This window comes from Dromaius novaehollandiae, chromosome Z, assembly GCF_036370855.1.
Source record: "Dromaius novaehollandiae isolate bDroNov1 chromosome Z, bDroNov1.hap1, whole genome shotgun sequence".
Classification (NCBI taxonomy): domain Eukaryota; kingdom Metazoa; phylum Chordata; class Aves; order Casuariiformes; family Dromaiidae; genus Dromaius; species Dromaius novaehollandiae.
The window spans coordinates 16,115,065-16,259,243 of NC_088132.1; the positions used below are offsets into that span (position 1 = coordinate 16,115,065).

The 144,179-nt window shown below is 41.3% G+C and overlaps 1 protein-coding gene and 1 long non-coding RNA gene across 3 annotated transcripts; both read right to left on the reverse strand.

Annotated features, from left to right (window-relative positions):
- Nucleotides 1-460: 460 nt before the first annotated feature.
- Nucleotides 461-80,684, reverse strand: LPAR1 (lysophosphatidic acid receptor 1). 2 transcript variants are annotated; one of them, XM_064502235.1, is made up of 6 exons: nt 80,561-80,674; nt 80,004-80,159; nt 53,417-53,586; nt 40,281-41,028; nt 2,043-2,340; nt 461-1,875 (listed from the first exon to the last, which is right to left on the reverse strand). In XM_064502235.1, the coding sequence occupies exons 3-6, from the start codon at nt 53,474-53,476 to the stop codon at nt 1,821-1,823; spliced, it is 1,161 nt and encodes a 386-aa protein (XP_064358305.1). In that variant the 5' UTR covers nt 53,477-53,586; nt 80,004-80,159; nt 80,561-80,674; the 3' UTR covers nt 461-1,820. The 2 variants fall into 2 exon arrangements, with proteins under 2 accessions (XP_064358305.1, XP_064358306.1); XM_064502236.1 differs by lacking the exon at nt 80,004-80,159 and having other exon boundaries at nt 80,561-80,684.
- An 8,410-nt stretch (nt 80,685-89,094) lies between these two features.
- On the reverse strand, nt 89,095-132,764 carry LOC112993343 (uncharacterized). The gene is made up of 3 exons (XR_003261707.2): nt 132,647-132,764; nt 132,144-132,278; nt 89,095-91,406 (listed from the first exon to the last, which is right to left on the reverse strand). It is a non-coding gene; the product is annotated as an uncharacterized LOC112993343 (long non-coding RNA).
- Nucleotides 132,765-144,179: the final 11,415 nt, after the last annotated feature.

Here is a 144,179-nt window from a genome sequence, read left to right on the forward strand (position 1 = left end):
TTTTTCAAATGTAGTTATGTGAATGAAAAACAAATAACTCTGGATTCACTGGCTTTCAAACAGTCAGAACCCCCCTCCCCTTTTGTCCAAAGCAAGTGTAACACTCAATACCTTGGTCAACTGCCAGAAGATATTTGGATCATCTTTTACACTTTTGCTGACCTCCCTCTTATTAGAGTGGCCACACTAATTTGGCTGAACAGTGCAGGTGAATATCCCAGCTGTACTGATATCAGTGGCAAAACTCCCACTTTATTCATTCTGGAGAGGTTTTGTTCACCTGTTCTTCCCTCCCTCAGCAATGAGCTTCCTTTTTTGAGCATGTTTTCCCCACAGTTTTAAAACGCATTCTACAAACTCTGCCTTTTGCTGACCTGACCCTTTCCCCCTCCATTTCTTCCCTGCCCAAATGGGAGAGTGTCGTCCCTTATGTTACATTCCAATACAACACACAGACTGATACACCTCAAAAATTTTTTATTAAAGAAGCATAAAACAATATTGAAAATGGTCTTAGGATTTTACTGTTGATACATTTTACATTGTTAGGAAAACACTTTACATGCATGCAGTTTCCCAGAGAAAGGTCCCAAGTTCTTTATTTGCAAGATCCCATCTTTGCTCACATTTATTCCTATCAAGGAATTGTAATTAACTTCACTGATTCTTGGGAGTTGAGATTCATATGAGTGGCATTTCTCTTCAAAGTAGCCACATATGAAAAAATCCATATGTTAGCGTAGCTTGCCATAATAATGTGTATGTGTGTGCATTACATCTAGAATTGTTCAGTCATTGGCAATGGACTATTACATATTTGGTCTTGACTTTACAAAATAAAATTGTACCTTGGTTCCAAACAGTCCACTGCTTTTGACGTGAAGGGTAAATAATTTAAAAGATACCCTACAAATATCTCTCAGTGCAAAAATCCATAGAAGTTGGGTTTTTTTAATTACAAAAAAGTTCCATAAAAAAGTAAACATTTTTCACCTAAAAAATCCCCTTGCACTCCATCATGAATAAAAATCCCCTTGCACTCCATTATGAAAAAGAATAGCATTCCAACACCATAAATACATTTTTTTTAACTTACCAACATGACTGTAGCCCTTTAAGAGCCTTAGAGATGTATCTTACTTTAAGAACTTGTCCAAGAAAAACCTGGGACCCCTTACACATTACATATTTCATACCACACTTCAAAGAAGAACGTTAAATATCTTGTGACTAGAGTATTGTTTATTTCATAATCTAAACAAACACTGGAATACAGTCTATGTTTTTCTACTTTCCTGCAGACTCTACAATGAGCTTTTTTTTATATATATATATAATTAAAACATTCTGCATACACACAGAACATGCATGCTCTCTAACACCAGTAATGAAGGTAAGAAGTGTGTCAGAATTTCCATCATTTTCCTGTTGCTTGTATTAGAAAAAATATATTTTTTTTTACCGTAGTTATGGCAGTGTGGCTAAGAGTATGAAGACTAGAGCACAGTTTTACTCCCTGCACAGAAAATGTTCACCATGAGCATGCTGATGGTGATAAATATTACACATCTATTAAATGAAAAGCTTACTTTTATCCCCTTTTTCATTCTTCCCTTTTTTAAAAAGACTAAGTGGCTACATGTAAATGCAGTGAAGCAAGTATAAGCCTAATTAATCAGAGCTGATTCTGACTGGCACCAAGATGCAGCATAGTCTGACAGTCTAGTTAGCGTAGTCTAAACAAGGCTTTCCCAGGGCTACCTATGAATTCCACCGCAAGGCACCTGCTTTCTACTTTTTGAAAGTAGAAATCAAAGAGCTTATAGCATGGGCCGTTCGGCACACAAGGCGGATCTCGTAGGTGGGGAGGGCTTCCTGGAAAAAAAAAAAAAGGCGCTGTAGTCCGTTAGTGTTTAAGAAAACCTTGCGAGTTTGTTACTTCCCCCCGGCCCCTGCCCCCAGCCCTCTCCGCGGGCAGCGTCGCGGCCCGCTGCCGCCCGTCCGCGAGGTGGTCCGCGGCGACGGGCCCGCTGTGGCCTTACACCACGGAGTGGTCGTTGCTGTGCACGCCAGCCAGGATGGTGTGGTTGAGGGAGGAGGCGGAGCGGTCGGAGCCTTCCGTGGGGCCGTTGGCGCTCTCGCTGCGCTGGCAGCACAGGATTTGCTTGAAGGTAGCGCTCATCTCCTTGTCGCGGTAGGAGTAGATGATGGGATTCATGGCGGAGTTGAATTCGGCCAGGAGCAGGAAGAACTTTTCGTAGGCGAGGACGTTACACTGGGGACAGCAAACATCGAGGAGCAGCAAGACTAGTCCTGGGGTCCAGCAGATTATAAAAGCACCTAAGAAGAGAAAGAGCGAACAAAACAAGACAAAGCCCACAAGTACAGTAATACGCTCTCGCTCGTGAAAACACACTGAAAACCATCCAACTGGAAGCAGCAAAGTTTTATGTTCTTTTGGAGAGTATCTTTCCCACACTATTTCTTCACTGACCTGACGAGACAGCCGCCTTTTAAAAATCCATAAATGGTTACGGGCAGCACATCAAAAGAAAAAGACATTCCCCCCCCCCCCCCCACATTCACAATTTGCAATGTTCTCTGCTTGGCAAATGCATTTGCATTTAAAGTTGGTAATGAGGAACATTTTTCCCTTCAGCTAGAGACCTCTGACTAATCAATCTCTTGATCAGGAGAAACAATGCTGCAATTTACTTCTCAAACTAGTAACAACAAAAAAACCTTTTTGTTAGTGCTGTGACAGAAGCACCAGCTATAGAAAAAAAGTGATGCAGGCAGCAGTTCTCAAGAAAAAGAAAGCCTGGGTCCTATTAATCCATTTCAGTCCCATTATGTAATGGAAAGTCCTAAACACACATCCTTCTTGCACTGAAATGTCGTCCTTCAACAGATCTATTTCTTTTCTGAGGGGTCTATTCAACAGAAATTCAGAGGCTCCACAGACTTCAATAGTGTAAATGCCACGGAGCCTCAGCCTGATTAAAATGCTTTCCCCTCCTCCCTCCACTTTGCAGAACTCCGCAGGGAAAAAGCCCAAAAGAAAACTCTGTGTTTAACGTGGAGATGAAATCAAATGTGTCTCATTTCATTAGGACTACTGGGTTAAACAAAGATGCTCACTTGTTGCAGGGTTAAAGAGGTTTTAAATAAAAGCAACACAGAGAAAGCTCTTACACATGAATTATGGTAGAATGAAGATGGTGCTCCTGAGATTTTCCAGGCTGACATGCTTGGCTGATGTAGGAATCAAGGTCTTATCATCAGCTGTGGGGCTTACTGCAGGCAGCAGCACTAAGAGCTTCCCAGCACTATCCAGTTAAATCTCTTTCAAACAGGTTGTGGTGTCACCGTGGCATTTGTTAAAATATTGCCTCCATTTTTTTTCCTGCAGTGAAGTGCTCTGCAAGTTTAGTAGCTTATGATATTCAGTCAGTTCAATGTGCAGCCTCTTAGCTGTGCCTGCCAAGAGGCTGCCAACTACTTCCAGCTTGGGCAGTGGCAGCACTATGGACTCCCTTCCATTAGGATACCCAACTCACATTGCACAGGCCACCACCAAACACAGTCACATCTGAAGGGCTTTGCAAACACCACGGGTGTGCTGTGCTACAGACTGGTTTGCCTGTGGACACACCCTGCATACAAATGCTGCACAGAAAGCTGTGGTTCTTCCTCTCTTTTTTAATTGGGTGAGTAAACAAGAGGCTGGACACTGGCAAAGAATCCTTTGATCATTTGAACCATCACTCTCGCGGTCACACATCGTCTCTCTCATCTGGCCTTCGCCAGTCCAAAAAGATTGAGCACCCAAGTGTACGAAGGCAGAAGCTAACAAAACCGGAAGGGCTGCAGAACTGCAGAGCTCACAAACCACCCTCCCAGAAGCATGCTGCAGCACCAAACCACAGCATCCTTAGAGGGGAGAAGTGGCCTGCAAGGAAGCCAGAGCCCCTTTATCTCTGTGCTAGAGATGCCATGGCAGGTTTTTCCAATGCAAAGTCCAGCAGCTTGCTCTCTTTGGCAGTAGTGGAACAGACTCTGCACAGGACAGAGTTCAAAGTGATATCAACAGGTGCTTTAAAACCTGCAAGACATCAAAGGTAACTGAAAAAATTAAAAATCAGTACAGCCATCCACACTTCTCAGATCACCAACCAGGCAACCACACATAGACTTCTTGTACACCAAAACATATTCCTAAATTGAGCTCATTTGCCACTAACTGTGTCACAGTGCCATCTGATGTATATCACTTTGCTGATGAACAAAGTTTATAAAGGGAAAGAAGCTGAGAGGCAAATTGCCAGCTGCTAGTACAAAGCATCGATTTGGCCAAATGACTTGTTTTAGAGGCTGGCACCAAATTTACAGAATAGGGCTGAAACTCTCCCACGCTGAGGTGCCATCAAACACGTGAATCTGCTTCATAGTTTTTGTCTGCTGCTCTTTCATATTTCAATGGTCCTAGAAAAGAGTACTTGAAACCCAGGCAAAGAACTATAGTCTTTTGTCCCTTCCTTGTACCTGTTCCCACAGAAGTAGAAAACTGCATGTCTTATTTGCAGAATTGCCTAGATTGATTCAGAGGCTGCCCTCCACACTGAATAAATCTGCTGAACTGGTTTCTGCAGAAACCAAGAGAATCTTTTAAATTCGACCACTCGCCTGCAGAAACTGTGTGCATTGTGTTCAACCTCCTAACTACTGAGGCAAGGGGGCACTTTGTTCCAGCTTTACTGTATATTTTCTTCATTAAAGGCTGCCTCTGGAGAATAACATGAGAGATGGGAACACTACAAGTCATGGGATCTACAGTCAAGCACAAAAGATTACGTCAGTATCCTCTCCAGGCCTGTAGCAGAAGAGTCCAATGAGGGAACAATGGAACTAACAGGAAAGCTCTCCTAGGGTTGTTCAGAGCTGCAATTGAAAGCTTCCAAATTCCAAACATTTTCTTTGTTTCATTTCAAGTCTTTTGCTGAGAAACTAAATAAATCAAACAAAAAGTTCTGTTGCTTTCATTTTTGGGTATGTTAGCAGCAGCAACAACAAGAAGCAGTATGGTGAGGCAGGAAGGCATTTTCCACTGAAAAATCCCTTGAACCTCTGACAAGAAGCAACATGCAGCCCACTGCACTGAACAGCATTGTCATATGGAGTTTCTGAGCCTCCATAGGCACCTCAGTATCTCAAGTAGGTCCAATAAACTGTAAGATGAGCCTTGATGCACTTGCGATCAAGCAAAAGGACTACAGTCCTGCAACCAACTAAATGCTCTGTGCAGCTCATTCCACCCTGAAAAAAAAAAAAGAAGGGTTAGCTTCCCACCTGGCTCCAGGAGCAGATGGAAGTCATCACTCTGCCACTTGTCACCCTGCTGCTGTGCCAGCTTCGGGAGCAGGGTGAATGATGCACCAGCAGTAAAGGTAGTGGGAGAAGAAGAAACGCATGCTGCCCTGCTCCAGACTTGCAGAGATAACCCAGGCTTCCCACTGCCAGGCTCTGGGACCACGAGACCACGGTGACTTTCCCACCTGCCTGTTGATTCCACACAGCAGTGGTGGCAGCGTATGAACACACAATGTCCAGCGCTGACCCTTGTGCAAACAGGGCTAATTTCAAGCTTCTGAACAGACAGCTCATTATTACTGGGAAGCAAAGCCATTGAAGCCAGCTCCATTCAGTCTGGTGGTTTTTGTTTTTCTTTAGCCCCTGGGATTTTCCTAGCAAAACTTCCCACCACGCAAATGGCTTCTGTGGCTTATTAAGTTAAGAGCTTGCAAATGGTGACACAAACAATGCCTCAGGTTTTCTCATTTGTTATTTAACTTTCAGTACCCTGGAAAATACTGGAGAGCATCGCTCACGGTAAGGGCTTGTTTGAATTAGGTACAATGCGAGGAACTTAAAAATGTCAGACTGCTGTTACTTCAGATTTAGGAAACATCATTTGTATAAATGCAGAGTTCGTTGGAAGGAAAATAAGCCTGAAATTAGTTTTTCTACTTCTAACTTGGAATATTTGTCAAGGTAAAGTGATACTTAAGCTAAAAGCAAGGTTAAATTCTTCCTTTTTCTGGAATCTCTTGTGCATTGATTTTGCCAAGGATCAAGATCTAAAAATATCACATCTAATAAAACAATGAGATCCAAAAGTTTCTTGTTGCCATATACTGAAAAACCTTAAGAATACACCAAATTCTTCATGTCTTCTCTGCTTAGGAACTGCAGAGAGCAGCCCAAAGTACAGCATGAGCAGCTTCTAGACACATCTGTTAACATTTTACAAATTCACCGAAGCCCATGTTGCAATGAATATACAAAACAAATCTATTGAATTTAAGGAATCAGATTGCATTTTCTATATGGATATGTTACCATCATGCATTGGAACTAGGAAAGCCCAGTTGTGCATGAATAGAGTTACAGATAGTTTATCCTTGAAGGGTGATGAGCACTGTTGCCTGGACAGACAGCACCCGGGGGGTGACACCTCCAACCGCGGCAGTCCTTAGAGGTGTTGGCACCAGGAGAGATGCAAGGCTGTCATGGCCATTTATCTGCAGCATGAGGAACACCCCCATGGTGCATGGCCAAGGTTTGTCCCAAGGGCCTGGGAAGGGGAGGCCTGGCAAGGATGAAATGCCTGTCAGGCCAAGGGATGAACAGCTAGCTATGAAATGGGAAAGCTTTGGGGAACTGGAGATGTCACTGAATCTCTTAAAAGGATTTAAGCAGACAAGATGGGGAAGCATTCATATAGAACAAGAAGCTCATTTTACAGCAGGAAATCTGAGTAACAACGAAGTAATCATGACACTGATTTCTCATTTTCTGGAACCTGCCGTGTGATACCTCTCATCCAGGGCTGAAATTCCAACTCTTTGTGCATAATCTATCCTGTTATGTAGTGGCAAAAGCCCACTGAGGCCTTTCCAATGACCACAATATAATTACAGCTCGTCTGTCATGAACTCCCATCAGATTCATCAGTCTGGACTGTATTTCCGTGTTTGGAAAGTCCTGAGTGAGCGTGGCACAGCCTCACAGAAAGATCTGATTGCAAGAGAGTAAAAACTGTAATGGGCAATAGATGTATGAAACCAAGAATGATAAATCACAGAAAAATGAGTGACTTCAGAAACAAAAGAGAAAACAACTCCAAAAAACCAGCAGCAGAAAAGAAACAAGCTACATGAGAATAAACACTGACAAATTAGTCACTCATTACTAGCTCTTTGGTTCTCTCAGGAATGTTTGTAAAATCAACAAAACAAACTACAGACAGCACAGAAAGATAAAGTAGGAGAAAAGCATATGGGGAAAGAGTCTCCTAAAACACAGCAAGGTTAATTTAAGACTTTACTTGAATGTCAGATCACCTCTGTGCTACTGCAGCCAACCAAGCCTGCTGGTTTGGTTTATCATCAAGAACTAACTGTTCAGGATTTTTTTTTTTCCTGCCAGTGCGGATTGTCTTAAGTTGGCCTCTATTTACACAAACTTTGTAAGAGCCAAAGCAAGAAAGACTCCCTCTTCTAAAAAGCAGGCATAACTGGAGGATCTGACATGTTCAGTAGAAAAAAGGTTGAAGGGGGGGGAGAAACATTTTCAGTGTGTGTTACAGAGCTTTGTTTTACTTTCTGAAAAGCCAGAAGGCAGACACTGCACAGATCCAAAACCAAGCCGGATAAGTGAATTTCAAGTGACTGTCATTCTACATGCACAGCAAGAGCATTTGGTCCGGTTTTATTCTAAGGCTGCAGATTAGATCTTTTTATTGCTGTTACAGATGAAAATAGAGCTTTGTTTTAGCTGGAAACCAATCAACTGTGATATATTTTTGTATCAGTATTCATTCTGAGGAGGATGTTAGAAGTTCACAAACAGCATACTTCCTGAAGGGCTGCTGGCACCTAGCCCTTCCCAGGGATTGCTCCAGGCCAGCCCTTGCAGTGGCCCGGGCCCTCCCAGCCAGGGTGGCACACAGGAGCAGCACAAGGCGTGCTGGCCATACCCCCTCCTCAGCTCCAGCAGCGCTGCGTCCACCGCCGGCGCTCGGCATCCAGCAGCTCCCCATGGGCCGCCGTGTCTCTGGGCTGCCCCTGCTGTGGGCAAGGGGTCGGGGCGCAATTCAGCCTCCAGCGCTCGCCCTGTGTGATCTGCGACCAGACGCCAAGGACCCGCATGGGGTCATTTTTTACTTACCAGACTGAACGGCTACTCTTAAAAATTCACAGATTAGCAGACGAAGCATTTCCTAAGTAGCACTTTTTTTTTTTCTCCTTTTCGCCTTGGACAGCATAAGATTACATTTATTCCATGAACATCTATTTTCCTCTAACTCACAATGGCAAAATAAAAGAAGCACTACTGATCCTGCCAAGTCACACACCACTGTTATTCTGCTATTCCTAGCTCTCTGAGCTCCCGTGCTTCCCTGCCTACTCCTTAGAGCCTGCCGAACCCCTCAACAAACTGGGAGGGGGGTATCGAGTGCTTCTCACAAATGAAAAGAAAAAGTTCATGCAAATCCTGTCTGAGAAACTTTGCTGCAACTGCCCCTTTGTGTAAGTGAGAAACAAAGCAAAGTTGGTGAAAATCTACACCCATGTTCGTGAAACAGTGTCTTACACGTACTTATCATAAGATGATTTGAATAAGAGAACCAAAGTAAAGAAGGGAAAATACACAACCGGAGGGCATATAGAAGAAAGGACATTTAAGGTGCAGTACATCCAATACAAGGAGCCTGGTGGTACGAGCCTGTCATTCACAACAGTATCCTCGCCCCATCTATGGGGTACAGGTTCTAGTCTCCTGAACAACTCTGAATGTGTAGAATATAGAAAAAATCCCGAGCTCTCCATGGGCAGGGAGCAGATCACCAACATCATTTCTAAGCACCTGAATTTCACAAAGAGGTTGTTAGGTTTGCTGCATTCTTAAATCCGCTTTGCCAATGGCTTGCAAAGGGATTTTTCAATAAATTATTTCTGTGTCTATTCCCTTATTTTCTATCTCCTCCACAGTTAGATGCACCCCTGCACTACAACTTCTTCCTGAATTCTCCTTCAGGATTTTGAGTTGTTGAATTTGGTCAGACTTTACACAAAGAAATGGCTGGATCATATGTAAACAAAAAAATCATTTCTTGCTCCACAACCATTCTCAGGAGAAATACAGTGTGTGTCTGCTTCAAACATCTGTCTTCATCTTTGAACTCTTACACACAGAATTTATACAGAGTTTAAGGCATGGCTATCTGCATCAACAAATCATCCCATCTCTGAGGAACTTGGCTGTTTCCCTCCTGAAACATTTATGTAGTTTAAAACATGCTAACAACTTAACAAGAAAACTTCCTCGAGGTTCTGCCTTTGCTCTAGCTAGGCTAGGAGCAGCATCCCTTGCCTATAAGAAGTGAAGTTTAAGCGTGTATCAACTTCACTTCAGTCTGGATCTTAATATTTAGTATTTCTTCTGTGATTGTTCATCTCTTTTATCATCATCATCTTCATCTTCTTTAAAAACAAACAAAACAAAACCCAACCAACAAAACAAAATCTGTTCCTAAATCCACATACAGTGGATTTGACCACAGTTTTGACCACAGTGGATACAGACTGTTTTGATACATGTCGACCTTTGCTCTCCCTATTCTCTTCCAATGATCACATCATCACACTCTGGACAACTTATTATTTAAATACTTACGCTCAGGCATTTTTAAATTCTCCAATGAAATCTTCAGGTGGAACCCTTAATTTTTAAGCAGACACATGTTCTCATCTCAGAAGCAATGTTCCCCATGGGTAGGAACCCTACGTGTATAGGTATATGTGTATACCTATATGTATATATATGTACGTGTATAAGCTCTGAAAGGGCTTTCTGCAGGGCAGCCTCCACAGGGCTTGGCATCCACTTCCCATAGCCATCCTCACCCTCAATATGCACTGCAGACACAACCCTCAAGTTGGAGGGTGTAGGAAAAAGCTACCACAGTGCACTACTATGTTGCATAGGGACAGAAACACAGCTGAACCTGATCCACAGCAAAATTTCACAAGATGCCCACAATAACCATTAGCCAACATGTGTATTAGTGCCTCTATGTGCATGATGGTGGTCTCTGAGCATGCCATACGAAACGCTGATAGCTAGCAGGCCTGCGTCTACCACCATCACCACGCTTCACCTTTTTCCACAGCCGCTGACTTTTTAATCTTGTCTTCCTATTTTTGAAGCAAAGGTTCCATTTACCTCCCATAGGCTGCCAAGCCAGCTTGTATAGCACAGTGTTCATGGCAGGATCTCTTCAGTTTATAAGCCTAAACCAAAAGTAAAAGATAGGAGGTTTCTATCAATGGGACTAACAAATGGTAGGCTTGATAGTCAGGGGAGTCCTTAAGGAGGTCATTGCTGAGAGGGAATGAGAAAGGAACACTAGCTCTCTCTTTGCACAGTTTCTGGTACACCTTTACCACGGAATTGTTGTAAAGTAATGCTGGAGACAGGATATTTTGATACGTGGCCTCCTGGCTTTCCTACCGAAGGTCCAATCTGCTGTGAATCTTCCCACTGGGACCCCAGGGTAGCTTTTCCACAGGGCTCTTGCACTGACTGTGGATGTTTTAAATATCGTGCAAGTCTCCAAGACTTTATATTTTCCTTTAGGACTTGGAGCTTCCGAAGCTTTAAACTGCAGTAGTCACAAAAGCCTTGCAAATACTGAAAACATAGCAAAACAAAGTGAAAAGAAAATAAGATGTAGGTAGAAGCAAGTCATTAGAACTTCATGGGTATGGGTTAAAGTCTAGCCTAGGTTAATACTTGTTTGTTGCCATGCTCTGCCTGCTTTTAGTAGTCCTGTGAAATGAGTTTGTTGGTCTCCGGCCAGCTGATCCAGCCACCGTCAAATATTTCTTTGACTGACATCTGTACATGAGAAATCAAGCACTAATGCAAATGAAGGACTTCAGGATTGCTTTTCAATTGAAATGTGCAAATAAATGTTATTTGACTATCTCTCATTTCATATATATGTCTTTTTTTTATTTTAAAGAACAACCTGCAAGGATGGCATGTGAAATCTGCTGCTTTTACTAAAAGTAAAGTAAAAGCTTGAGCCTAAGGCAGTTTATCCATATCCATTTAAAAATCTTAAATCAAAAGGTTGTTAAGGAAAAATGGAATTCATCAGCAATCTAATGACTGGATGAGAGAGACAGTGCTTTTTTTCCCCTCCCCTCAGAAGAAGAAAGCAAGCCATTTATCTATAAAAAGCATTTTAGACAAAAACAGGAAGTCATTAAGTGTCAATGGTCAGGATTCCAACTGATTTCTAAATTCATAAAGATATGTGAAGCTAATCTCTGAATAAAGGTCTGGCGGTTGCCAAAACAATTTGAACATTTACTGCTGTGTAAAGACAACCAGCAGGCCCCATGGCATTTCACTTCTGCCAAAAACCTGACACAGAGAGGCTATTTTGGTGTCTTCAACTTTCAAGAGTTCTACGACCTTTATACTCCATTATGGACCCAAATGCTCACAAAGTCTCAAATTAGTAGTGATATCTTGGCTGGAACAGGAGCTGGGATGAGGCTCCTGCAGTGACTGAAGCTCCTGGCACTTGTCTCACTAGCTCACGGTGATCAAACACCTACTCACATGCGAGCAAGACAAAGAAAAGCAAGCAGAGATCAAGGGAAAATTAGAAGTGAAAAACTGTCTTTCAGTCCCTACCTGACACCCTGCCTGAGTCACCTAGTCCAAACTCAGCCTGCCCTTCATGGGCACTGATTGCTTGTGGTCATGAATTGGTGTGCTGGGTGGGAAATAGACCTGTCCCAGGAAGGTGAAAAGACCCTGACCCAGGTGCCTGCTGGTGACCCAGCTGCTGGCTGCCCAGCGTGTTTTCACATCACTGATGTGGGGTGGACGAGTACAGAAATGGCTGCTTCTCAGGAAGCAGCGTCCCTTGTGAAAATTTGGACTCTCAGGCTGGACAACCGCAAATGAAAGCAACGGAAGAGCAGCAGGCAGGACTGAAGCTCTCATGCATCAGAAGTAAGAAACCCTTCATAGGTCTTTTTACTGAGTTATCAAGGTCCACATGGGAGGCTTCAAAAGTCATACTGCTGTTGTGAACTTCTGCAGCATGGATGCCCGGTCCCATAGGAGTGAGGTATCCTGGACCTCTTGGGTAGCAATGCAAACATGTTTATGCAAACGTGAAGGCTCACCACAAGAGGTCATCTCAGGCACGAATGGGACAGCTGGCACACTGCAGGCAGAGGCTCACAAACCAGACTCTGTTTCTGTCTGTGTCTGCAAGGTATATTTAACATGCTTGGGACCTGGGTGTTTCAACCCTTCTGTAGTGCCTGCAGTTTTTCATCACAAAAAAATCTTTCATGTCGATATTGAAACAAAATCTGTGTTCTCTGCTTTTCCTTCGGAAATCCAAAAACCCCCTGCATATTCTGGTGCTTTCCCAGGGACAGTCACAATGCTATATTTAAACAATGCAGTTTGTTTAGCAGATTTCAAACATCTTTGTACAAGAGATTGTTTAATTGTATTTTCTTTTGTTGTTAAGGACATTAAGCATTACTGGTATTATGTCTGGATGAGCTCCAGTTGCAACACAAGTTTCCAAATGAAGCATGGAGGGATGCAATTTAATATGTAAGGGCCTGCCTTGATTCTTACATAAAATGAAACCAACAATATTAAAAGAAATAATTATTAGACACTATCTGCTTCCTTAATAGGAATAAAATTTGTTTCTCCCATGTTAGTACCAGGCTGTGAATAGGAGAAAATGTTAAGCTAGGCAAAGATACTTGAAATGACTGCATTACAGACCAGCTCTAGCTCAACTGCAAGAAGCTCAACTCCAGGAAACCTATGTTTGCTTTCTTTTATATAGCTATAGTGGAATTTTACATGATTATAGTTAGCTAGCTAAGGTGTGGCAGACATCCCTAGAGGCAATTGCATTAAGCCCAGTTACACTAAACACCATTTTTAGAAGCAGAATGCACTGTGACAGCTGTGCTCCTCTGGAAAAAAACAGAGCACAAGCTGCAAGGTGAAATGGATAATAGAAAAGCTTTGGTTTTCTTGGCTAAGGGGATATTGCTCTGGAATAAATCTTCCTGGAAGTCAGCTGGTCTTTTGGATATGTTAGTGTAGCTTCCTTCTCAAAAAGACCTCCTACTCTGGATCTGAATGTTACCAAACAAACAAGGGCCCTTAAAGCAAAAGCAAGCAGACCTGAATACAATGTGACTGAGCAATGCAGCATAATCAGTCACCTGTAAATCCACATCCCGAGCAGTTCTCATACTGGAGAATGGGGAGTGTCAAGGCTTAAGGACATCATTCCCGTTATCAGGTTATCACCAAAGGAGCCTACACATAGCAATGATGAAACAGAGGGAGGATAAAGCCTTATGATAGTAGATAGACATGACATTGCATTTCATGAGAGACCCAGTCAGAGAAGAACTTTGCAAATTTTACATATAACTTATCAGAAAGGTAAATTCCAGACTTTAGCACACTTAGTTCTAAATGCATTCACTTAAAATTGCCTAGACAAGGCTGATAACGAGGGCGGAAAATGCAGCTTTTGACCTATACTTCTACACTGAAGATAAAGCATGATTTACTGCGATGCAACTAGCTCTTAGTTCTCACAGATGCCTCAGACTTCCCTGAGAACACCTAATTTTCACTGTCTAGACAAGGTCACAATTTACTGTAACTAATGTCTTAGGTGGCAGGGAGAATTAAAGATTAAGCTTGTCCAAACTTCAATAAAGCCAATCTCTGGATTCATTAAAAATATTACCACGCACAAGAAGTGTTGCAATGGTGCAGTGGTGGACTTCTAGAAACAAAATGCAACATTCTTTTATTGTACAGTAGGTACTTTTCCCCTGTCAGAAGGGTGTTTACCGTCCAACAGCATATAATTTTACTGTGGTAGCGACAGTATTTCCCATACATAAAATGGGAAATGCAGTGAATAAGTTTGGAAACGTTTCATTGCTGGTGGTAAATATCTGAATTCCAGTGGCAGCTCCTCTGTAATTTCCTTTGCGTATGGCATCACAGAATCTATATCAGATTAAAGTCTTGAGGCAAACACAGAAGATGGCATTGATAACATTTAGCCTTTACTTCAAATCATAGCTTCAAGAATCACATTGCCAAACCATGCATTATACTGAAAACAAGCTGCAGCTGCTAGTCCTTTCTCCCACCGGTACTTAGCTGTTGACAATCCTGTGAAGACAGCTACTGAGGGAGTATGTCTTGCATGGCTTTGTTTTGTGTCATTGGATCAGCTCAGGCAGGCAAAAATCAAAGCAAGGAAAAAATTCAAAATGCATTAGATACCATCTATCACTATCAGCGAGGGAACCCAATTTCCTCTACTTAAAGGCTAGCTATTAAAACTGCTTCTGGGTTAGATGCGGGATGAACCCACTGATTATAACTGAGTTTCTCCACATTCATGCATATATCAGAGATGTTAGTCTGACTCAACATACTGAACTGACTCTTCTGTTCCAGTTACTTTTTGTGAACAGTGCCCTACCTTTGGCAGTATACTGTCCTACTCTAAATTTAACCCCAGTAAGCAAAGTACGGCACCTAGAAGTGCCCAGGAATAGCGCTTGTCTTTCAGCTCTATGTTAACACCACATTCTGCGTCACTGTGGCTTAAAGATTTCTATATAAATAGCCTTTGAAACCACAAAAAAGAGCACTATCATACTATTTTGAAGGTTGCTCAATCTTCATGTTTCTGAGGATGGTTCACTGTTTGCTCTAGTGTCCCCTCAAAAGACTGCAGATTTTAGATATGATAAAAAAGGATTTAAAAAGTGCTAAGTCTTCTTCTTCAGTACGTTCGCTCCTACCTAAACATGTAAGAGCAATAGTATTGCACCAGGATACTGACATACTATAAACAGCAAAACCAGGTTAATTTCCAGCCACCTTCATCTCTTTCAGGTGTGTTCATGAGAAGTGCCAGACAAAGGTCATTTAAATCTAGCCCCTATCTACCAGGAAAGGAAGGAAGAATCGTTAACATCGCTGCTTTCTCTGTGGCGTGCCTTGACTGTAACACAGCTTTGTTCTGGGTTTTCTTCTGCTGGGGATAAAAGAGCCATCTCTGTTCCCACTGAAGTCTTGGCCTCTCTAATGAGATTGCCAAAAGTGACAGTAGTTATTTTCCACTGTCACCTGTCTTCAGACTAAGGATGAAGCCAACTCATTTCTCACAGCGACTCAAGAGCTCTGAGATGGCAAGCTGCAATGACAGCCAAGTTCATGGCTGTGTTCACACGAACACCCCCTACACATACTAACAGATCCATTTGGGACAGCATTGCTTCTGCATTGCAAATCTTTAAAATTCTTCCTTTTTAACACTCTCTGCTTGCCACAGATTTTAGTCCTTGAGGAATAAAAAAATTAAATGAGTTTCAACATAAAATTTTTGACAGCTAAATACCAAACCATCTAGAAGTTTTCAAAATACAAAAGACATTTTAAACAATTCTTGGAGATGCGGACTGAGTTGATCTGGTAATAATTCACATCACTATTAAGTATGGTAGGTAGTGCTTTACTTTTTAAATAACCACTAATAATAGAATACAATCAGATGCTGCAGATCTGCTATGTACAGGCCTCCAAAGAGTGCCAAAGACACAAGACACCTGTGAAAGCATTTGTTACACACTTGGAAAGCCTGAGACCACATGTAGAGAATTACATTGTTATCCAAAAAACTAATTTGTTCTGCATGCTCTGGATGGCCCTTATATCCTTCTAATCCACTCTTAATGACTCTGCATCCTGTGCCCCCCAGCCATACCTACATGACATGCTCTTCTGACCATTCATTGAGACCAAATTCTAGATAAAGAATTCAGATATTGATTCAAAGAAAGGTGGGAGCACATAAATAGAGACACCCATTGAAGAAAGTGTATCTCCCCTGAGCTCCAGAAGCAGCTGCAGAAACGAACAGCCACCAAAGGTATGGCTGCATTGAAAACACCCTCCCATATGGAAAACAAAAGGCTCTTCCATACTCTCTCCAAAGCAAAACACAAGAAGTTTCTGCAAGGTTATCAGCCCTCAGAAGAAGGTCTCAGTATTTTTAGGCCATCTAACATATCACACCTTTCCACAGCACAGCTGTAATCATGAATATAGGTTGAAAAATGGAAAACCTAACTAACATAGAAGAGCAGTTAGTCCCTGAAGGACTAAGACTGCTACCAAGCCATAAATGCGGTTTCCATCCAGATTACATTCAGCAATTGCACACGTCTGCTGTTACAGAATCATCTTCTTGTAATTGGGTTGGGGAGACAGAAAATATAAGGGATAGAAAAGAGGATGAAACAGAGCCATGAGGGAAATAAAAGACACTTCCTTAAACTCCTGCAGCCAGATTCTGGGTTGCTTTTTGTTTAAAAAATCCAAGCAGAAAGGCTCTGCTTACCATCACTGCTAAACAGTAACAGCATCTGTCCAGAAGATGGAACTTGGGGACACAGGAATTATGCATTATTGCAGTAACAGCTAATTACAGCACCCACACAGTGTACGCCTCCTCTACTACACACCCAGAACAGTGCCTGCAGGTTCATTCAGATGTTTTCCTTAAGCTGTGCTCACAGGACAGCATTTTAAATCAGTTTATTCTGGGACAGACATACTGATGCACAAACTTGCAAAATCTCTGCAGTTGTTTTCTTAGATGGTATTTGTGTGTTTCCACCTAAAGCAAGAGGGAAGATACATAAAATAAATTGTCAGACATTCAAGGCAACAGGACCTCTCCTCAGGAATTTTTGAAAAGAGCAATTAGTACTTTATAAGCAAATTGCTTGCAAAATACTTCTACTCAGTAATGTAATTGCTTCCAAGAAGTACTGATGCTGCTCTAAATGAGACACGCGGCCTTTTTTCTACTTCAGGTAGGAATCAAAAACCCTAACCACTACACAAGGCATTAAAGGAAGCCATATACAACCAAACCTAATTTTCTTTTAAAATGTTTTGTAATGAAAGAGATCTTGAGGTCACGCAAGCCTTGTGTTATGTTGTCTCCCATCAGCAGTAATGTGTAGGAGAGGTGCATAAATATATGCAAATTCTGCTCAACCTTCACTGCACTTAATTTAAAGCTCCTAGTGACACTTGCTGCCTTCTCATTATTTTACTGCACAGCTTAGGGCAGCAGGCATAGCACAGCCATTTCAGAGCTGTAGGAAAAGTCCATGCCTCCAGCTGCCTGTCTTTAAAAGGCAGGCTTTGTAGCCTGGAGATTGATCACAGCTGTGTCTCAAATATTAAAGTCCCAAACCAAATAGTACAACAAGCTTCAGATCTGCTGGATTCTTACTTCTTGTTCTGCAAACTATGGGGTGAAGAGAATAACAAGATTTTCTGTGTCAGTTACCTTCTCAGAGATGCAAGCAAGGAGGGACACAGCTACTTGTCCCTCCTCCAATATTAATCAGCATTCAGTTTCTCCAGTAACTTAGCTACATCACAAATGTTTTTACTAGCATAGGAATTCTCACTCTGCTGTATAGATTTCTGAACCCCAATACTATATCTGTATTCAGTAGTGCTCAGTTTACTTGTATGTGACCTGGAGGCTGGAACAGGATAATAACCAGACAGGCTTTTAGGACTGACCTACTGCTCATTTGAAGATGAAAAATCTGTTTTCCACAATATTTGCAGCACATACTTTTCCAAAAACAGTCATTGCTTGTATTCTTTATCACTAGCTACACTCACTCCTCGAATGGCATTTATCATAGAGGGTGCATGCAAGTCTTACAAGCTCCAGCTCTAATGTTTCTAAAGACGCAACGCTGGCACATGAAATAAGGCTGAACTTACACTAAGGGTGCAGAGCAGATAACACAGTCTGGGCTTCTGCAGAGCTCTGCAAAGCCCTCTGTGTTGGGATCCTAGCTGAGGAAGGTGGGTTGATGATTCGGTGGTTCAGTGCATGAAATACCTTTTCTGGTTGTGATTTTCCTGCCCTATGTAAAGGGGGTAGCCAGCCATCCCTGTATCTTACTGACACAGCTTACATGCACAGCTTGCTCTTCTCCCTCTCAACACAAAGCTTGTCAAGCCCACATCAGTGCCTGTACCACAAGGGTACTGAAAAAAAGGCATGCCTAGGGAAGGGAAAGAGTGAGAAAGGGGAGGTGATGGGAGCACCACTGGATGTTGTTTTTCTCTTGGTTTCTTTTGAACCTCCCCAGAAACTCTGAGTTTGGCTGCAGCTGCTTCTACCCTCAGCAGCTCATAAATAATATCACAGTATCTTTTTTTTCTCCAAATTGGCCAAGGAAGTTCCCTGGAGATTAAAGCCTGCTACTGTTGCCCATGGACTGTCCACTGGTGGTCACTGCTCTGCACATTACCAAAGTTGCCTATATGTCAAACTCACTGCAAAAAAGAGAAAAAGAAGAAGAAGAAGAAGAAGAAGAAGAAAAGAAAGGGTGTATAACTGATCCACAGCCTGGATGTTCCTCAGCTTCTCCTTATTCTGCTTCACAGATATTACCCGTATCCATCAGGGTCACTTCGGGTAAGAGTTCAGAGTTAATGGAAGAGGATTTAGAGCAGAGATCTCCCAGGATTCGGCCACAGCTGTCAGACTGCTGCTAGTAGCACGCTGAATGTTGCTACGATCCAAGCATTTTGAGTGGAAAACTCAGTAGTTCACTGTAGATGGAGCAAGATTCAGGCAAGAACAAATGCATCACAAAACAAGAAAATGAGTTTGTCTGCAACATGCAGTATGCGCTAACAGTATGCTTTGAGATAAGCAGTGAGATGATCACATATAGTACAAGATCACACAGGTAAAGGCAGAGGTGGCTATACTAATATCTGAAGGACCTCTGTGCATCACCACAATGGATGCATGTTCAGTATTTACAGATGCAATTTAAATGTAAATCTTTTTCCCAGAAAAGTTGTCTAAATGTGAGAAATGTGTAAAACACATTTAAAAAAAAAGGTTATTTACAACAGAAAAGGCCCACTGGTGACCTCTTACCTCTCTAACCTTCTCCCTAGCTGTGCTTTCTGAATTTTGTGATAAGTACTACTACGAAAAGTCATCCCATGAAGCCAGAATCACATGAGTATGAGCTATTTCCTTCCTGTGCTAAATAATCAGAAGGACAAACTTGCTGACAAAACCATTCTTTGCTACAATTTTTAGATAATTCTAGGAACATTTAGATTTGAAGGATCAGCAACATGTGAACTGGGGAGAAGGAAAGGAGTTAAAATTGAGGAATTTTATATTGATACTAATGTCTCTCTGTGGCTTATTCAGCACAGTGCTGCTTCTCAAAAGCATGTTATTATCACAGAACTAGAAAATACTTAGTGACACTGTTGCATTGCATTCATGTTGCTTGGCTTAAAGGACATCCAACTGTTTTCTCTTTTCATTCTGAGGAGTGGTGAAAGCAAAAATATCCAAGTCCCTCCATCCTAAGAGAAGTGCTGGCATTCTTTGGGTACTATGGTGAAAGTGGAGTCTGTTGCTGAAAGAAAATATGCCCTGGAGGGAGTGGGAGTAGGAGGAGCCAGAGCAGCAGAGAAAAAGGACCACGCAGGGCACAGCAGTCCTGCGGGCCTTGGGGAGAGCTCACAGACACCCCTCTGTAACGCTTCCTCGCATCACAGAGCTCTTCTTGAGCCAAAAAACCTTGCCCATCCCAGGCAGAGCCAAGCCGCAGCCTAAACTCTCTAGCCCACAATTTGTTTTGGTTCACAGGTAACTATTATAACCAGAATTTGAAGACTCATTTTCCTAATAAAGATGCCAGTCTGCACAGAGAAAGCACTGCATATGACAAAATGAGAACTAGCATTAAAAGTGTTTTTTCAAACATTTGTAATAACTCTGGGACATGATAAAACTGGAGGTAGTTCCTACTAATACACTACATGCAGACCAAGGACACAGCTGTCATCAGCTCTTGAGAATTCATGAACTCTAAGCAAGTCCTGAAGCCAGAGCTGATATTGCCACAAATATGGTAACTGTGCAACACTGCTTAAAATAATTTGGGATTTCCCGGAATAACCTCACACAAAGAATGCAAACTTCTGTACACACTCACATACACTTTAATCTCAAATGATGAAAACAATCTACTAGAAACCTCCTATCCTAAATTTGAGAACACATCATACATGAGGCGAGTTACCAAGTAACTAAAGATTTTCAGATGTTTCTGTTACAGATATCTCATACTTTTTCAGGAAGTTGCTGAAACTATTGCTAGCCTAAAAATGCTTCTCTAACAGCTCTTCAAAATGTTGGCAACGTGCCTGTTTTTTCCAAGCATTTTGCATTTTTTTTTTCTGGAGCATTAAAGATAGAGGTGTTTAAGCGATGAAAAAATACTTCCAAGTATGCAGACTTTTTTTTTTTTTTTTTGGCAAAAGCAGTCAGCTCATGTCACAGAAGTGGAGGAGATGGCTTCAAGATGTGGCGATATACATCTCTTATTACCACAGATGTATAAAGCACATGCAGAACTCCACCGTATCAGTCTGTTGCAAAGAGCTGCTTGCACAGCTGCCCATGGTGAGCTTTACAGAGAAGTATTTTAGGATTCTAAAGCCTATGGTATATGCTGTACTAAGACTACTTTCTTAACAATAAAAAACTAACTCTTTAAAACAGTACCAGAAGCCTTCTGCTTGTGCCTACATGTTTGTTTGTTATGGTTTCTGCTTTCCTCCATAAATCTGAAGAGATACTCATTTAAACTGCCGCATCCAGCAGATGTTCATCTTTGCTGTTTGAAGCAACAGCAGCAAAAAGATGCAGTGAACTTAAACTTCAGATGAAAAGCCGGATGTCAAAGGTTTGCTAATAAAACTTCTGACTGTATTAGTTTTTGACAAATATAATATTTTCTGAAGTCCGTTTGGTTACATGTTTGGGGATCACCACTCACCAGTGCAGTATGCAATGAAGACATCCCATAGTGGACACCTTTCAAGATCATGTCTACTGGATGAATCAAAGGTACTTTTTGATAAACAGGACATAGCCTATGGATGCAGTAAACCATCCTTAAAACTTTTAGAAGAAAAGAATATTTTTCAAAGAGGAGAGAGCACGAAGTACAAAGTTGTGAATGTACCATGCCTTAAATTTCAACGCATTAATGTGTGTAATGTGTGATGTTTTATTTCATCACTGTTTTTTAAGGTAAAGGCCAGGTTTTAACACATGGGCCATGGGCCTGCTGAGATTTTACTCACATTCAGGGTGAAATCCTAGTCTTAACAAAGGAAAATCCAAGGCTGCTGTATCAACCAGGACTGGCTTCAGTTTCTTCCACAGTTTTAAAATGGAGAACAAGGTATGAGGAATTTGAGGCACTGTCATACACCCGCTGTCCTAGAAAACTGGCTAGACTCTGGCTGAACATCCCTCCCAAAGGGAAATACTTAAATAGGCAGCATTCCTTTCTGGAGCAAGCCTTGGCTGGCCCTTGTCTTTGTGTAATTTGCTTCTTCATTTTTCAGAGTCCAATGAGGTCCTTGGCTTGGGAACTGGGAGGACATGATAACTGGAGAGAGGTTAAAAAAAATTTCTGTTTGGTGTCAAGCTTTCTGGAGCACTGAAGAGGGTTTATGGTCCTCCTAGAACAAGCATAATTTGGGGGAGCTTGGAGAAAATGTATCCTCCACACTTACAAATGCTGCCTTGTGTGAGGACCTCCCCAGTCCTGCCTGGTGCCGGAGCAGTGAGTTCAACCCCGTGGCCACTGTCCGCTGGACCCAGAGAGGAGAAACATCTGGGCTATGAGTTTACCGAGTCAAGGAGCCCGAGCAAAGGACTAATGTCAGCAGTGACTTGCAAGGCAATCAGTGCTGACAAGAGGCAGGGCTCAGCAAGGCTAATTAGCTTTATCTAACCCCACTGGCAGGACATGCACAGATGCTCTGGGCCCTGCTCACGCAGTCCTGCTTGGCCAAAGAAGCTGCTCACACCTGCCATGCCAGCTCCATGTCAACTTGCAAGCTCACCAGTGACGTTTTTTAACACTATTCATGACTATCAGCACACTGGGAATGTATTTTTAATTAGGTAAGACTATTTTTTTTTTAATTGGAGCCCCAAAGAAGCAGTGATCCAAAACAGCTGGCACCCTGCACAGCTTATGAGAACTTGTTAAATACACTGTAATGCAACAAATCACACAAATCAACAGTGAAAAAACATATAATAGGCAAAAATAAGCCCCTTAGAGTTGGGAATATATTCACAAGTGAAAAAACTATGAGTGATGTGTAATAATTAGTTGTGATGGCCCACAAACACCAGTGGGCTGTTGGCAAAAATATCTGAATACACATGTTCAAAAGAAATGTTTACCTGCTCAGAATCGCAGGCAAGATATTCAATATTCCTCCCACACAGGTAGTTCTTTCCTACAGTTGGACAGAAAAATCATCAAGAGGGCTTGACAAGGAATATTTAAGGCTACTACTTCTAACCCTTCCAAGTGAAAAATTTTAAAGTCACATTTTCAAAAGTAATGGGGGAACTGAATGGTGTAACAGCTCTGAAGCAGTCTTGGGAGTTCAAAACTTTTTTTGAAAGTGAACAACTTGCAAATGGACAATAGGTTACAAAACTAGTCATTTCAGCAAAAATGAAAAAAACCCAAACAATCCAAAAGTTTCAAGCATTAAAACAATCCAGCAAAAACATACTCAATTATGAGTTCCCTCTTGATAAACATATTTGCTTGTGAAATCAAAATCCACATCCATAAAAGAAATGTAAGGGGCTAAATTCTGAATGTATATTGTCAATAATTAACAGTTCAATTAGACCTACTATTGTTTAAATAAATCTATTTCTAATGCATACTGAATAAAACATAGAACTGGATGCCACTGGCAACCAGTGCTTCCTTCCATTTCGCAAGCTGGTTCCAAAAACTGGGGGAAAAAAAATTCTGTTTTTCTTCCAAGATTAAAGCTCTATATGCTGCACGTTTTTTCCTACGACAAAGGTTTGCAGCGAGGCAGCTGCATTTCATTTCATGAAGGGAGAACTGGAATAATTTTTCATTGCCACACCACGCACTCAGGTCCAGCTCAAAGCCGCCCAAGGTTCGGCCCACCGGCACTGCAGAGCACCAGGCTTCATTGGAAGGTGCCAACTCCAATGCCCTTGCAACATCATCCGATAGCTAACTCTCCCACGGACCGTCTCAGCATCCAGGCTGGCTCTGAAAAGTGTAGCTCCTGCATGCTATCTGAACAGGAGCAAGATAAATTAAAAAAATAAAGAAAGTGGAGAGACAGGGACAGAAAAAGGGAGAGGGAGGGTGGCTGAACAATTAAAAATGAAAAGGAGAGAAAAGAACGGAAAAACTCATGGGGAACAGCATCAATCAGTGCTGTGTCCTCAGGGATGTGTTTAAAAGGTCACATTTCTTGAGTCCTTGCAGCTTTATGCACACCTCTCCTGATTACTTGGTAGCCATGTAGACTTGCAGGCACTGCCTACAAGTAAGGCAGTGCTGTACATATGCCAGCCTTCTGCTCTTTAAAAGCATAACACAATAGCACATGGTGAATTTAACACTCAGGTATTTGATGGATTAATATACCAAAGGCTGAAGTGCTCTATTTATCTGAAGAATGCTACATTAATTATTTGCAGTAAATTCATTTGCTTTATTTGTTTATTTAAAATTACCGCCCCTCACCTCAAACTGAATCAAGTCCTGGATAGTAAGAATTTTTCTACTCTTGAAGACAGAAACCAGAACAACTCATTCTATGCTGAACACTAGCTAAAACAGCCAAGGATTAAATGCTGGTTATCCTTCATGAAGGACCATTTTTTAATCCATGTGTACAGAAGCCATACAGTCTACCAAGCAGTGTGCATTCCCTTTCACTTTTTTCAACAAGTAACAGCAATACAAACAACACTGTTACAAGATATTCCCAGATTAATCTCTCTGCCTGTTACAGCACTGTAAATCCACAATGCAGTGGGGAGGCAGAGTCAGCCCATAAGGCTAAGCATTAGCCAGTGTGCGAGGATCGAGCAATCTCTCGGTGTCCTGCATTTTGCTGACCCAGAACATAGGTTGTGCTTGGGGCAATGGCCTTCTGGGAAAGGGGTTCACAAAAACAAACCTCCCGTGAGGCTGGGATCCAGGCCAGTCCCTTGCACAGCTACGGTATGTGCCATCCGCCAGATTAATGGCTCTTTCAGGCTGTATCTTCTCTCTTTAACTTGGGCTGACAAGTTCTCTCAACAAAGGTTTCATTAAGACCATAACATGCCTGAAAAAGAAAAATGAACCCTCCATCCGTGTACCTTCCCATCTTCAAAAAGGGTTACACCCTGCAGGATGCCTTATATACTGGCACTAGAACAAAAGCATAGCAAGTGAAAAGCCAATTTGCCTCATTTCCTATTTCTCTACATTACGTAACCAGCACACATATTAATATAAAGAAAAAGATCTCATTAAGGAACAAAGAATACATTCCACTGTTATATACTGCAAGAGATATTTCCAACAGGCTTTTTTTGTTGACATAAAGGCATAATTCTTTATGGATAATCACACAAGTTCCAGAAATGACAGCAAGCATGTTAAGAAATGCTGATCTTTCATGTATTTCACAATGCACACAATATACCAGTTTCTGTGACCAAGGAATTGCATTTCTTCCATTCTCACTTAACTAATTATTTTCTTGTCAGCTTCGGAGTAAGAATTTTAGTCAGCATATTTACTGGGAAATGGTTTTTATGTTTCCTAAATGCAGCTTGGTATATACTAGCATAGAGGAAAAAAGGTAAACACTTAGCTATATGCTTCAAATTGAATTTAATGGTAGTCAACCTCTTAAACACAACATTGCATGAATTAAAAATGTAATCTACCTCTTCATCTTGTATAAAGTCTTTTCTTCATGCTACGGTCAACCTTACAGACTTTCTAGTCTTTGAGCCTTGTGCACCAACTCCTGCATCCGACCTGCACATTGAGATGGGAAACCCTTTCAGTAGCCCGCTGGGACCTCTGTGACCTTTCATTGACTTCCAGCAGCGCAATTTACATTTTGGGTGATTTCTAGGAAATCAGTGTGAAGACCTTCTTTGAAGAGCATCTTCCACGAAAAGCATCATGTCATGAAATGTGCATCTCTCTCAGCGCAAAACCTTTTTCTTGATTTCAACATATTTCACAGCTGCAACTGAGCTAACTTAAAAGTTTGATGTGCTGTTAATGTAGTTACCAAATGGAGATTTTGGCTTATTTATGGTACGTGCTCCAGAGCCTACAGAAGAAAGGTAGTTGACCAAGCAAGCCTTTAGCTATTCTGAAATGAGGTATAAAACACAAAGTAAAACACAAAGACCTAGCCTACAAATCATACACTGAGGTACGAATTAGCTTGAAAGCTAAACTGTAGGTAAAAACTGGAGGCTTAATTCTGAACTAGCTAAAATGCAGATCATCACCTCTCTATCTCCTTCATAGGCAAAAAAAGAAGATAAAAATTTCTCATTCTCACATGGAGGATGAAACACTAAAACACCTTAGAACAGTGGCAGGACCACTTTATTACATTCACCCCTTGCCTCAAAGTAGAAACGCTTGTTGTCTCCTCAGATGTACTCCTCCACTCTTCCAAGGAGCAGGAATGGCAGATTTCTGAAGTTGCAAACAGTTAACAAGCGTTTGGAAAGCTCAAAAGGTAGTGCAAACAAGAACTCCAAGAAATACATAGCAGTTTCTTTTGTGTGCAGCAGTATGTAAACAAAAGAGCTGCTGGGGAGGGGAGACTGGGTTCAGGATTTCACTGTAACCATTATTAGGAAACCCATACCATGTAGAAGTGTTTGATTAGTAAGTTAAAGGGTCAAATATCTCTCTGCATTAGTATTACTTCAGAAATCAACCACTGGAAACTAGTAATATGCTAGGCTTTTTTATAGGATAAGAGAGCAAAAGTCCAAGACTTAATATTCTTTGGCTTTCTTCCATGCAATCCTTACATTTTTTTGCTTGGGCATATACCTTCTTCCATGTAAATCAGGACTTCTGATATCTTTCCTGTTTTCAGCCTGCATGACAAAGGCAGGGGAACTTCTCCTGGAACATGAACCACTTACTGCTGAACTTGTGTACCTGGGTCAGTCTTACTTCTGTAACTGACTAACACGCTCATGTTCACAACACAAAAGCTTGCAGTACCTAAATGAGCGAACCTGAAATGCAGGTAGGAGTGGGGCACACAGGGATTTACTTCCATACTCCAACTGTCACAAAACCACCTATAGAAAGAGGAACTAAGGCAAACCCTACAAACTAAACAGTACAGTAAACCCCATCAAAATTAACATCTGTAATCACATAAATACTTAAAAGGCAGTACGTCTTAGGATTGCAAGGCAAAAACCTTGCTTTGCAGGTCTGCCAGCTCAAGACAGTTTTTATATTAGAAATTTTAAATTTCCATTCTGACCTATACAAACAGGGTTTAGAAATACCAAAACAGTAATACCCACCCTGCCTCATACAGTGTGGTATCAGCAGAACTCAATTGCTACACCTTTCTGTCACCAGAAATAACATGAAATAACTCCTTCAGGCCATACCTGGCTTCCCTACCCATGAGACTTTCTCAAGTCTAGAGTTAAGCTACCTCTTTGTAGCCCTTTTCCAAATTAAATGAGAGCAAGGGGTTGAATTCCACATCACCTAAAGATAACAGTTTCTTACTGTGTATTGAAAGAAATATATTTCCCCACGAAACTGTCATATCTTGAAGGCAGACATCTCACTACCTGAAGTACTTCTCCAAATTCGTGGCTATGATAGTAAACTTTTAAATGTCACGTGTCTTTATCAAGAGTAGAACTTGCAGCATCAGTTGCTGATTAGGAGGAACAACATGACTGACTCTGCAATAGTTATCAGTCAGACGTCATTTTTTGCACTGCATGTCAGCTGAAGAGAGAAATTAGAAAACAGCCCGTTCCTCTTCAGTTCATTTTAAACTTTGAAATGAAACTCTTTTTGGAAAACATATATAAGCCTTTCCTCGAAATCCTTGGGGGCTAACTGAAACGCACGTGCAATGGTATCAGCGCTGAAACCGCGCAGGCTCTGCTGGGCAGCCTGTCACGCAGAAGACTGGCAGATGACACTGGGTTCCCAACTCTGTACCCCAGCATGTTTTGGAGCATTAGTACAACCGCTCGAGTGCAGATGAGTGAGGGCAGTTTGCACTGTGCCCTTTCCCTCTTGTCACATAAGTAGGTTATAATTATGGCAGATAATCTCTCATTAAACATCACTGAATATGTCATTTTCATAATTACCAAAGGTAAGTGACTTAAACAAAAAAAACACAACAGCCAACTAATCCAATTATGTATCTAGAGCCACATAATATTTCGTTAAAATTTCTTTCATTTTTCCTTTTACTAACTATGATTTTAAATTCTAGTTTGTTTAATGGAAGAAAACAGCATTTCTTTTATACTAATATGCAATAGATTTATATAGTTTCTCTCTCTAAATAAGAGTTCCTCCTGAGGAAACTCCTCTCTACATTATTCATTGCACTTCTAGGGAAACAGAAAGTCAGCTCTTAAGAGCAACTTCAAATGATGGGAGAAGAGAATAATCAATGCCATATGTAAGAACAAGTTCTTGCTAAGGTTACATCAATATCTGAAGATAAGAACCAGCTCCCAAAATTGCTTTTAGGAGAACAAGGAAGGTACTAAGTCCAGGAAAGGATTTTCATGAAGAGGAGGTAAAATGCAGAAGCTGGACAGCTTTTCCTGCCTGTAACAGCTAGATTCCCTCTCTCTTCTTTAGGAGATGACTTCCTCTTTGAAGAAGGAAGATATCTCGGAAATCCTAACAGTCCCTGCATATCTATGGTTTTATGGGAAATTCATACTAAGGTACCAAGTCCTTTATTAAAGGCAAAAAACCCCAGGTAGACAGTTCTTACTGAAACACAAGAAATCCAACAGAAGTTCTTTCTTTCACTTTCCTCATTTATTTGCAGCATTTTTTTTTTTGTTATAACCTCATAGGCTTTTAGCATTAATATCAAGAAATTATTATTTCAGCCTACTGCAGGACACAGACACTGTTCTAGCAACAGCCTGCGACAGCAGACAGCCCTTTGGCAGGTATGTCTAGGACAGCTTTATAGACTAAATTTTCAGTTCCCCAGTTGCAGAATTTAAGGTCACTGTGTTCACATACTTCAAAGCACTTACCCCTGGTTGTCTGACTATCTCCTGTTCACTGGTTGGTTTACATACTGGAACCTGAGATTTTCACTTATTATAGCTCACCTAGCGTAAGTGCTTCATTAACAAGCACAAATTCCCATGACTGAGAACGCTCAAGCAGCGAAAAAAAATGCTTCAAACTTAACAAATGATGTCATAGTTTTTGAAGTCTTGTGACCTTCCACACCAACTCAGATTCCTTTTATTTGCTTTCCAGGTTTTTCTCTGAGCTCTTTTGGATCATGTTTTTTGACCTTTCTCACCACACAGGATAATAAAACAAATAAAAGAACATATTTTAAGGAAGGCTGAGTTACTGATGAGTCCATGCCTTCAGAAACAGCAGCTGTGGGAAGCAGGAAGGAAGGGAGAAGACTTAAGTGCATACACACAAGGAATCACCACAAGCCTTGCCACAGGGCTGAGCTGTGATGCAGCAGTCCTCATCTCATGATGGCAGGAACAGGCAGGACTTGCTTTTCTGCAAAGATCTGATTTTTGCAGCAGCACATCCCTGCAGACCTGTAGTTATACAGCCTCTTCAAAAACACTATGATGCTTATTAGTTTCTTTAGTAGGAAATTTTAGGAGCTGGCAGTGTCCACTGTAGCTGAGATAAAAAGGGAGATCAGTTCTAGTCATGCATATTAACGTTACCTTCTTGAAAGCTATCCTGGAGGACTACACTGAGACCTTCAGAGGAAGAATGCCTTACTATATCCTTGTAAGTGTGTGCTGTTTGCTAACACCCAGGCAACCCTCACATTATGCAGTACAGAGCACTTCCTGTCACGGTGTTCTCACAAGGCGCTTGCGAAGCAGATGAAAAACAACGTAATGGCAAGGCTAATGTGAATAACAGGAGAAGGAAAAAGCATCTCTGTGGTAGCCACCTCATCACCATCAAAAGTCTGTTTGTTTTTGCTCTCAGCGTCCTGACAGAGTGAGTGTGAAGGAGGGAAATGAAGGAACGTGATGGAAGTGAAACTTGGAATGAATCTGTCATGTAAACAAGAAACAACACCTGAACACACGCTCAGTGTTCCCCTGTTTCGCTGCAAGGAAAATGAACTTTAGAGACTGGAAGCCTGACAAACATCTGAAGTAAAGCCAAACCTAAGCTAAGAGAGTCATGCATAGAGCCTGGTAGAAAGATTTCTATCAATGAAAGATACAGATCACTCCAGCAGAGTGGTCTGGGTACAACAATACTGTTCTTTTTTACTGTGTTTTTTGGACTTTCTCACCTGCATTGTAGTTTCCCATTTCTCGTAATGGAAAGCAGAGCCATCCTCTGACCAGGAACAACCCTCTTGCTTCCTTGCCTTGCTATATTGCGGTGAAAGAGAAGCTGTTAAAAATCCAACAGCTGCTCTCAAGCTTGAAGGACAAGCATTACGGAAGGATACTTTGCGCTCACGATGACCAGCAAATAAAATGAGAGGAAGTGTTTCTTTGACCACAGGGCAGCACAGAGCCAACACCTCCCCTGCCTGTTTTCTCCATCACTCATACACCGCTCTGGGAATCGCTCTTCTCAGCACTGCCTCCCAACGCAGGGCCCAGCCCCGCACGCCTGCGCCAGCAGTCCCGTGTTTCGGAGATCCCTTTCCTTTTCTAGGGCTGAGCAAAGAGGAACGGGTATGAGGCCTCAAACTGCAAAAAGAGCGGGGATTTTTGCTGTTGTTGCCGCTTTAAGCATCTAAGTAGTACATCAAATGTGTAAGTGTGTGACAGAAACTTACTCGTGATTGGGCTGGGAAAAAAAAAAAAAAGACATCTGGAAGAAGACAGTATCTGTGAGTTTGACAACAGCATGCCCAGCTGCATGAAACAGGTGAGCTCTTCTTCTAATAAAACCAGAACCAGAAATGCTCAGAATCACATTTTTCATTTATATTCAGGGTCGAAAGACACTGACTAAAAAACCTAAGCCATTTCCTTTAACATGTTTTTCATGCTAAGACTAAAATGATGGAGACACAACAGCTATTGTTTGAAGGCTAATAGTCATTGCTAGCTATTTCCTAGCACACTAACCAGGAGAAAGCCAGCTGCTATATTTCAGATATCTCAGTAAGCATTTCTAAGAATTTTGCATTTTGATATTAAGAGCCATAATTTCACTGAAACTATAATGAGAGAGAGAATTTTGGATCTAATGTTATATTTTCCTATATTCATGGAACACCCTAGACAAATAGACAACCTAGAATACTTACTCGTACTGTTCATGTGAAATGAAACAACACACGAGAAGTAACACCACTTCTCCTCTCCCACAAAGTAGTCTCTTGTTCTAGATGTTTTCCACTGTTGGAAACAAATGATTGTTCAATGCCTCACTGAATACAGTTGTGCAATGTGACAAGTTAACAGATGACATTTTTGTTCACACAGCTTCTCAAGCTGAGATTTAGCTGTAAATTTGGCCTTGCCGTCCTAGCTCACCATTTGCAAGGAGTTCCCTGATATACAGGAAGGACAAATGGTATCTTAAAGACCAGAATACAAGCCAGTGACTGGACGTGGACATTACCCCACATTGCAAACCTTTTGCTTTAAATTACCACAGCCTTAAAACTACATGTTTTCCAGAGAACAAAATGTTACCTTGCAAGAAGCCATTTTGTGCAAGCATTATTGGTACCTCTTCTAAAGTATGGATTCCCATCTTCTGTTCAAAAAAATTCCGCTCAAGAGTCTAAGATCACTGGGTTTTAGCCATGTGCGGAGACTTCACATGCAGACCTTCTTGCACACACTGAATTTCACATTTTTTTATTGGTAACAATTTCTATTCCAGGCCTTCAGCTTTTCTCAGTATTTATAGTGATTCTGGGCTATGGAAAATCTCCAACAAAGAGGTCTCTATCCCAACTAATTCAGTGAAGCCCAGGGACACAAATAAAATCCTGGCTGTAGCACTGTTAGACTGCAAAAAGTTGAGATATGGTACTAATTCATTTTGGTTTAATGCAGATTTTCACTAAGTGAATTTCACTCCTTAGCCAGCAGTTTGTTATTTCACCTGGATCCAAGAGAGAAGGTTGTCTTCTGTTGCTTGGGGGCAAGGATATGTTTTCCAAATCCTATTATTCATAAAGAAAGGTAAAAATTAATTCCCTTGGCTGAGAAGAAGCTTCAATTCTGCTATTTAAAGAAATACATTTTTTAGAAGTCTTTTGGAAACAAGAGACAATCTCTTGCAAGCAATTCCAAGAATCTTTATCAAAAGCTGGACACATAGTACAAACCAAGAATTACTCAAGGTTTATCCCTAACTTGCTATTCCTGGAAGAATCCAGAGAGCCTTCCTTTGCCCTTTGAATTTATTTCCTCCCTGAAAAGGTAATATATTATACTGAAGTTGGGAGAAAGAATTTTATTAAACAAGGCATCATTTCCATCATATGTGAAGGAATGGACTTACTAAAGGGATTTTCCACCTTCCAAAATAAAATAAAATAAAACCACATTTTTGCCTTAGGAAATGATGGAAGTTCCTCAAAGCACAGTTTCAAAGGATCCTAAATGAAAATAAATAACACTTATTCTCAACTGAAGGGGAAAAAGAGGGGCAAACTTCCAAATGGTTTCCCCAGGGAGAAGTAATGAATTACACAGGGATGCTTGGAATACTTTAGAGAGAAGATCTTTACCAAGGACATAGCAGTTTTATCTGAGGATGCTATCGATTTCATTGGAGAGGCTGTGAAGAAATTAAGCAAAACACAGAACCAAACTCTCATTTCACCCAACCAGCCGCAGGGTTCAGAGGAAGAACTGTCTGAATCCAAAACACCATGAGAGCTTGCATGAGGGCTTGTTTTGAAAAACAAAGCTGCTTATGAAGTTTATCACACAAACTGACCACAGTGTAATTTCTAGATGCCCTGCTTCCCGATTCTTTTCCCTTTCAGTAGTTTCAGCAAAGCAGTGCTGAGAGGAGTTTTGGTTTGGGGCCACTATTTAAAAATCCAAAAGATAAACTGGAATTTATTTAGAGGAGTATAAATGGCAGAAAAAAAATGACTAGTGAGTGAGATTTAGAGAGACCAGTTAAGTGGCACAGAGTACATATAGAATTGCTTTTACTAGCAGCAAAAAACAAGCAAACAAAAAACATCCTACCCAAGTCCAAAGTGCCTTAAATTTAGGATGCACTATCAATCATCCCATAATTACATACGGACTACAGCTTAGATCTTTAGCAAGTTTTCATACCTCCATTCTTTTAATTGAAAGTATAAACCCCATCTTGCTGTTGATAAGTGCCTGCTTCTTTTTAATATTTCCTCATGAAAATTACCATCTTCCTTTCGTAAAACAATGGTACATCTAATTAATATAGTAACCACAGTATATTTATCAAGAAAATAAAAAATAGGCATTTGTATGAATGAACATAAAATGTACTAGTCCATTTCTGTTATGGGTGATAGACATGAAAACTCACTTTTTGTTATTGAATCAAAAGGATTTCATATGAAAATCCTCTAGCAAATATAAACAATAATCTGAGACTTCCATTTCCTTTGACCTACTTGCAAGCTGAGTATGCACTGACTTTTTTTTTTTAAAGTCAATACCAAAATGTCATATGACACATGAGAAAAAAAGAAAAAGTATACTTTATAAGTTGCAACAGCGTAACCTGGAACCTCACCCCCACCCCAAACTGTATGTGTTTGCTGTTTTTCTCAATGGGAGCTTCAGACAATTGCTCTTAAAGACTTCCAAGAAGAATAGATAAAGAAACCCAAGTCATTGTTTTTCAAGCACAAAAGAAATCTTACAGGATTTTAAATGAAGACTTCACTCCTTCATTCAAATATCTGATGGCAGAGCTATAAGGTTTTGCAGTCATACTCCAGCTTTGAAAGCATTTATTATGAACCATTTCCTCCCCATACAGTGGTAATACGAATTAATCTTATAAGCTACATGACGTGCCTTCCATTTAGACTACGGTCATCGGCTGCAATTTCCCAGTTTACTTGACTGTGGGTTAAATTCACAGTTTATGTGCTTTTAAAATACACTTATCTAAAAACACCGGGACTGCACATACTGCACTCTGTGTTTTAGAACAGAAAGTCATTGATGGTCAGACTCGTATTGCCAGTGCCAGTTCCAGAGTTTATTGCCCTGTTTTTCCTTTAGGACTACATCAATACACAAGCGACATTACTGTGACGCAGGGGTCAGGCAGGGTTGGTGACTCTGAACGAGCCCCTCGCGCTGGCCACAAGGTATCTCTGTTTTTACGGCTTATCACTGCTAGAGAAGAAGCTGTAAAACATGCCACCCTCATCTAGCACCAGCCTGATCTCACTCCTCACCTAAATTCTCTACAGAGAATACAACAGTAGTAAGGAAAAAACAACTGATAGCTACTGCTTTCCCACCTGGGCTGCAGCTACTGCATGGAACGATGTCTTCAAGCTAAGATGACACGCTCATTTTCTGTGATCTCAGGAAAAATGCTGCTCAAGACCTCTGCGCTCGCCATGCCAGCAGGACTCATCAGGGACAGGAGGAATAGGTAAAGCTGTCACTTTCCAATCAGAGGGCACTGAGTTAAATCCTTGCCTTTCGGAAACATCCCGCTATTGATACACTGCACTACCAAAACCGATGTTTGCTTTGGACTATCAGAATAACTTTCTACGGAGAGGGAAGGTCTGCCAAAGTTTAAGTAAAGCCATAACCAAGCACTGTCTAGACAATATCATCTTCACCTCAGCTCAGGACCACTTATTTGGTAACTGGTGAAATACCGTTAATAAAGCTTAGGTATGTCAATGCCCTTAAGATCAGTGGCCCAATGAAAACAGGTAATGTTGGGTAACCATCTGACGCTGTTTGAGTGGTGTGGAAATAAAGACACGCCTCTGCTGAAGCAACACTGAAGTTGTAGCACTAATTCATGTTCTTTTCACTTCTTCACAATCTAATATTCTTAATACATGAGGGGAGGAAGACAGGAAAAGATGCAGACTGCATGTCATTTACAAAAGAGACTGTAAATATTGAAAACATCTTTTATAAAATGTGCCCCCAGAACGCTTCACGTTTTTCATCTGTGAAAGAAATGCTGCATATCAATCAATCACTCAGAAAGGTCACAAGCTATTGATAGTGCATTTTATTTGCTTTAACTATCTCGCTAAAGCATATATTGAAACTCAGTGCACTACCAGAGTTGTTTTTTGTCTCTTTCTATCCCTCCTTGCTACCTAGTTGTGAAAGAAAAGCTACAGAAGTACAAAAACAAGTCTCTCCTGCAATTCATAACTGTGTCAAAAAGAAAGGGGAAAAAAAGCTGTTATTGAGCAGTTCCACCCTTCCAGATGTTTATACTGAATTTCCAGATGTTTTCCTTGCATTTATTGCTTCATTATAATGAGCAAGGGACTGTCTTCAAACACAGTGAGACTCCTTTAAACTAAAACAGTTTATACAAAAAGAACCTTCACTTTTTTATCTGTGCTCTTATTTGTTTCCAAATCTTACAGATTAAACCACACTCCTACAAACAAAGTGGATGGTCTTACAGGCAGGAAAGGCCCAAGGATCTTACCCTTAGAATTCCTGGGAACTGGAAAAGTAGCCAGGAATTCTCTGTTTTCTCTCCCTGCATCCTGGGGGGTGCCAATGGTGCTCAACTCAATAGGCATGCCTCGTTTTGAGCAAGCACTATTGAAAATTCACCCCACACAGAGGGCAAATAGGAGGGATTAATAAAAAAAGAAAAGTTCAACTTGAATTAAACATTATCTTACTATCATCACTGTAGCATATGCAAGAAGAGTTGTTGCTATTATTATTTCAAAGTTAGGTGCAAAACCTCAATAACATAATCTCAGGGTAGTAGTTTTCTGCTCTGTTGACTAATTGACTAATTCCTATAAAAGAAGATATATAAGGATAAAAGCAATACCATTTCAAACTTCTATACATTCTGAAGGAGGACCATGCACCATATGAAGTTTTCTTCCTTTATTTCTTTTGTAGCATGTGAACAACAAGAGAAAGAATCTCATAAAGTCTAAATTCTAAATAGAGAAGACTGCCAAATGACACATATGGAGGTATGGGGAAGAGTTCTCCTCGTTCTAAAAACAAGAGCTGACAAATTAAGGACCAGTGCTTAATTGGCATTTAGGCAGGAGAATATACAGGCTGACTTTCCAAAATCTGTAATCCAATCAGGTACTTACCTACAAATGCATGCACAGAAGAACCCCTAAAAAGCTAGCCCTTCATGACTTACGCCAGGTCTTGGAAGCCTAGAGCACAGCTAGTATTTCAGCCCAGAGCTCTGAAAACCTTTTTCAGAGGTTTGACCATGACTTCCTCAAACAGCAGTTAGAATTGCTAGTCGTCGGTGTTTGGACCAAACTTACATTTGTCCCAGTCAAACGCATTCAGAGTTTAACTGTAGCCTCCACTAGGAAGAACAGCTTAGCTTTACCCTTAAACATAAGTAACATGGATTAAAAAAAAAAGGAGAGGATGGGAGGGAGGACACCAACTTTAAGCCTGTTGTATCTGCTAGGTTTCTGCATGTTTCCTTGACTGCTCATTTAAATGTAACAAATAGTAGTGGAGAAACGCAAAGTGTCACTGAGTTTCAAGCCAGCCTGGGCACAATTTTACGGCCACTTGTGGTATACAGATCAATTCTGCTTAAGTCCCAGTGCAAAAGAAAGGCATGTTCTAGAGAAAGAGCTTTATGTTCTTTGTTACATTCGAAAGATTTCAAAAGGAGCCTTGTTAAAAGAAAAAGAGCTCAACTATGAAATCACTTCCTTCTGTTTAAAATATTTTACTCAAGGAGAAAAAAACAAAAGGGCATGAAAAGAAAAGAAAAAAAAATCTGTTCTCTGCTTTTGACTGGGTCGTAGGATTCAATATCCTACTAGCTCTGTGGGATGACGCAGTGTGCCAGATCCCGACCGCTCCAGCCAGAGTGTCAAGCTGCCTTAGTCATTAGCCAAACAATGAGCCCTCTTATGAAACGCGATTGGCTTCCACCTCACACATGCTGACAGCATCGCCATCAGGGGAGGATTTTTCCTCCCCCTTTTGGGGTGGCTCTTGTCCTCTTGGAGCGAGGCAGCAAGACGCAGGGAAGGCAGGCAGTGTTAGGCAACTAACAAACAAGAAGCTCTTGTGTTAATTTCTTCCCCCTCCAGCCCCATGCAAAGTATAGCATGGATAAAGAAAGGGGGAAAGATGACCATCTACATTCATAAGTGAGGCTCTGCTTCTGAGTACAATCAGTAAGGTGACAGCTTCAGAAAGACAAATTTATGTATGTTTAAAAGTCAAACAAATAGTTGATGGTTGTCCAAACTACAATGGGAGTTACTTATGGGTGAGCAGCATTTTAAAACCGATACTAAAAAGACGACTACTTTGCATTTCTCTGTGAATGACAGAGGTTTACTTAGCCCCCATCTCCAGTTGTCTTTGGTTCCCAAGGTACTCTCTCTTTCCTTTAAAACAAAATGCCTTCTCCTGGCCAAGGGGGCTGACACACATCAGCCCCATTCCCAATTCAGTTGCTGGGCATGAGAGAGAGGAGAGGACGTCTTAAAAATAAACTGAAACATTTCCTTTCCCTTCTCCCTTCAGTTAAAAGTTGAGTTCTGCCTCAAACAGTTATGTATTATCCTGCTTTGGATCATTAAATAAGGCAGGGTTCCTTTACTTTGTATTACTGAAGTTTGCTGATGCAAAAAAGAAAATAAGCCAGACAGCATCTGATAAACACTCAGCAGGCTCCTCCATGCAGCCTAAGAGACCCACCTCTTTTTCTTCCTTTCTCCACTGCCTTTGCAAGAAGGCATTCAGGAAGTACTACACTTGAAATTAAATCTTTCTCCCATGAAAATTTTAAACTGGACTTGCAAGCAGACTTTGAGCAGTGTAAGAGCACCATGTTACACATCGATCAACAGGCTGACTGCACTGTACTATCTACTCCATCCTGAGACATCTCCTAAACAGAGCTTCCAAGTGATGTTTGTTTGTTTTTTAAACCAGAAAATAACCCCCCAAATTCAGCAATACAGGAGAGCACTTATCTTGCTGATGGCAACCAGTGAGATTGTCTCATGGATCAGCTATCAGTCAGTATAACATCCTGATGTATAAAAATTTAGCATCACAAGATACTGCAGATGCCCCTGCTTCTGCTTCTTGGCTATTTTTTTAAAGCGTTTCTCCTGCCCTCTTTATCTTGCAGCTGAGTCTCACAGGTGACACGGAGATGAAAGTATTGCTACTTCTTTACTGTGCAGTTTCAATACTAAATGAAATGAGCATGTGTTCTGAAATGCCTCTGAGCAGAAAATGGCCTTGCAAAACTGGTCAATGGAAATAAAAATACAAATCGTTTCTGTCTATGCCTCTATGACTTGACTCCTCCAACCAAAGAAACCAGCTGCTTTGAAAAAACTGCTTTCCAAAATAATACTGAAGTAGAGGGCAAGCTGACTGGAAAAGAACTGGCTCTTTTCAGGTTAAAAAAAAAGGAAAAAACTCCCACCAACCTCAAAGGCCTCATGCCCAAAAAGCTCAGAGGTTTATTTACTGCCCTTTTGCAGATCTAGATCCAAATAAAGAATGAAGAATGTGGCGGCCTGGCAGTTCCTCTGTTTTCTTCAAACTATAGTCAACAGATTTAATAAAATAACACACTACTTCTCCCTATAAATGGTGCCTTATGTAGATTAGAAGAGGTGCCAAGGCAGAATGTGTGCAAAAACCCTATAAGTAAATTTAACAGCATCAGTAACAAAAAAGTGAGAAGGTCCTGTTGAATTTTGCAGAAAATTTCAACATGCGCTACTTGCAGTCCTGACAAACCATACTGAAATTAATCTAAATGAGGAATCTGAGCTGTTAGTGAACTACATCGGCAATTACATTTGAGTCACCAGCAGTCTCACTAATGCTACTTAACCTCTGGAGTTGTTCCATTGTTTCCAGAACAATACTGGGGGAAAAAGGAGGTAACATACTTCATGTTCTACGTACACTTCTAGTGTTGCAGCCACACTGGGTCCAACATATCTCCAGAGTGACTTCTGCTTGTACCAAAGGAGAAAGGGGAAGAGTGTGCTGACTTCGAGTGCATACATAGCTCTACTCCCTTGCATGCTCAGTATTAGCTACCAAGTGCAATTTATTCATTGACTTTTATTTATGTACTCCTACAACTCTGCATAGCACTAGTAAAGGTGCCCACTATTCCCACCACTTTTTTTCTTTTGTGGCTTTAAAGTCTGAACCAGTCATACCCTTCACAGGATATATTCCACTGTTGTATGAACAGCAGTTCATCCAGAAGGGAAACAAAGGATCTATTCACTAAAAAGTCTGTACAACTTGAATTTTCTTTGTTTTCAAAACCCCTCATCTTGACTTTTGCACAGAGAATCAAGGAGGTAGGAAAGGGCAGATCTCCTAATCACCAGGCAGTCAGAAGAGGTTTGCCCACCACTCCACACTCCCTCACAAAACTCAAAGAGGTATTCTTTCCCTGAAGAGACACATAAAAACACAAGTCATCAATGGCTAAACATGTTAGTCTACACAGTTCATATTCTGGTTAAAAAGCAAGTTACTTAGTCAGACAGCAAAACATTCCTTCTTGAACTAAGGCAAGAGCTGTTGTGCTAAATCAGAGCTCTGTAACTATTCTGCCTTGTTTGTGCAGACAGTAACTGCTAGAAAGCACAAGTTACAGTGCCAAGCCATGAAAATCAGGATGGCAATGCGAGAACTAAAGCAAAGTTTTGGTCTGGGCAGATTGGGTACTGTTGCATCTATGGACTAGGATACAACGGCAACATCACCATGCAACCCAGGCTGGCATCCCAAGAGACTTGGGTAGTGCGCTGGTGCACCCCACAGCTGGGAACACTGACTGGGACAAAGCGACAACGAGCACCATCCCTGGCTTCCTGCCGCTCACTGTTTGCAACAACAAAGAGCAGAAGAAACTGCATGGAAAATCACCGGGGGATGGTGCCCAAAATTTAGGCTGTGCTTTTGCACAAGAAAACTGAGAGTTCCAATCCAAAAGCGAGTGCGGCCAGAAGACAGGAACCCTCTGACTTCAAAATGTATCCTGACATTTGCCCCATGTTTCCCTATCTTCCATAGCCTGAAGCTTAGGGACCTCCTGAGCATTATGCTAAAGCACACCAACACCTCCCATGTTATCTTTCTGGATTAACAAATTAACAGATATTCAGATCTGCTACACATTATTGCAGAGACCTGTGCTAAACTCACATGCAGTTCTGATTAACACATGAAACCTTTTTATCAATAGCCTGTAGTCCCTAATTGCTTTCCAGACATGGCAGTATTGCCTGAATATGCACACTATGTTTTGAATGGCAAAAATGGGACAATAGGTGCTTACATAGTAGATGGAGCCTCCCCTGTACAAAGGTTACAGCCATTTGGCTTCTTCAGAGGCAAAAAGGTGAACACTACAGAGCACAGGCTGGTGCAATTGATTTTAAACTTCCACTGATGCAAAAGACTCTTACACCTTGAGGGCCTGGTTCTTCACTGCTTCCCAAATTACTACCTTCTGTGTTACAAGGCTAAGACCAAATTTCTTAATACCCAATTCCATAAATAAACTTAATCGCAGCACTGTAATGAACAGTGGGAGTTCTTACTGCCTCTTTCCCCCCCTACTATCTTGAAATGCTGCTGACCTGTCTGAAGTTAATGTATATTACTGAAATCACTTGATAAGAAACAGAAGAGGAAAAACATGGAGGATGAGATAAACACTTACCAAGTACAATGACCACAGTCTTCAGGAGACTCATCATGGTGTCCCGATTCCTGCGGGGTCCAGAACTGTGTCTGGACATTCTCATAGTCCTTTGGCGGACATACCCAAAGATATGAGCATATAGGACCACCATGACCACAAAAGTGACCAGGTTGAAAATAGCCCAGAAGACCAGGTAGGAGTCACTATAGAGCGGTGCCATGTTGGAGCAGTGAGTGATATCACAAATACAGTTCCAGCCGACACTTGGTATGGCACCCATTACAATGGCCATCGTCCAGATAACAACAATTACGACGACCACTCGCCGGTTGCTCATCCGAGTATGTAGCTGCATACGGAAGACTGTAATGTGCCGCTCGATAGCAATGGCCAACAAGTTGGCTACAGAGGCTGTCAGGCTAGTGTCAATGAGACCCTGACGAAGAAGCCAGGTGCTTACAGTCAATCTTCTAGTGTTGGGTCCTGTGTTAAACATTAAGTAAAAGTAGGCCAGACCTGCAAAAAAATCTGCAGCAGCTAAGTTGGCCATTAAGTAATAAATAGGAAAGTGGAATCGGCGGTTGACATAAATAGCCACCATAACTAAGAGGTTGGCCAACATTATGAAGATGCAGACGGTAATCCCCAGGCCCATTACAAGCTTGCTGACAGTGTTCCATTCAGTGGCTAGATATTTTCCACTCCGGTTATAAAAGAAGGCAATGGTTTCATTGTAGTAGCACTGTGGTTCACTCATGGCTGTGGACTGAAAAAAGAGGAAAAAAAAAAAGAAAGACATCAGAACTGAAAACATTCCAGTGACCGTACAATTGCCTCCATGGATAAGGCATGCACAGAAAGCAGGGAGAGGCATTGAAGGCAGGAAGAGAACACGCTTCAGAACAAATTTATTTTTTCAGAACAAATAGCATTCCACAACTCGCAAACAATTGCTCTTACGAGGCCAGTAACAGCAACCGGATTAGAAACAACTAGAAATGCCTACATCTGCTCTGGGAACTAGAATGATTTCTGACATAGTTGTGAACTACATAGTAAATGTAAGAACTTCTGGCCAAGCAGACCCTCTGAAAAATTCACTTAGATAATAGGACACGCAATTCATATTTAAAAAAAAGTTAACTGTTACAGAGCATCTTATTTATGTTACTAGTGCATAAGACTACTGTTTGGCTGTACTTGTGTTAAAAGAAGGGCTCCTCAAAGAGGAGGAAGTTGATTACTTTTCCTAGCAAGTTTTTTGACACATTCAGGTCTCCATCAAGGGCATTTCTTGTTCTCCTGCTGTGTTAAAAACAGGGAAAAGCACCCTAAATTTAGATTGTCCATATGCTCTAAAACTGTAAATTCCCAGGGCCAGTGGTCATGCCTGCTCTCAAGTCCACAAAGCACCAAGTTCTTTGATGAACAATAACAAGAGCATGCTACCGTTTTTCTAGGAATGTTCTTCATTTTCCATCAGCCACATTTCTAAAACAGGGTTACTTTCCTTTAGCACTGTACCTTTAAGTATAACTTATCTGACCTGACTTCTTCCAATTTGAAGTAGGAGGAATGAGGCAAGGAAAGAGGAATGCAATTTTTGCCTTAATAGTACTAAAAGCATCAAACTTTATTTTTTGTATTAAGTATTGTTATGGCTATGTCAGGAGATACATGATTAATTTTCCGTTCAGAGTAGTCTGCTTAGTACTGTTATGGGTGCAACAAACCAGTCCCATATCCCACTAGAACGTAAAAGTTTTGCTTTTTTTCTTAAAACCCTTGGCTGACAAGAAAATGTTTAGCGAGTTTCCTTCCTAATTTATAATCAATTATTCAAGGTGCAATTCCCAAAAGGCAAACCTTGTGACAAACCCCCAAACCTCTGAACAATATGCCAGTTGCTTGTTTAGCATGGCTTAACAAAGAGGAGTGGAAATAAACCCCCCCAAAAATATGTCAGAAAACTCTCTGGCTAAAGAGACTCTGGAGACCTGGCTTTCAAGCCCAACACACCAGTTTTATGGCGGTGGAACTCTGCTAACTGAACTCAAACTTTTATAAAAAGAGGAGCAGTTTTAGTACCGAAGCAGGTAATAAGCCTAACAAAAGAACAGACCAACAATATTAAAAGATAAGAATCTCTTCCCATTAAAGCATGCAACCTCCCCCTCCCCCCCACTGCCATCTTTTGGACAGCTCCAGCCATTCCATAGAAAACTCCATGGCTAACCTCACTTGGATGTTGAAGCTAAAAAGGTGCGCAACAGGGAAACAGAATTTGCCATTGGACCCAAGCGAAAATGCTATCTGATAAAGACTTCCTTGAAATTACCAAAAGCTATTTCTGTTTGTTTTCATTTACATCTCTTTGTCAACTCAATTAAGCCAATTCCAATAAAGCAACATACAAAACTTTCCACATCTATCCTAAATGTGTTACATGACAGGTAGATTTGTGTTAAAGAAGAAAAGGTCTTTTTGGAATGATTTAAATTCCAACTTAAACATGGATCAGAAACATTTGCAGACCCAGGATAATAAAAAACTAGAGCAAATACTGTTTCTCAGCACACTGACTATAAAATTTTTATTGTTCCTCCAGGATACATCAACCCTTAAGTCAGAAACCTTTGAGTCTTAATTATTTATGAATTTTAAAAAGTCCTCTTGTGAAGTCTGTGCTCCACAGAAAAACTGATTTACAAGGGATACTTAACAAAAGGAGACCTAGCTACAAGACATCTGGCTTCAATTCTTTGCTTAAAGACTGTGTGGTAATAATAGGTCAAATAAAAGAACCCTTGAGGGAGAGAGGAAGTCATAGGAATGAATTAGTGGCCCTTATAAGGCTTGTCAACATCTGCATTAATTATGTGAATGCCCTGATTTTTTGCTCTCTGTAGGAATATCAGGATGCACTCTGACAGTCTGCATTATACAGGAGGTTGGGATTCCAAAATCTAGTGGACTTCTGTGATCCTGAATAAATTCTATCTTTGTCTACGTATTTACTGATATAAATTTTCCTTTGAAATGGCTGCTGCCCATATTTAACAATTCCTCCTCCACTATTGCTCCTCTGGAGGGAGACTAGTTACACCTGGAAAAATACATATCTTAAGTTATTTCAGAAATTTAAAATATGGTAGAGATCTTTTTTTCTTTCTTGGCTTCGTTTTGCACATAGGCTTAGAATGTGACATATCCTCCTGGTTTCACAACATCCTCACCACCTTTTTTGTATAAGCTCTGAAACAAGATATGATAAAACAAACCTTGCTGTAATACGAACTGGTAAGTGCAATGCATTTGTCTTTTTCACAAAATGCCAAGCCAGTGCTGAGCGTGTGTGACGTACTTAATAAACTACAGAGTTAGATTTGTTAATTCCAAAACACAACCACACCTGCGTACGCAAGAGATATAGCATAAGGCTCACTGCCTACTTTTGTAGTTTTGGAGACACCAGAACACATCACTCTGCTTGTGGAAGGGGTTTTGAAAGTTTTGGTTTTAGGGCATGCTAATCTGAAGCCTGGAATCTCCACTAAGAGCAATCTCTTCAATCCCAAGGGAAAGACAAGCATTCCAGTACCTCGGCCACGCAGGTGTTTGCTCTTGAGAATTAAATTGGAAATTGATTCATGTTTACTACTGCAGTTTCAAGACACCACAATGAACAAGCCTACTTGTGACTGCAATAAGGTAAGGTTTGCTGACAGAGTTCAAACAGGGGACTTCCAGATGATCGGCTATCTCCAGTTCTAGCAGATACTTTAAAGAGCAATTTTAACATCTGAGCATACAGATGCCAAGGCATCACATTTACCCATAATACTGCTATCTGACTGCAAAGGCCCAAGCAAGAGGGAAACAGAACATATTTACGAATACTGAAAGTGTTAACCTACCATAACGGCATATGCAAGCAGGCAGACCCCTCCCCTCTCCTGCCCCTGAAGGAAAAGGGGTAGGGAAGTTTATACTGCAATTTCCTGAAGTCTCGCTCAGTGTGTTTCATTGCCTGTGCAAGCCAGATGTTCAGTGCCCTGAGATTTACCTCATCCATTTAGTGTATCTCAACAGAAGTTTAAAGCAAACTGAGCTGCAAATTGCCCTTGTTAACTAAACCTCTAGGACACATTTGTGTAGAGAAAGAAAATCTCTGAATTCTAAACTAAATGAGACGGATCAAACAAACTGGAATAATAGCAGACTAAAATCAAAGTTTCTTTTAATCATGCAAGGATGATTTAATTCGCAAGACAGGGTTGTCCCAAAACAAAGAACAAGCCAATCCTGAGTTCAGGGAGTTAAACCTCTGTAAAACAAGAGAGCTAGTTATAACCACAATATGGTGCAAGAAGGTCAGGAAATTCAGCACCAGGACTTAATAAATAAAACTCACTATGCTTCTGTAGTCAACATCCAGTCATCACTTGGCAAGAACACCAGCTTGGCACAGGCCTTTCCAATAGCTTTCTCTTATACTTGTCCTTTTGGCTCCTTTCCATACATGACAAGAACTGCCCTCTGGCCATGGTATGGGTCACCACTGGGGTGGAAGTGGGAGAGACTGGGAAGAAGAGCCTGAATAAACTACCTTCTCTCTAGTGTTTCATGCTGAAGAAATCTTGCTGTTGCCCCCAAACCTGCAGCATAGCTTAAAGAGTGGGGTGAGGCATTAGCAAACTGTGGATTCAAGGAATCAAGGGAGGGTGGCGAGCAGCCCGTTATCACCTTTTCCTTTCAGGGGAAGAGATATGAGTGGAGAACGTGCTGGCTGCCTGGGGCAGAAACCTGAGAGAGGAGCTCTGGGTCCTGCAAGCTTGGTGGTGAATGACAGTCCACTGGTGAGGACTGTGAAGAAAGATGCTCCGGATGAAAAACAAACACTGACGAGTTTTCAAACACTGTTGACTGATATTTTCTAAAGGAAGCATTAGCTAACACACAGTGTCTGGAGGGCAAAAGATCTGGGACCTGAGAGGGTGCAGAGTTCAACAGCGCACAAACCAAAAATGAACCACCCAGTCCACCTACGAGAGAGCGAAAGAAAGAAAACCCCCAACACATGTGGGTACATTTATTTCACACTCTGAGAAACAGAGCTGAACATTCTTAGAATACTAAAGTCTGACTTTAACAGAGCTTTTAAAACTTGGAAGCCACAAAAATGTTTCCATATCCAAGAAAACTCCTAAATATTTTAACCCAAAGCTCTCCAAACACTGTGAGCTTTTCTGCTCTGTCCCTTTACTGAATCAACCTTGACATGTTGCCATTTTCTTTCCCAAAATACAGAGAAGAGATAAAATAACAATTTATTTAGTAAGGAAGCTTGAGGAATTTGAAAATTCTTCGTACAATTAAATTCCAAATGCAAGCCACAGAGCTCAATTGTGCAAAAGTCATCCAACTTGAAGTTTGCGAGATTCAGAGTAGACTCATCCTATTCAGGATGAGCTCTTAATTCAGAGGCAGCTACCCTTGGATCCCGAATATAATATTTATCATTCTCAGTGTTCTCCAGAAATCCAAAAATTGTTTCCAAGGAAATGCAGAACTGGAAATGGTAGTCTAGGATTCCAAAACAGCAATAGGTGGTTCACAGCCCTGCATTTAGCACAGTGGAGAACAGAAAAGCAGTAGCACCGCTTTGAGTTTAGCTAAATACTCTGAAATTCACCAGCATTCCAGGAAAGCTAAGCTTAAAAAATTGGGGGAACAGCCAATTTCCAAATCCCCAAATAAGGACATCAATTAAGAATATGTTTAAAGTAAGTACAAGTGAGTAAGTATACAAGTAAGTGAATCAATATGTGAGTAATTTCTCAACCCACAACTGCAAAACCATGTGTTTTGTAAAAGTAAAGTTGTAACAGATGAAAATAAAATCCAATTTCCAACAAAAAATTCTCCATGATCTAATGAAAAGCATAAACTATTGTCTAACTGCGCAATGCAAAGGAAACAAGATCAAAAATCAAGGGGAAAAATGTTGTTTTCTTTAAAGATAAAAGTAGAAGCTAAGAGGAGGTATTTACCCAAATAATTAATTCAAATGTCCAAAATCAAAAGAAGTCTTGACACAAGGGTCTTGATTTATCTTAGTCTTATGCCTATCATGCCTTTTGTAACATTTTACCCCAAAAAAGAAAGCATAAAATATTGTAAAATATTCACCAAGATAAAACAGCTTTTTACTCATCCTTTGCAGAACTGCATCTCCCAAGGTAATTGTTTGACAGACATAAAAGAAAAACTTGTTGTACATTAGATTTGGCAATTCATTCACAATAGGCCACTTCTTTATTTTACTAGAATCGTTTTTCACCTCTCACAGCCGAAAAGATATGAGGAAATAAATCCCATAGCAAGGCCCCATTATTCTGGTATGGTACAACAAAGCACAAACTTACCTATGATCTTTGTGGCCATGGATTGCATACCCAATAATCTTAGGTATGCTTTTCTGACAGACTGTGTTGCTACTGCATTTTATATATAGCAAATGTTCCAAATACCAAAAAAGTGAATTGAGAAGTCCTTTGTACCCAACAGTTTACACCTGAAAAGGGCAATCTAACATATCTAGATAGTCAGTGTACAAAGACTCAGTCACTAGCAACAGTGGAAAAAGAAATAATTTTACTACTGGAAGGTATAATTCACAAATGACACAGATCCTGTTTGAAGCTATGATTACTACCTCCACAGATTGACTATAAAACCAGTGAGGGTGTTGACCTTCCTTAGTGCTTATTCAGAGTCAACTATTACAAATGCATGCTCAAAAATAGCTTCTCCGGGTTAAAAAAAGAATGGGTGAGAGCAGGAAGTCCAGCTAACTCTAAAAAAGCCTTTCTTCTGGAAGATGCTAGGGCACACAGCTATCAGGCCTGAAATGCCTAGACTCAACCCTACAGCTTTCCAAGACAGATAAATCAGGAGCTACGTGATTCACTATTCAAACAAAGAAAGGAGCATTAGTAAAAAACAGTGAAGATCAGGAGCAAACACAGCTGGCCGAACATACCCCAAATTTGTCAACTCCATGGTTTCAAATAATTGCACTTTCTACTGCTGTAGAAATGAGGCATGCACGTACAAACAAAATCTCTTTCACTGCGGAAACATTAAAAAAAAAGAAAGAGAGAGATTTTGGAAATGAGTGCCAAAAGAGTTAGGAAAAAAAAATCCAATGAGACACAGAGAGAGACAGCAAGACAGAGAGATAGAAAGACGAAGAGAGATGGAGTGCGGGAAGAGACAGAGAGAGAGAGGGGGAGTGACAGAAGGGGGGATGCACGGGGACACAGACAGAGGGAAGGAGACCCTTTCAGCCAGTACCCGGGAGAAGACTATACGAGAGCCCGGCCTGGAGTGCAGCTCCCTGAGCGCAGCCAACAGATGCAGCAGTTTGCACAGAAGGGGATAAAGAAGGGAGTCCTTATCTCTGTTCAGAGCAGCACACACACCCTCAAGTATGGTGGTCACACACCACAGGGCGCGTTCCCCAGAAGCAGCTGGAGTCGCCCATCGGCGGGGATGAGCAAGAGAGGCAGGATCTTCTCAGAGATCCCGCAGTTTCAAGAGTCCCAAGCCCCAAGAGCAGTGGAGGTGCAGGTGGAGTCTGTGCCATGTGGGACTGTAAGTGGTAGCTCCAAGGAAGGCAAAGGCTGGAAGCTGGTCAATTCTCGTACCAGAAGGAAGGCTTCTGCTCCTCCTGAAGACTTACAGCTGATGAACAGGTTCATTACCCTCAAAGCTGAGGAGGAGCTGGGCGTGCTTTTGTGTGAAGCATCTGGGCCGATGGACCCTGCACCATGCAAGAGCACCTGGAGGAAGCAGCAAGTGATAGCAGTGGGTGACTCCCTGCTGCGGAGGACAGAGGCACCCATGTGCCAGCCTGACCTCCTTTCTAGAGAGGCTTGCTGCCTGCCGGGGACTCAGATCTGGGATGTCGTGGAGAGACTGACAAAGCTTGTCCACCCTTCTGACTATTACCCCTTGCTGCTCTGCCATGTGGGCACCAACGACACAGCCAAGGGCAATTTGGAAAGTATCAAACAAGACTGCCGAGCTCTGGGGGCAGCGGTCAGGGGCATGGGGGCGCAGGTGGTTTTCTCCTCGATCCCGCCAGTGAGGGGGAAGGATGTGAGGAAGAGTAGACAGACACTGTCAGTCAACGACTGGCTGCGCAGCCGGTGTTGGCAACAGGATTTTGGTTTCTATCACCACGGGACCCTGTCTGAAGATTGACACATGCTTGAGAGAGATGGGACCCACCTCACTAAGCAGGGCACAGGCATCTTTGCCAACAGGCTAGCCAACCTGGTAAGGAGGACTTTAAACTAGGAAAGAAAGGGGAGAGTTATAGGTACGACACAATCAACAAACCAGGGCTTTCTCCTACTGGTACTAAAATTTGTCCTACAACATGCATGTCATTGGGTGGATACACATTCACAGTTTGTTTCTTCCTGTCTGACCATTTCCTTTTGTTCTGCCGTTTAACTCACTATCACCATCAGAGGTCTGTTGCAGTACAGAGGTTAATCTGTTTGCACATCTGGAAGGGGAGGAAAATGCAGTGCTGGCTCCACAGATCTGGGCACCAAATCCAGAATGCGAACCATGCTGTGTTTTTTGGGGAAAGGGGAAAAACATCAGTTCCACTCCATAGCAGACTGTTTTCAAGCATCACTATAAAAAGGAAAAAGCTACTTAGAACAAACATTCTGCAGACTATCTGGGATAAGACCTACAAGGCAGGAAAGCCCTGAAAAGAGAAGCAGTTTACCTAATTTAAGTCACAACCATGTTTAGCTATATGAATTAGAACAGTGGAGAGACTTTCTGCATTTTGACACTGGCTGCTTAATTTCCTGTCCATACATAAATGTGCATGTTCAATTTCCTGACAGGACATTTCATTCAATCTACAGCATAGCCTAGATAATATTTTCAAAACTGCTGTTGCCAATGCTACCCCCACTCCCGCAAGCCATCAGTACTCTTGATCCTCCAATGGATAATACTTTCCAGAAAGGCAAAATCTAACAGTTTGTCACACTCCTTTACTTTAGGGAGGCAACAATTTAACTCTAGTCCCTACTGTCACAAGAAATAGAGATGCAAGGTGGAAGCTGGCATGGACCACTCCTCTTCTTCTGTCCACTTCTCAAGGTTAGTCAACGATACAGTGGAATGATCAAAGGCTGCTCTACAGCGTGTTTGCTGAGGGAAAAGAGGAGAGGCGAAGCAGAGCTTGCAGTGGCAATGCACTGGCATTGCACATGGGAATAAAAATTTGCATTTCCTTCTCCCTGCCTTTCTCTGTCTCACCACTGCAGCCTCCATAAACATACGGGCAGCAAGGATAGTTAAAACCTCTTCCAGTCTAATTTGAACAAAAGGAAGGGAAAATAAAGATGCATTCAATTGCAAATAGTAGAAGAAATGCTTTTTGACTCTGCTAACCACACAGGCATAAAAGGCCACTATAATGAAAACCACTTTGGATTTTTCTTTGGAATAGCTGCAAGGCAGTTATTTAAATGTATTCATTTATTTCTAGTATTTGGCTGGTAAAATCTACTGCTGGCAAAAGCAAAGAGAGAGAGAATGAAGGATTTTTGTTATTTTCTTTTTCTAAAAACATTTTTGAAGCACCCTTGGAAGCCCTAGTTCATTAAGCAAGTAGGGCTCAAAACATTTCTTCTTCACATCTTTTACAGCAGAATTCATCTCCTGCCACTCACAAAGCAAGAGAGAAGATAATCACTCTACAGAGTAACTTCACTTTTGAACATCACTTGTTCTGTTTCCTCTTTGCAAACAATAAGCCCCTCAGGGAATGCTAAATGTGTCCTACAGAATTCTTTAACTTTCTACTCACTGTATTATCAGAGTAGTCCGGTTTCTATGATAAATTTTTGCATATACACAGGAGAGGCAGGAATTCATTACATCTATCAACTTACAAACTTAAGTTTTGCTACGTTGTTGTTTCTCTCTCTTTAGGATCAGAATGGCTTACCTAACTTGAAATCACTAGATTCAGCCTTAAAATAGAGCTCCATTGTCCAAAATTCAAAGCATATTCTGGAAATTTTTCTTTTAATTGACTTCTTTGATGTGTTGCGAACAGTGTCTCAGAACCATTTTCTATACCAGTTCTCAGCTATGGATGGCCACTACCCTGGAACTTTATTTATCCTTCGCATTTAAAAGTGGCCAAGATTCCTTAAATCCATGCTCTTAATCACCATTCCTTATCTCTGGTAACATGATACTAGAGGGGGAAAGAAGGCTGGAGGAGAGTTTCAAAGAGGTGAGCAAGTAGAGAGGATATGAAGAGACTCTGCTATGGAAAATGTGTTACTTTTGTAGGCCATACAAAAGCACCTAAACCTGTTCCTGTGTTGACCTAGCAAGAAGAACTTTTTAAAAAATGGTATTAATAATTTCATACCTGGTATCAAGAAGCAACTTTCAAAACTTAGCTGGATTTCCAAAATGTAAGTCCTTTTTTACCTGGCTCAGAAAAAAAATCTGAGAGAGATACCATTTACAAATAAATTAGAGGAACTTTTCTCACAGTGGTGCCACCACAAGCATTCATAGGATTCAAAGCTAAGTAAAAACCTATCAGAGTGGGCTTCTGATTGCAAAAAATCCTGTTGAGGTCTCCAGGATTCTCCCCAGGAATAAATAAGAATCTGTGTTTGTTTTTTCTCTGTGTAGTTAAAGGACTGATGATAGAGGAATATTTATTACTGTGATGTACATATATATATATTCATAAATATATGTATATACATATTTTTTAAAAAAAACTGATTTTATTTCTAAGACTAAATCCACTGAATGTGAAGGAAACCAACTATCCTGGCAAAGTATAGTTTAAAGAAAAGCAGCAAAGTACCTTTTTGTAAATGAGATGCCATCTAGCTCATGCAGAAGGCATGCAAGGCTACTTCCAAGTTAAAAAAAAAAAAAATCCTTCTTAAAACATTAGTCTCTAAATATTTTCTGCAGCACACAGTGGTGTCTGTTCAGTTTTAAACGGCAAGATAATGTGCTCCACAAAAAGCTACTTTTTAATGAATATAGTCTTCAAAACTATATTCAAAAGTCATTTTAACGTGAACACAAATGTAAAAGGCAAGCCCATGCACTCTCTGTCTGAAAACTGATTTACTTTGGTATGTTTCCATCTAAAGATTCAGCTCTGTATGGTTTCTTCACTACATCCTTGCCTGTTAAAAAGCACCTCCTTGCTCTCATACAACACACACACTGCTCCAGGCTGAGTATTTGGAGCCATGGACTCCTTCACAGAGGATTAAACTGTATATCAACCATCAGATCCATGATGGCTAACTGAAAGCAACTGGAATTCATTCATGCACATTAGATTGCCTGCGTGGATATCATCTGTCAAATCAGAGCCTATTTTTACAACATGAGGTACAGAGAACAATATTTAGTAACCTTAATCTTACACTGGGATATAACTCTTACATGTTTTTCCAGTTGGCATTTCTTTTCTACTCCAAAGTCAAATCTCATTCAAGCACAGTCTTTAAAATCAAAGTTTGCTCTGAGAACTAGTTGTTTTATGTCAATGACTGGAATCATTTATTTGTTTCTAATCTTTGGTGTAGTTATACAAGTCCAGTGCAGTATTTAATTCAGCAGGAACTTCCTGCAAACACAGGAAGTGTGTATTAATTTACTCATAAATACAACAAAAAGGGGGCCATGCCAACTTGAAGACCATTTTAAGCATCAAATCCTTTTTCAAGTCAGAGGTTTTCTCCTACTCATATTTGCATCAGAATTTAATTTATTTTCCTTTCAAGAGAGTGTTTACCCTGCACAGCAATCCTGAAACAGATATGCAAATTTCTTATACATAAAGAAGGTTTTGAACAGAGAACCCAGGGAGACAGTGGTGCAAGTGTGATTTTGGAGCAGATGAAGAGATGCCCCAGAGAAGCCTTACTCCAGGAAGGAGAGAGGAGTCCAGCAGCAGGCACATGCATCAGGGGACACATGCATGTAGGATCCTATCTCTGATTTTGTTCTGTCACAAAGACACAAAATACTTCTCTGACCCTAATAAAGACCCACACTTGCAAAGAAACAATAATAGGTTTAAAATACTAGTTACCGTTTGAAACACAGGAGGAAAAGAAGCACAAAGAGGTTGTGAACTGACTTCTCATTCAACTCATTTCACATCTTACAGTGCTTCCACCTACTCTGGGTGGGGCCTTAGGGCCTGAGGATCTTGCTATTTTCTGTGAAATGCTGCACTTTTCAGTGCTTATTAGTAAAAGCTCTAGCTGTCCTGAGCCAAAGGAACTTCACCAAAGAAAAATGCAAAATAAACATTAGATCTCCAATTTTCTGTCAGTATCATCTTTAATTAACTGTAACGCCCTCTTCAGGAAAGTACATATCCTTAAAATTAGTTTAGCAAACACTTGGGTCTTAATAAAGTCAAAGATGCTTTGAAAATGCTTTTCTGAGATGAACACTTGATTGTTACTAACATCTTCTTTTGTTTGTGATGTTTACTGCATCAGAAAACACAAGTACTTAGTGTTTAGTACATGGAGCTGAAGAAATCACTTAGGTATTTATAAATACCAAGTCTGCAACAGATATTTTGATTCATGAAGCAAGATTAGTGTGTTAGTAATTTTAAGTATATTATTCATTTTATTGTCACTTTTGGCTTAAAGCCTTAGCTTTCTTGGTAGGAACACTGAACCTGAAATTTCTTGTGATAGTGTTCCAACTGAACATGACCTTCTTCTACTTTGCATACATTGTTCCTAGTAAAATCAAACCATACTCTAGGGACCACCTACATGGAAACAATAAAGACAGTAATTTGCCAATTTCCTTTTGTTCAAATACAAATGCCTGTTTAACTCAGCAATGTCATATCTCAAAGCATAACAACATTCCTGGTGAATGATAAACATCTTTAATACAATGTTTTAGGAAAAATTCCCTTGATGACTCAAAGTGAGGGAGGGGAAAATCCAAGAATCAATGGGAAAAAGAGAAAAAAAGAAAGGTTCGACCAGCTTGGCTATCACAGAGTTTCATACTGATCTACTCACCTCAATCACCTCTGGTTGCGACATAATGGAGGATGGCACCAAATCAGTGGGGACATCCATGGTATCTCAAAATGCCCCAGCTGTCCGTGGCACCCCTCCTGTGCAGCTGCAAAGCCTTGGTAGGAGTAAGGAGATGCTTGCTCAGATCCTAGTCATGCTGGCATTTGTTCCTAGTAGGAAAGGAAAAAAGCTGTTGAGAATAACGAGAACTGTGTATGCAGTCAACACCCAAGCCCCTCCGCTGCCACAAAACTAGCCTCTGAATTTGCACAACCCAATTTGCTTACACGACCATCCACAACAAATTTTCAGAAGAAGTTTCAAAGGGTGCCTCCGAGCTTGGTCCAGAGCAACAAAAAAATTCACCCAGACACACAGGCTAGAATTCACACAGGCAGAATACAGCAAAATAGCTAATACACACATTCACAAGGAAAGAGTCACTTAGAGAGAGCTCCACTCCGCAGAGGAGTACTACTTGTTGGAAGTTAGGATACATTTATTTCTTCACCAGTTTTATTGTTTAACATTTCATTTATCACATTAACTTTCTTCTGTATTAAGAAAAATAATTTAAATATTATGACAGACTTTTCTTATCCTAGGTGTATTTTACCCATACTTATTATTTTGCCAGATATATACTGTTGGTGACTATACTGAATTGCTCAGTAAAGTCAGTTCAGATGATCCAAAACAATGAAGCCTTTTCCATGTGCATTATGCTTGTCAAGGTCAGATCAGCTTCAGCAGGTATTTCTGTTCTTACATGCAAAGAAAACTAAACAAAACAGACAAAACCAATAAATGCCTGAAAATTAAGCCCGCTTAAAAATTCCAGACTAAGGCTACTGCACTTATTAATTTCTTTCACCAATCAGCAGGACAGACATGTACAATACAACCCGCTTATTAGCCACCACAGAAAAGATATTGAAGAGAGACCTACTGCTCACTTCCTACCTCACTACCACTTCCTATTCTGTAAGTCACTGTGGAAAATCACACCCATTAAAGTGTACTCCAGAGCCGAGAGATACACCAAAAATGACCCTGAACCTAACTGGTGTTTTTCAGACTGAGGCCATGGTATAATCATACAGACAGTGCTAGTGACTTTCCTGGCCTTCGGTTTATTTTTTCAAAGCCAACATTTACTTAGCAAGCCAAGAAAGAACAGATAAGTAATGTAGGAAAGTTGCACTCCACATGCTTTCTGAGTCAGTTATGTCTTTTTTTCTTGTTAACTTAAACTCAGTCTTTGCATGCCACTGTGGAAATTATTCCCTCTTCTTAAAAAGCATCATCTTAAAAAGCCTGCTTCACATTTCAGCACATCCCAGCATGCCTTACGTCACATGTAGCTGACTGTCTCATCTTCCAAGCTCTAGGATCACTTTTTCCATCTTTATATAGCTTTCCAATGACCCCTATTCTTTCCTACTCATCTCTTGCTAGTAGCCTTTCATTTTTTCCATTCCTTGCTCCAAATTTATACTACTATACTCAAGGAGAGGGAAGAAAATGGAGATTTAGCCTTCCTCCAAAAAAAACCTTCATTGGAAACCAAACATCCAAGCCACAGATCCTTCGAGCTTCCTTTTTCCTTTTCAAAACAGAGTTTTGTCTGTTTTTTAAAATTCACTGACTTTTCTACTGTGCATGACAGATGTAGAAAACAGATTTATACACTGTCAACTTGAAACTTATTTATGTGCTTTTCTGACCTAAGGAAGCTTTGTTATTTGACTAAGATGACTGACTTTCACTAAAACTTCAACAATGGCCCCAAAAGCCTCAACCAACAGACACCATCACCTTCTTGTCTGCTGCCTCAAATATAGCTTAAATAGGATCTCATAAGACCCTTGTTTCTGTTCTTCTCAAAACACACTTAAGAAGAGCAATGTCCCTGCACCTCCCTTACAGCATCTCACCATTAGTTTGTTTCAAACTCATTCTCCTCTCTTTACTTCCAAAATACTGCTGCTCTTGAATAAAAAGAGGAAGGAAAGCTTTTATAGATGAAACAGACACTTCACAGAGCACCATCTAGACTGAAAACAGAGTTTCTCTCAGAATCCTATTTACCAGATGAAAATGATCATTTTTCACCCTTTTTATAGTAGGGAGCATCACAGAGCAGAAAAGAGAAAATTCAAAAAAAAAAAAAAAATCCTGAATCTGTTCAGCCTTTAGCCTAGTTCTGTGCACCCCAGTTAGTGCCAAGATGGACAGAACGCTGAACCCATAAAATGTAACCACCAGTCTAACACAGAGGAGAGAATAAATATCTCTGTAGTCACTTTTTGCAATCTCTCCAAGAAACAGAAAACACAGGATTAGTAAAAAAAAAAAAAAATTCCTAGGCATATAACCATTACACATTTCCCCTTATGCACCTACCTGTGTTTTCATTGCTTGTAATATTACATTGATCACTCATTTTGGCCAGGAAAAGAAAGACTTTTTTGAATTCACCTTGCACGGCAAAGCGTGCCTCCAACTAGCCCAATAAAAAAAAAAAAGACTGCAGCCCACAGTAGTCAAAAACTAAGCATTCACCTTCGATATTTTCAATGCCATATATGTCATTTGATCGCACTGACTGGTAAAGGAGGCAAATTTCGTACAAGATAGAGAACTTCACACAAGACCACGAAGTAAACTGAGCAAAAATGGAAGCTCAGCACAGGGAGGGTCAGCCCGCATCCTGCCAGCTGGCTGGCGTTGTCCTAAGGCATTTCCTCTAGCACGGAGATACTTGGGGCCAGGATGGAAGAGGAACCGACGTCTCCTGCCCCACCACCCCTGGGTCAGCACCACTGCTTGCAGCTCTGCAGAGTCAGGAGCAAGAGGGCACAAATGCCCAGCCTGAGGGCACAGGATCACAAACATCCCAAGCAGAAAATGCAGAATTGCGGGTCCCCAGGAGCTCCTAAGAGTGCCCTTCTTGCTCAGTGTGCTTCACCCCAGTGCTCTGCTTTTTTTTTACCAGCTCACTGATTGCAGGTTTTGGAATTCATCTGAAAAGTCTACTACCAGATTTCTCCTCGCTTAAACAAAGGACTTGGCCTGGTGACCAAAGCCTCCCATGAGAGGGGGGCAATGCCACAGTAACCTGAGCAGGAAAAAAATGACTTTGCTGTTCAGACTTCCCTTGTTGAAGACAACAAAACAGTGCTAACCCTGGGATATTTCAGGCTGAAGTTGCAAACTCAAAAACCACTCAGTAGTTTGAAGCATCCAAACAGCATATATACAAACAGACCACCAGGATTCAATACAGCTTACTGATGTGTAATGGCGCATATAAATATACATGAAAATCCCCAGTGAAACTAAAGCACAACCACAAGAACTCCCTGTAAAACAGCAGGGAACTGGATATGAAACACAAGGCCAAATCAGATTTTAATGAAAGTTGTTCCACAGAATACTTTTGTCATCTCCCAGATTTGCTCTTTGGTTCGGTAAAGGAGAAGTGATCTAGCCAGCACTGGCACAGTTTCATCACACAGCTGAGCTGAAGTAACACATCGGCTCCCCAAAAGGCAGAGTTGGCACTTCTCCCATCTCATCCCCACCCTCCCCATGCTCCTTCTGCTTCCTAGGGCAGACCCTGGGGCTACATTTACTAATTTGACTGACGGATCGATGTTCTGTCATTTTAGTGAGCAGACTGTGCCTGTTTTATGATCAAATGCCCCTCTGAGCCAGAATACACTGGAGGGAGGGAGGGAGGGAGGGAGGAAGGAAGGAAGGAAGGAAGGAGACCCTCTTTCCCTTTAGGCAGTATTGAGCTGGTAATTCAGCTCAGATGTATCCTTCCTAAAGGACCTTGCTGGCTGAATGGACAAAATTAATAAATAAAGCTTCATCAAAGCAGCATGCATGCCAAAGTCCTCAGTGAAGCACAGATATCACAGGTAAGTTGGTCAAAGCTACTACTGTGTGCATCCACAGCATAAATTATACTCTGAATAGCGTCTTCCTTCTTCTCTTGTAGTTTTTATCCTAGGAGGAAACCAGGTGTCCTCCCACATCCCAGAAGCCGGCCTCAGCAGAGTACCTGGGCTTCCAGCAAGGCTTCTCCCTGGGACTCAGTGCTGTAAATGACTCCTCTTCCCTCCCCTGTTAATACTTCTAGGCTACCTAGCCAAATCCATGTTATTTTGAATCACCTCTTGATGTGACAGGTAGCTAAAATTTCAGGGCTGATGCCTGGCACTCTGCCCACCCAAGAAACCAGTGCAGCCGAAGTCCATGCATGCTCAGGAGTGCTCACACGAAAGGGGACAGGTCATGGGGGAAGCAAAGGAGGGGGCTGCCGTTGCTTTTGTACGGTGTCAGACCTACTTGACCTCCCGAGCACAACTGAGGTTATGATGAAGACTTTCTGCCAACAAGTTAGGCTCCTAAAAGCATTCCAGCTGAAAACTAGTTGGACTGTACAAAAGAAGCCCCCCCCCCACACCTTTAGCAATAACAAAACACATACTGGCTGTGCTTTCCCAACAGTGCAAAAACAGGCTAATTCCATTCAAGCAAACAAAGGTAGCCTCTAACTTAATACCCGTGTGAGTTCAGGGTACAGGCCCATGTTTTTCAAGAACAATGAATAAAGGGAACAAGATCTTCAAATAAACTTCACTAAAGGGCATTATGACAGCAAATTTAATCTCTATTAAAAAGGAAGTCTGAAATACAAAAGCACAGGAGTGGCTTCTAGCTAATAAGATTGTGTTGGCTTGTTGCAGTATAAAGCATTGATGCAGTACAAAGCATTGAAAAAAAGGCCAAAAAATTGGACATAGATTCTCACACATCATTCTCGAAAATCAAAAGTGCAGGCATTGCCCACGAATATCACTCATTCTGCTCTTGATGGATGTTACTGCCTGTACTGTAAGCATATCTAGAGAACTGTAAGTTGGGAAAAGAAGTTGGATCTGTATTTAAAATTAGTAAAGTGAAGATTACAGAATTTCTTCTCCTCTGTGAAGGTGACTCATTTTTAACAAATCATGTTTCACCATAAAACAAAACATTCAGAAAGTCATTACTGTAACACATTGAGTTGTTTTTAATTGAGAAAAATCAGCTGACAGTTGACACAGCATACGTACCTAAAGTACAGAACAGGCACACATTTTTACCAAACAAAACAAACATGTTATGATTAACCATCATAATTTCTGGATCAGCTGTCTCAGACCACAGAAAAGAGGAACAATGTTGTTTTGTCATTACTTTAAGCAGTTAGAAGAAATGAAAACATGCCTCCCAAAAATATCATCTTGAAGGAACTATTCTGAAACCCCCTTATGATGACAAAACTAATTACACCTCCCCTCCCTTTCTTGAACAGAATGCAGAGATCTGTGATTTAGGAGTAATATAGTGGTATCAATCAATTCTGCATCACTACTTATCTCATCTGAGATGACAAATGTACATGATCTTCACCAGAATGACTTGCTGGGACTGAAAGATAAAATAAGTTTTCAAAATCCCTGGCAGTCTCCTGCATCAGACAGTATCAGGTTTCCTGCATGGTTGCCATCTTTCGGTTTTGGTTTCCTGTACTCTTCTCAGACCATCTTTTGGTACTGCACCTTGACTTCCCATAATTCAAGTCTCTGGATCAGATAACTGCGAAGGTGCTGATCTGATACACTCTTGAGGTTGTTATGCTTGGTTCAGCTAAATGAGGTTACCTTCCCTGCCCACCTCCAGTGAGTAAAAGTCTAATTTACAGCTACAAAGAGGACATAGCTTTAACTGATGCCAGATGAATAAAACCCTTAAGCCTGTCAAGGAAAAAAACAAAACAAAATTAAAAAAAAAAAAACTTGAACAACATGAGAAAAGGCAAGATAATACGAAAAAGATTTGATAGAGAGGCTCTACCTCTAGATATTACTTCATAGTTATTCTAATTTTTTTGCATCATCTTAAGTCTTACTGGCCAAAAGCAATCTTTTGGCTACATATCTCCGGCTGCCTCCTTCACCAAACAATCACTGCTTATGAGCACTGCTTTGTTCAGCACAAACAAAAGCATGGCCCTGCCAAGGCAGCCTGCAGGGCAAATTGACAAACGGGTTCCAGGCAAGGGCAATAGTTAAGCTGTGCCCCAACCTGGATGTTTTCTTCTTACCTTTTTATATACCAATGGCATATGAGACAGCGTCACAGTCTAGGGAGGGCAGTATTTATCCCCATCCCTTTGACAGATTTCCATATAAGTCTGGAATTTTACAGCTGGCACAAAAGAAATGCCAAGAGAGCAGGTGATTTGTCTAGGACGACAAAGGCTAAGCTCCACTGAGGGTTTCCACTGACATGCTGTATATTCAAGTTATCAGCTCTTCCACTGACCTTTCTGCAGAGTCACGGATCACTTGACCTATCTGACACTTGGTTTCTTCATCTGTAAAGTTAGCATAATAATATTGCCCACTCCACAAGCAACCTCTGGTGGTTTCCACTGAGGTGCTTCATGTACTGTCTCACCTAAGACTGCTTGGTCTGGAGTAAGAAGTACCTGCAGAACGTGTGGTTAATGCTACTTCCTGCATTCTGCAGCATTATCTTACCCGAAATTATGTCCCACAACTATTCTGTGTTCTTGAACAAAAGGGTTATGGTTTCATGTAGCTACACTCAAAATATTTTCATTGCTCACTTTAACCTACAAAGGCTCCCTACTTCTGTAACTTGTATAGATGGGATTCTTCGCAGTAACACAAGACGAATGTCTACTAAGGCCACATTTTTAAAAAATCTGGTTTTCTCTTAGAAAGGGAAAACAGGATTCTACACTGTAAGTGTGAATGTTCAGTTAACCTGCCACAGACTCCTGGTACTTGTTTCTCCCCTCCTGAATAACCTCTTCCTGGTCTTTTATGGATATCCTTCCTAGCACATAGGGAAATAAATGTGAAGGGTGGAAAAATGATTTAAATTCATGCTGCTAAAAAAAAAAAAAAAAGAAGAAGAGAAGAGACCTTACTGTTATTACTTTCTTCATTATAGTGGCTGCTAGGAACTACTGCAGAAATTTTAGTCTTCTTTTGTAAGTTACAGAACACTAGATCTGCCTCCTAGCAGGAAGATACTACCTCTTTTGATTCCTTCTATTATTTTAGGTAAAGCCTTCACCATCTCCAATATATGTCACTTTGAATGGCAGCTGTACAGATTCACTTAAACGGATGAAATTCATTGGCTTAAGACTATTCTGAACAATTTAACAGCAATATTCTAAAAGAGGAACATTGAAACTTCCCTTGAAACATATTTTAAAGTGATAAAAAATATTCTAAAAACCGCAGGATATGCTAACATGATTTCATAAGTGTGTGCAGGTACCAGTAACTGTGAAATACTAGTCTCCGCAGACTGGCACAGGGCAGCAAATCACACTGTGGAAATGCAGATAAGAAGCTCCTGGTCTCCATGAAATTCTTGTAATTTGATCCAAAGGCTAATGTCAGTATTAATTCTCAGGAACAACTAGTTTCAAACAAATCTCTGCACAAGCATAGCACTTCATTTCTTCGCATTCTTTCATTCACCACTGCTTTAAAAAGAGAAGCCATGTGCGAAGTCACTCTGCTTTCACCTCAAGGCTCTCCTCTTCCTTTCTCGCACAGTGTATCTTGATTGGTGTTTTAGGAAATATCTTGTTTGGTATCAGGGAGCAGCTTGCTGAATCTTGAAGGACTTCATTACACGCCGTACTATGACAAATACATTTGCAGAATGAGCTGCATAAGATATGTGAAACTTTACCAAATGACCCGCCAAAGCATATTGACTTAAGCTAAATTGATTTAAGTGGTTATCATGTCTACGATGCATATTTACCTCCAACTTCTGCCCTCTCTTTCTGTTCCAGGATGTATTTTGCCTGCAAATGTAGATAACCTCCTGCACCCTGTGTCAACTTGCTCAGCGTTACAATGAGTTAATAGCTGTGTTTCTGTATCAGGCAAAAGGTGCAGAGATAAAAAAAAAAAAAAGAAAAAAAAAACAGGAGAAACTTTCCATGAAAAATGATGTATCCCATTGTTGTACTCCTGCTTTACAGCTTTTCTGAACAACAGCAGCAAGTTTCCTGCTCTTTTTTCCACTCAAAGAGACTCCTTTCCTACTGTTTCCTCTTCAAGTTTCTGCATCTCAGAAAAGGGACCTTCTCTTCCCTCAGTAGGTATGTCAATGTAGTTTGAGAAGTATCATAAAATTAATTATTCCTTTCAAACTTTGTTGACAGTGTGCACATTTGAATGCATATGTTTTACTCTACAACTCTGCAGCTTTGTTTGGCTCTTTCACCTGACGTCCTTCTACAGAAGGCAGGACAAGGAGTGTCTCTGCATCCACCATCTATTACTATAGCAATGAATATAGAAATAAATTTAGTAATAGTACTAAATAATCAATTGAATAGCATGAATCTGAAATTACATTGACAGAGTAAGAAAAAAGAATTGTCACTAAGAGCATGGAAGACAAGAATCTGTATCTGATGCCACAAAAAATAGTATGAGCACTGACTGGGTTGCAATACTGTTTATAAATATCTTTGCAAAAGAAAGGCAACACAACTATTCAGCATTGCTTTAGACCCAGTACCAATAAATAGCACAAGTTACACTCTTTATTATAGCATATGCAACAGTAGTCTCTGTTGTCACAAGGAAGAATAGTTATATAAAACATGCCTCCACCCAAAGCCTTCCTGTCTTTCACTGCTAGTTGCTGGACAGATTACTTTGAACAGCAACAGAGCTTTAGCACTCTTGACGATGCCCATGAAGTGTTTCCAAATGAATAAAATCACCATGAAAATGGATTTGTGAGGTTTTACTGAGAGGCAGTGGCAGTCTCAAAGAGGATTGCTGGAAGGCAAGCACGACACCAGTTAGTGCAAGCTGACAAAGCATCCAGAGCTCCACCGCTCTGTACCGATGACTGGAGACGTGAACAGAAGACAGCAGGATCTCCAGAGGATGCAAAGCATAAAACAGCACATTCACTGTATTCAACCATTCTTTCCTTCCTGCAGTGACTAGACAATCACCCACTTGGAAACAGCCTCTGCTGGTAAACTCATACATTTTAAGTCCAATTTCGCTGTCTAGAAAAATAGATTTTATTAAAATTCCCTAACATACTGAGAGATTCAGACATGATCATGGGAAATCTCTACCTTGCAAATACTGCATAAAAAATTCGATAAAACAAGGTTGATGGTCCCATCCCTTTCCCAGTGGCAGGAGCTCATATTACAAAAGTTACAACCAGCTCTAAGGAACTGCCCCATCTCCTTCAGTCTCAGAAACAGACAGACTGAAGATGTGAAGAAACAGATCTACTCTCTCACTTCTGCAGAAGCAATCAAGATCCTCATGGGAAATAAGACAAAGCTTTCCATGCTGCTGTCATGCTATCGCACCACACAGGAGGCAAAAATTATTTTTCAGATGAAAGACAGGCAGGAACTGCACAGACTAAAAGATGCTTATGTAAATAATACCTTGTCCCCAAAACACAGAACATACACTTCCCCAAACTGCAGCTGGAAATCAATCCACATTCGGGGACATTTTTCCATCAAATCCCTGTCCCTGCGGATGAATGAATGAACTAGTCATTTCTTAGCAGTAATCAGTGGTTAATTCATTTAGTCATTAAAATCCAGCTCTTTGCAGATATTGATTAAAAGGTCAGATCTTTTCTTTTGTAAATGCAAGCTGAGTCAGTTAGTCTAACAGCGTCAATTTCTAACGAGATGGTTTCTGCTTGCAGAACTTCCATATTGGTGAAATATTGCACTGTTTCAGCAAAAACATTTCCAAAGTTGTTATTTTAAAAAAGGATATGTTTTCTACTGACACAACAGACAATAACAAAAATGGCTAAACAAAATCTCAGTAAGACTTAAAGAGAGGGAGGGGAAAATGCAACAAGAAGAATTCAATATTTTAAATGCCTCACTATCATCAACAAATGACTTGTTCATAATAAATAAACTGGCAATTACAACAGAGTACTAAACTGGATGGCCAGAAAAACAGAATCTGGTGGTTCTAATTGCTCTCTCCTGTCCTCACCATTTGGATACACAGGAACCGGATGAGATTTCTGTAATACTCCATCCAGCAAGTTGGATGCCATCTCCCAGAGCAAGAAGCTGCAACAGGACTGCCAGAGTTGCATTCACAGACTGTCCAGTGCAGTGGTGAAGATTTACAAGCATGTGCGAAAGGGATCACAGCATCTTAGCCTAACACAGCTGAGGAACTGAGAGACACCAGGACAACGGCCTCATGCAAGATCCACAGGCACCAAGTTCTCTGCTGTCATTCAGTCCTTGGGGCTGCCTGATCTGCTCCACAAAAACTTTTGGAGAACCAGGCTAGGAGACTGTGAATATGCCCTGGATTAGATGACGACAGTGGAGATCCCTTCTTCTGGCTGTTTAAAGACATTCCCTCTTTTATCCCAACTGTATCATCTGTTTTCTGGCTTTTTTCAGTCTTTTACAGTCTGAGTGCTTGTGACATCAACAACCAAGAAATGCAGAAGGACAAACACTTTCGCAAGTACAGATCTAACTCAACGACTCAGCATGTCAAAGCAGATACTGCCTTCACTGTTGCTGCTCCAAGTTCAGCATGAAAAAGTTCTGTACAAATTTCTTGGAAGTGATTCAATGTAACCAAGATACACCACAGAATCAGGGATTTTATTGTTGCTTTCTGTTGTCCCATGGAAGTAATACATCTGTTTCTGTCTGTATGATGACTGCTTCGATTGCATTTTGTCAACCAAAACATACGTTCTGCATAATAATATACATGACCACATCTTAGCATCACAAGCACAGCCACCAGCATGTTTAGCATCACCTTGGAGACTGTTTTACTGGGAACTGCAACTCTGGCCAGAGCATTTAGCTTTTACTTAAACCAAACCAAAACAAATAAAGAATAAAGAACACCATGAGAACTTTAACTTCAACTTGTGCAGCCATCTGAAAAGCATCTAACAAAAAAATTCCATCAATATTGTGTCTTACCCTTTATAAAGAGGTTTGCTCTTTACATGATATAGTACCTTAATGAGAACCACAAATGACCTTCCCTTTTAAAGTCCTTAATTCAACTTCAAACAAACTTTGACTGCAGAACGGTCTCCAATTTAGATTCTAGGTTGAAATTCAAGAATAAAAGAGCTAACATAATGAGATCAAAAAAATGCAAAGTCCAAGAGCATACCATAAAGCAAAAAAATGAAGTCACCTCTCCTACACTACTCTCTGTCTCCACCCAATCACACCTGTGCCCCTCAAAGTTTTATAAAGGTGCTCCAGAGAATTTTCCAACTTTCTTCAGCTAGAAGAGATTAACAGTTTCCACTGCCTCAGTCGTTCACTTTTAGAAGCTTAATACAGATGTTAAGCTTCCTTACACAGGGGGAAAAAAAAGGGTAAGTTTTCTGTACTAATCTAAGTCTGAAAAGAAAACTATTTCAACATTAATATTTTTAGATTGAAAAGGATCACTAACATGCCTACAAAAATGCAAAGATAGGTCAATCCCCAAAAGCAAAAATATTCACATACAATTGCCACAAATATTTGACAAAGCAGAAATGCATTTCAGGAGAAGATGAGAACACTCCTTTCTCTGCTATCCCATGTGTAGATGCTATTTGTGCAGATTTTTTTTTTTTTGTATCACTAATTTCTTTTTTCTGCATCTCATAACTGGTTTTTTCTCACTACAATAGAAGCTCTCTCTAGTAGTTTCTTTTTGCAGATTTTAAAAATTGCCCTCCCATTCTGTTTGCCACAACACAGTAATCAACAAATGATCTCAAATCCAATTCATTTGCATTCACAGCTCAGCCTATGCTTAACAAAATATGACATCAGTCAAACCTTTTTGAATAGGAGCTCTGTGGCTAATCAGGGAAAGATCATTGTTCTTGCCTCAATTATTAATACTCAGAGTACTACAAGACTGCTTCTAAAACTTCCCATGACAGAGTACATTCAGAGAAGAGTTCAGCAGTGAATGCAAAGAAACGTATCAGGTTGAGCCTCCTTACTCAAGCTGAACAGTTCAGGAACGCTGCAGAGACAATACGGTATGAAACTGTCCCTTCCTTACCACTCTAAGATTAAGACTATCTGTCACCTTACGCATCGACTCCACACTCACTCATTTACAACAGTGAAAGAACCACGCAGTGGTACTCCTTCGAAGAAATCATCTACTCACACAGCGCTGTCGCTATGCCTCATATCCCTTTTGAAGATGACAGAGGCAGGCTGACCTCAGTTAAGCACTGGGTTCCACCAAAGGGAAGACAGTTCATTTATCTGCAATGAAGCTGTGCATTTACATCTGTCTCCTTTACCTGCTCTGAAGTTATTTTACCGGTTTGGCGTATCAGGAAGGGATCTTCAAGTGTCTTTCTGTGGCCACTGTGAAAGGCTCTTTGGTGAGTTGATTATTCCTAAAGTCACAAGCTACTCATTCTCTCTGGAATTGTTTTTGTTTGGGTTTTTCTGTTTGATTTGGCAAAGCAAGAGCCTGATTCTGTGCCTATAAAGTTCAAAGGCATTTGCTGATGACCTCAATAGCAGGCAAGGAAGGCAGTGGGCCTCCCACCTTCCTAAGTATTTGCTCCAGATTCAGCCCTGCTCCCCTGCTGAAACCAGGAGGGCCCCGACTCCACTTCTTGCAACATGTATCCATACAGTTTGCTGTAATTGGCTATTTATGGCAAAAGCTATTCAAAGAGATGGAGGGGGGTGTCATTACCGTGCTAATGGAAGCAGAATGGGTTTTCATTTGGCCCATCATGACACTTCTTTATGGATTAATGGAAACAATCAAGAACATCCTGAAGGGAAAATTACAGACATCTTCCCTCCTCTATGTTAGTGCCAGCAAGAAGCTAATTTAAAAGATCTTTTCTAAGACACACAAACATCCTGTTACGAAGAGAAGAAACTAAACGATGTTACATCTGATTTAAAAAAAGATTTTTCTTGGTCGTTTTACTTTTCTGTGCCTAAAACAATTAACAGCTTTCCCTCAGAGTATTCAAAGGGATTTGTATCCTCTCTATTCTGATTTCTGCCATCAGAAACAAACACCACATTCTGCTAATGAACTGAAATTTTTACATTTTGAAAGTACAAACCCTCAGTATTTGGCTTAATAATGTGGAAATCATACTTGCACTTTCCCTAAATCATGACAATTACAGCACAAACCTGACTCTCATCGCCTGCACGCTAATCCACAAGGTAGGCAGCGGCAAAGTTGGTCTGTATACAGTTTAGACTTACTCCAAGAATCCAGACAGAGGTATCATCTTCTATTCAAATTTGGTCATTTTTGCTAAGAGTGCTGCCACCACCCTGCTTGTCCACAACTGTATGAGGCTCCTTTCCACCAGCTGATGCTGAACATAGAACACGTTTTCTCTCTCTGCTACACGTTGAAGGACAGGAAATGTTACTTACCATCTGATGAAACTTTCATTTAGTTGGTTTAGGTGTGCCTTTTAAGAACCCTTTTCGTATTTCTCTGACCTGAGTCAGTTTGCACCATCCACAAATTCACTTCCCTCACTTGCTGAAACTCCTTTGTCGATTATTTCTGTACTAAAATGCAGGTGACCACACCTGGAATATTGGCACAGGCATCTGCTCTTCTGCCTGGCACAAGAAAACAATGGACTGGTTTACCTACCTCTTGGACAGCATTTTGTTGCTGTTTTTCTATTTAAATCCAAAGTGATACTTCATCTATTTTCAAAACTTCCTTCTTCTCTGAAAAGCTTCCTCTGAACTTTATCAAGGGCAGTCTCAAGAGTTCAGAAAATTCTGCACAGCTTCCTCAGTTATCTCATTTTCTTGAAAGTCTCCCTTAAAAGCCCAAAAGGTTGCCTTCCCATTGCCATCCAGAACCTCTAGTCTTATTTCAACTGTTATCTATCATTAACATATCTTTTCCTAATGACTTCCATTAACGCTTGCAAGTTAAAGACTGCTTAGAGAACAATCTCTGCTCTGCCACTCTGCCAGGTAGTAGTATCTCTACCCAGTGCCACTTCAGGGATTAGTGACCACCTGCCTTAAGGAAAGGGGTGGTGGCTGGTACCTGCATGTTTCTTCAGTTACATTAGGAGCTTCTTCTCTAGAAATGATCCATTTGCCATAAGACAAAACAAACAAACAAAAACCAACTGCTTTAAAGCATGTGTACTAGCCACAGAAATTCTCAAGGCAGCATCGGCTGCAAGGAGCAATTGCAGTCACGGCAGGTTAGAGCTTCACTGAGTTGTTTGAATCAGTGAGTGCTGGAGCAATAAGACATCCTTGAAAGTGATTTTTCAATTTCTCTGTTTCAAATACATGCAACTTGGACTAGGAAAACTCAGAGACTTTTTTTTTTTTTTAATTCATGCCATCATGTAATTTCAACATGATCTCATGACTCTAAAATAAACTTAAAGAAGGCACCACAAGAAAATGAGAGAAAAATACAAGTAGACCAGGAAAAATAATGACAACGCAGGAAAAATAATGACAACCTGCTCTGGTTTGTGTAAACAAGTAATTGTGTAGATGGTCTCTCATAGCACAACCACAAGGAAGTTGTGGTCATATGACAATGTTTTTCATAATCTGCACTTCCATGGTAATGACTTCTAAAGTACCAAATGCCTCTAAAATAAGCCATTTCAAAACAGTTTCTGAAACTGTTTTAAAATGGTTTATTTTCACTGATAAACTCTAAATTTGAAGAATTGAACTAATAGGATGAGAAAAATTCAAAGTCACCATGGATAGCTCATTGTTTAAGATGCACCACTAACTGTCAGCAGTAGCATCACTCTGTGTGTGTGTGTGTGTGTGTGTGTGTGTGTGTGTGTGTTTACAAAGCTTTACATTGCCGCCTTGATCTCACTGAACATATATGAAGCATTGCACATAAACACATGCAACACCACAGCCACAGGAGAAAGCAAATAAGGTGCATGCTTTTATTCTTCTCCATAATGAGGAACAAAAAAACCCCCAAAAAAACAAGAACAAAAAAACCCCAAAAAAACAAAAACAAAAAAACCCAAGGAGCTGCTCACTGAAACTTTTCTGAACATTCAGATCACAAGCAGAAATAGTTCTTTCACAACACAGAGCCAACATGTGGGAGCACTGCCTCACAGATATTTGGAAGAATTTAACTCCTAGAGAGTTCTCACCACTAATTCACTTAACAATCAATGTCCTTAAAGCAAACAATAGTAGGCAAAGTCACCTTTATCAAGGTGTTAAATCACCATGTGGGATATCAGGATGTTTTTCTCCAGCTCTCTATCACTCCTCAGCAGGAAAAGCAGCACGAAGTGCTCATCATAACAACTTACAAACAGACTTTTAATATAAATTTCTAAGAAAAGAAGAAAGACACCCCTCCTGGCAGTGACACGATTCAACATTTTCATGGATCAACAACAGAGGATCCATCTGTTAACCCAACCTGACACAACCCAAATTTTGCTAAAAACATAAAAATGTATGCTGACATTCTTCTGAAACAAGTTTGTTCTTAAACATTCAGGCTATATCCTTTCCACTAGATAAAAAACATCTGGATGATAACAGAATGTCACAATTTTTCAAACAGCTTTGAGGGGTGTCAGAGGCAAAGTAAATACTTCCCCCCCCCAATCCCAAAAACAGATGTTCAGTCTTCAGATAGAATGAACCACCACAAAATACAATAATCTGGAAATACTGAAGCCAAAGTCCACAATTAAACATGCCAAACCCCAAAACCCAAATTACAAATGTACCATCTTAATATAGATTTACATGGACCCTGACCAATGGTGTGCAAACAGGAGTTTATCTGAAATAGAAACTTGCCAACCACTCCCCACTAAGAAAGTACATTAAAGTCTGTAAAGAGACAGCTTAGCATGGGCCAGGCCAGCACCAATGCATACACAGTAACTGTTTATCAACTTCTCAAAACTAACTAGAAATAACAGTCATGCTGCTTCAGAAATATTTTTGTAACATCTGTATCAATCCAGTTAACTGTTCACTGGGCAATTTCTACAGTACTATATTTTGAATAGCGAAGCTGAATGAAGTTTGGCAAGAATTGACAATGAAGACGAGTTATCTTAATGACTGGGTTTAAATTCCCTACTCTCACATCACTGCTTTTTCCCAAGGCCACAAACAAACTTATCTGATGGACAGCAGTGACCCAGAAATAAGATCTTACCTTTGATCTTGCCACAATAGAATGACAACAAACCCAGTAGCCCAAGACAACAAAAATCCTGATGTTGACAAATGAAACATAATTACTTCTTGCCCACCATGCAAGTCGCTGGTGTACTCATAATACACCTAGAATTCAGGAGTCCTCAATGAAAAAAAACTGGGGCTGGCTACCAAAATTAATTTCTTAGTAGAAATCAAAAGGATTTATTGTTAAGAATGGGGAAAGAGAAGAGAATGGAAAGGTGACAAGGATTTATCCCTCTTTTTCACGCTACTTCCCTCTGTGTCTACAGTACACCAACCCAACCAGCTGTGGTTTTAAACAAACAACTTTTAGAGATGATTAGGAAGCAATATACTTCCACAATATCCTGGGAGCAGAAATTGTCAGAAATATTTACTAGAGAACTGGAGCAGGAGTATTCAGTTTTGGCCTCAGGTAGTTCATGCTGATCATTCCATGAATTCAAGGTTTATAAATGCAAATCGGTTCTCAACCGTTCCCTGAACAGAGACTGGTGAAGGAAAAGCCAAAATCTCATCACCTTTCCCTCTGACTGCTTCCCCTCTCAGTTATCAAGTGAAGTTTAATACAATTTAGGCTGTTGAATATCTGAATAAAGGGGTAGACACAGAGGATTAGCATGCTATTTAACTAACTCACTTTACGAATTGACTTGGATTAGCTCTGGGTTCCATTTAGTAGACAAGTTCTCAAGTGCATACAAGAGGTCACATGGATTAAGTAGGTGGTTGTAAATTCACACCATACCTTAGTGATTACTTAACTTCTCTTACTAGGTCCTCAGCATACAGATCATCCAATAGAAACAAGAAATACTTTAGCTGGAATATCTGGTAGATACCAAGAATTCAGGAGGAAAATCAAAAGCCTACAGGCAGAATGCAGTCAATGTAAAAACAAAACAAAAAATCTTTTAACATTTGTATATTGAGAGAAATTACTCTCCATTCAATGCATCTTCCTTTGTAAGCACTATCAGTTCTCTGTGTTTTACACTGAGATACACTCCTTTTGCATGCCTTTTAAAGAGCAAGGGATGAAAAAAAACAATTTTAACACAGCAAAATGCAACTGAATAGCAATCTTGATTATTACGGAAAAAAACACCTAGAATTACATAGTAGTTAGCCTCAAGCTCTCCCCTCGAAACTCCCTGCATATTAGCATGGGTACAAACACTTAAACGCATACACACTTCAAAGCCTTGTTACAGCAGTTCTCAACAGAAGCATAAACCATAGAGCATTACTAGGGAACCACTAATGCTCTTTTTTGTGATTATACAAACAACCTAGGAAGTCCAAGGCATTCAGGCCACAAAAGGAGAGCGTACTGAAATCCGCCCACAAAGTGAAGTTTTTAGGCATCCCACAATCACAACCCACCAGCTGTTTCCATGACACCAAAGCTAAGGGCCCATGCAGAGCTCCTCTGACCCCTGACAAAGCTCCACTGAGGAGAGCTGGGTCTAATTTACAGTCCCAACCATCGCTGAGCGGCCTTTCCTCGGTTAGCCCATCCTATGCAAACATGCATCACAGTATGCTGGCTTAATTGACGCCGTTTTGGAGAAACCCCGCGCTGGCGAGCTGGCTGGGCTCCGCGCAAGGCCAGAGCTGCCTCCCGCCCGGCCGGAGCCTCCGCTGCAGCAGCCGGGCTCCCACTGAGCCGGACAGGCAACGCCGCCAGCCCGGGGACGGGAAGAAACCTTTGAAGTTTCCCAGTACAGCCACACTGGCATCTCCCTCTAGCGGAGATGCAGCTTATTCCCGCAAGAGTCCCTTCTGCAGAGTCACAGGCAGGGGGAGAATATTAATCCGACCATAAACTGAACGGGCAGGAGGAGGCACCAGGCACAGGCAGACTTCTGGCATAACTCTGCGAGCTGGACGCAAGGCAGTTTCGCATCTGAGCCGGCTACTGACTGAGAACTGTCACCTCATCCCGGCAGCTCAACGGAAAGATGGTATTTTCCCCCTCTGCCTTTCCATGTGTCTGCTGATGCTGAAGCAAGTGGGAGCAGGGTGCGTTTCAACACCAGAGGCTCTGCCATAGTTTTGTGCCACTCCCCTGAAACACGAAGCAATGACCTTCCCAGAACAATCATACCGAGAACCCCTCCGCATAATCTTCACGGAGCATTAAGAAGAATTTAGGTAAGAATAGAGGTGAAAAAGCAGTAAGTCAGTCTCAGTGAGAACTTTGTTCGTAAGAGCTGGAGAATGGGTTTCTGTTCACAAGAAACTTCATGGAGGAGATACTGAGGACACGAACATGCAGGATTGTGGCGGAAGTGTTTGTTAAAGTATACTAGTTTTACAGCATTTCTGCACTGTATACAATCATGTAATTCCCTCCTGTCATCAGGTTGTCATCAGCTTGCACTTCTCTACCTGAATATTTTTCTTTAAACTAAATCCCTTATGGTTCTTTTGCTTGTGAAGGTTAAGAAACGCAAACAGGGAACAGAAACATACAGTACTTCTAGGATAAGACAGTAAACTATGTTTTCTCTTATCAATTGTTTGCAAAAAAGCAACAGTTTATACAGACCAGTTTTAAGCCTATTCACTAATTACTAGATTTGCTTTGATCACAGTAATATCCTGACGTCTCAGTGAGCTTCCAGTCTCAGTTGCATGGGGCATTTGAAATAGGATGCCAGAGCTGCTGTAACAAGAAGCTGAAAAACTAAGTCAGCAAACACATTAGTTTGGAAAAGTCTTATCTAGTTTGTATGCTTTCTGTAAGGAGAAATGCACTGTTCTGAGGTGAAAATTTTAGCTGTTCCATCCAAAACTTTAAGAAAGAACAAAATGAAACTGACACGTTGCCTTCCACTTCATGGCAGCTCTCAAAGCCCTCCCTGCTCAGAACCCATGCTCAGGGCAGGTCAGAGGCACCCCGGATAATGTCTGCAGTGCTGCTTCCTGTGCCTGCAAGTGAAAGCAGAGACCACTGATCTGGGTAGACATTTATAAAGATATCTTTCAAGTGCAACAGTTGCATTCAAGAGGGTGTTCCTCAAACACTGGATACCTATCCAGACATCAGTGTTTGTGAATTTAGTTACTCTGTCCCACCCTATTGCAACATCCAAGGAAAATGACCAGTGAATTCTGGTTTTATCAGCAGAGCACAGACAGTGTTATTGCACTGGCCTTGTGTCCTAAGAGTATAGCAATAAGCAGGGGAATTTTTCAGATTTTATTTTATCATCTTTCTGAACTTGGCACATGGATAGAAAGAGATGAACACACCATACAATCCATCAGACAAAACCAAGCCTCCATTCTTTGACAGAATTTAAGAATTACTATGATGGCAAACACCTGTTTAAATTTGACTCCCATCCAGAACTGGTCCTAGGTTTTTACCACAGCATAAAAGACGTCGTGCTCTCAGTACCTTAGTCTAATTCTTCCTAACAAGACAGGAACGCCCAAGGACGTTCTTGGCATGGAACCAGAGAATTATAAGCTGTTCTACTACATCAATAATTTACTGAAAATAAGTGAATCAAGCTCTCCAGTAGACCTGTGTACACATTTGTAAAGATATTTTGCAAGCGCAAAAGTCACATTCAACATGGTACTAATACGATATTTACTATGCAACATTCTCCTCTGGGATTTACAGGCTATCAGTCTGATCTATTCTGGCCTATTGTACATTCCCCTACCAATTTCCCAAAAGCTTTTGTACTTCAATAGTTAGTGTTGTGTTTAAATCTACCAGGCAACCTTAGTAATGTACTACAAAGTTTAATCCTATAAACCTAACCTGAGGCGAAGTAGCTAAATTGTCCCTTTACATCCTACATTACAGCTTCATTACCACATCAAAGCAACACCTCTCCATTCATTGCAGCTCATCTCAGGACTGTACATAACTTGTAAAACTATCGCCCCAAACTCTCTAGCGAATTACTGATTACATGCCTGTCACAATATGCATGGAAACAGCAACTGCCATGCACAATTTACTTCTGCTAGCCAGATTGTCAATAAAAGTGCTCACAACAGTCTGGATTGAAAAGCAAACACAAAAGCCAACCTTTGCTTCTCTACTTCACATTTGGATATAAGTAACTGTGGAAACGATTAGTGAAATAACACAGAAATTTTAAAGCTATAAGGACCTGAGAAGGACCTCACATTAGGGATACACATTAATGGATTGGAAAAAACACAGCTACAGCAGTGAACAGACTCCATTAAGTAAGTCAGCAACCATCTGATGCAGCTACGGCAGCTGGAAGAACAGTCTGTCTTAACCATGTGAAACACTGCCACGGTCCCAGCACAAGAAGCTTCTCCTAGGGGAAAGATCACTTCTTTCTGGCACAGCCATTCATTTCAGTGCTTTACCTGCATCCCTCTGCACTGAGGTCTCCTGTCTTGAGCAAGTCCATCAGAGCGTCAGCAGCCTTAGCTGACACAGAGGCTTGCAATATTGTTTATTTCCCACAAAGTACAAGAAGATATGCACGGGCTCACCCTTCACAAGGCCCTGCGAGTTGAAGGCCACCGTAACTATTGCACATGCAGTGATTCGTCTGGCAGGACCAGCCCTTTGGCCTTGCCCAGCACAACTCGCGACTGGAGGCTGGTTCAGAAACAAGCAGCAAGCGAACGCCAGCTCTCCTCCACATTAGCACCCCGGGTGACACCTGCAGGCAAGCGAGGGACTGGAGAGACGGGGGAAGGTGCTTACGCGCTTCAAACACTGCAGCTCCCGAATGTCGCCCCTGGTACCCTCGTTAAAAAAAGGGCAACATCTCAAGAGCTTCAGGACACAACACAGCAGATCCAACGTCCTTTACAGCTCAGAACTGGATTCCACTACCAGCCACTACACATACAGCGAAATTGAGCGGCTACATGCAGACCTTTCACCAACATCTCATTTTAACAAATTAAACCAATACTGACTGAGCTTGTAAGGTAGGAAGCTATTTCTCCCTGGAAGGTCAGCAGTCCTTCTCCTCTCCTATAAGCATTGATCGAAAGTATAACCACATAATAAATGGATGTGACCTGTATAGTATTTTTCTGACTTTTCAGATATCAGTCTGTCCTTGCTAAGGAGAATGTTAAGCTCAATGCTATCAAATAAATGAAGAAGATACAAACTTTGCAATGTAGTAATCATTTAATACTCATCTGACTCTTTGTTACAGGGTTTTAGCCTATTTTTTCATGAAAAAAAAGGATTCTGCTTTAAATATATATATATATATATATATGTATGTATGTATGTATGTATGTATATATTTCCATCCAGACTAAAAAAAAAAAAATCATCCTCAAATGGCCAAATAACTTCTAAGGAAAGTCTCTGCAAACTGCTCCCATAAATAATGTGCCGGCACCATTTCGTTTTTGACATACACTCCCTAAGAAGAGGGGGAGGAAGGAGGGAGAGGGGCTTACAATGAAAAACAGTATGCATTTCCTTTGCCAGACTTCTACCACTCTTAAAATCTCTAGCATTTTGTACAGAAGACTTTGCCTTTGATGTCAGTCCAGTTCTTTTTTGCTTGCTCCTGCAAACACTACAATATGCAATACATTTTCTAGCAGGCAAAGAAACGAGGGTGCTATCTAGAGAGTGCCTGTGAAATTCACCCTAGTTGGAGGGGCACTGCAGCACTTAAATTCCTTAAGAAATTTGTAGGCCTCATATTGGTCAAGTAGAGAGAGTTAAAATTCATCATATATGGTTATTGAACTCATCAGCACTTTTCCCAGTGGTTTCAAAAATTCATTCTAGGAGCATTTTGCCTGTTATTCCCAGTCAGAAGTAAAAGCAGAAAGAAAATACTAGACTTCAATACTCGGCACCTTTGGATTTTTAAAGAGAAGGCGAAAGCACCACACAATTTCATCTAGAGGATGACAAATGGCAGCTAGAAAAAATAAGAAGGTCCAATGCTTGTCCAGGTAATCTGAAATAAAAAGAATAGGTTGCCACAGAACTGTAATGCAGTTCTCACTGATACAATGCCTGTGACCAAAAAAAAACAGTTCCTCCAAATACAGATGCGGTCTTCCCATTTTTGTACACAACTGGAAACATTTCCCAGGCTGTTGATTTATGCTATTTACAACCACCTCTGCAGCAGATAGTGCTAGAACCCATGGCTGGGAAACAGCAACGGGCAACACTTAGGCCGCATTTCCCCACTAGAAATTGCACCCAGGTAACCTGCCAACTGCTTTGACAATGTTCTTCAACACTTTTAAAAACAAAAAGCCTTCCACACGTCCCAGCCCAGGACACTGACCAGGGCATTCGCCCCAGGAGTGGCCTGAGCAGATTGGGGAGCAGCAGGGACACGGTATCCCCACCAGACGCCTGCAGGCATGGTGGTGCTGCTGGGGAAGGGGCACACGTGTTGGCCGTTCAAACCCTTACCCAGAATTGTTTAACCAGAACAGCCACACAAATCTACAGCTAATGTTTTCACATGTCAGAAGCAGAGGAAGAACATTTGTTTTCTTTTTAAGAAGAAATTTTTCTTTACCCTGGGGTAAACACATTAGCACTCTACCGTTTAGGTGCACCAACATAATTGCCTACATCATGCAGGCCAAGAAGAAGCTGAATCCACTAAGCAGTAAAGGCAGGACACAGAATATGTTTAACAAACCACTCCATGCTCTGTCTTTCAGGAAATTCTGAAGACTTTGCACTGGTTTGAGCAAGCTATTGTTCCCCTATACAGAAACGCAGTGCCTTAGCTATCTCAAAAGGCCTTTTTCAAGAGCTTGTTGGAGAAATGCACTGATCATGGTGTAGTCACCAGGGAAAGGGTCACATGTTCACTACCCAAACTGGCATCAAATAGACTCTTTTATCAGTGTTAAATGTTGTAAAAATGGAAACCATGTTTTCAAGAATAGGAAGTGCCAGTTATTTAAAGAAAAACATTAAACCTGGAGTGCAATCGTTAGCCGAACAATGACCAAAAGTTTGCAAGCCAAGGACATTGTTAATCTGCATGGGTGTGTGGGAAGAATGACAGGCAGTGAAGAACTAGCACTGGATGACAGAAGAGTAGGTCTGGAAATATGAAGAAAGACGTTTCTCAGAATTCTCCTCTGGCCTCATTAAAAAAAAAAAAAATCAAAACACCAGACATGTTTCAGATTTTCAGTCATTTGCTTTAGTACAGCAATAAAGGAGCAAGAATGAACAGGCAAGGCTTCTACCTTTTTTAAAGCAATTAAACTACACAGATAAATAAAGAAAAATAAAGTTCAAGGCCCTTGAAACACAAACAACAGTAGCTCTTATTCCCTGAATAGACCTTTTCTCCTTGCTGGGAATAATTTTGGTTCTGCCAAAGCAATACACCAATTCTGGGCCTGAAGCAAAGTCATTCAAAGTTGAGACAGATTTTACCATTGACATCAATGGACCATTGATGAAGCCTTAAACTTACAAGACTGCTGTAAAGGAAACTCAGAGGAAATATGAAAAGCTTAAGTTCAGCCCTAATGCTGCACCATTGCGGAACGTCACATTTATAGAGAATTGCCTCACAATGCATGGAAAAGTGATGTTCCACACAGTGGAAACTATGTAGTCACTACCATTTCAAGTCATTACCACCTCAAGTCTTGAGCAGATCTTTCTGGAAAGCAATGGGGAATTTTCTCCCTTCAAATTATCATCAAAACCGTAGAGTTCAGATGGGCACCCTACCTAAGGTGGAAGCAACCTTAAAGCAAAGACAAAAAAAAAAAAAAAAAAAAAGGTACACATAGTTGTTTCAGCTACTACAGTTGGTATGTTTCTTGGTGACTCCTGTGTTTTTTCATAAACAGATTGTTAACTTTTTGAAGATTGTCTCTTCATTTCCTTTTCTTTTCATACTATTAAAATGTCCAAAAAAGGAATATAACCCAGCGTGAAAGAAGAAGCAGTGAAATACACTATAAACAAAGAAGTAACTCACAAAGTAAAGATTACAAATGGATCAAATATTGTTTCTTCTATCCTCCTTTCAGGGAACAGTTATGTGCTTCTTTTCCCCTAGTGTTACTTGTTGCAGTTCAGTTAACACACTTCCACAAATTTAAGTGTCCCTTAAATTACATGCACTTCCATTTCCAAGGGGGGGGGGGGGGGAAATATGCATATGGCAAATTCTGCTTTTTTTTTTAATGATAGGAAAAGGGCAACAGTCTCATAGCATAACCTGTCCCTTCTCTCAAAATCTTCTAAGTGTCCTTGGCGCTAAGACCAAGAGTAGCAATGATGGAAGCTCCTCATCCAGTCTTGTTAGAGACAAAGCTACACTCTGCGTTTTGGCACTGACTGTTTTTACCTGCGGCCATGAGAAAAAAAACCTTATACAGCAGATGACACTGTAGCAGGCATCTGAAGTGCTGACAGGTCACTACCTACAGGTGCTCAGAGCCAGCGCTCCAGACTGCTGCGGGAGGCAGTTCCCCTCCAGAGCTAATGAACAAAACAGCTGGACACTCAAAGGTAAGGCGGTGGCGGTCTCCTGAAGACAAAAGCTACTTCAAAGAAACACTAACCTTCTGGTTTAAACCTTTCAATATTGAAAAAACAAGCTCAATATGGACAAATAACTTCTCATTAAAGTACTAAATGTCACTACCAAAGTAGTGGCTTGTCACAACAAATATTAACCCCAACCCCATTTAAGTCCTATGTAAGTTTCAGTTTCAGAGAAAAACCTTTCTTCAACACCCTCTTTCTGGACTCCCCACATGGTTGCACCATGACATCTACTAGAAGACCAAGTTAAAAATTAATTTTATTTTCTCCTCTTACATTTCGTAACAGAGAAGCAATTTATCCTTTTACCAATAATGCAGTTTTGGGGAGTTACTGGTGAAAACTATGTGGTCATAACTATCTTTTTGCATAGTGGTAAGATTAGCTAAGTTCACTAAGTTCACATATTAAAGCCGGCTACACAGTCCATCGTTACTTTAATTCTGCATTTCACATGTTTTGTTTCAAAAGCTGTTTAACGTTTCCTTTCTCAATATTTATTTTGAAGAGGAGAGGGAAAGAAAGTAGACACCAGTAAGTAGCTTCCTCACTCCAACCAGCACCAATACCGCTAAGTGCCCAGAACAAAAGCAGCAGCCAAAGGTCTACTAGTGAAATCTGCATTGGGGAACAGTATGAACACCACCGTACTGAGCATGAAAGAGTGCTTCCCTAAACAGTATTTCCTTAGCTATTTGCAGCTGAAAAGCCAAAAAAAAACCCCACAGTACACATGTACAATTGTGTAAGATGAGATGGTGTCCATCTTTTTGAGTGGAGAGCATCTAATTTTGAGTAGTTAATATTTAATAAAAACAATTGTAAAACACGGGCCTATCAAATTGCCCTGCAAGTCTGGTACACACTAGTTATGGAGAAATGTATGGTATTTCTACAGCCAGCTATTTCCAAGTTTCAGGGCAGAACTTCACATACACTTATGCACACAGAGTACCACTTGAGTTCCCTGCTGAAACCGCCAGAACGTATTATTTTAATGCTACAGTATATCCATGCTAGTACAAGAGTAACAGGCTGCATGGCATGCACTTCTGGCTGCCAAATTGAAACATGACTCTCAGACCTGAGAGTGACTCATTTTAGACCAAACAGTACATACAACACACCAAACCTGACTTAGCACGTAAAGACTCTTTCTTTCAAAAGACACAGTTGCAGGAGATTGTAGTAGTAAAAGTTTGCAGCCATCTCACTCCCCCAAAATTTAGAGAACACAGGTTGCCCGCAGAGGCTCACACAACTATTTTGTCCCGAATCTTCAAAAAAACTGTAGCAGCCAAAAAAAAAAAAGAAAAAAAAATGGGGGAAGGAGGTGGAAATAAGAGGAGTTTCTATTTCTAATTTATTCTTGGCCAATTGCAGGAAAAATCAGAAAGGTGTGAGTAGAAAAAGAGTTCTGCTTTTCCAGCATTTTTCTAAACGGTATACAGAAGACTCTTCATACATTTCCTCAGCCAGAAGGTTTCAGATTCACCATGCATCTATTTAAAAAGAACATGCAAAAAGGAGTGAAAGGAACAAAGTCGGTCCCTCTGGTCCCACCTCTCTTCACACTTCACTTTACTCTCTGCTTTTGTCTTAAAGCTGTCCTCCTGCTCCCCACCCTCCTCCTCGTCCTCTAACACTGTCCCCTTGTGCTTGTCATTCATCCTCTCCTCGTCCTTTACCTTTGCAAACGCCACCGGCGGGTTAATGCCGTTCCCGTGTGAGTTTAGCAAACTCTCCGTCTTAAGGACTGAGGAAGTCAGGAGAAAGAGGTGGAAACCATTTTCAGCGAGGACTTTTTCCACTGTCTTAATTCGGCGTAAGTAAATCCAGAGAAACTTCATGGAAAAAAAAAGGGGGGGGGGGGGGGACAGGCCTGAAGGAACCGAACAACGGCAGTACTGTTAATGCCCTCGAATCGGACAAGTGCCCCCCGCTCACTCCAGGCCAGCTCGGCAGACGCCGGTCCGGCGGCAGCAGCACCGCTGCCGCTCCGAGCCGACGGCTGCCGCGGGACCCCGCGGGGCGGTGCGCGGCGCGGGCAGCCCCCACCCCCCGCAGCCGCGGGGCGGGGAGGGGGAGCGCTGCCCCCAACCGCGGCGCGACGCGGAGCGGCAGCGCGGGCCGGGCGGAGCGGCGACCCCGACGGCGCCGCTCGGCTCCGCGGCCGCGCGGGGCTGCGCAGCGCCGGGAGGGCGGGAGGGGGCGCGGGGCCGGCGGGGCGGCGCGGGGCGCTTACCTGCGGGGCTGCGCGGGGCTCCGCGGGCGCGCAGCGCGGCTGGAGGGAGCGCGGCGCCGCGGCCGCCGCCGGCGCGCAGGGAGGGAGGGAGGGAGGCGGGCGGGCGGGGAGGCAGGGCCGGGGGCCGGGCCGGCTCCCTCCTCCGCCCGCCTCCGCCGGGCGGGGGCCCAGGTGCGCCCCCCTCCGCCGCGCGGCGGGCCCCGGGCAGCGGTGCGGTGCGGTGCGGTGCGGCGCGGTGCGGTGCGGTGCGGGTCCGCCCGGGGAAGGCGGGCGAGGCGCGGCTCGCCCTTGCCGCTCCCAGGCAGTCGCCGCGGAGCAAGGCAGGTGGCGGAGAGAAGCCGCGGGGAAGCGGGAGAGCGGGGCGGCACCGAGGGGGTCTTGTTTCCCGACTTTTCCCTTAGCTTCTGGGTTTGCATCTGCCTGCGCTTCCAAGCGCAGCGTGTCGCTCCTCAGAACTGTCTGGAATAAGGGCTTTCAGATTTCGGCGGAAAGGCCACTTTAAAGCGAGATGCAAATGTTTCTGCACCGACGACATTTCTCTGCCTGCAGAAGTGTTTGGAGCTGCCGTCAGTGTCAACGGTAACAGTTCGGGAATCCCCGAAATAAAAAGAATCAGTCTACAGGGCCACCACGCCGAGATAATTGAAAAGGGGCAGGATTGCACCATGAGTACTTTTCCAGAGTTAGAGGAGTTGTTTTACTATACATAAACAGGTTCAAATGAGGATGCCTTGTTTGTGGGGTTTTTTTTTTTAACCATAGGCTTTTATTGTCAAATAAGGTCTGATTTAGTTGGATTGCAGTAGCATCTAGAGGCCACAGCTGCATGTGCATGCATCTAATGAAAAGACAGTGTATGCTGCAAAGCACTTAGCATTTAGTGGCTGAAATGGTAACATTTAGAAGTTTCTACATTTCTGTAGACTGATTCTAGAGAGATTACTTACAACTGTACATGACGGTAATGCCTCCAGCAGTACAAAAACCTATAGTGAAAAACCAAATCCATTAAAACTGCATTTTCTTGTGTTTCTTAAAGAAACAGAAATCTGCAGAGGTAGTTCTCCTGAAGTCAGCTGTATGTCAGGGCACCGTCAATGTAGTCATGGCACTGGCTTCAATAGCTGCTGACGTTATCTGCTATTTCCCAGATATTGTTACTGGAAAGGCTTTTGATATCAGTGTGAGCAGATCTACTGTTACAGCTGGTTATTAGGTCTTTTAAGTAGTCAAACACTGCTTGTGTATGAACAATATACGTGTATGGATTTGTATGTATGTCAAGAAGATGGATGTTTAGGCCACATGCAACCTTGGACCTTGTTACTGTATTCAGTGCTGTGCTTCAGCACAGAGCTTGGGATTCAATATGCTGAAAAGTCTTGTTAAGTATTCAGCAGGCCAGTTACCAAAGCATGTCTTGATAGTTCCCCATCTATGCACAGGCTGTATCCAATCTGGACAATAACTGCACTTAAAACAGTGTGCTTAAATTGCATATGCATCCTCCCCTTCAAGTAGACTTAGGGTCATTTGTGTGACCCACCATTTCAAAAGTGTTTAATCTAAAAATGATCCATCCAATGCTGTAGCAATAATTTTTTTCATAAATAGCTTCATTACAAAGATGATTTTACTCTGCTTTTTGGGAGAGGAACCACCTGCACACGTCCACAGTTCCTCTCCTGTGTGCAGCCAGTCACCCAGATACCACTGTGACAATCAAGGTTAACACAAAAAATAGTCAAAACTTCATACAAAGGATAAGCTGACAGAACTCACATCTGCCATGGAGAGACCTACCACCCTGACCATGCAGGAGAGCATTTTTAGTGAGACTGTGAAGGTACGAAGATGCTTTATGGGAACAGCTACTGCATCTGCGAATTGGGAATTGCCGCCGCTTAGCCCCATAAAAACAATGTCTTGCATGAGATGGTTACTCATATTTGCTGGTCACGACCTTCTGGGGAGTGAATTTAACTACTGACCCTTGAGGGAAAACAGCAGTGTTAGATGTGCTTGTGGGGAGAGGCTGTTCTATGCCTGAGATGGAGCTATATGGAGGCAAAACAATGGCATATATTGAGAAAAGTATTTCTGACCCCAGCTTTGCTGAAATGATGTAATTAAAGCAGCAATGATTTTTCAATTGCTTTGACTTCTTATAGTAACTTCAGACATGCTTGCTCAGTCCTGAAACAGTGACTTGTTATTTATTCAAGGCTAGTATAATCAAAACCTCAGTCCTTCACGCTTGCTCTAACTATAAAATACAGGGAATCTTCTGTAAGTCTTAGGAATAGGCAGATACTTAAGGCCCAGGGAAAATCATGTGGTCCAATGAAATTTAACGAATATAACTTCTATTAGACTTGGCTACCATTGCTTTTCAATCTGAAACATGTCTATGTAATCACATACAGATGTATTGAATCGGATTAGACAGGGAAGTAGTTTTCACATCTTGCAATCTGGAAAAATACCTATTTCAAGAATAAACTATGCAAGTTCCATGTGCTCAATTTTGTGAACAGATTCAAATAATAAATATGCTTAACTTGTACACACATTAGTGTATTTACATTTGATTCTTAGAACTGCTGATACAGTTTCAACTCAGTGTCTGGAAAATTAGCCATACAGGCCCAAAAAGGTTAGACATCTAATTCCTCTTCCCTCTGGGCCCAGAAAGTACCTCCAGTGCTTTTAATTAAAAAATAAAATGTCAAGGAATTCAGAATTAAGATGTCCCTTCACTCAGTTTTATGCAAAATACTATGGAGTTCTTTAGCAATGGATAATTTCATTTCAGATTAGAAATGTGCTATATCTTTCAATGCAATGGATTCTATGAAGAAAGTTTCAGATAAGAACACAAATAATGTTATCTTACTGAATAAAAGAATGGTGAACTTAAGCATTATCTGAGATAGGAATTACTAGAGAGCTTGAAAAATATTTTCGATTTGCATTTTTTATTGACCAGATGAAATGGCCTTCTAAATAAACAGCTTTAAAGAATGTTCTAGTTTCCTAAAATATTGCAGTCCATAATGCATTGCTAAAGCATGTGTTACATTATGAAGAGCAGTTACAACAACCCATGCAGAATAAATTGCTCTCTGGAGTTAGACATTTTGTTTATTTGATATATATTTAATATCAGAATCCCAGTGCTCACATGTAAGTGAGCTGTTTGGAACAGGATGCTCAGAAATTTGAGCAAATAACATTAGCCCACATTCGGAAAACACACTATTCCCCTGAGGAACTTCAGACGCATCGGAAGTCCCACTGAAAGAAAGCAGCGTTATCCCTAAAGCCACTATATCTTTGTTTCGTTGCAGTGTTTCTGCCCTGGTTCAATTTGGTCTCACCTCCTGTTACATACTTAAAGCAGCAGTGTACGATGCCTTACAAACCATGAAACTCCTCTGAAACCTGGAAAGCTCTCAGGTCAAAAAGCAGCTTTTTTCCTTTCAAAGTCTCTCTGTCCCTTGCTCTGTCTCATGCCGCTCAGATCTGAGCTAGTCCTAATCCTGCTGCTGGGTAGCTGGTAGCTAGAAGGTTACCATTGCCGTGCTGTTCCTGGAAGCCCGTCCTTGCCTTTTCACAGCTTCCTCCCCGCACCCCGCCTGTAACAGCAGGAGTTCAAGGCCATGCCTGAAAGGGATGTGGGTGTCTGCGTTCTCATTCCAGGTTAGGGAGGTACCTGCAAAAGCAGAGAAGATGGTCATGCCCCACCATCTCCATGACAAGAACCAGCTCATGCCAGGCTGTTTGGAGCAGCCCAACGCTAGATGAGATAGCAGCATCCTACCATGGGGCTGGAGCATCAACTCTTTGTGAAGGGGTGTTCGGTTTACCCTGGCTCTTGCACCGTCCGGGGTGCTCTGAGATCATGGCACCAGGATTTGTAAAATATTTCAGCAGGTTATTTTCAGACATGCCAAGGAGTTCAATGCATTACTCGCAAATCCAGTAGTAATGCATATCAGACCAAAAGCTTCAGCTTCACGGCTAATTACCTCATGACCCACGTAGCAGCTGATCCTGGAGCATACAAGATTTGGTGGCTGTGTGAAGTGTTAGATGCTCATGTTTTGTGGGGGGCATGGAGGCAAAAGGCTGCCTCCTTGCATCTTATGTGAGCAATAGGATTTGTTATTAATGCCTAAGTATTGTTATTTTCACTGAAATATAATTTGCCTCTTATTTGTCCTCGGGGGCTTTGCCACCAAGAGCTAATAAGAGTTTTCCAAGAGGTGCTGTGGCCAGTGGGGGAGTGAGGTGGCGAATACATATATCCCCACAAGAGTAGTGTCTTGGGACTAAAGCTTTAACCAAATAAAATTGAAAAAAGCCCCCCAAAACACAGGATAGGACCTGTAATACTAGCTGAACTGTAAAGAATTTGGATATGTTTAGTTAATGAAAGGTCTCACTTGAAGGTAAGATTGGGTCATTTATGTCTGCACAATAACAGCCCCAGCACAGAACATATGAATGCCAGATGGCTGGAACTGTTCCATTAACGAACTGATATTTTCATTGTTCTGAATCTGATTTTTGTAGCACCACTAAAAACCTTCAATAACTTCATGATAAATTGTTCAGTCCTTAGAATGCAAGAAAGGAGATGCCTCTGAGCCTCCACTTCCACTGGCCTGAAATGGGACCTGCCCGTCTGCCACACCTCTGGCAGCCAGGCTGCTGAATATGTTTTGTGCTGCTTTCTTAGTACTATCATTTAAATAACGTAAGCAGGATCCATGCACAATAGATTCATCTAAGGTACAGGCTAAATTCATTCCAGGTGAAGCTCTGTTAGAGTCAGTGGTGGTACCAGTGATGAATGTACAGGAGAAAAAATCCTAAGTGTTGTATTTAGGGAGAAATACTTTCCAGATATATGAAAAGGCAGGAATGTTGTCAAGCACTAGAGAGATACACTCTCTTCCAAAGCACACACCTCCTCCATTAAATATGTTTCCTATCATGATAATCTTCCTAGTCTCCAGGTTTAATTAATTAGCGCTCTAGTATATGTTACCGCTGGCATATTCATTTTTCTAGCTTGAATACCTCCACTGTAGACTTCCTCTCAGCGCTGACATTTAACTCTACACTAGATGCAAATCCACTGTGACTCTGATGCCACCTTTTGTCACAGACAGACCTTGCATAGTTAAGTCACAAATTTATCTGTTCTCTGAGGCTCATCTGTGATCTCTGTGTCTGAACAGAGCTGATAGACAGGGAGCCTGGAAAAAGAAGATGAAAAATATCGTAAGTATTAGGTTAGCTGTGAGCAGCAAGGCTTCCTACCAATGCTGGGTTTCTGCTGTACACTTACCTTTGAACTGCTGGAGTGGCAGTTCTAGGGGACTGGAGAATCCCCTAGTGCCAACAGTGAAACCAACTTTCTTATTTCATATTTTACTTCCATTTCAGTTCTTTGAGGGCTGTTTTTGTTAACTGAGCTAAATATAAAATAAATAAAATTGGAAAAAAGGAAGGAAAGCCCTCTTCTTAAGGAGAGGAGTATGAATGCAGACTGCTTACTAGGGCCTTGGAATCATGCTCTGCTCCAGTTGCTTGGGGTCCACACTGCCCAATTTTTCACCCAGTTCCCACAAATCTCCCTGTATGTCAGCCTCGTCAGTGGTTAGTTCTTATACAGCTTCTTGGGGAAGGTTCACACTGAGAAAGAAGTGGAGGTCAGGTGGCAGAGAGGTATTTTAGTGCCTGCCTGTGTCCTTGGCACAACCTTGGTGCATGAACATGGCGATAAAGGGAAGCTACAACGGGGAGAGGCAATGACATCAGGTAGCAGAGCCAGCAGCCTTTCTTTCTAGAGAGCCCCTTTCTTTCACCAGAATGCAGATTTTCCCTGAGGAACTCAGGTCTGCTATGGTCTACCAGTCTTCGACTTCAGCTACGAAGGCACTGTGGCTAAGGGATACCAAGGAAAGAGGCTGCAGAACTGCTAACTTCCATCCTGGAAATCAAGCAGTAGGAATATCTGAGACCTGGCATCGAGGTGGCGGGTGCATACACAACCCTCCCGTGTCTTTCTGCAGTAGCAGCAGGAGGGACCTCGAGAGATCATCTAGTCCAAGGTCCCTGCCCCAGCAGGGTCACCTAGAGCACACTGCCCAGGACCATGTCCAGATGGCTTTGAAGATCTCCAAGAATGGAGAATCCACAACCTCTCTGGGCAACCTGTTCCAGTGCTCCGTCACCCTCACAGTAAAGAAGTTTTTCCCCATGTTCAGAAGGAACTGTCTGTGCTTCAGTTTGTGCCCTTTGCCCCTCATCCTCTTGCTGGGCACCAGTGAGAAGAGTCTGGCCCCATCCTCTTTACACCCTCCCTTCAGATACTTATACACACTGAGTGAGGAGACGTAGGGTGGTGGTGGCATCTCAAGACTTTGCCCTCCGTGAGAGGGCTCCCACCTCAGATGGGAGCAAAGCCCATGTACTCCAAAAACGCATCAGTTGCACCATTACAACTACTCTGTTGGCTGTCGCTGGAAAATGATGATGACAGCACTCCTTTGCAGTCAGATTGATGCTGCACACTCAATGGATTGCCCCCTTTCTATCTCACACAAGCATAGAGGAAAGACTTGGGGTCAGCTCAACCCTTTTAGTTAATAATTCAAGGCCTGGTTGCCTGCTACTATCTGTTGCCATTTAAGGATGAATCACTGCTTATGTTTACAAACTCACACATATTATTTGCAGCATTTGTTTACAAATGCTCTTTGAGTTCCTTTGTACTGCTTTTACAAGGCAGGCAGAGTAAAAGCTGTGATGAAAAACAAGCAGAAAACTATTTTTTTAATATCAGCTGGTGATGGAACAGACCCCTTGACTCTAAAAATTAAAACTAGTTTAAATCTGATGAAAAACTAATGCTGTATCTTTACCTGATGAACACACCTTCCATGATGCCACATCTGATTTTCTGAGCAGCTGCCAGAAGTTTGGTGGCTTGCACTGTAATTTTCAAAGATATCTGGATGCCCAGTTTTCGTTTCTTTTAGTAGGAAGAGGGTGTCGAAAGCAGAGAGGAACTTCCAGTAATCTCAGTGTTAACTCTTTGGAGACATGCTCACTCTGATCAAGGCCTCATCAATGCTCAGAGAAACCAGAAATAGGTTCAGTTCTTGCTTTTGAGTTGTGCCATAAAACAAATGTGGAGCCACCTCAGATTCTGATTTTTAATTTATGCTTTTTTCCAATCCTGTCAGTTAAGAAAACGAGAGGGACAGACCTGTCTTTGCTGTCTGGTAAGACAGAAGAATAATTGCTGATGGTTCATATAGCTTTGCTGATGGAAGTAATGGATGTCAGGTTGTATAGGACTGGAAATACCAGAATTCAAATCCTTACCCTATTGTGGCTTAAGATCTTCAAGCCAAGACCAGGTGGATGCTTTTACAGAAAATATGCCTTCATTAGTCTCCAAACTGGTACTTGAAGGACCAGTAACCACTGGAAGTCAGACTAAATGAATTCTCCTTGAGCCTTAAAATATATAAGCTAAATGAAAAGAGTTGGTCTGAATCTGCATCAGCCTGCGTAAGAAACATCCTGCCTTAAGAAAGCTATGACTGTTGAACGGAAGGGAAAAAAGTGTGCTACAGTGCAGGAGCAAGGCACTGACCTTTCCAGAGGTTAACAGGCAATGCACCGAATGGAGATTTTTGTTCATTAAGAGGAAATATGAGAGTGTAATTAGAAACAGGCTGTGCTGTATGGTTTTGCTTGCTAGTATTTGAGGCTGCTCATTCAAAATAGTAGAATACAGAAAGGTACCTGCTAGTCTGGGAATTGAATTAACAATTGGAAATTTTACAGTGAGTGATTAAAGTAGGCACTGGATTTTTTTGATGGGTTCTCAATAGAACTTAGAGGCCTACTTGCATTTGAGTGTTTGGGCTAAAAGTCATCTGAATAATGGTAATTTCAAAAAGTGCTAAATCTTGTATCAGTTGGTGGTATAGAATAATAGAGAGAAACATACACAATTCAAACATTCAAATGAGAACTGCAAAAGCTTTTACCCTATAAAAACAAAGGGCAAACACATTATTAAAAAGCTTGACTACAAGCTTGGTCTATAGCACCTACAGCTGGACAGATACACTGAACCTATTTGTCTTTTTCCCTTCTCAGCAAAAATTCTCCCGAAAGCTGCAAACTATTCCAACTGAGTAGGAAGAAGGTCAAGGTGCAGGGCTGTTCAACTTTATATACTGGGAGTCTTATCTCTAAACTGCACATCCTCACTGACGTATACTAAAGCTACTTAACTGCTTTAGAAATCTGACCTGTCCTGACTGTGATTTCCTCCCCTAAAACTTGTGTTCTGCTGAAGGCCACTGAGTTCTTCTAAGTCAGAGAGAACTTTTTAAGCTGCATGTTTTGCACAACCTCTTGGTAATATAAATGAATCCTGACTCAGGTGGGGTAATGCTTGAATCACTAGAAATAGAAATGTTACCATGCCTCTTTCGATTTAATTGGCATCAACAGGACAAGATTCACAGCCTGAAAAAAAGGTGCAAACCCACCTCTCTTTCACACAAAATCTTCATGGTACCATTTTGAAGCACTTGCTTCATGATCATGGATCTGTCAGCCCTGCAGTGTGTCTTACTTGCTGACACTCAGCAAAAAATATTATGCCTAATTTCGCAGGAAATATAAATACTGTTTCAGTGGATGCCATGGAATGTTATTTGAGTGCCAAAATATCTATTTTAAAAATTGAGTCCATGAGGAAATAGGCAGGCCAAATGTAGCCACAGCATGAATGAGCCCATGCTTCAGAATAGCTTGCAAAGTATTAAGACTGTTCTGTCACATAGAGAAAGACATCAGCCAAATATTAAATTCCAGATACACAATAATGCATTTGGCTGCTTTAGGAAAATAACAGACTGTGAGGACAGAGGAAGGAAGGATTTTCTTTATGTGAAAGTCAAGAACCAATCTTTCTTCTTCAAAGCACATTTGAAGGTTGTGAACAACTGAATGACCCAAGTGAAATCCACTCCTCACTCTGCATTCTTCCTACTTGTGGGTAAACACAGGCAAATGGCATAAAATATTCTTGCAGCTCAGGCAGCGTAAGTTCACCTGGTCCTATAAGCACTGAATAAGTGAAGTTAGTTAAGTTAGTTGCTTGAGTCCTTCACTGCACAAACAGTGCTTCCCCCATTCTGTGAGGAGAGTGAATTGCTGCTCCAGTGTTTACCTATTAGGAACCTCATGTCCTTCTCATTTCCAAGCCTAGACCAGCATAAGGGAGGGAAGCTATTTCTCCTTTAGGGAGAGGAAATAGGTTGCAAGTTTAGAGGAAACCACTTTCCAGAAGGTCCAGTGTACAGGTTGTTTAACTGGCTCACAGGAGAAGAGGCAGGCAAGCTGCACTGAGTGCTGAGGGAGTAAGTGTGAGAAACCCTTGGATAACTCCTGAGACAAAATGCTTCAACATTGTATTTATGAAAGGACTGGTACCATGTATAGCCTCCACATTTTAAATAACAGTCTGTATAATGGTGTAAATAAGCCTTTTGAATACCATGATTTCTTTTGCTGCTAGGATACTACTGCTAGGATAACCTTTTAAACTTGTCAGCCACACACTCCCAGGCCCTACTGTTTTCTTTGCCTTGCGGTGACTTGTTCTTCATCCCTGGTGCAGGTCATTCAAACTTTTATTTACTGCAATAAGTGAAAGATTACATTTTGTGGAGACCTAATACCTAACAAGAAGACCTCTGTAAAGTCATTCACACAGTAACATGCATATCTTTCGTGAACTCCAGAAATCAGTTACTGCCCCAAAATACACAAGTCATGTAGGCAATGATGAGTTAATGATTGAGGTCAAAATCAAGTTCCCAGTGTCAGGAAAGGACTAATGTATTTTAAGTGGCTTTACATGAAGTAGTCTACACCATTGTCTGCATGCCTAAGTAGCTCAGCATGTGACTCCCATTAGCACTTGAAAGGAGTGTGATATAACAAATCCCTCATCATCAAAATGGGAATATACCCTTGCATTTTAGCACATTCCAAGGAAACCTAGAGCAATGTACTCATTGTGACTAAAGGCGGGTGGTTTCCAGATGCTCTTTGGTCAGTCAGTTAACTGGGGATTGTGCATAGTGTTATTCCTCAAATTGCAGCCTTCCTTATGCTGCTCATTCTGCAAAACAAATACCAGTGCTCCCCGCGATGAAACTTAAGAATAAAAGGCAGCAGGGTTTCCCTGTTCTGATTGCTTGTGACTCAGGAGCTTGGACTTTGTTACGCCAAAGAGTATTGACTTTTCATTACTGGAATTATGAGAAGATTCTGGGTACAAGAAAAAGCAAATTTTCTTTCAGTGTAAGCAGGTTCCCTGTGCAGACCAGGAAGAGCTCAGTTCAGCATCCTCAGCATGATGAGAGTATTTTTCCATTTCTCTCATCCTGTTCTAGTTCGTTCGTTGCCGTTCCGCTTCCCAGAAACTGACTGGAACAATGAATTTCTTCCCACGTGTGGATTTTGTCTAGAGGAGGATTCTCTTCATGCGGATAATGAGAGGATGTTCATAAAACCCATCCATCCTCTAAAAATTCATCATCCTTAGAAACCCCAGTCAACCAGGAGTGGTAGAGGTAGGGCTGCAAGGAGGAAAAGCAGAAGATGAGGGTGACATGTGCAGCTCTGTTGTCCTCCAGTGAGCTGGGCATCTGCTGCAGTCTTGACCAGTTCCCAGGACTTCTGGAAGGGCACAGGATCAGAAGGTTTTAAGAAGACTGAAGGTTTCTGTGGGGCCCTGGGAGGGAACAGAGAACAGAATCTCTTGGTGGGGTGGCAAGGGGAGCTTTGAAGAACACTGAAATTAATCCATACAAAATAGTCAAAAAGAGTCAAAAATAAGATACAATGCCCCCCACTCTGCTTTTCATTTCTTCATTCAAAAGCATCAATCTAAAACCTGGTGAAAGCAACAGCACTGACTGTAAACTCTTTAGGGCAGAGACTGTGTTTTGACAGTAAAATATAAATTTTGAGTGAAACCTGTGAGTGTTACAGTAATAAAGAAGTTATAACAGAGCTATTGATACACTGACGCCCTGTACATCTGGGTTTCTGGAATAATGTGACTTCTGGCTTTGGGTTTCAAATGGCACACGAAATATATCAGCATCGAATATCATCACAACTAACTGCATGCCTTGTTACATGCTTTTACTAATGAAAACATTGTCCTGGATTCACTTCAGTTTTGAAAAAACTTGTATGTCACTGCAATAATGTTACAGTAATGAATTAGAGCCCCTTGATGACATCATAGCTCATGAGAATTGAGTGTCTTTGCCAACAGGCGGTGAAAATGTCACGTATGACTTTCAGCTATGCAGAAGATAAAACGTGCAGTACAGGAACAAGGACGTGAAACACAGGCTTCTGTGATAAAAGGAGGCCACTCTCCAACAGCAATACGAAGACTGCTCTGGGATTTTAAGGCGATCATATCACAGCTGGGAGCAGTTCTGTAAAAGCTCCACCCTCTGCTGTGTAATGGCAGACTTGAAGGCTTGGGGATGGCAGAACTGCAAAAAAAGTCAGGAAACCATCACATAAGCACAGCTGTAACCCATAAAGTCCCCCTTCTATCCTGAAACAAATCTGAAAACAACCTAACTCTACATGTCCCTTCTTTCTCTTTTCCATAGCGCATGTGAGTTATAGATAATTTGGGACTGGGGGCAGGGAACACCAAAGATACAAACTGGGTTATCAAACCTCCTTCTAATTCCATCATTGTTAGTTTGGTTGCCCCATTCAGGAAAAAACTGTGCTAAGCAGATGGATTTGATTGGATTATGCAAATTGAAAACACAAGGCATACAACAGAAATCTGGAAGACTGTGTAATGTTCTGAGATTATGAACTGGTGATTTATAAGGAGACAGAAAATTGAATTTTGTGTAAACAAATATCTAGCATAATAATAATTAGAATAAAGCTTGTTGTCTGCAATATCATCCTGTGGGTTTCATTGTCTCCTCTTGCAAACAATGCTATCTGGAAAACAGGCTAAAATTCCATGTAGTCTAAGGACTGTGCAAGTATTTGGATGTCTCCATCTTACAATCTTCTATAAGCTATAGGAAGAGGGGAGCAATACACATGGGTTGTTCTTTTTAAAAACTGTTTTTTCCCCTACCTGAAAATCTCCCTGGAGATGAATATTTTAAAAGAGCATATTTCTCTTTCACTTTTTTTAAAGACTGAAAAGATGCCTCAGTGATTTCCTAAATTTGGATGAGAACCCGCCATCTCTCCTGCCAGCAGGAAAAGACATGTTCTGTCCTATGCTCATGATTTATTTTAGATTTCAAGTTAAGATCTTACCATCACATGATTAATGTATCTGGGCAGTTCAGTGAAAAAAGGCAAGTTGGGAGTCAAATGCTAGGGTGACTACTTGAAGCAGAAATCTACATACACAAGTGCACACATTCTTCCTCCTTATTTCAGGTGTCTTCCTTTCAAAATATACAGTCACTGACCTCCTTTGTCTCTTCATCTGTGTCTATACTTAAAAATGTCAGTCTATTTAGGCATGCAGAGAGAGAGGGAGAGTGTATAAAAGGACTTCTAAGCTAAATGTGGTAAACATATCTGTCATACTGAATATTGCCTGTAAGAAGTTCCTCAGAGTGATTTACATAAAGACCACCTTCTTGTGGCTTTGAGAGGTGAGCACCAGATAAAAGCTACTAGTATTGAGGTTACCAGACGGAGACATCATCAGCAAAGACGGAAAACCAGTTATTCCTTTAAAAACAAATAAATGCATAAATAAAAACAAGCCATAGCAGTTTGAAAGACTTTGTGTCTACATTGCACGAAACATCAGGAAGTAATTACATATCTCTGCTCTATTGTTTACTCTTTAAACACATAATACTTGCCCTCTGCTGAAGCTGAGCAATAGGTTGGCCGATGGCTCCTGTGGCTCATGGCTGCTTCAGTGCTTGTTTCTATCAACAGGCAGCTTTGCCTAGCTGCTTGCTTACTCTTCACTGCATCCTAGTTCCTTAACTAATGAATCTGGAAATTATTTCTATTGCAGCAGCACCTATTCTCTCTCCCTCTGCCTTCTGGGCCACACTGATGGAGATCAGGACTGTGTTGTGCTAGACATGTTATAAGCTACAATGGAAATTCATAGTCTCTGTAGCTTGCAATCTAAATAAGCAAGACATGAAGAGAGCAGTAGGGAAGAAACAGTTATTTTCTCCATTAAGAAATGCACAATGAAGTGACTTGCTCAGAGTTGCGCATGGGATTTGTTTCAGAGCTAAGAACTGAAAACAGGGCTCTGGAGCACAAAAGTGCCAGAACCGTGAAACTAGACGTCTGCAAAGTTTGTTAAACTCTGATCAAAGGAAATGCAAATATACCTTCGAAAAGAAAGCCAAAGGTTTTATGTTCTACATAAATCAAAACACGCACAAGTAAAAACCCTTCTTTCTCATCCCAGAGTCAGTATGCATGTACAGACACAGACAAAGATGAATTCAAAGTTTAAGTGGGTGCAGTTTGGTTTATTCCCCTGGAGCTGTGCCTGTTTACATAAGGCTGAACTAGAGGTATTATGTCTTTGACAACATACTCCATTAATATCTTTGTGCATATGCATCTGAACCGCAATCTCCAACTGTTGTCTATTACTCTGTTTTTCAGTTGTTTAAACTTTTCACCTTCCTGCTGAGTTCCTAATGGAACAGATTCTTAATGCTCTGTTTTCTGTTTTCAGGGGCGGGGGGAGGGAGTCTTCTTTTTTATAGGTTCACACATATTGTTCAGCACTTTGAGCACAAGCTTTTGGAATAAATATATAATAGTGGGACTAATCCTTTTACCCTTCCTCATGCTGAGATTCCTCTTTTGGTTTCAGGAGCACAATCTGCCGAGCAAGACACTACTCAGCAAATATGAAGTTGGCAGAAAGTGCCGTTAAGCAGAAACAGAACTTGCGTCCTGCAGCCAGAAGGCATTAGAATTTGTGTGACAAAGGAGATCATATTGCAGTGTTGTTCCTACAGTCCCAGTAAGGGGAACAGTCAGTTCTCAGAAATACGTGGTTTTGTTTTAAGCAGTTTTGCATTGTAGCAAGAGGTAGCATAGCAGCAAGGCTCTTGCAAAAGAATCAGAGAAAAACTGGAGGCTCGGATCCTCATGCTCTCCGTGGTCTCTAAAAAACAGCTGGGGAGGGGGGTAGGTAGCACACCAGCCAGCTGTGACCACATGAGGATCACATCCATGGAGATTCAGCGGAAATTAGCCTCAAAAAACATCTCCACAGAACACAGCAGTGGAAAATACTTGGTCAGATGCTTTTACTGTGAACATTCACGTTCATTCTAAGTTATACCTCTTGTTCCTAAATGGAAAGGACACTAACTTAACCTGCCTGGCATAGTGGCAAAGCAGATTCTAGTAGGTCTGTGCCATGCTAACCAACTCCTTAACGTGAAAGTACGGACTATGTTGACCCAAAATTTTCTTCTGAAACAGGACCTAAACCTTTAGAGACCAGAGAAAATATGGAGTACATGTAAAAACATAAGGCAGAACATGTTCTGGAAAAGAAGGGCAGTACTGTGCTAATCTCCCATTTAATTGAGATTTGACAGGATTTGATAGGTGGGAGAAAAGCCACACTGGAAGAAAAAATGACATTGCCCAGAAACAACGCAATTCAAGCTGCATATGGAACAATTGGTTATCCACAGAGTGAGCAAGAACTGGCGAAGCTGGGAGACATGGAAAACTTCTGGAGAAAGAAAAGCACTGAAATGAGAACTCCTGAAAAGCTCACTGAAATGTTGGGGGGAAAAAAACAAAGGAACTGCCCAAGGAAGCAGTCAAAGCAGTGAAAGACAATGCAAAAAAGGTAAGTGAAGAAATAATGAAGATCTAGTGATTGAAACAGAGACTGCAGCCAAGTGGGAAACACAGAGACTTTTGCCAAGTGACAATCTGCAAAACAAGAAATAGGCCAATCAAAAGCAGAGATGGAAAACACACACAGATTTGGGTAGAAGTAAACAAAAAAAAAGAACAAAATAAATGGTACAGAATGTACAAGGAGACCTCCACAGATTTAGTTCCACCTTAGTACAACAGGCAATAAAATATGGGAACTTAACCAAGTTACCATTAATATCTTTCCAATAGAGATGTCATAAATACAAGCAGCAACTGAGAAGACGAAAAACAATAGAGGCAGCTGTCAAAAAAGTCCCAGCAGTAATGCTAACAATATGCGACATCGACCACTTAAAAGAAACGGTGGCAGAGCTAATCAGCAATGTCTGAAAAAAAGACGATCCCTCCAGCACACTGGAAACATGAAACAGTTGTCAAAGTGCCCCCAAAACGTGATCACAGCAACAATGATGTCTGGAGAGGAGTTATGAGCTGTCTGTGGTATGAAAAGCTTTCTGCAAGTGCTGCACCCCAGGGGGTGAAGGCAGCAGTGGATGGAAAGTTTTGGAGCACTCTGGATATGGGCTCAGCCCTGTGTAGACCAGATACATCCACTTAACCCATCACAGAAGTATGCAAAACAAATGACTGGCTTTCAAAACTCCCAAAATAGCTTGAAGAAATCTTTGCTGTGGAGTGTCTTTTGGTCCTAGAGAAGCTCAGTTGCTGTTATTAATAACAATAAGAGCAGTGAAGTGCTCTAAAAAAGAAAAAGTATACAGTGATTTGGCACTAACGCTCCTGTAAAACGTGGCTTCATTTCCCTTCCACTAACATTAAGTCTTGCCATGAGTGGATAATGAGTGCATGCAATGGTAATACCAATTCCAGCAGTGTGTGAGTTGACAGCATTTGCCGAGGTGACCTAGACCTCATTGCTGACATTGCTACTGAACAACACCTCTAAGAAGTAATGAATAAAGACAGAACACCTGGTAAAGGAAAAGCAAAGCTCAAAATCAGTTATGCCAAAGAGATTATCCCTAAAATTTGACTAAGCAGCAGACAACATCAAGAAGGTAAAAATTTCACCTGAGTGGAACAGTAATAACCAAAGAAAGCCTAGGAAGGATATGAAATCAAGAGCAGGAAAGACACCTGCAGCATTCACTCATCTTAACATAGTATGAAAATCAAAAATGCACTTTGGTAGACCAGAACTGAAAAGCAAGAAATGAAATTCAATGTGCCTAACAGAGAGCCGTGAAACTGGGATCTTATGAAAATTTTGGACTGGAAATCAAATGACTAAAAGATAACCTGTGTTTCTGGGAGTTCTTGAGAACTGAAAAGACTCCATCGCCAAGCACAGGATCATTTCACCAGCCAGAAGGAGTTCTAAACATATTTATTTTAAGTTATACCTTCTTGTTTCTACAATATAACAAGGCATGAATGCTGAATGCCAACACGCAGTTGTACAGGAGCCTAAAAGCATCTAATGGAAATCCAGAGGTGCTAGGAAAGGAAGGGTCATAGGAGGACTTTAAGAAGAATTCTTTCCCAGGGAGGACATATCAGTGAACCTTAACATCAGAGCAGACAGAATCAGCGTTTGAGGAGAAAGCAAAGACAGGGAGACAAGTTCCCACCCTGAACACTAACAGCAATTAGGAGCAGACACAGCCTGTTGACTCTTGATAGTACAAATGGCACTAGGATACAGCTCATTGCCACAATGTGTCACAGCATCCTAAATCTTAGGACCTCTCAGAAGAAGAAAGTCTAGATGTTTGCATGGTCACCAAGGGCACATACATGCTTAGGTAGATTGTTCTGTGGAAGATATAAATGTAATCATGATTTAGAGGAATGATTTCCAGATGTTCTGGCCAGGTGCTGGGAGACAGTTGTTATGCCATGGCTCCGACCCATGATCATGCTAATTTCCTGTGCTCAGCAAGTCCAGTATTTCTCTGAAGGGTGTAATCAACCATGCAACCTCAAGTTGACTACTCTGCACACAGGCAGAGGTAAGTTCCTGCATGATCTGAAAGGCCTCTGTAGAAATCCAGGAAAAGACCATGCCCAGAACAAAAAGTTCAAGTTACTCCCAGCTTCCCTCTTTCCCTGGCTATTTGAGAGCATGCAGGATAAATGTGTCTGGTAGCAGCAGCATGCTCCATGTTGTTGCCTTTCCTGGGAGTCTTGTAACTCCTCCTCATTTACATGGCAGATTCATTTTCTGATAATAAAATAGTATCAGATCCAAAGGAGACTTGAATTGCAGCAATTATTAGTTGACGGTGTTGTCTGCTTTGTTTACCTGGAAACACTGCTTCTCCTGGAAGACACTCTAATGTACTTCCCTGCTTTCTTCACTAAAAGTGACTGAAAGGCAAGCCTCCATACGGTTATAGTGGTTCTTCAGCACTAGTCTTCAGCACAGCACACTTCACTGACTCCCAGCCAGTTAGACAATGCAGTGTTACTGGAAGGGATGCACCCCTTTTGCATGAAAACTGGTATTTCTGAACAATTTTTCAGATCAGATTTGGGATGTGGGGCCTAATGTTGAACTTTTTGTACTTATTTTGTAGTCAGTTCAGTGCACCAGTGTAATTAACTCCTGATCGACTGCGTTGAATGTAACGTGTACACGTAAGTATTTTATTTCTCTGGATCACCAACTGCTTGAGGAAGCAAGCCATTTCTTTCTTCCTTGCTCTTTAGCTCAAAAAATGCTGAGGGCTGAACTAAGATGCCTGTTGCATGCATACAGTGCTATTGCTTATATACTCACATGACCTCAGCAGCTTCGGCAGAACAGAGCTTAACAAGGAAACTCTGTGTCATAATTAAATTGAAGTGAGATTCCAAGACACCAGAAAAATGTGAAATCTGCCTTTGTGCAGCAATAGTCTCTACACTCAACCCAAACTGGAAAGATTAGAAAAAGGCTGCCAGTTGTTAGCGTGAAGAACTGTGGTACCCAGCAGAAGCTACATGTGTTTCTTTATGATGTGTTGTTTCCCTCTGGCAAAAAAAGCCATCACTTTTTATTTCTTTCATCAACTAAGAAAAATAGTATTTTAAAGAGGATGTGTGTTAGCCAAAATCATCTCAGTATATCCAGAAGCAAGAAAAGCAAAGCAAACTCCAAATTATTTCATGCAGAAAATAGAGGGCTGTTTCTCTGAATATCACTTGTCTCAGTGATGCAGTCACTTCAGCATGAATCTGACTGATTTCATGAGCAAAGTAACAAAACACTGGCTAATTCACACTACTTCTATAGTGCAGCGAAGTAGAGAAAATAATTGAAGATGGCTCCTTCTCACTTACCCAGGGTGGTTCTTGAGAGCTGGCTAGAATGAAAACCAGCAAGAAATAATAATTTTGTCACAATTGCATCCAGACATGACTCCAAGTTCACACAAGGAAAAGAGCAGTGAGGAATGGAGGTTACACATTTTTCATGTTGCAGAGTAAAGACACATGCTGGACAAAGAAAGAATAAGATAATCTTCACGCTCTGATTTCTTGGTCGAGGACAAGAGTTCTTGTAGGAACTGTCATATTGCATATTGGTACTTTGCATGTTTGACAACATTTTTCTGAGTACCAGGAAAATCTGAGATACATGCTAGTAAAACACAATCCTGAGTAGACTTGTGCCACACCAAAGGGCCATGAGTAGAGTGAAACATACGCCTTCAGCACTGGATTATGAGAAGGTCAGAGGTAACAAGCGTAACGAATCACAGCTCCACAAGTACTTTTCATGCCATTTAACATCTCGCTGCTGCATATTTCAATGAGGACATGAAGTGATTGCACAACAGGTGAATGCAGCAGGTTTCTCTCTGACTTAAGCACAAATTTATGTACAGACTGGAATAATCTGCAACCTCAACACATTTCAGTTTGGTTTGAAAAAGCACTAAAGCATTCAGATGCTTAATGGACCTTTTAAGCCTGTAGAATTGGGTTAGAGATGATGCATGCCAGTCCTTCCTTTTCAGGATTTCTAACAGGCTAATTGGGCTGGAAGGACAAATTGTCCTACCTAATGGAAACAACCCCCCCTTTCCACCTCCATGTCCCCATCTTGAAATTACACAAAATACTTAGCAGCCCCTGGGAGGATTCCAGATTTCCAGCATGGGAAGTCTCTCCTTTGAGTATGTTTAGTTTGCTCTTCCTTATTAGAAGACTGATTCCCTCTCTACCTCCTGATTTCATTCTGAGGTCTTGGAGAATCTGAGGTACACTGGAAATATATAATTGTAGCCTGTATCTAGAAAATACATCAGAAAGTGAGTGCTGGAAAACTGTTAGTATGAAAATAACAATCCCACCAATATCAGAAACCACAATTGAACTGCTTCATGACTAGTATTTTCTAGAAACTGTCTTTGCTATCCATCTAGCCCTAAATGTTTATAGCCAGATTTCCAGTCACCCTGGATGGTCCTGCAAAATGCAATTGTTTTCATCTGTATTAAAAATATTTCCACAACTGAATTTAAGATCAAAACTCAGCTAGCCTTTTATGCCCTATTGCATTTCATCCATTCACTGAGCAGAAAGATACTATTTGCCCATTTGCAGGACTAGTTACCCACAGGGATGATCACAAAGAAATAAGAAAGGAAGGAGTTATAGGAGAAGAAACAAGGGAAGAAAGGACTGAGTAAAGGATGGAAATTAAAGGAGAACAGGGTGGAGGAAAGTAAGAGATTTTGCATTGTCTTTTCTGGGAAGCATCTTACTTTTCTGCAAATCTATTCATTTTTATTATAGTTCAGAATTCTTTCCGCACTGGCCTAGCTTCCCGTCCTATCCTCAACTACTGCGTGCTTCTTGTATTTTAATTGCTGCACCACTGACCTTTGAGAAATCATTTGTATTAGGCTAACTGAAAACATTTCATCTATTGCTGGCTTCCATTTAGCATTCATCAGGCTCAAAGTCACATGATCTGCCTCTTAGTTCTATATTATAGAAAAAGGAAAAAATTAAATCTGCAATTAAATTCTGCCCAGAACAAATGGATGTAATAGCACTCCCAAAGCATATGGGTTAAATCAGTGCCTGCTGAGTCACACCAGTGTTTGTCTTAGCAGAACTTGGCCTGGGAATGGTCCAATACATCTTCCATATGATTTTCTGCTACATTATTCTTAGCTGGGAATCTCAGAATCAATATTGACTTCTATCTAGGATTGGTTTCTTTTGTTTCACAAGGAAGAAATTGGAGGGGACAAGTATAAAAAATTTTAAAGAAAAATAAAAATCTGTGTTCAGTTCAAATTCTCTTGCTTTGTGTGCATGGCACAGACCTTTGCCATAGAAATATCTTTTATAAAGGAAAACACCCTTTGGGTTAGTCTGGATTTAAATGCCTACTAGGACTAAACTGACAGGGGATCTCTTACTTAAACTAGAAATATGGCTACTCCTATGGCTACTTCCTAATCGCTATACTGAAGTTTTCCCTCAATATCAAAAAAAGGCACTCTTTTCTACCCTAGAAGAGTATTTAAAGATGGGGATACCAGCAATCTCCATTCATACAAACAATAATGCTAACTGATGACTATCCCATTCCTATGCTAACTGATGACTATCCCATTCCTATGCTCAAGTATACTTTTGACTATTCAGGAGATTTTAGATATCTAGATTTTCATTTTCCCTCAGATAAGAAAATAACAAGTTTGGCTTGGAGAGAGGTGTAGCAGAGCTTTAATGTCTTAACTAAATGTAAAGGTAAGGGTAACCTTTTGCAGTAACAGATTGGCAGAGAGGCCACTGAAAGCATTTTGCTCTTCAAATTCTGTACAGACACATCATAACCATCTTAATAAAGTTTGTTTAGGAGGGGAAAGACAGACTTAGGAATCTTAAAGCAAATACCAGAGCCAGGACTTTAGGGGAATTTTGTAATTGTTTTCCATTATGAATTTGTATAACATTTTTCCATTATCAAGAACATACTTCACTAAGGGACAAGTCTTGTCCTTACGGAGTTAGACACTAAAGTCCCTTTGACTGCTGTTTAGAAATACTGCTTTAAGTCCTATAGAAGTTTATATATATTCCACATGGACCTATTCTTTATGGTGAGCACTTAGCGCATCCAAAGAGTACTCACAGCAATCCATGTGTCCCATATGTGTTTTTAGGAACAGAATTTTTTGTTAAGTCCTATCCTAGATGCTCTCTGAGTTTTTACTTTCCCAGACTCCACAAGGCAAATAATGTTAACGGTACCATGATGGCCTGCACTGGTATCAGCTTTCACCTTATTTTTATGGGGATACATAGTGGCTCCAGAGACCCTTGATCTCCTCTTTTATACCCCGTCATCAGTTTCTCCAGCCACACAGAAGAGCACTAACATTAGTTTTAGCCTAACAACACTTAGTGCCACCCCATGTAAATGTAATCAAGTATCCTCTATTCACAGAAATTTGAAAGTCAGCACAGACCCCTCTTAAGCAAGATCTTGACTCTTCCTCATTGGCTTAACCTAGCACATTTCTTACCCTGAGCGCTATTCCAAACTCACTGGCTGTATGCAACCCCTAACAGTAGCCATACTCTTGTTACTCAAACCAACTGGTTTCCCAAAAGTCAATACTTTATCTGTGATCTTGGACTTAAGCTTATTGATACTCAGTCTCATATGTAAATACACTATCCTGAAAGCTGCCACAACTAAGCCTTGTGGCTTTCTCAGACTATTTTCATTAGTTTCTCATAATCCAAACTCAAATGCAAATTCAAACCAGTGATCCCAAGAAAGGACATATCCGTAGCCTGAGGACTAGCCACCAGTATTAGTTAGGCAGAGTACTTTCATCTCTCACCCCAAACCATCACCCTAAGGGTCTGCTTTCCCATTGTACCTTTCCTGTTGCTCTCTTGCTTCTGCTTTCATATACCTGGCTTAACTCTAGACTTTGACTTCACTCAGTGACAACCAGTGGAATATGTAATTCCGTCTCTAGGAAGTTACAAATATTGCCCTGAATTCACTGATTGCCTCTCATCACTACCACAGCTCTTTAGATCCTACATACCTGATACCCTACAGAATGAAGTTTCCAAGTGTCCAACCTGATGGACAGTTAGGCTAGAGGTCAGTATTTACTGTGGTCTCCACTTGCAAATGCCACTCATAATTTACCTTTAGAGTTTAGACTTCTGTGTTACTGTACTCTCACTCCAACCTTATCCTTTGGCCAAGACTAGGTTTACGGAGAAAGCCTTTCCCAGTTTTGTCACTGGCAAGTCCTATGGCTACTGTCCCCGTCCAAAATGAATGTGGGGTCTGCTTTCACCTGGAAAACATTTCCCAAACACAAGCTCAAACCGCAACACCTTGTTTAGGCTCAGACATGTCTCAGTGATACCCATATAATGACATTCCCAGTTTTATCACCAAAAAAGCAGTCAGCTATTTACTTAAGTTTACTCAGGACAGCTCAGAATGGCACAATGAGTACACTCCCTTGCTTCAGCTTCACTGAATATAACCCTAATCTTAAGCCTTGCCTGTATTCAAGGATAGCATAAGTTTCTCAGTGTAACACTAGGAAGGATAGTATTTACTGTCTTAAATTTTCTAGGGGTTGTCTCAAAATGCCACTGTTACCAGTTGTCTTTAACTTTTGCTTTAAGGAACTAGAGCTGTCACTCCAGCCTCACTTGTTACAAGGACAAGACTCAGGATTATCCCTAGGAATGCACTACCACTGCTGGAAAACTTATCTACCTATGTGCTGTTTTCCTGTTAAATTTGATAGCTTTTAACACAGCTAAAACCTACCCCTAAACTTGGGTAAGGTGACAACTTAGGAAATATGCTATCACCTCAGGACAACGGTTCATCTAGTCCTATGCTTGGCCTTGAGCAGCAGCATAGGGAGATGTTACTGGGGGAAAGCACTCGAGACTGGCCGCGCTCTGCAGTCTGTCCCCCTTGTACGGCTCCCCCAGTATCTGCAGCTGTTGTGTCAGGGCTGTTAGGGGGTGCTTTCCTATGCCTTTTAGAGTCCACTTATGGACCTGCCATCCATGAATTTGCCCTATCCCTTTTCTGAAACTTCTAATCCTCTCTATCACCTCCTGTCACAGCTTTGTTTCTTTAATAAACTTCGGTGTGGGCCCTCTCAAAGGCTTTTTGAAAACTTAGGTAATACTGTGCTTCCTGGATCCCCTTTACCCATTTGTGTATTGACACCCTCACAGAGATCCAGCAACTTTCCCTTCACAAAAGCCGTGCTCACTTGCTCCTGACAGACCATCCTCACTGTTTGCTCCATGGTCTTACTCTTTAATAAAGACACTGAGAGCCTACCTGGGGACTCACTAGACTGCGGTTCCCAAGAGCGCCTAGAGCCCTTTGTGGAGCCAGAAGTTGGATATATTGGTACCCTACCATAGGGCTTACACCGTCGTGACACGTGTCCAGGCTGTCCAGCCTGATCTATAGCTTCACGCCCGAGTTCCTCCAGAGGTCTTGAGTGATGCCACCTGCTCTTGCTGACATATTTGCAGATAATCAGTCTATCTAGGTCAAGTACTTCTTTTATATACTTCAAACTGATCTACCTCTTCTGCTAAGAAGTGTGGTGTGGAGATTTCCCGAGTATCATTAAGCGTAAAGACCAAAGCAAAGAATTAATTTGCTTTAATCTAGTATGACTCTTTTATCCCAGGGTACCCCCTTTAAACTTTGGTCATCAAGAGATAATACTAATTCTTTAGCTGACTGCCTGCTTTTAGTATGTTTAAAGATCTTTTTACGATCAGCTTGAGCAATTTTTGCAAGGGGATCTTCAAAAACTCTTTCAACTTCATATTTCCCATTTATATTTGACTTGTCACATTATATATCCTTTCCCATTCCTCTTTTGGGCAACCTTTCTGTTTTTGAAGGTTAATGTTTTCCTTTTGATAACTCCTTAACTTCCCATGAAACTATGAAGGTTTGTTATGGGAGTGTCTGAACTGCTTTGTTTTCTTTCTGAGTTTTGCCACACAATTTGCTTGGACTTCTAGTACAGTGTTTTTTGAGAGCACCCAGGCTGCTTGTAGGCTTTTGATTTTTTTCTCCTCTTAGATGCTTTTGTTTATTTTAGAGTTTGCTTCATTTTATGTGTTCCTTTCCTGAAACTGAACATCTGCATGCTACATTCACTTGGCACACTTGCTCTTGCTATAATGTTAAACTTAATGTTAAACCTTTCAAATGGAATTCCAATCATAGTTCCTAATTTTGTCATTCAAAGACCTAAGGGTTACCATGTTAAACTCATTCTGTGGTGTCTTCTGAATTGCATGCTTATTGTTGTTTCATAGCTTCTAATTTCCTGAGCTCTGTTCCTAGTTCTAAATTTATGCTTTTTCTAGACGCAGAGATACAGTCTGGAATGCCATTTGTAATTTTTGCACTGCAAAATCTAGTGGCTGCTGTCATAAACTTAGTTTGGATCTTCTTTGCAATAGTACACTTACTGTTGCTCTATAGCCTCTACCATCTTAAATCTTCACCTGCAAATCAATCTTAACTCTAGGCATAGACTGCATTGAGTGATACCCTAAATAATGACATGACATTATTTCACTGAGAAATTATTTCACTGAGTCTATTGTCTCCCAAATACTTTTGATTTTACAAACTTTGAGAGACCTTTACTGAAAAGCAAAATGAACACAGTTGCTTAATACTAATATTTATTGAAAGAAAAAGGTAGGAAATATAATTTTATATGCAGAAGGAAAAGAATCTAGTAGTAAAATTCTTAGAAGCTTTTAGATATTAAGAAAGATCATTAGCATTTTTACAGCTGCATCTTTCCCTTTTCCTGAAAGGAAAGAGGGGTCTCTTTGTACTGCCTAGTGAGAAACTCATCATACTTTCAGCTTCAGGACAGAGGAATATTTTTCCTGATGAGAGGTGTTCTTACATTGTCTAATCACTGTTATTAATCTGTGTTATGACAAGTGGCTGTACCTAACTGGTCACTCTTTTTTTTCTAGGAAGGATAGATCTAAGTTTAGCATCATTTCTATATTTTATGCTTATTCACATCGGCCTCATTTTGTTTTGTGGTTAATTCTACCTGGGGAGTTCTTCTAATTCTTCTGTCTCCAAGCCTCAGCCACCTAGGTGCTCTCTATATATCTTGTGCAATAATATTCTTCATTCATTTTCTGCCTAAGAAATTTCCTGGATACAGTCCTCAATAAACTTCAGGTCCATTATCGGGTTGCTGTCTAATTCTCACTGTACAGCTTCTACTTTACTACACCTTAAACATATTGCTTTTCCATAAGCACCGCTCTTGCTATTTGAAAGCACACCCTTGCTGTGCTTTCAGATTTCTCAGGGAGGGAATTTGGCATCAGCTGCTGAAGAACATCCCTGTGCCCTGCTCCACCTCTGTGAAGAGCTTACCCGCAGGGGTTGCAGCAAGCGTTCTTACCTCTCCCAGTGGGTCCAAGGCACACTTCAGCTGTGGATGGGGCCTCCTGCCCTGTTCAGAGAAGGAGGAGGGGGTCCGGCCTCCTGCACATTGGGGTGGGACGGGGAGTGCAGCTGAGCTGGCTTGGCTCCAGCCATCCCTTTGAACTGGTGTCACTGAAAGAGTGTTTTACACATGCCCAGGACATGAAAGGTGTAAGTACAAGAGACTAGTGATTTTAAAGGAATAATCACAGACGTTGGTGATGACCTGTATTTTTCTGTATCTGTATGGAACCCTATTTGCAGTTCCATCCTCTGCTGGGAGCGAGGTGAGCTGCCTCCACCAAACCTATCCTCCATTCCTTCGCAATTCTGCAAGACAGCACAAGTCTTCGTCCTGCATCAGTGAGGCTTGGGAAATGGCTGGGCTGTATTTTGATGACATTCTTCTTGTGGGTGATGACCATTCCTGCTGTGGCCTCCACCTGTCCACATTCCTACAGCCTCAGCAACTGAGGCTGTAGTGGATTTATTGTGCACACTGGGATCCTGCAGTGCTGCTTTGAAAAATGAATCACTTTCCCATGATAATAAAGGGAGCTTGGGGCAGTGCAAATAATTATTTCCTGTCTCATAGATCTAGGTGCTCCCTGTCTCTGGACAAATTAACTCCTTTTGAGTCAGTTTCAAGGCTAGCTAGTAGAGGGGACCATGGCAGTACAGTCCCTTGCATCTTTGTTACCAGGCACTGAGGAAGGGTCCAAAAGGAGCAAACTCTCTGTATGATTTTGTTGTTTTTAACCCAGTGCTCTCCCTTGGCAAACCATTTATTAACTGCTGCAGGAGCCTGTTCTGCAGTCAGCACCTCACACCCAGTAAACTAATATCGTGAGCAATGCAAGATATTTCTAGAACTGCTGCTGATTTTACCTTCCTTTGATTATCTTAGCTGGTACCAGATGGCTATGGCTAAAATCTACATTCTTGAGTGATGAAAGGTTAAGGTGAATTTGTCTATGTTTTTTTGTACCGTGCTTGGTGTTCTGATGACACAGCAATTTAACTGCTGAGACAGAGCATTATCTTAAGCAAAACATTACCAATATGGCTAGCAGAAATTTGTATGCAATCTCAGTTATTTTTTCCTGTTCCACATTCAGTACTCCATGACTTGGGAAGGCAGCTATCTGGTCTGTGCAGTGTTATGCCAAATAATGCACTGGAAGAGCATAAGCTAACACAGCCCCTGACATCTCTGTTGACTTTTCCAGTAGCACTTTGGCAAGGTAAATTTGCTTCAGTGTGAAGTGAAAGTAACTCAGAACTGCTAGGAAGCAAAGCCTCCAGCATCACTGACATGCTGACATGCTGCCACGCAACCTACTAAACTGGGTTAGCGGGAGTGGGCTGGGACACCTCAGCTCTGCTGAACAAGCCAAGGTGTTCCTGGGAACATGAACATATTCCTGAATGCACACAAGTATATCTGCATGCACAAACCAGGACAAGCACAACATCGAATTAAAGGAAAACAACAGCATAACAAACACACAATAAGCCTCCTGAGGGGTTACAACTCTGAGATGAGAAGTTATGTCAGACTTAAGGAGTATTTTGTTCCTTGATTTTTAGGTAGTGATACAACTTCAGGTACTGCACATATCTAAGAATCTTGCAGCTGTTAATGTATTTAATCTTATTAGTCTCTATGAGCTAAATAAGGCTGCAAGAAAGAGTATTTCCCTTAAGATTTTCAGCTCTGTTGACCTGTCTGAAACTTTGTAATCTCTCTCATTACAGGGACTCAGTGGTTCTATGTCTGTAATATAATTCATCTCACAACCCCTTATGCACTAATGCAGTATCACTCCACATCACACAGGTAGGAGATGGAGTACAAGAGGGTACAGGACTTGCCTGATGTCATGCATGATGTCTTTGTCAAATAACAGTTTCTGGCACAGGAGTCCATGATCCAGAAAAGTGCCTTACACATATACAGTAAAAGTGTTTCCTTCCCTGGATGGAGACCCAGGATTGCTACAAGAGCATGCAGCAGTCTGGCAGACTGGTCAGGTTTTGCTGCAGTGACCAGACTTGGACAAGGACTAGATGGTACTTCGTTGAAAAACATCAGGAGAATGGTCTGCCCCTTCAAGGGGTTGATGGATACTTCTCATCTTTCTGAGTATAAGCATGTGGTGAGAAAGGACTATGTGCTGGAAAGGCCAGCTTTGAGGACAGAATATGGAGTTTTGCAATTCAGGCCTGAAAAAATCTGCCCTAATCCTATTTGGTTTCTTTTTTTTAATAAAACACTGGGCTACTGAAAGGATGCTTGAAGAAAGATTCCTGCTGCCATATTCTTTCTTCCAATCACAGTTTCAAGGTATTCTTCACAATAAAATTGCTAGAACTAAGTAAATGAAAGAAACTTTCCAAACAAGAAGATAGCAGCCTGAGGCAAAACCCATATCGTCTGCCTTTCCTGTCTAAGCTTTCAATCTGAGGCTCCGCTTCCCCCCAGAGCTCTGTTTCTTCCAGTGTCAGGTCTGGAGCATCTAGAGTTTATTTAGAAAACAAGAAAGTTTGGCCCCTAACAAACAAGCCATGCCATATTTACACAGTCAGATGCAACAGCCATGACTGAAAGACTGGAAACCCCTACAGAGAGGGACCTTACCAGTGCTTTCAACACATTATTTAAAAACAATCTTTGGTGTTTTTGTAGCTTTTGGCTATATAGACAAAACACAGCTTGTAAAAAAAATAAAATGAAGTATGATCTGAAAAATGTCTGACAGTATTTAAGCTCTTTTCCTTCCATCTGTACTCCTGGCTAACACAAATGACTCAGAAAGCATGTCCTATCATTTGTGCTCTGAAGGTATAGAATTATTTGTATGCAAAACCTTTTCCTAAGGGCTTCTCAGAGTTTGTGTGACACATCGTCATAGCTGCTTTGCTAATACAATGGGCCTAATTTGTTCCAAAGTGAGCTCCTCCTCCTCTTCCCACTAGATTTACTTTCTTCCTCTCTTGTTATCATTAATGTGTTCATAAACCTTCAGGTTCACCACATTAGGGCCGTTTTTCCCAACACATCTTGCTACAGTAAATGTGAACATTATTCCATCTGTCTCCTATGAACAAATGGTGCCCAAACCGTGTGGCAATCCTACAAGAACACCTGTTAAAACACAAAAACAGAAAGAAAAAGATAGAAAATAAATAAATAAGAGGAATATTTGTTACAGGATTCAACAAAATGGTCAGGGAAAAAGTAGCTTTTGTGGCTTTTTAAATGATGAGGACTTGAAGACGGCTGCTCCAGTGGTTACCTTCTGGCTGTTCGGTTGAGAGGCATAAATCCACTCACATAACCAGAAAAAAATGGCTCTTTATAAGGACAAATGTACTCTCTTGTGGTTTTCATCTACCGCATCAAGCGCTCTTTGGTAAATGCCATTTTGTGACATTGTTTTTTTTTTATGTTGTGGGGTACTTTCAAGAACTGCTGTTCTGCAGAGTTGTTTTCTTGTCAATTTATACTCCTGTAAATCTCTCTCTCAAATGTCGGAGAGCTAGCTAAAATTAAAATCATATGTCTATGTACTTGTAGCCAGTAAATGAGAATAAAGGCATTCCTGAATCCCATCAGAGGATCCCTGTGGTATTTCAGACATCTTGGAGGTTGTTGTCATCAAGTCCGTTCTTACTAGAGATCACTCCAGCATTATAACGAGCTCACCCTTACCATTATCTTCTTTACAGTACTAATTGCCCTAGCAGTTGGGCAGTTATAATAACAGTGAGTGCACTCTCTTGCTCCTTCCACTCTGAAATGATGGGCTGATATGTGGTAAATAACCTGCGCTGTAGATACCTACAGCTGTAAAGCAGCCCATTGACATAATGGGTGAACTCCCCACCCAGGTGGAGGCTGCCATTGTCTCAGGCCTATGTTTAAGAGAAAATCCAGAGGTTGGGTGAAATAAATCACCAGGGACAGAGAAGAAAGGGGAGCAGGAAGTATATAATTACCCAAAGGATATTAAGCTAATACAGCCTAATGTTTTAACATTCACCCCAAGAAGAAGGAAGCAAGAGTATGAGTCCAATAGATAGAGTGACCCGGTATGTCATGCAACCCTGTCTTTTTTAGCCAGAGCTCACGAGTTATGTACATTCTCTCAGAATCTCTAAGGTGTTTTTCAGTTTCCAAATGTGCTAATCTCATCTGATGAATCATCTGCCATATCATTTGTTCACTAACACCAGGGAACAAAACTTGCTTTAATTTGCAGAAATAAGTATGACCAAACAATTGTGTGTGGTTATTTCAAGGCCACTATGGACTTCCCACATACAACATACTGTGAGACTTGAAAACACACAGAAGTCAGCTTTGTGCATCAGAGCCCTGAGGGGCTTGGGGCACATCAGTTATTGGTTCCTGTTTCAATGTTGCTTCTGTGGGCCATCCACTTGCACACATGCTTGCAGTTGTAACCTTGAATTGTTGTTCTCCACCACGCAGACCAGTAGAATAAAAAAGGTCAGTTCATGCTGATTAATTGCTCTCTCTCACTCAGTTGTGTCTGCTTGACCTGGAAGAAGTGGAAGCAGTTTTCCTGGTCAAGTGGTCACTGCATTCACTGAGCACTGTAATCTGTGGCTACAGATGGAGGGCATGTGTTGCGAGGAAGCAGTGCTTTCCCCAGCTGTCCCCAGTGCCACAGGTCTGCAAACTTTTTCAGAGGTGGCAGTCCCCAGTTTGGACTCCTTTGCCAATTAAGCATGTCAAAAATAAGCTTTTGGCTGTAGAAACACAACAGAAAGACAGCCTCCAATTCAAGCTTCCTTTGGAGGTGTCTGGATTGAAGCATGATTCCCTACTCTATACATGAGGGTAATGGCAGTTATTGATACTCAATAAGCAGCTGTGTGTATGCAAGTAATCCAAAGCTACTGTAAATACAAAGAAATAAGAAGTTTTTTTATGCACTGTAATGCTTCCTCCCTATTTTCCTGAAGGAATCCTGTATACTGCCTGGAACAGAAAAGTGGGTCTTCATTTTTTTCTACGCACTCAACTACCTTTTAGGGCTTGCTCTTTCCTACTGAAAGCATTTTCTTGCCACATCTGCTAAAAGTATTCAGCTAATTATTTTCTGATTAGCCACCATTACCACAGCTAAATGGATCTGGTAAGACTTTCTCCAAATTAAAGTAGCAAAGCAAATGCATTGGTTAGGCTTTCATCGTGTGTTTCACAAATCCCAAAAGAGAGGGTGCTCTTGTGAAAGGAAGCCTGCAAGACTGAGGTCACAAGGAAAGGAAAATATAGAGCAGCAGAGTCACTAGACCAACCACAAGACTGAGAACAATAAGCTAACTTGTATGAAATGATGTTAATTTTTAGGGATATAAATTGCCTCTAGTCATGTTTCTTGAGTTACCTGTTCTCCTTTGCACATATTTTTCAACCAGATTACAGAAGAAATGTTCTTAAGGGAATAGTGTGAAAGAATTAGCTACTTCATGAAGATCTTGGGCTTCTTTAAAGAATTAAGCTAGCCATGGAGAGGTGAGAATAGTATTTTCTGTGGGGGCTTTTCTGTCTCTCCGCTGCAAGGTTGGCAAGGTCACCATTGGTAGGTGGGAGATAATGGAAAAGATACATGAGAAAAACATCCCATTAGGAAAGGAGAAGAAAAAGAGAGGTTTCAAAATACAGCTCATTCCCAAACTAGAGGTTCTCACATATTTATTTTAGCTCCCCTTTCTGGGAGGTATTGTTTGCATGAAAATGCTTCATCCCTTGTATTACCCAACGCAGACGCGGTTTACAAAACATCCTTCAACATTTCCTGAGTTTTGCCATGATGTAGATGCTATCAGAACCATTGTCCTCACAGGCTGCACTGCAGTGTGCTGTGCAGACCATACTAACAACATTAAGTGTAAGAAATTAAAAGTATGTGAAGCATAATGAGAGGCATGCTTTTCACATCTCTGGAAGCAATTAACTATAGATCTGAGAGCGCCTTGAGTGGCAGAGGTCAAGGTCAAACTGAGACACCAGTATTCCCAAAGGCTGGTGGTGTCTGAATGTAGAATTTTCCAATATAGAATTGCAACCACACTGAATGCTGAATTTTGTTTCAGATTCACTGCTGAACTCCTTCAAATCTCCTTTGGATGCATAATCTTGGTTTGGGTTCATCTCTGCTGAGGAGCTCTGGCAAAACATAAATAAATCAGATTTGTGCTCCCTGAACCTCGTATCTGTTTCTGCCCTCTACTGGAAACAAAGCCACCTGCACTCACAGAGCTACAGGAAACTGGGAACACAGCTACTGCCAGAAAAATATCTCCCTGTACACGTTGGTGACCATGGTGGTACCCACTTTTTTTTTGTCTTTGTGACTGCTGAACGATTTGGCTGTAAAACCACTATTTAGGGTTACAATACTAGAACTGAAATAGTGATTGTCTGTGAACTTAAAAGTCTGCACCATTCTTGTGAAAATAGTGAGGAAGTTTAGATAGGGATTTGTGGGGTAAGAATAAATTGTCATTTTTGCATTCTGAGGTGCAACGCATATTTGCTTCATCTGGCCCTGAATAAGGGGTTGGGCAGCACATGTTAGAATATAATGCTGGTCACTGAAACAAGTGCTTAAGCTTTTCCACTGGAGTGACTTTCAAGAGCCTGTTATGACTGGTTTTGCCAGTGTCTCTCAGATTTCCTCTCAGTTACGATTATCATTACATTAGTATACTGACTTGTGGGTATGTCAGGGAGACAGAATTTCTGAGAGCTCCATGAAAGAAGGAAGCAAATCCATTAGGGAAAAAAATGACTGTGTGAGAATGTGGATGGAATTATAAATTATTCTGTAAAGTTGGATTGCACAAATGAATGGGGCTGTCACAAGGAGGAGACTTTTAGCAAAGCCCTTCAGGGGCACCTCAGGCTGGAGAGAACGTCTGAAGGTGCAGTGTACCTGAGTGTGTGGGAGCTCTCTGTGGCCACGTCCCCTGCCTTGCCCCATTCATGAGGGTTTTCCTACTGTCACTCACACTGAGACACGCAAGCAGAATTAGGCATAGGAATATTGAAGCAGATAAGGCAAGCTACTAACATGCTATGACAGAGGTAAATAGCTCATTGGGGGTTATGAAAGAGCACAGCTGGAAGGAGCTAATAATATACAGTAATATGGCTTTGTGTCTAAAAGTCTGAGTTGGTGTTATCTGGGTTCTCTGGAGCCTTAGGAATTTTCTATTAATTACTGTATCCAGCCGTGCACAAACTGCAGGTTGTTTCCATCTTGCTGTTTAACAAGAAACTCCACTCAGCCTGACCTTCCTTCTTTGAGGCATACTTTTTACCTTGCTTTCTATCCACCCTTCTAGAGATGATTTCCCTTGTGGGAACAATGAAGACATTCAAAGCAATTAGGAGTGGGGTGGTTAATCTTCACGGAGCTCTGCAAATCGTGTCACTTAGAATCACTCTAAACAACTCCAGCATAATTAAGCCAATGCCTCTGGCTTTATGCTCTGGTCTCAGCTACTTGGGTTTTGCAGCTGCTTCTAGGTTTAAAATATTTGCAGGAAACTTTGCTGGAGCTGGTAGCAGAATACACGTTCAAGCTGATGTCTGCAGTAAGCAGCTTGGTGGAAGCAGGCAACAGGCAGGCTGTTGAGATGACTTGTGGAAAAACTTCAAGCCTGATGAAAACTCACCGTGTACTTTCCAAAAGCAAAACCCCAGCTAAACCTCACTGGCCTCGTGGTCTGACCTTTCTTGCTTTGCAAGCATCATGAAATGCAGGGGAGACGGTGAATTGTCTGACCACTGCCTGCAGAGCTGCCCTGCAGCCCTAATTGCTGGTGAGGTGGTGACAGAGAGGAGACATGGGGCTGAGTCACTCTCTGAGTTGCTTGCAGTATCAAGCTGCGGTTCAGTGGGAGCCTTGGTGCATCACAGCTTCACTTCAAGTGGTGTCTTCTCGTCATTTTCAGTTATGCCAAGTGGTTTGTAAGGGCTGTAGTTTTTTCCCCTTTCCCAGGAAGGGAGGAGAGTGACTGCACTGCTACTCCGTCACAGCCTCAGCACCTCTAATGAAAGCAAACCAGAGGTCAGGCATAGTTTGTACGAAACACCAGAGTGCTTTCTCTCTGTCCCCCCACCGCCAGGCACTGATAGCACATGTGTGTTTCACAGATCTGTGCCCAACTCATCCGTTAGCAGCCACTCCTCTTCCCCCAAACTGCTGAACAAACGTGACTTATGCTCTCCCCGCTTTAAGTATTACTGCACCAGTCCAGCGTTGACACATCAGCTATCCCTAAAGAGGTGACACTGCCTTGTTTAACTTCAACTTATTTCACTTTATCTAGAATAATCATTTTCCCTGACAGCTTTTTTTTGTCTTTCCTCCACTCTTCACCTCATCCCGAAAAGGACTGTAGAGGGATTTATTTCCCAGCTGTGCAGAAAAGGGAAGAGAGCAAAACAATGTCAACTGAAAGATGACATTGCATTTACTGAGTGGTAAATGCAGATGAAATGCTGCTGTTATTATTGGATGGGGGAAGGGAAAGCTTACTCTGTCTATACCAGTATAGTCAACTGCGATATCACAAATCTAACAGCATTTTGTGTTACAGTATAGAGCATGTTTTGCTCAAAATCCCAAAGACCAAAGGGCTGAAACAGGAGGAAATGTTTCTCACTTCTGGAAAGATCCCTTCATCCTGCATAGACTCCTGGATGAGAGCTCCTTGTTTGCGTTGGAGTTAGAAGAAATTCAGTCTTATGCTGATGGGATTCGCACGACAAAGAACCAGAAAACAGCAGGGTCACAATAGAAGGGAGCTAGTGGAAAGGCAGTGTGTGCTGTTCATCAATATGTGAAGCAGCAAGCAGACAAAACTGGGGAAAACTGATCTGCACTTACTGTTGTAATTCTGCCTTGAATAAATGCAGGGCCTATTTAATTCTGATTTATACTGAACTCTGCCTGACCTGAAACTTGTACCTTTTTCTCTTGTTCCAAGTTTCACACTAGGATAACATCAGGGAAATGAGAGTACAACCAGCCTCCATTTCAACCAATTCTTTCTCCCCACTCCTTGGGTAAGATCTACCTCAGCAGAGGGGATGCTTGGCTAAGGGTTTAAGTGCTCAGCTGGGATTTGACTACTTGTCTGAGGTCAGTTCACAGTCTGTGCTTCAAGACAACTAGCAGGATCTGGGTTGATATCACTTCAGTCAGAGCCTTCCCTCCCTGTCCTAAAATGGGACAGTCACTCCTCAGTTTCTCCCCTTTTGTCAGCCTCATCATATTGCTCCAGGTGCTTTGCAGGGACTGTCTTGGTCAGGAGTGTAGGACATCTCCATAACCTTGATACAAAAACGAATCATCATTTTTTGTTGAGATGTCAGTACACAAGGGCAGGTAGGTTCAAATGGAGGTGGCTCAGCACCAGTGCAAAGGAGCTCACTGGAAGGCCGTATCACACCAGCTGAAGGTGTCCCTGATGTATTGCTCTACTTCCAAAATGACTTGCTTGTCTTTAAAACAGCACCAATTCCCAGAAAACTGCACGTGGCTGTGGCTAAAATACCAAGAGTGTGATTCTGTCTCTGGGATTTGCTGCCTTCATGCTGCGCTCCAGCTGTGCTTTCATGGTAGATGACATCAGCAGCACTGTTCAAGCCCAGCATATAATATTCTCAAAGCAACACAGAAACTAATTAATTCCAAGTGTGCCCCTTATTTCCTGACACAGCTTGTATTTGACTTTACTTGTGCGCATTCAGGAACCCAGCCTTCTTCTTTCTCCTCATCCTAAGTGGTCTTGAAGTAAGCAACATTACATAAACATGCAAGGTTGTATATATTCCCTGCTCACTGCATGGGATTTTTGCAGTGTGGATTTCATTAAGGTCAAAGGGGGTGTGGCAACAGTAAAACTGGCACTGAGTAATAAAATTAACATATTCTGCCTTGGTAGTCCTTGTGCAAGCCAAAGCTTTTAGAGGGATTTACCACTAAATTCAACATTCCAGAAAGAGTCCTTTAATTTTGCATGTGTAAGTAGAGCACTTTGGAAATTTCATAGCCTGACTACACACAATTTGCGTACACACCAATGGGGAAACAAAAATCAGGAGACATCAATCTCACAGCAATTCTGAACACCTTTGATCAAAACCCAACAGAATCAGTAAAAAGCCTTTACAGAAAGTGCATTAATGCCTAGATCACATTCTAAAAATCAAACCCAGCCAATACTGAATCCTTTTTAGGGCTTATCTTAGGTTACATCAGTATAAACTATGCTTAAGAAAAGCCAAATATTTCACAAAGGAGTTTTACCTGTTTTAATATAATAAAAAATGGATTTGGTTAAATTGATGTAATTTCACCAGGTAAATAGTGTGGCACCAGGACCCTGAGTTGATTGCCAGTCATCAAAAACGGCAAGCTTCCTACCCCTTCTGGAGCACAACCCTCAGCTGTGAACCCATCTCTGCCCACCCAGCTCTTTCCTGAACTCTCCAGACAGCTGTAGCACTAGCCCACACATTGTGGCTGCCACTGTAGCCTTCATAATGCCATGCGGCAGGTGGCAAAGGCAGTTAATAAATATGCTTCAAAATTCGGGTTGAAAATGGAAAGAGAAATATTGATTTGACTTAAATGCTCTCTTTTTTGAAGCTTCTACTGTTCGAAGTGGTGGAGAAAAGCTTAAAAAATGTGAATGAAGTGCTTGCTACAGGGTTCACAACTGTGTAATAGACAGAAAAAACCCACAACACCGTACCAAAGGTTTTTGTTTGGCCTGTTTTCTCTTAAGCTGAATCCAGCCATTCTGAAGGATCTAATTCAGGAACCGAGGGGATTTTGGAACAAGACTACTGCAGTACATCATCTGACGTGACTTCAGTAGTTGAAGTGCATGAGAGTTTTTTTGTGGGGTAAGTCTGTGAAGAAACTTTAATCTAGATCACCAAGAATGGAGCCTAGAGTTTTCCTGCAATTTTTAGGTGTTCTCAATGTCATGGTCTGGGATCATTCTGCACTGTACAGTACTGATGCATCCTTCTATATAAATCATTCCACTTAAGATTACTTTATAACTTTTGAGTTCAAACACTGATCTTCCATCCCCCACAACTGCTGTGCTCCAAGCCATCTGTAAATTCAGTGAATTACCTCAAGCTATTAGCTGAAGTTTGTCTCCCTCCAAATAATTAATGGAAAGGAGGGAAGAGATGTTTTCCAGAATTCTGCTGTGAGGTAAGAGTTGGCTCTTTTCTGGAACAGATATGGCCTTAGAGGTTACCGCCCTGATGAGGCAAAGTTACTTAAGTGAAGACTCTCGGCCAAGAAAACAGTCTGCTGCACAATAAACTCTATGCCATTCAAGCATTAATGAAAGAAAAGCATGAAGTTTGAAGCCGATACTACACCATCGCCAGAAAAGATAGCATACCTTGCTCTCAGCAGCTTTTGCAGGACAAGGCATGTGAATGCTAAATATATCGGTCAGCACTGGACTCTGGTAATGAGTCAGCAGCATCTAAGAAATTATAACTCTTAATTGAAATTTTTAAAACTATTCCCAGTGTTGGTTGGGTTTTTTTCTTCACAGCTGACAACATAATTTGCCAACCATTTGTTCCATGTCCACCTCACGTTGCAGAGATTCCTCAGCTAGGATTTTCCTTAGATTGCAATCCCAGGAGTTCCCTCTATTCAGTAGGAATAGGACCATCTAGCACAGCAAGGTCTGATCCCCTGACTAGGACTCTAACCCAGTACAAACATAAATAGTGATAGTAGGAATATTGCAGGATTCTCTGTGAGGTGAAGAAAGAAGTCTGAAAGAAACTTCCTTTCTCTCTCTCTATTCTACTAGATTTATCAATAGCCTTGTAAAATATATTGATAATTTATTTAACTATAGAGACACAGGCCAAAATCACATCTTTCATATCCAGTTAGGTAGTGCATGAAGAGCATGAACCAGCCCCAATGGAGGATTGGCTTCTCAGTATACAGCCATAAATTAGGCATCTAAGGGGTTAATTTGCAGAAAAAATTGAAATTGCCACCTATGGATTTAGAAGTGTGACCTCCAGGCTTGTCACAAGGAAGTGGTCTAAACATTTGAGGGAGCCAAAAACACATGGTGACAGCAGAGATTAAAGTGGAAGTAACTGAGGCAAACACAGCAAGTACTTCTGTGCACTTTCCAAAGCTGAAGAATTCAGTGCATTCAGCATTCTGAGGGAGCACATATGTGATATCTAAGGTTTTACTGCACTTTCGCATTTACATTATTTTTTTATTCCAAAATTACTATTGCATGAAACCCTTACACAACCAATACACACTTACATTGTCTTGTGTTCAGTCTTCCATGAGTGTAATCAGGCCCTAGGCTATGTGGTATATTAAAATCTTTTCGGGCTTACTCCCTTCTCCCTTTATTTTTCCATTTTTGCTGATGCTATGAGGTTTTTTTTCCCCTGGAATCCTGTTATTTTTAATTAATATGAATAGTTTCAGTGTATCCTTTCTCAAATAATGCAGACTATCTAAAGAATGTTCGAACAGCTATTTTAATTCACTTCCTTTATCCCTATTGTAGTTGGAGCATTCTTTGAGCCACTTCTGAAATTCCTAGCTAGTGCTTTCCTGCTTCAATGTTTTGCTCTATTTCTTTGAGTGTTTCCTTCCTCAAGAGTTATCAGGCAGACTTTTCAAGTGTGAGGTTCGGATGGATCATATTTCTTGGTGTGCCTCCAGAAAGGACTTTCACATTATCAAGAGCCCTTTGCACTTGTACTGGAGCACACCAGTGACATCTACAAGCACCTAAGGGATATTCTATGGCAGAGTGTGCCATAGAGATGAGAGCAAACTGAAAACTTCTTGCTGATGTTCACATTCACCACCAAAATGCCACTGGTTTAGACATTTTGAGTAAACAAAGATAGCCTCCTTGTTTCCTTCAAAAGAAGCGATATGCTGCTAGGCACCACAGACGATACACTAATATAAACTACCGCACTCAGCTTAGCAGATACTTTCAATGACTTCAATAACCATTACTCATGTCCGGTCTCCCATTTTTTGTCAAAATCATTAAGTCAGTAGTAACATGTAAGCTCAATGTCAGCGTCTCCTGGGTCATGGATCACTGCTCCTGATAACCCACTTTTGGCTGCAGGCAAATGACAAACATCTATACTCTAGTTTGGTATCACTGAGTATACTGTCATGGTTTGTTGCAGGCAGACTATGTAAACACACCCTAATGATGTTGAAAAGATTTGTGGATCATCTAGCAACAGTAATAATTACCATTTTTCACTCCTTGCATAGATTCCAGATGATGTTAGCAGGCCTCTGCCTTTCAATACCTAAATCATCTTTTGCCTTTTTAAGAAGTATGAAAGAAGTAAGAAGTATGAAATTATTATATCAAATACATGCACAGCTTTCATCTGTACTAACCAACCCCACTGTATGCGAGAAATACACAAACACAACAGGGAAATTCCAAAATGTTATGTAATTCATTTACACAGTGATATAAAGCTGTATAATTAAATAAGAAATGTCTAAGGCAAAACCAGAGCCATAAAAAAAAAAAACCCTCCTGATTTTGGGCTGCCATGCAAACTGAAATTGATGAATACTTTTGCTGAAATTCAGAAACAGAGCCTAACTTTGGTCAAACATAGGCCTGTTGTCTGAGACATAGTTCATCTCTTCAAAGCACAAGCTACTGTTTGCAATGCTGAAATAAAAAAAATAGGTGCATGTTGTTGTTTGCTAAGCTTTTCTATGGGATTTTGAGCTGGTCTAAAGCTGCATTCTGGGTAAAGCTCATAGGAACTCTGGCCACATAGGAGCCATATGGCTGAAGTAATGGCTGATTACAAATTGCTGAAAATTCCAAGGACAGAGGTTTTTTCAAGCTATTAGCAGACTTCAATTCAGTTACAATTCCATCTCTGAAAATTTCGCCTGGGAATTTCATGGGCTTTCTGAATAGGTGTCATAAGGACTTCAATAATCACTGTAGTTGTTGAGAAATATGCACACTAGTGATGCTGCTTCATTAAAACCTTGATTGCTTGCAAGGATACAAGGTAAAAGGTTAAAAAAAGAATCCAGCATAGTGACTTACTGATCGAGGCTACCAAACATCTCCACAGAGTGCCTGAGAAGATGCAGCTCAGTTACAGCCCAGCTCTGGAAAACCTCACGGCTTATAGTGTAGTTATAGTCATTATGAAATGATCCTAATTATAAATTGATGGAGTTTCTTTTATGCAGGTGAGCATTCACTCTCCCACCCTGAGGCAGTCTACAGATCCCCGGCCGCAGATAGGGACCTAGCCTGGTTTTAAAGACACTGTGAGCCACTATGCTTTCTTTTAGCACCCAAGGTGCTAAAAGGTGGTCAAACCCCTGCCCTTCTGCACCACCTTCCACAAGTCCCAGAAAGTCACTGCAGCAAAATACCACAGCAGCACCTCAGGAAGCTTCCTTTCTTAAGAAGCAGAGAAACCACTGTTTCCTTCCTCCCTGCAGCCTCTAAGAGTCCTTCTGCCAGCTTCACTAGGTTTCCCTGGTGCCCCATTTCAGGGCAGGTTTCCTTACCTATCTCTTCTCTTGGGCAGGTTCCTCTGCTCACCCAGGGTTCAGTAAACTGATTCCACCCTATGCCTCAGCATCCCCCTTCCTGCTCCCAAGTACTTTATCTCCTTAAAGTTAGATAAAATCTCCCCCTAATATCTATCCTCTTTTCTCATGAAGAGAAATTTTTGGATGAATATGAAAATTATTTCCTCCCATCTCTTTCCATATTAAATGTGAAAAACAATTGATCATTGGATTGCTTTTAACATATTTGAAAGTTTATGTGCCCTTGCATCTTCTCTGTTCTAAACTAAACACTCCTAGTTGCTTACAGGTGTAGTCTAGATAACGTTTTTCTAAATCTCTTATCAGCCTTTTTATTGTCCTCTGCACATTGTCAAACTCAGGTCCATCTTTCATAGAGTGAAGAGGCCAACGCACATTCCTGCCAAGGCCTCATCAGCTCCAACTAGGAAGTTTGAGGGAATTTTTCCCAAACTGAACCTGCTTCATTTTAAATATTGTCTCTCTCGCTATTAACACCACCTTCAAACTCTCCTAAAAACGCTGGCATAAAATCAGGCTTCTTACAGTGCAGTTTAACGGGATTGTTTTTGGACAGGAAAAAACCATTGCAGGTTGCCAAAAAGCGCTCAAACCAGTTTCAAATCCTTGTTAACCCATTCATAGCAATAGGACAACTAGAATTTATGGCTGCTCAGGAAGCAAATTAATGTAGTAGTTTTGATGACAAATGGGAAGTAAATATTGTGGGCAAAATCATTTATATCTCTAAAGAAATATCCTCTCCAGCTGCAAAAAACTCACTTTCATGACCTTTTCCTTCTATCCCTTCTTGTAGGCACACAGCTGGTATTGATTAGCCGGGAGGAATGCTGTTTCTCTGCCTTGTGCAGATTTCAATGGGCCATATGAATCTGAAGTCTGCATGAAGAAGAGAATGGAGTATTCCGCAAAGATCATCAAATAATGATGACTAATGATCTATTTCCTATGTGTATGATCTATCCAGACACATCATCTGATTGACATGTCTTTTAGCTTCCCTTTTAAAATAAATGTGTTATACAGCACAGAAGACACTGGACTGACCCAATGAGAAGGTGTGTGTTATGTTTTTTTCCTCCTACAGTTGTATTAAAAGTATCAGCAAATTCAACAAATTACAGTTTTCACCACCTCAGCAATGGCTGTCTGTAGGCAAAAGTTACTTCTTTCTCCTTCTGTGTCCCCTCACAAGGATTAAGAATTTTACAGCCTTATTGACATCTTTCTGTGCTACAGACACAAAATGCCTTTAAGTATGTAAATCAGACAATTCAATACATTTCAACATGCATTTGGCTTCCATTGTGCTGTCCCTGTTTCAGCATTAAAGATGGGCTTGTGTACCTGTAATCTGATCTTGGTTTTGGCCACTACTGTGTCAGTATTTCTAACAAAAGATATTACCTTTCCCTATAAACCTTGCACTGCTAATCATCAGCAAAGTCATGCTGGGATAATATACACTTAACATCAGTAGATTCAAAGACATAATTTTGAGAAAGAGAGACAGGCAGGGAGACATTCCACATATATCTTTAATACATATGGGAATGTGTTAACCAACCAGAAGTAAACCATTCAATTATGAACATTCATTTTCTTTTGCCTCACATATGACAACAAAGTTCTTTCAGACATAAAGTATGTACTTTATGGATGGCTAATCTGAATTTGTCTTTGAAAAGGGGGAGTCAGCAGATGATGGGCGAATCCTTTTTTGGGACTGAACATATTATTAAAAAACACTCCCTTAAAAAGCATTGTTTTCAAAATTGGAAAATTTTAATGTCTATTTTATATCTGCACACTCATTTTTCATGTATTGTTTCTCATGTTCAAAACTGGAAATTATCAGAACAAAAGTATACATACTATTTTTAATTGCCAACAGGTGTAAAAAATGCCAAGTCTAAAAGTGAAAGAGTAACAAAGGAGAACTTGGGAGATAAGAAAAATAAGAGAAAAGGCAGTTTTCTACCTGCTAAATCAGAAGATGGGAGATAAGCTGAAGAATAACTAATAAATAACAATCCTGTCTTCTGTTTTTATGAAACTTCATCTTTTCTGTCACGGAAGCTCTGGGTGACTTGGAAGCCTCCCAAGAGCCTTCCCAGGGGGAGGAGCAGTCAGTTCCAAGCATCTGAGCTCTGCAAACACATCCACATCCAGTTCTGCTTTACAAAAGACTTGAGTGGGAGATCAGAGCTCACGTGTGAGCTTAATAAAGGACAGGCATATTTTATGAATCATTATTACTCTCCATTTTATTAAACCTGGCTTGGAAAGTCATGCTGAATCTCCCCAAAGATAGTTCTTTTCTGTTTTTGGAAGTAAACCACCCTACTAAAAGAATCATAATCTAGACATGGGCCAGAGTCCCAGATAAAAATTGACTCTAGCAGAGGCACGCAGTCCAAGGAATTGGTTTCTCAATGGTTACCACTGACTCTCATGTGAAACAAGCAATAGGGAACAAACCATCTTGTTAGATCATTTTATTTCTATTTTGAGTCTTAGCATTTTGTTAGTTGCTCAAGAATTTATGCAATATCAGACAAATGCTATCATATCCAAACAACAGATGACCAACCTTTTTCCAGACCAGTTTTGGAAGAAGACCCTAAGCTTATAGCTATTCGCAGAATCATCCCTTGGGAAGCAAAGGACAAACTTCAGACCTAATCACTTTTCTCAAATCTTCTCCTGAAAAGGTTGCATTGTTTCTGGTGTGGCTGTCCCTGGTCAGTGTTTGAACACTGAGAGGACGTCTTTGGTTTCCAGATTCCCTTCTCTGTCTGTTGTCCAGATTCACAGCACTGAGGAAGACTCATTTTCTTTCAAGCGCTGGACAATGTCAATCACAAAATGGAAAGATATCGCTGTCTGATCCTGCTCTTGTTCTTAATAAAAGAATTTTCACTACTGTTCCCTGTGACAGCAAAATCTGACCCTGAAATGTGCACACTTAAAATACATCTAGGGGTACCTGGACATATAAGATTCATCTGTAAGTAGAAGAGAGAGAGACACTTTTACAGGGGCACAGAGTTCATTACGTCAGACATCATATTCATGAGTAACCAAAACGAGAAGTGAAACAAACAACAAGTACATTTTAATTGTATTTCATACTTCTTTTCTCAAAACTAGAAAAATTTCAAAGGCTAATCTCACTATTTACAAAACTGCATTATTTATGAGAAGCATTATCTACTTGAAGCTGTTTCTTCTTCCTAGCAACAAGTTTGATCATGTTCCCATTGACATCAATGACATATTTGCCATTATTTCAAACTGAAATAATAATAAACTTTTGCGTGTATGTATGTTTGTGCATGCATATACACAGGCTTTTGCTCTGAACAAAAAACGATGTGTAAGATGGTAAGATGTTTAGGCACAGATCATCTACCTTGCCTAGGTATTTTATCTAATTTCACCAGAGTGTTTTAGTTTCACATAAGATAATGCTGTTTTTTCTCCAGAAATCTATGGCTATATTTTACTTACACATCCAGACTTTCAATGAGCAATATACAAATCACAGGGAAACTTATACAACTGCTCACATGAAAGCTTATGCGCCATATATAACCCTTTGACTGCACACATAATGGAGTCAGCAGTTGTGCTTAACATCCATGAGCTATGCCATAAAGCCATTTAAGGTCAAATGTATTTTCTTGTTTAGAAGCTAATCCAATTATCAGATGTCTAAGAAATACACAAGCACCTCTTCTGGGCTCCATTCTTAGAAAAAAAGTTACTGTTGTCCGTTATTTGGAGGCAGGGGAAGATGACCCCTGCCATAGGTACTGGAGAGAAGCAGCAGCTTCTTTTGGGAGAAAGAATAGCTGTGGGACAGCTAGTCCGACAATAGGAATCATCAAGCACTTTTAGAAATGAACACTGACAATATCCAAAGCCCTCTCCTAGGCCCAGTTTTACAAAATAGGAATTAAGTAACAAAGGCAGAGAGTGTGTAATTCTTTCAAGGTCACACAAATCTGGGGCAGAGCCAGAGGAGGAGTTTGCCTGAAAAAACAGACTGATAACAGTGATATTCAAGACATGCAGTGATAACAATCAGCTGCTTGCTCCTCCCTCCAAAATCTCTCAGGAAAGTAAGAAGGGGGTTAAACCAGCCTGACTGAGGGCTTTTTTCCCCCAGGTTTCTTCCTAGCATATAAAGGCAGTGAAATAAGTGATCAATGAGAAACTGAAGCATCCAGCATTATCCTTCCAGCCCCAGCTACCTAAATTATTCAAGAATGTTAGTGATGTTATTAAAAATGCTGGCTCAAGCTCATTCCTGGTGTAACTTTACCACAGCCAAAGGAGACAGAGCTGTGGAAGCTGAAACTAACTTATCATGTCCAGCTGACATAGCTAATAAGGTGGACACAGATTACTAGAAGACAGGAGTTTCACAGTTAGATCTAATGTCTTTACCATATATAAGAATAAGTAAATCTTCCTGACAGAGTGAAGGCCAAAAACATTAATTAAACTTGTATTCAAACCAGACCACTACCCCACTGCTTAGGATGAAATGCCTGCTTAGTAACAGCTTCGTTTCACTGGAAAGAGCACCTTCCCACGCTCCTCCAACAGGAATGAAACAAAACTGACAGTGCTGAGCTTTGTCTGTTTATTGGTTAATGTTAATGAGGGTTTTCACATAGAAACTATGGGTCCAAGCTGGAACTTCAGTTTTGCTGCAGACAAATCTCTGATCAAAATTATGCAAATTTCCTCTCAAATTCTGAATGAATTCTGCTTGTGGTTGTGATCTGGCCCAGGCTCATGTGAAAAAGTCAGCTCTGACTCTCCAGAATATGCTCACTGTTAAGACCTTCTCAGCACACTCATTCAGTAGTCCCACCAACTAGGAAACTGTGCCACTAAAAGAAAGAACAAATCACTTGCAATGTTGCAAGCTTTCAAGCTAGTATTTCTTTTCAGATGGTACTGTCAAACAGCAAACAAAAAGAAGTTTCACTGCAATGCAACAGAAACAGAGCTTACTTCGTAAAGGCACTGTACTGCCTTTCTTAAAAGTGATTTTGTGGAGTTATTCACAGTCAACACAGCAGCTGTACATAGCAGTTCAAAAAAAGGGAGACTAAGAGTTTACTGCCTGCCTCCACCCTTGCTTAGGCAGTGAAAACTGTGCCAGTCCTGCTGCCTGGGCGCAGTGCTGCCTCCCTCCACACTTCTGGGGCACAATGCCAGCAACACAAAATGGAAAGCTGAATCTTTTATATTTGACTATATGACTACCCTGCCCCAACACTTTCCACCAGAGCACAGCAAAACCTGGATCAAAGCACAAGGATGGATGGGCTGCCACTGTTTTGAAGTTGTTCCCGCACCCCAAACTGTAAACGCTCAGATGTCACTCCGGACTGGCCTCAGGCTCACTCCGCACCCCCCCTTCCAGGCGAATGTACCATGTCCCGGCTTTTGCAGCAGTGCTCACAGCCAACCTGGGAGGCTTAGAGCCATGAGGGACCTCTGCCCAGTTACTGTCGTACCAGACTTTGTTATCAGGACATAGTCACGGTGTAAATAAAATTTTTGCTTGTGACAGAAGTATTCCAAAAACATCCTCTGTGCCAGATCATATTTCCGTGGTTTCACTTTAAGATTAACCCACCTCACGGAGTAACTCAACCAATACCCCTTTTCACCCTGTTGAGCCTCAAATATTTTTCTCAAAAGGCTGCCCCAGTCCTGAGCCAGTCCGGAAGGACATGCAATTTGTGCAGAGGCAGAGGTGCATCTGAAGCCCTGGGGTATACTTTAAGAGCAGGCCAGCTTGGCATCTGTTTTGAGTCAATGCCTATCTGCTGTCTGATCCTAGGGTGAAGCACATGTTCAGTCCAGAAGATGAAAGGGAGAGATGCCTCTGGACAAAACTAATATTCTGTTTAAGATGAAGCTGCCTTTCTAGATGCAGCTTAGCTGGAAGAGAAGGGAGTAAGTGTGGCGAGAAACATCTGCTTATGCTGAAAATTAAATATTGGGAAAAAAAAGATTGTGTTGAAGGAGGATAGCTACTACTTCACAAAAGAACTGTCATAGGATAGATTTATATGTACTAATTTCATCCTAATTACCTGGTACTACTATGTTTGGCATGGGGGGGAATGGTTGGTCTTTTTTTTTTTTTTTTTTTCTTTTGCCATGGATGGAGCTTTAAAAACTCCATCGTGGTGGCAGGAAAATCCTGGTTTTGGCCAGCCAATCATTTAACAGGGCAACACACGTGACCTAATTTTACAGACTGCTTTGTGTTTCTTATTTAAGGTCTTGCAAATGAGTGCACATGAAGAAAAATAGCAATCAGTGGAGTAGGAGTAATCCAGTCAAGAATGAGGTTTGTTAAAGGGATGCCAAGAGTGACTAGTTGTAGCACGCATCAACTGCAAAGACAGCCCACAGAGTGGGACTCCCCTGCCAAAGGCCACATGCTGGTCACAACACTGGCCCTGGCGGTGGAGGCACTGGTTTTGTTGGGCTGCTATGGGAAGAGAGCAAGGAGCAGAGTGACTGAATGACTCCTGCTGCTAGGGCCTGCCTCTTCCCCTCATCTCCTGTGTGGGAGTACATCGTGCGCCTGGCTTTTTGAGTTCTTTTTTTTCCCCCTACAGGACTTACAAACATCCCTCTGAAACAGCAGTGGCTGCTGCCATTTGACCTACTCTGTGTCTCAGATAGCCAAAAGCAAACAGCCATTATCCTCCTTTTATAGCATTTGTTAAAAAAAAAATCTGTCTCTGCAGTGTATCTGCATGTGGAAACACCGCCTCAGGCTCCACATCCCAGCCTTGCCTCTCTTGCTTTCTGAGACCATACAAACACAACACACTTGGACAGGCTTGGTCCTGAGAGCCAGCCTGTCATTTTGAAGAGAACTTAGGCAAGATTCTTTTATGGAGCAAACAACCCCAAACTAAATAACCGACATGATGGACACAGGAATGCAGTGTTGCAGGAGGAGAATAACCAAAGGATACCTCAAAACTACTCTGCAGTATCTTGATAGACATTGCCCATTAGTACAGTCTTCCTGGAGTCTTTCTGGTTGTCCAACAACTTTGTGACTATTGTCACAGAAATAGGCCATAATCGGGCATGGCCAGAGGAGTCTTACTTGCCTTACTTCCTATTCTTTCAGCCTGTGTCAGTGTTAGACATCTCAAGCAGCCGGGACAAGAGTAAGGGTGACATTTAACATCTGCTTCTGACTGCAGGAGTGATGGCTGTTTGACTACAGTAAAGGCACATTGTCTCCTGATATTTGGTAGTTTATACTGTACCAGGTGGCCTACTGCATTGGCCGGTGTTCCTAGGATGCAGTAGGCTGAGGCTATTTAAGACTAGTGTCAGTAAGGGCCCTGACTTTTTTTTTTTTTTTTGGATTTTTGACTCTTGGTGCTATTAGGGGCTAACATTCCTATCAGAATTAGAGTTCAGTCTATGAAGAATGGTATCCCTGAAAAGGCTTGGATAAAAAGGGTTAACTGGGGCAATGACCTTGTACATGCATGGGCTTTGGCACTGTTTTTAGGTTCTTCAGGTTCATAGATTTCATGCCACAAAACCTAGGATAAGGAGTAGATTCTCCATATTAGAAATCCCCAAATTATATTACAAGCAGAGCACAACACCCGCCATACAAAGAAATTGAGGGCTGTTTGGAACAAGGGTTTCTTTATTCATTTCGAAGCTTCAGGTTTCAAAGCTTCTAGATATCATTAAATTGTGGAAGGAATAGTAAGAGAGTTAGATTAGGGTTATGTTTATTAGAAATCATTGCACTGCAAAGAAATATTAATACTTTCCTGGGGGCATTCCCTACAAGAGTGCCTGCAATACTTTAAAGTTTCAGTATCTTTAATATTATGAGACCAAGATAAGGGCTAATGCTTTCTTAAGGAAAAGTTGGAAAAGTTAAAGAGAGAAATTTGTGACTGAACTTAACATGGGTCTCTGTATCAGTTTTAGATTTGGCATTCATCTGGTAAAGCTGGGATCCATAATTAGAATTCAGTTTAAAGCTAGCTTTCTGCCTAGGAGAAATGGGCCACCAGACACAGTTGGGTGCTTCTCCCAGTATTTGTTTTAGTCCCATTTTAGATTTTGAATTCTTAATTGCCATTAAATTAAGTCTGGAATTCAGAATGTTGTTCTGCTTATTAAAAGCTCTGCAATGAACAGACAGTAAGTAGTCTACAATGGGAATTTGAGGGCTGATGTCCAAATGGCACTGTGTCTTATTTTTAGGCTTGAGGTTTCCAGCTGCCTTTAGACTAAAGCTGTATCTAGGGTTAGTATGAGGTCTGTGATTTGGTTTAAGACTGTGAGAACCAAAAATCCCAAGTGCAGTCAGTAGCAAACCTAAACACTATTTAAATACATTAAAGGTTGCTTCAGCATTTGTTTTGGGGGTCTTTTTAAATAGCTTTAAATTAAAGCAGAGCTAGCTAAGTTAACAGTTAGGGTTAGAAATTAAGCGAGGACAAAGTGTTGAGCTGCAGTTAGCTATCAGCTGAGAGTACTGCAAGGGCTGGTCCCCTTACTATCTTCAGTCCACAAATATTTAGGGACCAGGAGGCTCGTAGAGTGTTTGGGTTATGGGTAAGGCCATAGGGTTAGGGGAAAGAGTGGAGAGGATCACAAAAAGGTTTCCATGGGAGGCTGCTAGCTACACAAAGGCAAAGTCAGGTCTCTGGTTCCCCAAGAGTATCCACACACAGACGGGCAGGGCTAAGCTAAGGGTTAGAAAACACCTACAATTAGGGCCAAGAGACAGCAAGGAACATATGTATAAGCAGGTCCAGCACAGGAGCCATCCTACACTGAGGTTAACTTCTAACATGGGTTTACTCACTCCTTTTAGGTCAGACAATCATAAGGTTATGGCTAAGCTCCAGGGGTAGCATGAGGGTCCAGACTGTGAGGAATGGGCTAGTTCGGTTCTAGTAAGGAGTACATTGAGGACAGACTGTTAGACTAGGAATGCAGCTGGTCCCAGCATCCACCCACAGTTTTTTTCAGTCAGGAAGAGCTACTAAAACTGGCATTAGAAATATTGCCAGAATTTGGATTGGGAAAAAACAAAGTGCTAGAGAAGCCATAGAAAGCAAAACATGCCACCAGCCCAAACTTAGGACAGCAAAGGCCAAGGTGTTCTTTAAGCTGCAGCCAGTACTGACCCCAGCCTTTGAGGCTGAGCAGGACTCCCATGCACTTACACTCTCTGCCTAACCCTGCTCCTCAGCAGAGCCAAGAATCATTGCTCTCTGGGCCATAAAGACCAGGAGCGAAGTGAAGCACAGAAGAATCACAGAGTTCATGCTAGACTAGAGCTGTAGTAAGGATTATGGTTCAGAGCAGGAGAAACCACTGAAGTGATCAGGCCTGGTGCAAGCACTGTTCACAGGCTGCTCAAATTTTTCTCATAGTGTTTTCTGATTTTGCATATTGTCCCCCTTTTCTCCTCCCTTCTCTTTTCCTAACAGAGTACCACCATTCATCTAGGACTTAGCCTTAGGTCAAGCCTCACCCACTCCATGAACTTAAAATCTAAAAATACACAGCAACCCACGCAAGCTAACTTAGGCTTCCAGGCTTTTCTCAACCTTTTTTTTTTTTTTTCTTTTTCTTTTCTCTCAGGCTAAACTTTAACGTTAATAACAGCCCTTGTTTTAGTCACAGTCTTAGATCTGGTCTGGTGACCTCTGTGGAACCTAAACCTCGACACCATCCAGCACTGAGGATTTTTAGAAACTGAAATCTAGTTCAGTGACATTAAAGCAGAACATGACAATTCCTCCCTGGTTTCTTCCTTCATGCTGTGTCATGTTAAAGCTGAACCCTAGTCTACTGAAACCTATGAGCACCTTATCTAAAAATAGCTTGGGAATAATGGCAATACTAACTTTCAACATATCTGGTGACCTACTTTGAATATGTTCCTTTACTCAGTTATTTATCTGAGCCAACAGCTATCTCTATTCTCAATCCAAGCCATGCAACACCTGTGAAACCCAGATCTAAAAGCTGCTGTGGGACATTTGCTACCAGTCCCCAGGACACCCAGTATATAAATGAAAGACAAAAAAATTCCCTAGGGATTATTCTTTTCTCACTGGCCTAAACTCTCTTGTCATCTCACTTCTTCAGTTTCTCCAAGCCTGAATCCTAACTATAACCCCCAGATTTAGCTTATGGAGTGCTAAAAGTGGAAGATCTAAAAGTAGCCATGTAACTGATGGCTATTCCCCTTCAGCTCCATTTGGAAACTACTTCTGAACATCACCATCAGAGGTGATCATTTATTTCTAGCTGCCTAAATCCCTCCCAGAGGTTTGGCCATAGTCCTATACCACCGGTGATTTTCTGAATCCAAGAAAATGCAGATCCACACTGACGTGAGCTCTCAGAACAGGTAGCTGATCCATTCTGAATTCCTTAATTTCCCCAGATCTGTTTTTTCTGAATCTCCCTAACTCCTAACCCTAAAAGAATCCACAAAGAGTTATGACAAAATGAAAACCAAAATATTAATATACTCTTACGGCACAATCCAGCAGTGGCCCAAAATGTACTCTGGCAGCCTGTTCTTGGCTCTTTCATTCTCTTTTCCCACCCATGTTTCCCAGACTGGTCCCTAACCAGAACCAGAACTCCTGTTCTAACTTTCGTCTTAATATTAAGTCTCTTTACCCTTTGAACTCTCCTGACTAGTGCAAGTAAAAACATTAGCACCCCAATGAACATATTACCTTTTATTTCTTCATTGATTTATCTTCCCTGAAGCCCTAGTGATGATCCCAAATTCTATACTGATACTAGCTGTAATCCAGCATCATCTATAAATATAAGATATAAAAAGAGCATAGACAAAAGCTGTTGCAGCTTTTCTTCTTAATACAATATAGCAGCCTGTATTGATTTTTTTTCCATTTCATTAACCCAATTACCTGTTTCTCTGAGAAAGAAGATTAACCAGATTCTTAACACTAGCCCCACATTGAATATTCTTTGTGGGTATTCCCTCACAAGACCTGGGTTTGCACAAAGTTAAAAGGCAAAGACAGAAGGCTGAGACATCCTATTCATCCCACTAGAACGTTTTCCCACTAGGAATACTCTACCACATGTCAGAAAGGCCTTCTGGTAAGAAAGGCGGAAACATAATTGCCCTCAGGTGAACACCACCATACCACAGTGAGGGGTCAAGAGAGGTCCAGCATTGATTTTTGGATTGCTGGCCCTAGGTTTGTTAGCACCTACCAAAAACTATCCTCTCACCTACCTCTGGTGAGGCGGTCTTCCCTAGGATTACAGCGGTGCCTCGGCTGATAGCTTCTTCCCAGCCTTTGCCAGTGAGGGGTCCAGAGGAGTCCAGTATTGCTTTTTGGCTTGCTGGGCGCAGCCAGAATCTGTGACTCTGAGAACAAAGAGTTTGACACATAACCTTGAAATAATTAAACAGGCCACAACTCAAAAGAATTGCAAGTGCACAGGAAATACTATTTCTGTGATACAAACTGAGGTGTTAAATGTATTTTTAAGTTACATTCAGATAGAAAAGACACCCTGTTTTCAGATTTTCAACAGCATGTACAGTGAACAAGAATGTGGTATTGGACTGCATTAAATGATCTTTACAGCCCCTGGCAAGAGCAAGTTAGTAAATAGTTTAAAACTTAAGATCAGAAGGATTGCTTTTATAGCAGTTGTCCCAGTGAGCCATTAAATTTCACTGAAATGCTAAAATATTTCGGCTGACCCTCTCCAGCTCCATGAGCTACTCACCTAAACCTTTTGTGAATCTGACACAAGCTGCTTCATGAGGAAAAAGTAAATATGCATTTGTTCTGGATGCTAAGAAAAGGTGGTCTTCCAGATTTTCAGAGCAGGCACCAGAGAGATGATGTAGTCCAGTCACAGGAAATCTCTTTCAAATGTTCCTTCCCCCAGGACAGAAGAAAAATTGCTTCCTTTTCCTATGCCCTTGTCATCCAGAGGTCAGGGAGAAAGTCTAATGAAAGGAAAGCACCCATGGTTTATTTGCATTTACCACACTTAGCATGCTCATGTTTGGATTTGGGCCATATAGTAAGTCTTCTCTAATACCAATGCTAGAAAGTTCCCTGTATTGTCTGGACAATAACATAAACTTTTGTTTGGACAGACTTCTCATTGTGAAGAGTATTTTGAAGGAAATTTATACAGTTTCAGTTACTTCATCACTTAAGTACAGCTTACCCACCATATTTAGCAATTGTAAAAAGGTTGTGGCATTGCATACATCTGTTTGAAAAAATACATTTTCTTTTAGCAAAATGGATTGATGGAAGATTTTCAAACTAGAATCTTCTGAGAGAATGATTCAGAGTTTTTTTCATTCTTTTCTCTTGCAAACTGAGTTGAAGAAACAAGGAGATGAATTTTTGAATTTTACATTTTGAAATGGTAAATTGAAACTGAAAGGGAGTATTTACCAAGTGTACAATGTTTTGAGAACTGTTACACATGGAATTTCATCCTGGATCAGAACTGAAAATTTTCTATTGCAAGTCTCTACATAGGTTTCTTTGGTATAGTGAAACAAAATGGTCATTGGGTTATTTGTTAATCCTGGGAAGAGTAGATCCTGACTTTCTATTTGCAATGAAAATAACATCCCGCAGTTGAAGAGCCTTGTGCTATTGACATACCGCATAGGAAAATCTTTCTCCAGATTGGATAAGACTGAAAAATAAAGACCTTTGGTTTCACATGTCTTTCTGTGAAATAGACAGTTGAGTTTCTGTGCTGCCCTAGAGGCAACACCCTGTTAAGCGCTGTTCAGCACATATCCTCCCTGCACAGTCCAGGTCAGTTCAGCATGCATGACTGCCCACATGCAGACTCATATCCATCAAGTTAATATCGATGTCCAGCTCCTGGGGATTTCAGCGGGAGACAGTGGCAGATGTACCTCCATGTTTTTGGACTTCGTTCTTCACCCTGGTCTGCAAACTCTAAGCTTTTCCTTTGGGAAATTTTCTACTATGCCTGTTGTCAAATCAACAGGATGATGTCACTACAAGTGCATAACCATTTCAGATGGATTAAGATAGAACGTAAGACTGCTCTGAGGCAAAGCACTTCCTTTTGCAGATCTCAGTGCACCAGTTCCTAAGTTATAGTAGGGCTGGCATCTGGGGTTTTAGTTCAGCTGATCAGATACCCAAGATCTCTTTGTAAAATTTAAACCTGTAAGAAGAGTGGGTTTAAACTAATCCTGTTGTTTGGGTGAACTGAAATCTAAAGTTTTAGTTCAAGCCTATTTCTGTCTTTTTGTTCTGTGTTTATACACATGCACTCCAAGAAGTTTCAGATGCCCAGTAACCCAGAATGCTTACTTCAAAAGCCATTAGATTTTTCTTTCTCCTTTCTTATAATATTGTTTGTTTTACGCTATCTGATGCAGCCAAAAGATGCCCAGTATTACAAAAAGACACTGTTCTTCCAGATTTGAAAGGAAATTTAGTCATTACTAGCTTAAAGATACGAGCACATTTTCTGAAAAAAATATACACCAGACCAATAAATCTTTGTCATTTTGGTTAAGTACTTTATGAGTCAGACATCTGGTCCTAACTGGATGCCTCTACATAAGCTCTCTTTGTTCAGTGGGCTGAAACGTTCTCAAGGCTGTTTGTAAAGACCGTGCAGAGCAAACCTTTTCTCCATCTGGGATAAGAAAATTACGCAGGAGATGAAGTTCCTTTTGCTGATGTCATATAACACAACCCACAGGGGACACTTCTTTGAGATTATCCATACATATCTTTCTAGTTTGGATTATTATCTTCTCCAAGTAATATAATACCAAAAAAAAAAAAAAAAAAAAAAAGTGAGAAAAACCTATGGAAAGGATTTCATTCAGGAATGGAAGCTTTTCTCTAATGATCCCCAGAGTGGATTCAATATCAGCGACTTCTCAGTGTTTTCAAGGCAGAAACTAACAATGATAAAGATGACAGAGGTACCCCACCAAGTTTACTGAAAGAACTATTTTGATTCAAAACACTTTGGCTGCATTTATAAACCACTTACTGGAGCCTGATTTCCGTTGCTTTGATGTCAATGTGCTTAGTTTGAAACCTAATGTAAATCAAGTCCCCTTTCAACCCCAGGAAACGTGGGGAAGATGCCAACAGAGTGAAGTTCCTTAGAGGCCTGTTTGGGAAGAAGTGCTGCTAGACATTGATGTGTAGAGAACCGGTCACTGCTGCTCTGGATGGGTGGATGTGAATGGCTACATGGGTAAGAGCGTCTCAGTGAAATTTAGCTTTCAGTATTTGAGCCAGAACTCTGGAGAAAAGTTGAGGTATCAAAACTGAGCGTTGAGAAGACTGATGTACTCTAGCTTGGGAATTGGACCTTGCATCTCTCAACAAAATTGCAAATCCTAACTCTAGCCCCAGCTTAGCAGCTCTTGTGAAACGTTCTCATGAGTATATCCAGATTGTGATAGCACCTGCCAAAAATTATCCCCTCACCTACACATGGTGAGGTGGTCTTCCCTGGGATTACAGTGGTGCCTAGGTTGATAGCTTCTTCACAGGTTTTGATAGATCCAAAATTCACCCTCACCCAAGCCTTTGCACAATTATAGCTTTTACCAAATAATCTCTAACAGCCAGAGTATGGTGACAGCTGAAAGAGCTGAAATGAATACAAGGACGTTCTGGCCCAGGCTGCAGGCATTTCATGGAAGAATTGTCCAGAGAGCAGGAGTACGTTTAACAGTTGCAGCAAACAACTACTGGGCATGCTGACCCACTGTGCAACAAATCAGAGTCCCATTTCCTATGGGATGTGAAACACGAGGAGGAGAATGTGCTGACTGTGTGAGAAGTTTCAGGGAAGTAAGGGTGTAAACAGACTGCTCCAAAGACTGCATACAGGGGAGGTGGAGATGAACACCAAGCACATCCAGCATGGGCTAGCCACCTTAGTTCAGTGTTGGCCAGGAGTAATTTCTTCATGAATATTTCATGCCATCCTACTTTCTGTAAGCTAACAAGTTAGACGGCAAATTCAGCCAGAAGTGAGTGAATTCAGAACACTCCCTCTAACTAGAATGAGACCCAAATTGAGAAAACGTATGATCCTTTTGGGAGCTTTGTTTCATGCCAGAACATGAAAACTCCTAATTTCAAGGAAACAAAATACAGCATGGGATCTGGAGTCCTCCAGAAAATCTTGTTTCAGACCACCCTTACAACTTCATCCTGGCTCCAAATAATCTAAAGCAACTTTCAGGAAATCAATAGAATAAAATAGCTAAACAATACCGGCATTTGCCAATGCAATTCTCTCTCAGCCTGGAAAAATAGACATCTGCCATAAATTTCAAGATGGCTGGAAATCTCATAGATAATTCAATTCAACGTGAAAACATTGGAGAGAAGTAGAGCTCATACCTTTGAGTTTGTGACTGTACACATACTGCATGGAAGAGCATGCTTCCCATCAGGCATGTGTGTTTAGGCTGGCATATCTGCTTATTATTATGACAATATCAGGTTTTCATTAGAAGATCTTCAGCAAATGGACCCTCTGATGGCTTGTTTAGAAATGTGGAGATGATAAACAAAGCAGTAATTATGCTGTTTACTTCTATTTGTTTGGACACACCAGTGCTGATTATGCCTTATGTGCAGAGGAACAACACACATTAGTCAGTGAGATTTGTAAAGCTAACATAGACAGATCTGCTCCTGTTTGTTGCTCTTACTGCCAACCTTTAAGATAGTACTTTGCTGGACCAGACTGCATCATGCTACTTGGTATGTACTGAAAAGGGGCAGGGCATAAAGCTATTCTCTCCCTTTTGTGTCACCACATCCATAGAGCCAGAAACAAGGTTAACGGTTGCATATTTTTGTTATTAGTTTCTGGTCTCTGGCATTGAAATTCTTATATTTTTGCATTTTAATGACCCGGCTCATAGGCCATAGCATTTTCTATGTCTGGGCCCTTCTGCAGGAGCACTGGCTCCTTCGTCATATTCCAGTGATATTCTTTCTACCCACCCGCCTGATCAAAAGCCCAGCAAAGTGACCACAGCAGTGACCTCCGCTCTTAAATATGAAGTCGTAGCTTTGATGACCAGGAGGTCATCACAGGTTTTTAGGACATACCCAAGGGCAGCTAATTGCCTTTCAGCATGTTAAGAGACTTTGACAATTAGAAACAACAGTCAGAAATGGATTCCTCAGGGAGCACTTGAATTTTCAACTCACCTGTCCTCTTAGACATTTCACAAGCTTGTATATTTGGGTGTACAGATTCCAGATCAAGAGATGACTGATGAGTCCAGCCATTACGGAAATGCAAGTTTTTACAAGCATTATATAAATTGTTTTATTATAGCAGATGTTCTTGTGGCACTGACAGATACTTTAACCATGGCAGATTACATAAATATTTATCTATTCATTTCTGTCTGTGCTGATATAGTGAACAGATAACCCCTGAAAAAACTTTAGATTTAAACTCTTAAAAACCTCTCACAAGTTACATACTTTAATATTGTCCCCTTGCAAATATTGTCCCCATGCAAATATTAGGAAAATTACAAGATAAATGACAGCATAGCTCTAAACACAACTAAACAAAATGCCACATTTATTACTAATTAAAATTCCCAAGTGTATGTGCATACATACTTACATAAAAAACTTCTACAGTACTCCTAAATAAATTGTTCCCCCAAATAATAAGCCAATTCAAAGCTTATATCTGATTCAGATACAAACACTTTAAACTGGGTGTAGATTCTAATGAACAGCATTAACCACACTGATTGTGCCTGATAAATTCAGGCCTCTGCTGGCCTAGTGTGGGTGGCGTTATTTTAAAGCCCCCAAATGTTCACTTCCATTGGGAAGGTACCAGTAAAAACTACCAAAGAAATTCTGTGAGAAGGAGGTCTCTTAGGAGAAAAAGACTGACCCCATAAGGAGATGACACCTAGAGGGGAAAAACTTGGGGACCGTAAAGGAATCAGGCTGTTGGTGTCCAAACCAGCTTCTTATTAACCTGGCTGATTCAGTCTCACTGTTTCATAGGATTTCCATGTTTGCGCCCATTTGGTGTTTCTTACCTCTTACCTCCATTTATATCTCTTGATCTGTTTTTTTGCTTTGTGCTTTATCTGGCATCACGCACAGTAGAGATCTAGCCCATGAACGAGACTCCAGGGCACTGGCATTGTACAAATAGTCAGTCACAGCAATAGAAGACTAACATCTCTCTAGATTGCAACGCCAGCGCCTGAAAAATCCGTATCTAGTGACTGGAAGTGGAAGCTGAAGTATGAGGGATGCTCCATCGCCACCCAGCTCTCACCCCAGCATGCGCCTCCTGCAATGGTTTCTCTCCTGACTGCAGAATGAGACCCAGAATAATCAGTCCATTGACCCTGCTGCTCTCTGCATGCTGTCTCCACAATAAATACTAATACTATAAGAAAGTCAATGAATTACCTCTTAGGAGAAAATAAGAAAGCCAGGCAAATGCATGCAAATCGTACAATGAACAAAGCTTTTGCACCTACAAATATATTTCATTATTCCTTAGAGTATTTCTAAATTGAAAAACAGTTTTCCGACATTTGAAGCAGATCCACCACTGCATGATGGGGGCAGCTCCTGATCAAACTTCTGACATAACAATACATTAACACTTCCAGCACAGTTCACTGACTGAGGAACTCTGAAGCAAAAATAATGCTTTCCTTTTCCTGGCTATGTCTTTTGCCAAACCATATTCCCAAACAGGTAGTTAAGTATACTTCAACTTGAGAAAGACCCCCTAGAAAAGCATACTCAGTTTTACTTCCTGACATGCTCTGAATTGCTTTTAGTTCTGTATTTCTGTACAAACACATCTAGTGGCTAAATTAGATGATAGGAGCTATAGCAAATTACAGAGCATGCTCGAACACACAGGCCAGCTCCTCATAGTTAGAGGCTGGTTTGCTTTGAAACAGTTCCAGGTTTTCCCTTCCTGGTCTGCCTTTTCTTTTTCAAACACCCCTTTCTCGTTTCTATTTATACCTCCCTCTTCCCTTTCAGCACTTCAGCTGCCCCCCTTACACTGCAGGAGTGAGCCCCGAACAAACATCCTCAATTCAAAAAAATAAAAAGGACTCCAGTTGCTTTCCCACCGAACGCTCTCGCTCTGTTCCCCTGCCCCTTGCACTGCCCAGCCTCCCCCCTGCAATCCTGTCCTTTTGGTCACAGGTTTCTCTCTGCTGGGGCTGGCACTCTTCGAAGCCCGAGAGCCCACCACGGACGCTGTTTCAGCGTTGGCACCTAAGATCTCAGAACATGGGAGGCTCCAGCCGCTGCTACTGGAGTCTACTGGTGTGTGCTGCCACCAGATACCGGGGGTTCAGAGAGAGACAAACGGCCCCTTCGCTCCAGGCCAGACTCTCCTGTAGCAACACATCTGTGCACAGCAGCAAGTTCACGTGTGTTTTCCTTGCATGGGCTTTGCCACTTGAACTTGTGCTTCTCGAAGGAAACAGCAACACCTCCAGGGCAGGAAGGTGCCAGCAAGTCACCCGATGCACCCGTAAGCAGAGGTGCTTCCTCCGTTCAGTCACCAGCACGCAGGTACGGCTGTTCAGTGAATCATCTGTTTACTTTCTGCTCGCTGTGAACGTGAAATAGCTAGCTTTGCTGAGCCTCCATTGGAAAGGTATGCAGCAGATGTGCAGAAAATGGCACTGAAAGTCCACATTTGAAAAACAGCTGCTGAATGCTATATGGAATACTTGTTGCAGAATATAGGGAAAATATCCATTTCACATGTTACCCATCCAGCTTGCCTTCACAAATGCAATTTTATTTTTTAAAAAAAAGTCACATGCAGCCTTCATATCCCTTACTTTTTTATACTTTATTTTTTCCATGGCCAAATGTAGAATAAAGATCTACAAAGAAATATCTTTATGAGTATTATGACCACGGTAACCTCCCTAGAGAGAGCCAGGAAAAATACCCTCTTATTGTCATTTACAGCAGGCTTTCAGCCTGAGGTAAAGTTTAAATTACATTAGTTCCAGATTCCCAGCTGTGCCAGCACACCAGTGAGTGCAGCTAGTGGTGTTCCAGTTTGCTATATACTGTCTTCCTAATGCTATGGGTACCTGAGGGCTGAACCAGATGCAGTGTTACATAGAACAGCTCTGTTACGTTTGTTTGTACCTAGAAGTTTAAATCCCTGACACAGCCAGAAAATAATTGAATTGAAGTCTGCTCCTACGATATATTTTTCCACCAGCAGAAGCTTTTCTTCCTGCCTTGTACCAAAAAGTTGCAAAGCAAGAACTTTTGAGCAGAGAAGTAAGGCACAAACTGGACCTCAGAAAAAAGTGCTGCCAAGCACTGCCTTCAGTCCTAACAGAAATGCTTTTGTTTTCATTTTAGGTCTCTACTGCAAAGAAAAGCTGTGCAAGACCAGTAACTACAAGGACAATAAAAAAGAATCATTAAGAGTCAAACATAAAGCTACAGTCCTGAAAACCAGATGACAGAAAACTAGGAGGAAATTGAGAAATAAAACAGGTGGGTCAAGGAATGTTAGTGGGGGAAAGGATTTTGTCAAAACTGAAAATAATGTAACTTTTCCCAGAAATGATTCAAATCAATCTACCAAGACTGAACAAAGCAATGGAACCACCAAGAGACTGCACTTTTCAAAATGTAGCTACAGCCTCAATCTTTTCAAACAATCAACGTGTTAAATTAACAAAAGGCTTTAAGTAGGGTTCCTAATGCAACAGATGTGCACTCATGCTTGTTAGTAATGGGGTTTCCATGAGGTGACTGCCAAATGGTAGCACTTTACATCTAGCTGCCAGCTCCACACCCACAAATCAGCCGGTTACGTGTCTGAGTGCTACCATTCAGCGAGCTACAAACTCACGTGGGCCAGCAGGCTGGATGTGTAAGTGGTACCATCTGCATCCACTAAAGTGTTGTAGGAGCAAAACAGCTGAGAAATTAATGATATAACTAAGCTAGACACAAGTAATTTTTTAATCCTGTATATGCAACTGCATGTCTCCCTCTAAAAAACTTTCTCACCAGTTTGGCCTCTTGAGTCCACAGCTCCAAGAGTATTTGCAGAAAATAAAAGGTTTGTGAGAAGTTGAGAAATAAGGGAACAAAGCAGAATGCAGAAAATCAAAGAAATTGACTGCTGGGTAATACTTCGGTACCTCTTATGCGCTGAAATAAAGAAAAAAAAAAAGGCAGCTGGATATATTCTCACCACCTCTTTTTTAGGCTAGAATCTCAGGTAATCGGCTTCTTTGCCAATTAGATCTCATGACCATACTCCTTTATACTCCTTTGTTTCTATTTCCTTAGTGCTCTCAGAAGACAAGTTATCAAATGAAGTCATAAGTAATTTCATAGTCTCATAAAATGATCTTAATGGTATTTTGTTATCCACTGCTTTAGTAGGCATAGCACTTTTCGAAGTTTGGCCAGGTCACTGTGCCCCATTTAAATACTTCAGCCAAGGCTGTTTATACTGAATTCATTTTGTTGCATAAAGAATTAGATTTCATTGCTATTAGCTTGGGGAGTTCTATTAAATTGGACTCCCTGGTCTCCTTGTACTTTACCAAGCAATGAAATCATTGTAGGTGAAATACCGCATTTTGCTCCACAGAATGTTATATTCCTCGCGGAGGTGTTAATTGCCAGACAGGAGAGTCACACTCCCAGAGGTGAAAGACCCGCTCATGGGCACATAATCTAAAACCACCTATGTGAAGAGGGATAGACTTACTATTTTTTAAACAGTAGCAGGAGGAAAAGCAGGCTATCCTACATAGAGGCAGCCTGATGGGATTATTAAAAACCTGATGGGTTTAGTTCAGGAGTTTTCCTCCACTCTCATTAAAAAGACTTCAAATGGCCCCTTGCGACAGCAAGTGAGCTGTGGCTCAGGATCGGTTCAGGAGAGCAACATCTGCTGTGACTGTGAGCAGCACCAGGAGCCCAGCGCCAGAGGTACTTGCGCTCCTCGTCCCTGCCCTGTGCGGGCAGAGGAGCCTGGGTGGGACCTGCTGCACAGCTGCGCTTCCCACCCCTGCACGACTGGGTGGGGAAACCCAGAGGACCCTGAATTAACTTCTTTGAAGCAAACTCAAATTAAAAACATATACTAGGCTGTGTCTCTTTTCCATGAGAGGAAAGAGCTCAGAAAAATATGAGGAGGAAAGAAAAGTAAAAGAGAGAACTATTTTTTTTTCTGTCATCGTCCACTACCGCTCTGCTTCTTGTTTCTTAGTTTACTTGCCTGAATATATCAGAAAAAGGTATTAAAAAGGAAAGAAAAACAAGAACCAAGAGGAAAGGTAGTTCTTTTTCCTCATTTTTTGAAAAGTGGAAAGAAATTAAAGATTGCTTTTTTAAAAAAATGGGAAAATGGAATGTTTTATTGAATTACGTGTGTTTTCATAAAGCGATGATTTTTAGCAAAGCTGTGTTTTTCAAAGAAAAGATGCTTCTGGACAAAAAATATTGACAAGCCTTAAAGTTAATCCAAACTTTCAACAGCTATAGCTAACAGCCTGGCAAGTGGGACAAGCGCAGGGGAACTGTTACTGATTTGGAGCCAGACATGGACCTCTTGCAAAACCTGCTCCCCTTTGCACAACAAGCACATGTAGAACGATAATTTGCCTACTGCTGTGTTTGAATCAGGGAGGCCTTCATGAAAAAGAGATGTTCTTCTGTGGGTTGTGTATTGTCTGGCTTCTTGGGCGTGCAGCCACACGTATAGCCACACAATCAGCCAGCCGCTGCACCGCCCTGAAACTTGCAGCACACTGCAGCTCTGTCCTCCCCATTCTCCTCTGCAGGTAGGGTGGTTCGGGTAATTGCTGACTGCTCTGCCTAGGACAGAATAGCAGAAGTCCTGATTAATTGTTTTCTTTCAGATGCAGACAAAGCCTGCACTCTAGTGGATTGTCTCTATAGGAAGTGTAATCTATTTATTGATTTGCGGGGTACAGGGACTGGATTTCCAGAAATGCTCAACTCTGGTCTAGCTCCACCTCTTGATGACTGTGAGGACAGTCAAGTTTAGCAGACACCAAGTGCTTTCGACAGCGTTACCGCACACACCCTGCTTCCCCCCCACCAGAGAAGGTCAGGGATTTCTGTTGTTTTAGCTTCCTGGGATGTGCGCTGGAGACTGATTAGATGTAGATAGCTGTCCATATTTACACACAAAGAGACAGTTGCCGACTAATTACTCAGCTAAGGACACTCAGGAGTATAATTCATTCTAGTAGAAATATTACACATAGTAGGCCAGTTCTATGGCTATGCTGGCTGTACATATCTCCACTCAAGTTCGTGAAGTACTTCTGATAAAAAACAGATGAGGATCTGGTCCACCATGCTCACAGAACTTACCCCTGATTGGGCCCAGGCAAATCACTCACACTAAAATATTTGTTTGACATTTGCAATTTGCTTGTTATGCAGTTTGAAGTCTCCTTCTGGCACATACCCAAAATGAGGTAGTAATGCTTGCTCATTAAGGGTCTGGTCTGAAACCAGCTAAGTAAATGTAGCTCTTTCTGTTGACTCCACAAGGCTTTGGAACAATTTCTTAGCCTCTGATTCATGGCAGTGTTCATGGATATACTTAATTTTAAACATGATAGGTTTAAAAAATACTGAGGGTAATAGGAAGTAAACATATTCATAGCTTTAGTCCTGTTCTTAAGTGTTTTGCCAAATCTGGGCTTAAAATATTTACAAACACAATGGGGAGCTGGAGACAGTCAAAGTTCATGTTTTAAAATTTGAATGCTTGAGGAACCTTTGTTATGCTGTGTGCTCAGTTTATTGCTGTCTAAAACCACAGTGTCAGGCATGAATAACCAAGGCCAAGAACTAAATATCATACCACAATGCATCATAAGAACCGTTTCCCCTATATGCACTTAATTTCCATCAAAAAGCATGCAGGGACAATACTATTTCCGTAGTGTACAGGTGTTACTGGTAGAGATAACACCAACTCCATCCTCCAACATTTCAGCCCAAATCATTTTGCCTGGCAAAACCAGAAGACCAAAAGGCATTCTCAACAACCAGTATCCTGCTATTTATTTATTTATTTCAGGGTATGCAGTTATACACTTTCCCTCTGTGCATGCAGCTAGATGACTCTTTCTCCCCCCCCCCCCCGCCCCCACCATGACTTTAAACCTGTCCTCTATCTTCAGCTACAGAGAATGTCTCTTCAT

Coding starts and splice junctions, on each gene's coding strand:
- LPAR1 (XM_064502236.1), bottom strand. CDS start 53,476: ATGGATGTCCCCACTGATTTGGTGCCATCCTCCATTATGTCGCAACCA. Junction 41,029..53,416: donor CGCAACCAGAGGTGATTGAG/GTGAGTAGATCA, acceptor CTCTTTTTTCAG/TCCACAGCCATGAGTGAACC. Junction 1,876..2,042: donor AGCAACGACCACTCCGTGGT/GTAAGGCCACAG, acceptor TTTTTTTTCCAG/GAAGCCCTCCCCACCTACGA.